The sequence below is a fragment of the Rhinoderma darwinii genome, chromosome 1 (genome assembly GCF_050947455.1).
Source record: "Rhinoderma darwinii isolate aRhiDar2 chromosome 1, aRhiDar2.hap1, whole genome shotgun sequence".
Taxonomy (NCBI): domain Eukaryota; kingdom Metazoa; phylum Chordata; class Amphibia; order Anura; family Rhinodermatidae; genus Rhinoderma; species Rhinoderma darwinii.
The window spans coordinates 637,620,043-637,764,221 of NC_134687.1; the positions used below are offsets into that span (position 1 = coordinate 637,620,043).

General features: G+C 44.2%; 2 protein-coding genes and 1 long non-coding RNA gene across 3 annotated transcripts; 2 read left to right on the forward strand and 1 right to left on the reverse strand.

The window, feature by feature from the left end:
• Nucleotides 1-4,369: 4,369 nt before the first annotated feature.
• Nucleotides 4,370-39,574, reverse strand: LOC142679607 (uncharacterized). The gene is made up of 3 exons (XR_012852854.1): nt 39,489-39,574; nt 37,611-37,725; nt 4,370-4,571 (listed from the first exon to the last, which is right to left on the reverse strand). It is a non-coding gene; the product is annotated as an uncharacterized LOC142679607 (long non-coding RNA).
• A 16,898-nt stretch (nt 39,575-56,472) lies between these two features.
• Nucleotides 56,473-65,233, forward strand: LOC142693876 (oocyte zinc finger protein XlCOF29-like). Its single transcript, XM_075847610.1, has 3 exons — nt 56,473-56,751; nt 64,356-64,519; nt 65,000-65,233. Exons 2-3 carry the CDS (start codon nt 64,442-64,444, stop codon nt 65,231-65,233), a joined length of 312 nt encoding a protein of 103 aa, XP_075703725.1. The 5' UTR covers nt 56,473-56,751; nt 64,356-64,441.
• Nucleotides 65,234-65,267: 34 nt separating this feature from the next.
• Nucleotides 65,268-114,836, forward strand: LOC142666631 (uncharacterized). Its single transcript, XM_075846804.1, has 6 exons — nt 65,268-65,381; nt 66,436-66,533; nt 66,700-66,814; nt 70,728-70,825; nt 70,992-71,106; nt 112,200-114,836. The coding sequence occupies exons 1-6, from the start codon at nt 65,297-65,299 to the stop codon at nt 113,174-113,176; spliced, it is 1,488 nt and encodes a 495-aa protein (XP_075702919.1). The 5' UTR covers nt 65,268-65,296; the 3' UTR covers nt 113,177-114,836.
• The last annotated feature ends 29,343 nt before the right edge of the window (nt 114,837-144,179 follow it).

Consider the following 144,179-nt stretch of genomic DNA (forward strand, 5'->3'; position numbering starts at 1 on the left):
GTGGTTCAGAACCACAAGCTTCAGGAGGGAGACATGGAAGGAGTTGGGGATCTTGAGGGTAGGAGGCAGCCGAAGCTTGTAGGAGACAGGGTTGATCTGTTGCAAGATCTTGAAGTGTCAGAGGAACCTGGGAGCAAACTTGTATAGATGGCACCCTCAGACAGATATTTATAGAGGACACCAGACCTTGGTACCTGAAAGAAACTGGGGAGGTTCTCTTCTCCTTGTGTCTGCCTTTCGTTTCATGCGGTCGACCGCCAGGAGAATGGAGGATCGGGTTTGCTGCCAGATCTGCAGGAAGTCCCTAAAAGCAGAATCAGCTGCCGGCACCTCGGACGTAAAGGACACCGGGAGAGGAATTTGTGGGTGTTGTCCGTAGACAATGAAGAACGGCTTGGTTCTTGTGGACTCGCTTGTATGGTTATTATATGAGTACTGGGCCCAAGGAAGAAGCTGCACAAAGCCATCATGCTGCCTGGAGATGAAGTGTCGTAGGTAGTTCTCCATGATCTGATTTATCATCTCGAGTTGACCATTGGACTGGGGATGGTAGGCTGAGGAAAAGTCCAACTTTACATCGAGGAGTTTAGAGAGGGCTCTCCAGAACCTTGAGGTGAACTGAACCCCCCCCCCCCCCCCACAGAGGGAGGCAGGTCTGTAACAAAGTCCATTGCTATATGCTGCCAGGGAGCATCAGGCACAGGCCGCGGCTGGAGCAGGCCAGCAGGTTTGGAGTGAGCAACCTTGTTAGCCGCGCACACCGTGCAGGACAAAACAAAGTCCATGATGTCTTTGGGCAGTGTGGGCCACCAAAATGATGGGCAATCAGGTCTCGCGTGACCTGCCAGTCTGGAGCTGTGTCCCCAACGGAGGATTCTCCCTATGTCTGCCAGATACACAAAAGTCCTCCCCGGAGGGATGTCTCCAACTTGCAGAGGGTCCAACTTGCGCTCTGCGGAAGAGAAAAGTTTAGAGTAATAGCCACATACCACTGCCTTGCCTTTGGAACCTCTCTGGAACACCTCCAACGAAAACTGTCAAGATACATCAGGATGATGGAGGGTAGAGGCTGACGTGAAAGCACTCTTTAGGCTATTAAATGCGGATTCAGCCTCTGGAGTCCACACCTTGGCGTTCATGCCTTTCTTGGTGAGGGTAGAGATGGGAGCTGTCAGTGAGGAGAAGCTTGGGATAAACTGCCGGTAGAAATTGGCGAATCCCAAGAAACGCTGTATGGACCTTAAACCTTGAGGACGTGGCCATTCCAGAATAGCCTTTACTTTCTACGGATCTATCTTGAGACCTTGGTCCGAGATTATGTAGCTCAGGAAGAGTAGAGAATTCCTCTCAAACATGCACTTCTCCAGTTTGGCATACAGGCGATTCTCCATCAATCGCAGCAGAACTTGACGGACAAGTCTCTGATGAGTCAAAGGGTCTGGGGAAAAAATTAAGATGTCATCGAGATAGACCACAACACAAACATAGATCCCAGAAGATGTTATTGAAGAAGATGTCATTGACAAGTTCTTGGAAGACCACGGGAGCGTTACACAGGCCGAAGGGCATCCCCAGATATTCATAGTGCCCGTCTCAGGTGTTAAGTGCCGTCTTCCATTCGTCACCCCGGCGAATCCGGATTAGGTTGTAAGTCACATGCAGGTCTAGTTTAGAAAAAATCCTGGCTCCTCGTTTGCGCTCAAAAATGGCAATGGATTTCTATTTTTGACCGTGATCTGGTTGAGACCCCGGTAGTCGATACAGGGTCGCAGAGATCCATCCTTCTTTTTGACGAAGAAGGACTTCAGTATGAAACCCCTCTCCAAGTAGATTGATATAGGCCTTGATATAGGCGGACATAGACTGAGTCTCTGGCAAGGAGAAAGGGTATACCCTACCATGGGGAAGGGACGCATCAGGAACCAGCTCGATAGGGCAGTGATACGCCTGGTGTGGAAGTAGCGTCTCCGCCTCCTTCTTGCTGAAGACATCCAAGAACAGAGAATAATGAGAAGGCAATCCTGCCAATGACTGAGACCGAGGAGACTGGACCGGATGGATCTGCCCCAGGCAGCGGTTGAGGCACTTGGGACCCACTGCAGAACCTCTCCGGAATTCGAGGCTCTTCAAGCACTGTGCGAAATGTCCATACGAACCCCTGGAAGTCACGGGTCTCTGGTCCTTGTCGTTCCCAGGCAGTGTTCGCCCAGGCTAGGGCCTTGCCAGTGAGCAGAGAAATAATGAAGGGGATCCTGGCGCCATCAGAAAGAATGCTCTGGCATGTAGAGAGAAGTGGATCTGGCACGGATTGAGGAATCCCCTGCAGGTACTCGCGTCTCCGTTGTAACAAGGTGGTAGTGGCAGTGAGACTCGGGGACAGGAGGTGTAGCAGGAGGGTCAGCCGGAACAGGGGCTGAGAAGCTTTCGCATCTAGCCACTGTGCAATGGAACTCGCTGCCAGGAGGAGTTGGTCCTGTAGTGAACACAGGTCTTTCAGATCTGCTTGCATGGCTTGAGATGTCGACATGGTCTTGGGTTGACCAGCGGGGTTCATGGCCTGAGCGTACAGTCACGATGGGTCCATGGACCAACTGGGCTGCACCGCCGTTGTGGGATAGCAGCTGACCAACAGTCAAAGTCTATATTTCGGTTAAGGGAACCTGTGGTAACTTCAGACAGTAGCGATGGTAGGCTCGGAAGGGACTTTGGCAGCAGGCAGACACCAGGCGCGGTGTAACACGGAAGGTGTAGTATACAGCACAACACGACTCCAACTCTTTACGGCATAGGAACAAGGTAGCATGGGATACAGAATACAGGTAGCAGGAACGGAAAACTGGGAAATGGAAGACACTAAGGGACCATTTGCAAACAATGCTCAGGCACTGAAGGAAAGGGCAGGGCCCTTCTTAGGGTCCAGGGTGATCATGGGCTAATTTGGTATATTAGGTATAAGGCCGGGCACGAGCGTGCGCGCACACCCTATGGGACACAGCAGAGTCAAGCGGAGGTAAGCGCTCACTAATCCATGACTGCGTCCGTCAGGGGGTGAGTAATGCCGACGGTCCGCGGCCATGGGTGTTACAATATGTGTGAATAAAGACATCAAGATTGATCCATAATACTACATGCTAAATTCAAAATTTATGTTATGCAATCCTAGTGTCTATATTAACCACATGTTCTTCTGTGTCCATTGCGTGTATCTTCAAAAACGAATTCAATATATATATATATATATATATATGCACACATATATAGAATTAAACCAAAACACCCATAACAATAATATAGACACATGTGATGTGGGTAAAAGATATATATATTAGTCGTTGATAAGCAGTCAATTTGGGTTAATAGTCCCATTTTCATACTTCGAGATATGGTCTTCGGAAATCCCAGAACTCTGGCAATACATAGAACAATTCAGTATTAAAAAAACTAGCAAAAAGAGATAAAAGTAACATATATCAGTACCTACATAGCAAGAATAACGATTATAGAAAGGATACAAAGCTCTGTTTCATTTAGAGATAAGGTGTCAAGTGTAACAATCCACTTCATCTCTCTACGTAGAAGGTTTTTAAAGATGTCACCCCCACGGTTACAATGGTATATACGGTCAATCCCCTTAACTTTAAGGAGCCTCCAATTGCTACCATGGTAATCCCTAAAATGTCTGGCAAGGGGTTTACTTCTATCACCAAAATTCCCCTCATGGTCTCCACTCTTAATGCCTTTTATGTCTCTTATGTGTTTCATCAAACGCACCTTAAATTGTGCGAATGATAGATCACATTCCTGACATTACAATTTATGAAATGCACTATTTTATATGTCCTTGTGTGGTCTAAGCTCCGAAAGGAGTCAGTTCTCTCCATTACCTGACAGGCCCCACAGAATCCACACGGCACATTACCCCACGTTGGCCCCCTAGATCCAAAAATATATTGGTTTTTGGTAGGGGGAACATAATGACTCTGAACAAGCAAGACCCGTAAATTCGGGCTTCATCAATGTGTCATTGCCGGTTAAAAAGTAAGTATCTTAAATAGACAATTATCGGTTTGCAGAATAGACCAATGCTTGCAGAATATATTCCGCATTGTGTTCCATTGTTTGTTATATCCGGAAATAAACCTTATCGCATCATGATCCAATCTATTCCTTGATCTTGATTTCAATAGGGCTGTCCTATTCCTGGTCTTTGCATATTCATATTCCCGAGTAACCTGAGTTTTATCATAACCTCAATTGATGAATATTTTCATTAGATCTCTTCATCGATGTTCAAAATCATCATCGGATGAACATAATCTCCTGGCTTGAAGAAATTGCCCTCGTGGGATGGCCTTAATGATATGTCTATGGTGGGAGGAGTCAGCCATTAAATATGAGTTTACTGAGGTAGTTTTTCTGAACATATCAGTAGTCAGCTTACCATCAGATTTAACCAGAATCCGTAGGTCCAAAAATTCCATTTCAGTTTTACTATGTTTGCTCAAAAATTTGATGTTGACATCGTTTGCATTCAAATATTCCAATAATGACATAAGATCTTTTTCTGTACCCTGCCAAATAAACAAAATATTATCTATAAAGCATCTCCAGGATACTACAGACATCTCAAAAGGATTCTGTTAATTAAGGATCATGTTCCTCTCCCAAAAGCCCAGAAACAAATTGGCGTATGATGTGGCACATGTTGCCCCCATGGCCGTGCTGCAATTTTGAAGATAGTACCTGTCCTTAAAAATGAAGAAATTGTGAGATACCACAAACTCCAGTAATTCAAGGACAAGCCCAATCATTTCGATGGTTAAATTACCCATCTGTAGAAAAAATCTACAGGCCTGAAGGCCATGTGTATGGTGAATGGAAGTGTACAATGACTCTACGTCGCTGGTGACAATATACATATCCTGTTCAAGTCTCAAACCCTCAAAGGATAGCAAAATATCAGTAGAATCATGAATATATGAGGGAAAAGACTCCACATGTGGTCTAAAACAAAAATCAATGAACCTGCATGATAGTTCACACAGACCCCAAATCCCTGATATAATAGGTCTGCCGGAAGGACATTGAATATTTTGGGCAAAAAATATAAAGTGGGAATCTTTGGTTCATTTACTATCAGGCGCTCATAGACATAATGTGTGACTGTCAGGGATCATTACCATGTATATTGTTTGCAAAAATATTATCCTCACACATATGTATATACATTTCAGTTCTTTGTGTAATATACTGATATACAGGGCCGCCATCAGGAATTTCAGGGCCCCCTACAGCTACATTTTCTGGGCCCCCCTACCGTGGCACCGCCTGTTAACGGTACTCCGTCCAGTACTATATCATGGTACCCAGGGCCGCCATCAGGGGGGGTATTAGGGGTACTGATGTGAGAGGCCCGGCCAAACCTAATTGAAAGGGGGGCCCGGCAAACTGCCGCGACTTGCCTTTGGTAGAAAAAAAACAGGCCCCTGCAATGGGGCCCGTTTAATTCACCAAAAGAATGTCATGAGCTGCGGGCCCCCCTTTCAATTAGGTTTGGCCGGGCCTCTCACATCAGTACCCCTAATACCCCCCCTGATGGCGGCCCTGGGTAGCATGGGGGTCGTCATGGGGGCCGTCAAACACCGCCGCCCGTGCGACCGATCACGCAAACTCCCGCGCATGCGCACCGGCGACCGCCTGGAAGCGCGCACCGAATTTTGAGGCAGATTTTGACCTGCCCACACTATCTTGCCGCGTTTTTTGCCTGCGGCGATTGAGGACAGCAGACAGAAAACGCAGCGAAAAATGCATTTTCTGCCTCCCATTGATTTAGATGGGAGGTCAGAGGCAGAACCGCGGCAAGAAAGGACGTGCTGCTTTTTCTTTTTTCCGCGACTGGCTCCCATTGATTTCAGATTAAATCAATGGGAGGCGGTTTTGGAAGTTTTTTGGTGCTGATTCTGACGCCGTGTCCGAGTCAATATCAAGGCCCAAAAACGTTCAACTGGGCCTTATTGTTAGGGCTTATTCAGACGAACGTGTAATACGTCCGTGAAACGTGTGTGATTTTCACGCGCCTCGCACGGACCTATGTTACTCTATGGGGCCGTGCAGACTGTCAGTGATTTTCACGCAGCGCGAGTCCGTGTGTCCGCTGCGTAAAACTCACGACATGTCCGATATTTGTGCATTGTTCGCGCATCACGCACCCATTGAAGTCAATGGGTGCGTGAAAATCACGCCCAGCACTTCCGCAGCCGTATAAACTATGAATGAAAACAGAAATGCACCACGTGCTACAAACATACAAACAGAGTGTCATAATGATGGCGGCTGCGCGAAAATCAAGCAGCCACGCATCATACGCTGCTGACACACAGAGCTGTTATGGACCTTTTGCAAGCGCAAAACGCCACGTTTTTGCGCGCGCAAAAAGCACACGCTCGTGTAAATCCGGCCTTAGGGTAGGAACACACTAGGCATGAACACTGCGGATTTTATGCAACACATTTTATTGTGGAAAATCCGCAGCGTATCACAGTCGCAGCCGAGGGGGTCAGATATGAACAAATCTCATCCACACGCTGCAAAAATAATGGACCTGCAGTGTGGCTTTTTGGCTTTTTAAGTCGCATGTCAATGTATTCTGTGGAATCGCTGCTCCTCTGTTGCAGAAATGCTGCGGTTCTGCCGCAAAAATCACAAATGAGAAAAAAAAAAAAAGCCACTTTTTTAAATTTATAAAAAAGTTTAGACTTGCCCCGGCCGTAGTCCTGGTGACGCGATCCTCTATTCTTAGCGTAGCCCCGCCTCCTGTCATGACGTTTCATCCCATGTGACTGCTGCAGCAGTCACATGGTCTACAGCGTCATCCCAGGAGGCGGGGCTACGTTCAGAAGAGAGAGACGCGTCACCTAAACTACGGCCGGGGTAAGTCTAAACTTTTTTTTCCCTGCAGGATTCCCGCAGCGGACACGCCTCACCAAACCTGCGCCACTATTTGGTGCGGTTTTGCTGGCGGAATTCCCTGCGGCTACCGGGGCGGATAAGCTATGTAGTTTTACTCAGCATATCCGCCTAGTGTGTCCCTTATGATGTCGCTCCTGGAGCTGCTGCCGCTCTCTAAATAGGCAGTTGGTCCAGTAGAATTTGGAATTATTTTTTTTTGTGAACCAGCTTAAAAAAATACAAAACTTTGGTGTTAGGGCCTGTTCACATCACTGTTCGCTTCCGTTCCGGGGTTCCATCTGAGGTTTCTGTCGGGTGAACCCCGCAACGGAAAGTAAAAGTGATAGCACAGCTTCCGTTTCCATCACCATTAGCGCAGTCGACTGCGCTATTAATTCCGTCCGAAAACCAGCCGGAATGGTGACGAACGGAAACCATTAGCGATGTTTCCGTCACCATTGAGATCAATGGTGACTGAAACGGAAGCTGTGCTGTCACTTTCACTTTCCGTTGCGGGGTTCACCCGACAGAAACCTCAGACGGAACCCCGGAGCGGTGGTTCGTCACCATTCCGGCTGGTTTTCGGACGGAATTAATAGCGCAGTCGACTGCGCTAATGGTGATGGAAACGGAAGCTGTGCTATCACTTTTACTTTCCGTTGCGGGGTTCACCCGACAGAAACCTCAGACGGAACCCCGGAGCGGAAGTGAACAGTGATGTGAACAGGCCCTAACACAAAAGTTTTGTATTTTTTTAAGCTGGTTCACAAAAAAAAATAATTCCAAATTCTACTGGACCAACTGCCTATTTAGAGACCGGCAGCAGCTCCAGGAGCGACATCATAAGGGACACACTAGGCGGATATGCTGAGTAAAACTACACAGCTTATCCCGGGAGCCGCAGGGAATTCTGCCAGCAAAACCGCACCAAATAGTGGCGCAGGTTTGGTGAGGCGTGTCCGCTGCGGGAATCCTGCAGGGAAAAAAAGTTTAGACTTACCCCGGCCGTAGTCCTGGTGACGCGTCTCTCTCTTCTGAACGTAGCCCCGTCTCCTGGGATGACGCTGTAGACCATGTGACCGCTGCAGCAGTCACATGGGATGAAACGTCATGACAGGAGGCCGGGCTGCGCTAAGAATAGAGGATCGCGTCACCAGGACTACGGCCGGGGTAAGTCTAAACTTTATCAATTTAAAAAAGTACCTTTTTTTTCTTCTCTTGTGTGATTTTTGCGGCAGAACCGCAGCATTTCCGCATCAGAGGAGCAGCGATTCCACAGAATACATTGACATGCGACTTAAAAAGCCAAAGCCACACTGCAGGTCCATTATTTTTGCAGCGTGTGAATGAGATTTGTTCATATCTGACCCACTCTGCTGCGACTGTGATACGCTACGGATTATCCACAATAAAATGTGTTGCATAAAATCCGCAGTGTTCATGCCTAGTGTGTTCCTACCCTAAGGCCGGATTTACACAAGCGTGTGCTTTTTGCACGCGCAAAAAACGTGGCGTTTTGCGCATGCAAAAGGTCCATAACAGCTCCGTGTGTCAGCAGCGTATGATGCGTGGCTGCTTGATTTTCGCGCAGCCGCCATCATTATGACACTCTGTTTGTATGTTTGTAGCACGTGGTGCTTTTCTGTTTTCATTCATAGTTTATACGGCTGCGGAAGTGCTGGGCGTGATTTTCACACACCCATTGACTTCAATGGGTGCGTGATGCGCGAACAATGCACCAATATAGGACATGTCGTGAGTTTTACGCAGCGGACACACGCTGCGTGAAAATCACTGACAGTCCGCACGGCCCCATAGAGTAACATAGGTCCGTGCGAGGCACGTGAAAATCACGCACGTTGCACGGACGTATTACACGTTCGTCTGAATAAGCCCTAAAAATAAGGCCCAGTTCAGAGTTTTTGGGCCTTGATATTGACTCGGACACTGCGTCAGAATCAGCACCAAACAACTTCCAAAACCGCCTCCCATTGATTTAATCTGAAATCAATGGGAGCCAGTTGCAGAAAAAAGAAAAAGCAGCGCGTCCTTTCTTGCCGCGGTTCCGCCTCTGACCTGCCATCTAAATCAATGGGAGGCAGAAAATGCATTTTTCGCTGCGTTTTTTGTCTGCTGTCCTCAATCGCCACGAGCAAAAAACGCAGCAAAAAAACGCGGCAAGATAGTGTGGGCAGGTTAAAATCTGCCTCAAAATTCTTTAAGGAATTTTGAGGCAGATTTTTTTTTGCCTGCAAAATACTGTGTGAACAGGGCCATACATAAACAACACTTTGAGATAATTTACTCACTGTCAGAAGAGCTGCTCCCACTCCAGTCCTCTTCCGGCGATGTCTTCCAGGGGAGGTCTTCGGTCCAGACGTCCAGTCCTTCACCTCCAGCCAGGCTCCAGGTAAGTTTTGTCCATGTGTGTCCTCGGCTGCGCGCGCTTCGTTCGCGGGTGCGCGCGGCCGGTCGCGGGTGCGCGCGCTTCGTTTGCGGGTGCGCGCGCGGTCGATCGCGGGTGCGCGCGCGGGCGGTCTCCAGTGCGGGCGTTCGTGGATGCGCGCTCGCGAGTGCGCACGCGCGGCAGTTTCATTGTGCGCGCGATCGGGTGCGCGCGCGGGCGGACGGTTTGACGGCCCCCCATGACGAGGGGAGGGGGCCCGCAGCAGCAGCAGCTCACGACATTCTTTTGGTGAAAAAAACGGGCCCCATTGCAGGGGCCCGTTTTTTCCTACCAAAAGAATGTCGAGGCAGTTGCCGGGCCCCCCTTTCAATTAGTTTTGGCCGGGCCCCTCACACCACTACCCCTAATACCCCCCTGATGGCGGCCCTGCTGATATATAATAAGTTCTTTGTTCATGTCGGACACGCCTATGGAAGACACCGCCCCCTGGAATGCAAGAGGAGTGTACAGAAGAACTTGCAGCTGAGAAGCCGGTGGGGCTTGGGCACGTCCCACATCACTAGGGAGGGGGCATGTGTCTTTCTCTGTGTTCTTTGTTCTAAAATAAAGTTCAGTTTGACTTCCTGTCCTATCTGAGGAAAGCTGTGTACCAACATCTCTCTGGCTGGTTTACTTCTTTCCAGGCATGCCTTCAGCTTTCAATTTACAGAGGTGGTTATTCGGTGTGAAATAACAGGGAGAAGGAAGCTACCCTGAAATTCGAACTTGACATTTTTGGCGCCTGAACAGGGACCTCACTCAAGGGGATATCGGAATCCAGACAACCGACAATCACAGGGTGAAACAGACTACCCAGGATTGCCCACTGATAAGAGTCTGATCACCTCCATACTAAGCACGGTAAGTCAGTTGATTTTATAAATCTTCGACTTATCTGTGTTAGTGGACAGTCTTGTGGCGATCTGTAGAACCCTTTTGTTGATTTCCTGGATTATCTCAGGCGACAGAGGTGATATTTTCCGCTGTGAGGTCGAAAACCTGTGAGACATTAGTCGCGCCCGACAAACCATCCTCTGGGTAATTAGGGACTAGATAGAAAATATAACCTGTTTTATACAGGGGCACGATAAGTCGTGAGTAATTTTCCGGCAAGACCTGTGCGTTGCAGACCGGGAAATTGTTATATTCTAGCGAGATGTAATAAATACATTGCAGACTAGAGATTGTAATATTTCGGCGAGACTTAGAGTTGCAGACTGCGAAATTGTAATATTTCCGGCCAGACCAAGAGTTGTAGACCGAAAATTGTTATATAAATTACGTGTATAATATAGACTGTTAGAATGGATGGTTGATCCTATTCATATGATTTGGTGAAGCAAATGGAAGCTAGGAATAAGAAAGGTATTGTATGTTATATGTATTAGAAAACACAGGACCAGCCTTGTGTTGAGTGTTACCTTGTGTTGAGTGTGTCCTCATTGTGGGCGGGAAACCCCCCCCTCACAGCTGCGCAATGTGTTTCGAGACTGCCCCCCACCCACCCCTGATGTGGCCACGCCCGGCCCAACCCAATCAGTATGAAATAATCGCTTTGTTAATTTTGTCATTGGTAACACTTGCTGTAGTGTTTTTTTTCTATTTTAGATTCCATCCCAGGGTGAAGGACGCTGTTCACTGATGAAACAACACGTCATCATTATATAGGGATGGTGGCCGACAGATTGGACTGTTACAGATTATGTGTTTGATATTTTGAACGTAGATAATTCCTATACAATGGTGTGATGAAAGATTGCAGATACGTATGTTGTTTTGCCGGCATTGAAAGTGTTAAGATTGTGAGAATAGAAGTTGTGAGGAATGAGTGTGTGACCCCCTCCTGTAGAATTTGAAGAGGAGGGGGCTGTGGGCTGTGTGCTGTGCTATACAGGGTGTGGACTGCTTTTGGATCTATATTCTATGCTCTTATTGTTAACAGAAGTAATGTCTAAAAAACAAAAATTCTTAATGTTTTGTGTATGGGGTTTAACTTCGTTCCACTTTTTAATGGAATGTCTCTTATCTTTGCGCACGCACTGTCGTCTGTAGCTACACCAAGTGAGAAAAATATTACAGACCACTGGATCTGTTTGTAAAAAGATAACAGTTACGATGCATATTTATGTGTTATGATGTGATAAGATTTAATGTTGGAATGTTTTGATGTTAATTCAGATGTATTAAACTATAGATACTGTGAGACACGGGGTTTCGAAAATGTATGTGCCCCCCACCGTTCCCTATTTTTATATACAGTTTGTTGGTTTACAGTAATTAATGTTATCAGATATAACATTTTCTGTTTTATTGAATAACTAACTACAATTGTTTTGTTTTTGATTTCACTCATGAGTTATGTCACTGTAAAGATCAAATGTATTTTCATCAGGGAAAAGTCATTTTTGTTTCAGGCTGTTGTACATTACAGGGGGTTAAACTAGTGCCCCCCCAGATAGAGTGCCCGACTTTGTTATGTTGAGATGTAGTTTTGAACTCTGCTACATTACTTTCGCAGAGTCCACAAAGGGGGGGAGGGACTGATCAGGTACAATTTTGGTTTGTTTTGAATTAATGAATTTGGTTTCAGGAGATCTACAAAATGTGTATGAGACCCCAATGAGTAATCCAGATTAAATGTGTATGAGTGTAATCTAAATGTTGAGGTTTTTCTGTGTAGATGGTTCCAGATCTTTCCAGAACGGTGAATATGGCACTGGGTAAGCTGTGCTGTAGGCTCCACCCAATATGAGGTAGTGTGTAAAAGACCATCCCCCTCCAGCAAATTTACACAGGAGGCGAGGTGACGTCACTCACAGATGAGTCTTCACAGATTTAGTAAGGAAGGAGGTGAAAATTATCTGAACATTGTTAATTTGATGTCAAGTTTTTAGGAATTTTTTTTATTTGCTTTTGTATTAATCCAGTATTTACAGAACCTGATAAAGTGAGATTCTCAAAGTGTTCTGGATTATCAGATGAGTGTGGAGAAGAGTATAACATTTGGTTTTATTTTAGAGAATGAAGACGCCATCCCTTTGAAATGTTCTTGAAATGTTCTATCTATATGTGACATGGATTTTAATGTAAATTTGTAATGTAGAAATACTTCATCATATACAGTATGTACAAGACAGGATACGAGGCACAAGGTAAATTACCCAGAAACCACTCTCACCTTCTTGTTCATCTCAAGGAGCGGAGCTGGAGGTGCTTGCTGAGGCTTGTAACCTGGCAGAAGGTAAGACGGCCGACATTTACACTGACTCTAGGTACGCTTTTGGCATTGCCCACAATTAGGGGCCCATTGGTAGTAGGAACTTTATTGGATCATCGAGTAAGCCAATTGAGAGAGCAAGAGAAGACAGAACTGACAACAAGAGTATGTGCAGCCAGGTGTCAGTAAATTGGCTTGTCCCTGGATACAATAATGCTACCGCTTGGTTTGTAGCAGCCGGCATGATGTGCGCACGGCATGAAATAGGTAAAACAGCAAAGGTATCTGTGAAAAGTGCAGCCCGGCCAGATTACCCGTCCCAGCGACTGCAGAACATACAACTACCCAAGGTAGAAGTGTATGACAATGTGCTCGTATGTGTAGACCTGTTCTCAGGGTGGTCTGAAGCCTGGCCGGTACCTTCCCCACTGCAGACGTTGTGTGTAGTGACAGGGGAACAGTGTTATCCCAAGTGTTGACCTGGTGTTTGTACAATGATAAAATGTCAGCAGTTCTCCAGTGTTATCCCAAAGTTAGTTTGTTTAATAACTGTATTTAAGAAGTGTTGTGGGAATGTTAAATACTGAGGTTAAGTTTTATGTAAAGTTCTAGACCAGCCTCAGCATTGGACTATTGGATGTGTCAGATAAAAAGTACAGAAGCGGAATATTCCCATTCGAAAACATTTTTATTTGTTTATTTTTGTTGCTGTGAAAGGGAAATTTTAGAGCAGAGAATTCTGTGCAGTGTATAAGTGTATGTATAGATATATATAAAGAAGAAGAATCAGTTTGTAGGTATCAATTTTAGTTACTGACCAGTGTGAACGTTTAAAATAAATCTGTCATTGTTAATGTTTTTCTTCAAGTTAATTATCTGATTAAGATCAATTACGGATTAGGCTATGAAAAGCTTGTTCTTCACAGGAAGAGTCCAAATGTGGACGGATAAAGGAAGGTAAACCGGCAGCGCCCAATGCATTCTTGATAGCACTTGTATTGATGGTGTATGACCTCACATATGCCCCAAGACTGCAAGGATCGACGTGGTAAGATCTAATTGGTATGTCCCAGGTTTTACAGCTGTTGCTGCTAAATTCTGTTAGAGCCGTTTGATTTGCCTACAGAACAGTCCCGGCAGACCGGTGACAACCTTATCATACCCGCCTCCCACAAAGAGAACCGACCTTGAGAGGCCTTCCCAGGTAGAACGAACCAGATTAGAGTAAGAAAAAATTGGTTTGAGACATTTGTCAGATAAACATGTGTAATCTGTGTATATTTCTGTGAGGCGGAGATGTTCTAGGCAATCAGCTGAGATCAAGGTACAAATCCTGCTGAAAAAGTATCACCAAGTGCAAATGAAATGTACCCAGTAATCACACATCTTCTAGGTGCCCTGTCCATTGTAACAGAGAAGTTTTTTCCTTATATAAAGGTGTTTGATGTCGTTTAAGGGCCCAACATTATTGTATGTACTTAGAACAACGTTTATAATGTATGCGGATGATGTTATCACCAGATTAGTATTTATTTTAACAATTGACAAGAGTTGGGGGTCCCCAGCAAGTGCCAGTAAACACGATGAACTCCATCACTGAGATGCAGCAGGCACAGCCTGAGCCAGTACAACGCGTTTATCATGAACTGACGGCAGTGTCACAATTCTAAGCAGCCGCCCAGACAAGTAACTTGCCAGAGGAAGAGGACAGATGCAGAGTGTTGGTGGTAGTCACAATACAACTCCACTACTCCGTCTACGTGGGATCTCACCCCAGGCTCACAGCATGAGGTGTTATGGACAGCACGGTGACGTAAACTGAATGAGACGGTGTCTGACCAATGAGAAGGACCAAACCAAGTCCTAATGACATCAGCAAAGATCAAAGTAAAGACCAAAGACCTGAGTGAATCCGTCAGCAATATCAAGTGTTTTGATAAGTAAGTGGCTAGGAGGGGGTAATAATAACTCCCCCACTGGACACCAACGTAGTCTGACTCCACAATTGTGTGGGTTACCCTGAGGGTGACAGTCAGTGAAGAGCAGAAGACAGGAGAAGAAGGGGACGATGATGTACAGGACTGGCAATGAACTGATGGGACCCGAAACCTGAGGGTGATAGCATGAGATTGGTGATAGCATTATGTTATTAGTTGAGGCCCTATTGTTTATAATGTCTGAGGTTTATAATTATAATGTGTGTAAATATGCCACGGTGCTGCAAATTACAATCTGAGGGGTTTTTATGTGAAGGTGTGAGGTGAAGGTCACTGTGCTGCCCATGACCTGTTATATCTGCAGGGGTAAAAGTCCTATTAGGACAGTAAGTGACAGTGCGACAATTATTACCATTAATAAAAATGTAGACTGGATTAATTATATATATATTACAACCAGCAGCGGCTTGTAGATTATATCAAGACAACCATCCTGTATCCAGAGGAGAATAGGGAAAGTTAGGACCACTCCGAAACCTTGGAAGTCCAGGTACAAAGGGGGGTTGCTTATAAGGAGTAGCTCGTCTCAAGCTGTAATCGCAGGGGGTAGGGAGACGGACAAGTGAGCCCTAATCTACCCGCCACTCTGTCCCTGCCTACTTGCAACGACCCGCCCTAGGCGACGGGGTACAACTGGGCGGCGGTCCCTGCGCTCAGTAAGTGCACGACAAACATACAAAGGAACACAAGCAAGAAAAAGGGGCCGTTGCCCACGGCAACACCGTGAGCAACCAGAGTGGTGAACGAGCCGAGTCAAGCCAGGAGTGTGCGAGGTACAAAACGAAAAGCAGAAGAGTAGTCGGTAAGCCAGGGTCTGTATGGAGCAGGATCAAAAATAGCAGGAGCTGTAGCTGGGCCAGGAAACCACAAGGAAAGAAATCACAAGCACCGAGGGACAGGAAGTGCAGGCTTAAATAGACCGAGGGCGGGAGCTAGCGGAGTCTGGCCAGGTTACGATAGGTTCTCCCACTCCTAAGCCTGCCAGCCTGAATGGTGGAAGCAGGAGTCAGTCTCAGGGATGTATTCTCAGGTGCCGACTGATTAGTTCTGGGAGTTAACCCCGAAGCTGTGCCTGGCAGATCCTTTACAGTACCCCCCCTTTTATGAGGGGCCACCGGACCCTTTCTAAGTGGACCTGGCTTACTGGGGAAACGCAGGTGGAACCTCCTGACCAATACCCCAGCGTGAACATCCCGGGCGGGTACCCAAGTCCTCTCCTCGGGCCCGTATCCTCTCCATTGGACCAGGTACTGGAGGGAGCCTTGGACCATCTTGCTGTCCACAATCCTGGCCACCTCGAATTCCACCCCCTCAGGGGTGAGGATGGGAACAGGAGGTCTCCTCGAGGGAGCCAAGGACGGGGAGCAGCGTTTGAGGAGGGAGGCATGAAACACGTCGTGTATCCGAAAAGACGGGGGTAACTCCAGCCGGAAGGAGACAGGATTGAGGACCTCAATGACCTTATACGGCCCAATAAACCGGGGAGCAAACTTCTTGGACGGAACCTTGAGAGGCAAGTTCCTAGACGACAACCACACCAGATCCCCGACCATAAACAGGAAGTTAGCAGAACGTTTTTTATCAGCCTGAGTTTTTTGTACGCTCTGGGACACCTCTAGGTTTTTCTGAACCTGGGCCCAGACTGTGCACAGTTCCCGATGAACGACCTCTACCTCGGGATTGTTGGAACTACCAGGTGAAAAGGAGGAGAACCGTGGATTACACCCAAAATTACAAAAAAAAGGAGAGACCCCTGACGAGTTACTGACCCGGTTATTAAGGGAAAATTCGGCGAGGGGAATGAAAGAGACCCAATCAAATTGACAGTCAGAGACAAAACACCTTAAGTATTGTTCTAGAGATTGATTAGTCCTCTCCATTTGGCCATTGGTTTCAGGATGGAAGGCAGAGGAGAAGGACAGATCAATCCCCAACTTCATACAGAAGGCTCTCCAAAACAATGAAACAAATTGTACCCCTCTGTCCGAAACAATATTGACAGGGACCCCATGGAGACGCAGGATGTGTTTGACAAACAAGGTAGCCAACGTTTTGGCGTTGGGTAGTTTCTTGAGGGGCACAAAGTGGCACATCTTACTGAAGCGGTCCACCACCACCCACACCACCGACTTGCCTTGGGATGGAGGCAAATCGGTGATAAAATCCATGGAGATATGTGTCCAAGGTCTCTGGGGAATGGGCAACGAACGCAGTAAGCCCGCTGGTCGGGACCTGGGAGTCTTGGACCTAGCACAAACCTCACAAGCGGCGACGTAGGCCTTAACGTCTTTAGACACACCAGGACAAGACTGTTTACAAAAAAATCTTCCTTATAGTACAGGAGATATAGTGCTCAATGCAAAAAAAAGTCAATTCAATATTGGTGATATTATCATTTCTTTGCAGAGTTAAAGAAAATGCTCCAAATTGTTGCAAAACATGTGAGTGATCTATTTCCCAGGAGGATAAATATAAATCTCTGTGGGGTAATGACCCCTCCTACCCGTTCCGTAGTGTGTTAAAGTCCTGTTCCGTTCTTATGGCTGGGGACTGGGAAGCCTCACTTGTTTCTTTTATATGATTTTAGGCAATCAATCATTGTTTTCTCCCGACGCGTTTCCTTATGGCCAGAATTCCTCAGGGGAGATAAGGCCAGATAACCTCCTTGACAGGGGGCACAAATGAAGCAACAACTAGCTCCCTGAAATTCATGCAAATTATACTGGACGAAGAAAAACGTATTCTGGAAATAGCAACAAAAAAACTTAAAGAACAAATAGAGGTGACCCTGAAATTCAAATCTGACTCTGAGTACATTGGGAAGGAAATACATCTACAAAACGCATTTGAAAAATTCCAATACAACCTTATAGAAAGGAAACATCACCAATTTACCCGGGATTTGCAAGATTTCAGAGAAAATAAGGCATATTGCTTTGAAGAAAGGAAAGGGAAGAATAAACCTGAAACGGACCAATCCTCGTCAGATACGGATTTCACAGAATCTGAACAAAATCTCAATAGTAGGAGTAGAATATCGAGAGGAAGAAATTACTCAAGACAGTTCAGGGGACGGGGCTTCTCTAGAGGGAGGAGCCCACTACAAACATGGGAAACCTCTCAAATGAATCCAAGCACCTTACCTTACCAGAATCAAATGATGTATACGAATACAGAGTCTTCATCTTTTTTAGAGAAAGAAGGGCAGAGGACACCCTATCAATTAAGAAACAGAGCAAACAATCCGAGATAAACAAAACTAACCACAGAATTATCAACTTATCCAATAGAGCCCTTTCTGACACAGAAATACAGGTACTTAATAAAGGCCTTTCGTTTGTACCTACAACCACCTATGAGGTTTTCAATTGGGTAAAGGATATCAACTTATTTACGAGGAAACTCAAGTGGCACAAACTATATAAAATAAAGGATAAAAAAGAATGCATGGAATTGGGACTAACATTATCAGAATTACCGCATGCAAGGAATCTGGCGTCTCTATTATCCCAAAATGAAAAACCAAGGGGTGAGGGTCCCTTTACCCAATGCAAACTGAAAAGTAAAAAAATGCCTCCAACAAGTGATGTCTCGATTATAGATGTCTTCCAGGACTTGGTAGTCAAAGACCTAATAGAAATTGAAACCTCGAGAAAACCATCCAACCTTAATAAAAAAGAACATGAAGCACTGTTGTCGCTGGAAAAGGATGAAAATATAATCATCAAGGCCTCTGATAAGGGGGGGAATACAGTGGTTCTTACAAGAAAAGATTATATGGACATGTGTCAAACCATCCTCAATGACAAGGAGAGTTATGAAATCCTCAAGGAGAATCCTATACAAAAGGATAGAGAGGAACTCTTTAAGATTTTAAACCGTGCAAAAAACGAAAACCTCATTGATTTAAATGAATTCAAATTCATGCCCATTGATAAACCACAGACCCCCACATTCTATGCCCTCCCCAATATCCACAAGGGGACCACCCCATTAAAGGGGCGACCAATAGTATCAGGGATAGGGGGATTAACACAAAATGTGGGCATCTATATAGACAAGGTCTTGAGAAACTTTGTAGAGGCTTTACCCTCTTATACCAAAGACACCACAAATCTTTTACAAAAAATCAATGAGGTCACGGTGGATGATGATACCATTCTGGCCAGCATTGATGTGGAGGCATTGTACTCCTCAATCCCCCACACAATGGGTCTAAAAGCGGTAGAATATTTCCTGAATACAAGGGGGACCCACCTACAGCGACACAATACCTTCGTTTTAGATCTATTAAGATTTGTATTGACAAACAATAATTTTCTCTTCAATGGTCGTATCTACCACCAACTCAGGGGAACAGCCATGGGTAACTCATGTGCACCGACATACGCAAACTTGCTCCTGGGTTGGTGGGAGGAAACCATGGTATTTACAGATGAGCGCCAACATCTAAACAGCCCGATTCTGATGTGGGCACGTTTTATAGACGACGTGTTTGTCCTTTGGGGGGGACTAGAAAGGGACTTCATTCAATATAGCAAAGAATTGAATGAAAATATTATCGGTTTGAGATTTACATCTGAATCCGACAATCAAAATTTGCCATTTTTGGATGTATATATCTCCAAAAATGACAAAGGAGGACTTATTTCAACTATATACAGAAAACCAACCTCCACAAATAGTCTTTTAAGATGGGAAAGTCACCACCCCATCCCATTGAAACAGGGAATACCAAAAGGACAGTACCTCAGACTAAGACGCAATTGCTCTAATGAACAAGAATTCATAGAACAAGCAAGGGATCTTAAAGCTCGATTCCTTGAAAGGGGGTATCCTTTGAGAACCCTTAAAAAAGCTTATCAGCACGCAATACAAAAGAAAAGGGAAGAACTCCTCATCCCAAAAAGAAGAGAATTGACTAATCAACCTATACGCCTAATTGGTACTTATGATAGATCAGACCAAAAAATTAAAGGAATACTCAGAAAACACTGGGGTATCCTACAAATGGACCCAAACCTCAAAGAAGTCATATCCCCCTGGGCACAGGTCACATATAGACGAGGAAGGAGTATAGGAGACAGAGTCACACATAGTCATTTGAAAAGCTCTAGACCTGACCCATGTTGGTTAGATCGAGGGAAAACGAGTGGGTGCTACAAATGCGGACACTGTAAGGCTTGCGCGGCTGTACAAAATACCAAAGAATTTAAGAGTTCATACACAGGAAAAAATTATAAAATAAAGGACTTCATAAATTGCAGTTCTAAAAATGTAGTTTATAAAATTACATGCAGTTGTCCCCGGGACTATATAGGGAAGACCACAAGGGAATGGAGAAGGAGGATCCTGGAACATCTAGGTGACATTAAAAATGATAGAGACAAACCGGTGGCTAGACATGTACATTTAAACCATGGGGGGGATGCAAAATGTCTTAAATTCACAGCCATTGAATTAATTCACCCATCAGTTAGAGGAGGAGATATAGACACAGTAGTTCTCCAAAGGGAATCTAAATGGATATTTAAATTGGATAGCTCTGCACCCCATGGATTAAATGAGAAACTAGACTTCTCTTGTTTCATTTAAAATCTTCAAAGTCTTTCTAACAGTTCATGAAAAATATTTCAATAAATCCGAAAACCCCATAAAATAATTCACACACATCAACGGGCTATTAACAACTTAAATAGTCATCTAATACATTATTATTGATCACCTTTGCGAAAAAAATATATAAAACACTTGACACAAGAAATTGTATTTATGTATGAAGTAAAAGATACCATGTTAAAAAATAGATGGTTTACTGCCAAAAATATCTAAATAATAATATATCTAAATATAAGAATAAAAACCCACTCTAGTAGCTCAAATTTGGAATTTATAAACGGGTTTGTAGGGGTTAAAGGTATGCAGTTCTCTGTATTTGTTTCCACAGACACTACATCTACACTAGTAGATAAGCCAGACACACCCGCCCCTCTCTCCCAATCTCGGGCAGCACTGGGTCTGATTCACATTGTGAATGCCTGCGGTAACGCAAGCTGACTTGCTGTTTGCTGAGGGTGATTTAACTGTCTTTGACAGTTGTTCATGTCCAGCAGCAGCAACCACAGAGGCAGTGGTCCGTGATTGTGGTAGAAGGAGCTGGACAACACGGAGTCACTGACAGACACTACCCAATGGGAGGTGCTCTGGATTCCGTTCTGTATCAGCTTCAACTATGGGGCACTCCCCTGGATACGTCACTGGAGGAGTGCACAATGAGGGAGGGAATAACCTGTATAAAGAGCAACAGAAAACACATGTGGGTGAGGACGTCACACGCCGGAACCAGCGTTTACTCCAGCACGAGGAAGCAAGTGCTATGAGGAATCTCTGCCACTGCAGAAGATTGAAACTTCAATACAGCTCCAACTTCATTTGTGCCCCCTGTCAAGGAGGTTATCTGGCCTTATCTCCCCTGAGGAATTCTGGCCATAAGGAAACGCGTCGGGAGAAAACAATGATTGATTGCCTAAAATCATATAAAAGAAACAAGTGAGGCTTCCCAGTCCCCAGCCATAAGAACGGAACAGGACTTTAACACACTATGGAACGGGTAGGAGGGGTCATTACCCCACAGAGATTTATATTTATCCTCCTGGGAAATAGATCACTCACATGTTTTGCAACAATTTGGAGCATTTTCTTTAACTCTGCAAAGAAATGATAATATCACCAATATTGAATTTACTTTTTTTTGCATTGAGCACTATATCTCCTGTACTATAAGGAAGATTTTTTTGTAAACAGTCTTGTCCTGGTGTGTCATTTGTTTTACACACTTTTTAAATATGTTACAAGTAAAAGTTACATTTTAAACTAAACTCTAGTCCTATTCCAGTGATTCAATTATAAATTCTTGTAGAGTATACAAAATATCAAGTCCTGCGGTGGAAGGCTTCAAATATACCACTAACACCTTACACTTAACGTCTTTAGGCAACCCAGGCCACCAATAATTTCTGGTAATGAGGTGTTTGGTACCCAGGATGCCTGCATGGCCAGATAGTGCGGAGTCATGATTTTCCCTAAGTACCCTTAGCCGGAATTCCCGGGAGCTGCACCTTGATCAGCAGCAATATCAGAGACTAAATCAGAATCGATCGAGGAAATGATTATACCTGGAGGCAAAATACAAGCAGGATCTTCCTCCGAAGGAGGGCTGGCCATGAAGCTACGCGACAGTGCATCAGCCTTAATATTTTTAGACCCAGCCCTATAGGTAACCAAAAAATTGAATCTGGTAAAAAATAATGCCCATCGAGCTTGTCTCGGGTTTAGCCTCCGGGCAGATTCTAGGAAAACCAGATTCTTGTGCTCGGTAAGGACCGTTACCTGGTGCCTAGCCCGCTCCAGGAAGTGGCGCCACTCTTCAAATGCCCATTTAATGGCTAAGAGTTCGCGGTTGCCAATATCATAGTTACTTTCAGTTGGCGAAAACTTCCTGGAGAAGTAGGCACAGGGGCTGAGATGGGTGAGGGACCTGGTACCCTGGGACAAGACAGCCCCCACTCCCACCTCAGATGCGTCAACTTCCACGATAAATGGCTCCATTTGGTTGGGCTGAACCAGCACCGGGGCCGAGACAAAGCACTTCTTAAGGACCTCAAAAGCCTGGACAGCCTCAGGAGGCCAGTGGAGGAGATCAGCTCCTTTGCGAGTGAGGTCCGTAAGGGGCTTAGCGATGACCGAGAAGTTAGCAATAAATCTCCTGTAATAATTAGCGAACCCCAAAAAACACTGTAACGCCTTCAGGGAGGCAGGTTGGACCCATTCCGCCACAGCCTGAACCTTGGCGGGGTCCATGCGGAATTCATGAGGAGTGAGGATTTGACCCAAAAATGGAATCTCCTGTACCCCAAACACACATTTTTCGGTTTTGGCAAACAGTTTGTTTTCCCGAAGGACCTGGAGCAATCGTATTCTCTATGAGGAGTTAACACTTCGGAGGCCTCCCTAGAGAAAACATCAGCGAAGTCCTGAACAAACTCGGGTAGCGTATTCGCCTCCTTAGGGGGAGAAATAGAATTAACAGAAAAACATGACGTACAACATTCATTACCCCATTTGGTTAGCTCCGCAGTATTCCAGTCAAACGTGGGAATATAAAAACTGCAACCAGGGTAGACCTAGAACCAAATCGTACGATAATCCCTGCATCAACATTACAGAGCATTGCTCCAAATGCATGGAGCCAACAAGGAGTTCAAAAACAGGGGTATGCTGTGTAAAATAACCATTAGCAAGAGGAGTGGAGTCGATACCCACTACCGGGACAGGTTTAGGCAAATCAATCAGAGGCATAGCAAGGGACATAGCAAATTCCACAGACATGATATTAGTAGAGGACCCTGAATCCACGAAGGCACTGCCGGTAGCAGACCTACCACCAAAAGAGACCTGAAAGGGAAGCAAGATCTTAGTACGTTTCATATTTACGGGAAATACCTGTGCGCCCAAGTGACCTCCCCGATGATCACATAGACGCGGAAGTTCTCTGGCTGCAATCTTACGCCTAGGACAGGTGTTCACATGATGCTTGTCGTCCCCACAGTAGAAGCAGAGACCATTCTTCCTGCGGAATTCTCTACGTTGTTGGGGGGACACGGAGGCCCCGAGTTGCATAGGTATCTCTGAATCTTTCGGGGAGGAACGAAGCAACGGAGCTTCGGGAGGCATCATGGGGGAGTCGGAGGAGAAAACACATAAACGTTCACGTTGTCGTTCCCTGAGACGTCGGTCAAGTCGTACCGCTAAAGCCATAACCTGGTCTAGGGAGTCAGAAGAGGGATAGCTAACTAGCAGGTCTTTCAGGGCATTCGACAGACCCAACCTAAACTGGCACCTTAAGGCAGGGTCATTCCACCGAGAAGCTACGCACCACTTCCGAAAGTCAGAGCAATACTCCTCAACAGGTCTCTTACCCTGACGTAAGGTCACCAGCTGACTCTCGGCAAAGGCAGTCCTGTCAGTCTCGTCATAAATAAGTCCGAGAGCAGAAAAGAAACAATCAACGGAGGAAAGTTCAGGGGCGTCAGGAGCCAAGGAGAAGGCCCACTCTTGGGGCCCTTCCTGGAGCCGGGACATAATTATACCCACCCGCTGGCTCTCAGAACCTGAGGAATGAGGCTTTAAACGAAAGTAAAGCCTACAACTCTCCCGAAAGGAGAGAAAAGCCCTCCGGTCCCCTGAGAACCGGTCGGGCAACTTGAGGTGGGGTTCAAGAGGTGTGGTGAGGGGAACTACCAGGGTAGCATCAGGCTGGTTGACCCTCTGAGCCAGGGCCTGGACCTGTAGGGAGAGACCCTGCATTTGCTGAGCCAGGGTCTCACGGGGATCCATAGTTGTGTCAGGGACCAGGGGTAGACTAGGTATGGGCTTGTGATTATGTAATCGCATGGGGTAGGGAGACGGACAAGTGAGCCCTAATCTACCCGCCACTCTGTCCCTGCCTACTTGCAACGACCCGCCCTAGGCGACGGGGTACAACTGGGCGGCGGTCCCTGCGCTCAGTAAGTGCACGACAAACACGACAAACATACAAAGGAACACAAGCAAGAAAAAGGGGCCGTTGCCCACGGCAACACCGTGAGCAACCAGAGTGGTGAACGAGCCGAGTCAAGCCAGGAGTGTGCGAGGTACAAAACGAAAAGCAGAAGAGTAGTCGGTAAGCCAGGGTCTGTATGGAGCAGGATCAAAAATAGCAGGAGCTGTAGCTGGGCCAGGAAACCACAAGGAAATCACAAGCACCGAGGGACAGGAAGTGCAGGCTTAAATAGACCGAGGGCGGGAGCTAGCTGAGTCTGGCCAGGTTACGATAGGTTCTCCCACTCCTAAGCCTGCCAGCCTGAATGGTGGAAGCAGGAGTCAGTCTCAGGGATGTATTCTCAGGTGCCGACTGATTAGTTCTGGGAGTTAACCCCGAAGCTGTGCCTGGCAGATCCTTTACACAAGCTGGTGAAGAAATCCAAAACCCCTACCCGCCTGCTTCGAGTGGTCAGTGGTAGGTTGATAGGCAAGACTCAGGGATAGAATAATAATATTTTTAGGGGGGACTGTCAGGGATCATTACCATGTATATTGTTTGCAAAAATATTATCCTCACACATATGTATATACATTTCAGTTCTTTGTGTAATATACTGATATATAATAAGTTCTTTGTTCATGTCGGACACGCCTATGGAAGACACCGCCCCCTGGAATGCAAAAGGAGTGTACAGAAGAACTTGCAGCTGAGAAGCCGGTGGGGCTTGGGCACGTCCCACGTCACTAGGGAGGGGGCATGTGTCTTTCTCTGTGTTCTTTGTTCTAAAATAAAGTTCAGTTTGACTTCCTGTCCTATCTGAGGAAAGCTGTGTACCAACATCTCTCTGGCTGGTTTACTTCTTTCCAGGCATGCCTTCAGCTTTCAATTTACAGAGGTGGTTATTCGGTGTGAAATAACAGGGAGAAGGAAGCTACCCTGAAATTCGGACTTGACATGATGACACCAGTATCCGCAGCTTGTTTCAAGATTGTTTTCAACTTCGAGTTAAAAAATTCCATCGGGTTCTGATTCAGTTGCCGTCTGGCCTCCCATTCATACAGGTCACTAGGCCATGCTACAATATTTCCCCCCTTGTTTAAGCACAACATCCTTCATCCGCTTAAGTTCTTTCAATGCATTACGTTCACATACCGTCAGGTTGTCACTAAAGTTTCTGGATATCAACCTCAAATCCTCTATGACTAATCTGACGAAAATGTCAACCTGCGGACAAAGGGAAATATATGGAAAACTTGTTGTTTTTTTGACGGGTACATAAAGGGAATTTTGATGTACAGTCATCCCTTCCATAGTTCTCAGCCAATAAACCCTCCAATGATCTTAGTGCCTCACTCTCTCCTCATCATTAGATGGAATAAATTGGAAATGTTTTTTTAAAATCAACTTGCGAGCAAATAAACGCAAATCTTTAACAGCCTCAAAGAAATTAAAATTGGCTGCTGGTGAAAAAGTTAAACCCCTTTTTAAGACTGAGACTTGGGCTTGAGTAAAGACTTTATTAGTTAAATTGATTACCTTTAGGGCTTATTCAGACGAACGTTAAATACGTCCGTGCAACGCGCGTGAAAATCACGCGCGTCGCACGGACCTATATTAGTCTATGGGGCCGTGCGGACAGTTCCGTGATTTTTACGCAGCGGGAGTCCGGTGCGCAAAACTCATGACATGTCTGTTCTTTGTGCGTATTTCGCGCATCACGCACCCAATGAAGTCAATGGGTGCGTGAAAATCACGCGCACCACACGGAAGCAATTCCGTGGGAGGCGCGTGATTCACGCAACAGCTGTAAAACTATGAATGTAAACAGAAAAGCACCACGTGCTTTTCTGTTTACAAACATCCAAACGGAGTGTCATAATGATGGCGGCTGCGCGAAAATCATTCAGCCGCGCATCATACGGTCCTGACACACGGGGCTGTTAAATACCTTTTGCGCACGCAAAACGCTGCATTTTTTGGTCTTTTTCTGAGTGTCCCTGGCCCTTCCGTCCTTCCTTTTCTTTTAATTTGATGACCCAGAGTGTGCATGTAATTCTGACCAGAATTTTCTTCCCGACCATATTCGAGTGTCCGTTTTGTCTAAAAAATGTTCCCCTTGAGTGCTTCTGGTAGATGATACAGAAGAGGATCGTGACAAGGATTGTTGTCGCCCTAATCATTGCCATCTATATGCACTGTTTGTCTGATAATCAGACAAATCCCTTTTAAATTTACTTGTCTTGTGTTCCTTTAAAGTGTAGCTAAACGTTTGACAAACTTCTGACATGTCATAGTGACATGTCAGAAGTTTGGATTGGTGGGGGTCCGAGCACTAAGACCCCACCAATCGCTAGAACGAAGCAGCTGAAGTGCTTGTGTGAGCACTGAGCCGCTTCGTGTCTGTTCGGCTTTTGTCAGAAAGCTGATGTATCGGTGTACGGGCTCATAGACTTTCTATTGAGTCCGTACACCGATACATTTATTTCCGGAAAAAGCCGAAACCGACATGAAGCGGCTGAGCACTCACACGAGCACTTCAGCTGCTTCGTTCTAGCGATTAGTCAGGGTCTCAGTGCTCGGACCCCCATCAATCCAAACTTCTGACATGTCACTATGACATGTCAGAATTTATCAAACGTTTAGCTACACTTTAATTTCACTTTCCCACTTAAAAAAGTCACTCTCCAACTCGCACTCGAAGTCCTTTAGGGAGATTTCACTGAGTTATTTTTTCAGTTTATCCTTTAAAGCCTCAATTTCGATTTCTGTAGCTTCACAGGTTCGTTTATCAAGGCCAATCAAAAGTTTAAAGAAATTCTTAGAGCATAATTTACATGACTCCTCCCACTTATTTTTAAAAATAGTATCTTCAATAGGAATGGACGGGAATACTTGAATCCTCAAACCACATGGGATTAGATCTTTTTGTAGGTAATGCTCAAGTGAAGCTTTGTTCCACCATACCCTCGTACGTTTCTTCAATAGATATTTCAATGACACCTTAATTTCTTTCACGTCTACATTTGCATCCTCTTGGGGTACATCAGTACCATCAAAAACAGTTGCTAGTTGTGTGACCCAAACTTGGTCACGTAATTTGTAATCCATATATAGTAATTTGATAATAAACTTTATTAGTCCCCCTCAAGAGGACAAAATACCCCCCTACAATTATTAGACAAACATTGTACAAGACAATTAAAAAACATAGATTTAGCGTCCATGGCCGCGGGCTGTCGGGTCCACTCATTTCCTGACACCTGCAGCCATGGATCTTTGAGCGCTGGTCCCCATCTCCTTCCCAGGAGACGCCAGCGCTCACTTACGCTCCGGTCGGCTGTGTCCCGTAGGGTGCGCGCGCATGCTCGTGCCCGCTCTTAAAGGGCCAGTGCGCGCACATGTAGGAAATCATCATCACCAACACACATGATTTCCTGGACTATAAGAAGTCCCCAGTCTGTCTGATCCTTGCCTGAGCGTTGTTAGTATACCCCAAGTCTGTCTTGCAAATGGTCCCTTAGTGTCTCCCATTCCAGTTGTTACCCGTGCCCTGTTACCCGTTCCTGTATCCCATGCTGTGTTCTTGTTCCTGTGCCTACTAGTTGGAGTCATGTCTACTGCACCTGTGTCATCCACCACGGCCTGTGTCATCTGCCACGTCCAGAGGGATTCGCCAGGTCTGACGCAACCTGCGGCACCTGTGTCATCCGCCACGTCCTGTGTCATCTGTCACGACCTGAAGGATTTGCCACGTCTGGCGCAACCTGTGGCACCTGCTGTCATCTGCCACGTCTGGTGTTACCTGCTGCACCCACCTCCATCCGTGCCAGAGCTGCGGCCACTATCTGGACTATCCAGGTACCCTTGTGTGGGAATTTGTATTTCTGGGGTTCCCTGTTGTTTGGCCAGCTGCCTCCCTGCTACAGCGGTGCAGCCTAGTGGGTCCACATACCCACAAACCGTGACAGTATGCTCAGGCCATGGACCCCGCTAGTCAACCTGAGTCCTTGACGACACAAGCCCTACTGGCCGAGATGCAAGACCTCCAGTCACGGCAAGACCAACTCCTCCTGTCGGTGAATGCCATAGCCCATCGTCACCGCACCCATTCCTGCTGTTCCTCCTGCTACACTTCCTGTCTGTACCAGTACAAACCCCCTGTCCTTCTTGCCGCTACCTCCACGCTATGACGGAGACCCGAGGACCTGCAGGAGATTTTTGAATCAGTGCCAGTTCCACTTCAGACTACATGCCAGGTCCTTCTCTTTGGATGACGTCAGGATCGCCTTCATCATCTCTCTTTGCTTACTGGCAAAGTCCTGGCATGAGCTAATCCTCTATGGGAACATCAGGGACCAGAGACCCATGACTTGTAGTGCTTCTTACGGACCTTCCGCTCGATCTTTGAGGAACCTGGGAGAGTTTCTTTGGCTGTTGCATCTCTGCTAATCCTACACCTGGGAGACCTCTCCGTGGGCGAGTATGCCATTCAGTTCCGTATCCTGGCTGCTGAGTTAACCTGGAACAACGAGGCTTTGGTGGCCACATTTTGGCAGGGACCGTCTTCGGGGATTAAGGATAAGATGGCCGCTCGCGATCAACCATCTACCCTGGACGATCTTATCCTACTTGCCTCCCGGGTTGACATGAGTATCCGGGAGCGTTCCCAAGAGGTTCTCCGAGAGAGAGAACTTCCTAAGCTGGATTCTACATTTCAGCAATCCTCCTTAGTCGTTCCACCAGAGGATCCTATGCAGATAAAGCATGTCAAATTGTCTATCCAGGAGAAACAACGCAGACGCACTTCGGGGCTTTGTCTGTATTGTGGCCTCGGAGCCATATTGTGCGTTTGTGTCCCCAGCGGCCAGAGACACCCCATTGCCTAGGATTGGTTGGAGTGACAACCCTAGGTGGAACGGTACCTAATAAAGCATTCTGTTCCAAGCTGACTATTCCTGTGACCCTAGTATCCGGCGAGAGGACGAATCGGGTTTCTGCCTATCTTGACTCTGGGTCTGCTGCAGACTTCATCTAAAAGGAGCTAGTGGATGATCTTCAGTTGCCCACAGTTCCCCTGCAGACATCTTTGTCTGTTGCCTCAGTGAATGAACTGCCTCTGCCTCATCCCATCATTTCTAAAACCAAGCCGTTGAAGCTCCAGGATGGAGTCCTTCATTCTGAACTAATTTCCTTCCTTGTTTTTCCCAAGGCCATCAATCCTGTTCTGCTGGGCCTGCCTTGGCTTAGACTACATGCTCCAGTCCTGGACTGGAATTCCGGAGAGGTTCTCCAATGGGGCTCCAAGTGCCTTGTTCGTTGTCTGTTGCAGATCCATCCTGTCCAGCCTCCTCTACCTCAATCATTGGCAGGACTGCCCCCCAGTTTGCTCAGTTTGCAGATGTTTTCAGCAAAAGGGAGGCTGAGACGCTGTCTCCACATCGGACTTATGACTGCCCCATTGAACTGGTTCCTAATGCCTCTCTGGCCCATGGCCGGGTATATACCCTCTCTCCTTGCCAGAGTCTCTATCCATGTCGGCCTATATCAAGGCGAATTTGGAGAGGGGTTTCATACGAAAGTTTTCCTCCCCAGCTGGGGCTGGGTTCTTCTTCGTTAAAAAGAAAGACGGATCCCTTCGACCCTGCATTGACTACAGTGGTCTCAACCAGATCACGGTCAAGAACAAATACCCATTGCCACTTATATCCGAGCTATTTGATCGCATACGAGGAGCCAAAAATTTTTCAGAGCTAAACCTGCGGGGGGCTTATAACCTAATCCGGATTAGTCGGGGTGACGAATGGAAGACGCCATTTAACACTCGTGGAGGGCATTACAAATACCTAGTGATGCCTTTCGGACTGTGTAACGCTCCTGCAGTGTTTCAGGAATTTGTTAATGTTATCTTCCGAGATCTCCTCTATATCTGTGTTGTTGTTTATCTCGATGATATTTTGATTTTCTCCCCAGATCCGATGACTCATCGGAGGCATGTCCGTCAAGTTCTACTACGATTAAGGGAGAATCGTTTATAAGCCAAGCTGGAGAAGTGCGTCTTTGAGAGGAGTTCTCTGCCCTTCCTGGGCTACATCATATCGGATCAAGGTCTCAAGATGGATCCTGAGAAAGTGAGAGCTGTCCTGGAGTGGCCACGTCCTCAAGGTCTGAGGTCCATACAGCGTTTCCTGGGATTTGCCAATTTCTATCCCAAACTTCTCATCACTGACATCTCCTATTTCCACTCTTACCAAGAAGGGTGTGAACGCCAATGTGTGGACCCCAGAGGCAGAGTCCGGATTTATTAGTCTCAAAAAATCCTTCACTTTAGCCTCCATCATCCTGACGTATCTCGACAGTTTTCTTTGGAGGTGGACGCCTCTTCTGTTGGTACAGGTGCACTTCTGTTCCAGAGGAGCTCCAAAGGAAAGGCAGATAAAGATACGTATCAAAATAGAAAGAATCACCCGTTCAAACAAATACCATGTCAGTCATGTGAATAGGGCAGAACATCGCCATCATGTCCAACACGGCAAATAGTTCAACAATACCATCATAAACAATATTGTTGGATCATATCAGTAATATAATATGGCAGTGATATGGAAAGAAAAAAGAAGACACAGAGCGCTCCTCCGGGGTATTGCTGTTGTTACAGCGTGGTCAACAGTAATGTGCTTAAAATTAGATTTTGCACTCACCTTTTGAAGTTGTGCTAGATGGTCGGCACAACTCGATCATTAAACCAATGGAGCCTCAGTACTCCGTATGTGTGCAGTCTGTTAGCCCTCTGGGTGAACACCGGTGGCTGAGTGGATGAGAGTGCAGTCCAAATTGTGAAAAAGTCCAAGACCTTGTCCTGTCACCAGGAACTGACTGCACGGCCTGATAAAAAGGTAATACAAACTAACCACTTCCACCATGAACTGTAATCAAGCCATGAACTGCACCATGAACTGCACCCTAAGGGCTTTTTCACACGTAACGGAATTGCTGCGTATTTTCCGTCCGGAAAGAACACAGCAGAACAATCTCATATGCACGCTGCGTAAAATTTCCGACCAGAAATTCACCTGCAGTGCGTAATTTTAGTACCGCAGCTTTTCAATTCCTGATGTGGAAAGTGGACTGAATTGCTTAATTTTTCAGAGGAGACATCACCATCTCCCAACATTGACAAAAAACGCAGCAAAATCCGGATCATTTACTGCAGTAAAATGGTGGGGGTTTTCTGCAGGGAATTGTCTGCTAGTTTTAACAAAAATGCTGCAGAAATTCTCTGCAGCAATTCCGTTACGTGTGAACAAGGCCTAAGACTTACAAGGCCTAAGACTACGTAGATATTTAAAGGCCTTGTTTTTTTGTGCAATTTTTTTTAGGGGTAGCATTTCACATTGATACAATAACTTTATTGTATAGATAGTTGTGCGTAAGGGAAGTATTTGTATGTTCTATGCTGTTTACTGTCTTATTTAATAAAAAATATTAATTTGTATGTTTTTGTTTTCCATAGATATTGTCATTGTTAGAGGCTCAGGTGTCAAAAGCTGATTAGAAAGATCTCTGTATTGTCCAGTTATATATTTATACATAGTGACTAGATCACCCCTAAACCGTCTTTTTTCTAAACTGAATAGCCCCAAGTTTGATAACCTTTCTTGGTACTGCAATCCTTTAATTCCTTAATTTTCTTGGTCACCCTCCTTTGCACCCGTTCTAGTTTAGCCATGACCCTCTTATACACAGGTGCCCAAAATTGTACACAATATTCCATGTGTGGTTTGACTAGTGATTTCTATTGATTCAAAACTCAATTCTTGTCATGTGCATCTAGGCCTCTTTTGATGAATCCCATGAATTTATTTGATTTGGCAGGAGCTGTCTGGTACTGGTTGCTAAAGTAAGTTTACTGTCCACCAATATCCCCAAGTCTTTTTCAGTGGCAGTTTAACCTAGTGTTTTACTATTTAATGCATAATTATAGTGTTTTTTCTGAAAAACACCAAAATGTATCGAAAATTTTGAAAAAAACAAGATGTTATAAGTACTCACCGTAGAATCCTTTTCTTGTTCAGTTCATTGGGGGACACAGACTGTGGGTTAATGCTGTTGCCACTAGGAGTCTTGATACTATGAAACCAAAAAGTGACTGAAAACCGTGAATGCAAAAATGCCTTCAAAACAATTAGGTGGGAACTGTGTCCCCAATGAACGGGACAAGAAAAGGATTTTATGGTGAGCACTCAAAAAACCCTGTTTTCTTGTTAGTTAAATTAGGGGACACAGACCGTGAAATGTCCTAGAGCAGTCCCCAGGGGCGGAAACAGAACACAGGACATGGTCAGTTATTTCACAGTTACCTGCAATACCATGTGACCCAGAGAAGCGTCTGCAGAGGCGAAGGTATGCACCTGGTATTACTTGACCAAGGTGTACAGAGAAGACCAGGTGGCCGCATTGCACAGACTGGGCCATGGACCCGATAAGCCATGCAAACAAGCATTCAAATTCACCTCTGAGATGATGAAGAGGGAATACAACAGCTGGAAGGAAGCAGTGATAGAAAAGTAAATCCGCAGAGCACTGACAACATCCAGGTTGTGGAGGATTTGCTCCCTCGGATGACTGGGAGAAGGACAAAAATACGGCAAGACAATATCCTCATTCATGTGGAAATTTGAAATCACTTTAGGCAAAAAAGAAGACACCGTGTGGAGCACCGCCTTGCCTTGGTGAAAAGACAAAAACGGAGAATGACAGGAGAGAGCCACCAACTCTGAGACCCTCTGGATGGAGGTCACCACAACCAGAAAAACAACCTTCCAGGACAGAAAACGAAGAGAGATTTCCCTTAAAGGTTCAAATGGAAGGATGGTAAATCTTTTGGGATTGAGTATTCAGACCATGATTCAGACCTGGAATGACCGGATCAGAGAAACCCTTGAACTTCAAAACTGCGGTTTCACATGTCAAATGCAGCCGAGGTAAAGCAAAGTGGAACATTGGATCTTGGGAAAGGAGTTCTTCCCGCTGAGGAAGCAGCCACGGGGCATCTACTCACAGGAGCATGAGATCCACATACCAAGCTCCGCGAGGCCAGTCTGGGGCCACCAGAATGGCTGGGATTCCTACGTCCTTGAACCTTTTCAGCACTCGAGGCAGGAGTGGAAGAGGAGGAAAGATATAAAGGCGGTTGAAGGCTGACCAGGGGAGAACCAGAGCATCGGCTGCTATGGCCCTCGGACCCCAGGTTATTGTGATGTAGTCCGGGAACTTGTGATTGAGGTGAGAGGCGGAGAGATCCACGTCTGAGAAACCCCACCGAATGCAAATGTGGTGAAAAATCTTTGGATGAAGAACCATTCTTCAGGGTCCAGGCATTCCCGGCTCAGGTAATCCGCCTCCCAGTTGTCTGCTGCTGTGATGTGCACTGCTGAGATTGCTGGGGCATTTTGTTTCACCCAGTGAAGGATCTTGGTGGTTTTCTTCCATACAGTCCTGCTTCTTGTACCTCCCTGTTGATGTTGATCTGGAGCTTAGCTTCTGGGTCGGACAAGGTGCTCTGGACTGTGATGCAGCCGGAGACCACTCCCTGCTGGACAAACTTGCGTCTGTTGTGAGGACTTGCCAGTGGAGAATTGTGAAGGGTTATCCCTGAGAATTCAGTGTAATGTTAAGACTGTCCAAGTTGTCCGTTTGGAAGGTGCCTTTACCAGAAGATCATCTAAGTATGGTATAACTGATATCCCCCTGGATCGGATGAGAGCCATGGGTGCCGCCATGACCTTGGTGAAAACCCTTGGAGCCGTGGCCAGCCCGATGGGGAGGGCCACAAACTTGAAATGCAAAGCGCTGGAAACGCTGATGTACTTGTGAAATGGGCACATGAAGATAAGCAATCCTTGATATCTATTGGGGACAGGAACTCATCCAGCTCCAAGGAAGAGACCACTGATCGCAGAGACTCCATGCGAAACATTCGACTCTTCACATGTCAATTGAGACGTTTTAGATACAAAATGGGTCGAAGAGATCCGTCCTTTTTTACTGTGAAAAGGTTGAAATAAATGAGGACAGTAACTCGTCCACCTCCAAGGAGGTGCAATAATTCATTGAAGAAGCTGGTTCGGATATATCTCTTGAATGAAAAAGAATGAAGGATAACTGCAGCATTTTTGTCCAAAGAGGAAGCAGAGGAAGAATGATATTTCTTTGATTTCCTGGCCTGCTTGCGGGATGCACTGGGAGAACTAGAATTAGTGCAATCCAGGGAAGAATGTCTGGGGGCATGAAAGGCCTGTGGTGCCTGAGAGGAGTCAGACAATGAGATGCTAATTGCTGGGAAAGGCGTGGTAAGGCATCTACCGTGGCCTGAGAGAGGAGGGCGAGATTATCAAACGCCTGGGTAAGGGAAGCCGCCCATTGGGGGGTAATATGCTCACCAACTATGGGAGCTTGGGAATCCTGTAGTGGTTTAGACGGATGGCACTGAACACAGACTAGGTTAGCCTGCCTGCATGGAAAATTTGTACTGCACCGCGTACACGCAAAGTGGAGCTTTGCCCTTTGAAGACATAATATAAGCCTTTTACAAAAAAACACTATAGCCAATGGCTATCCTACCAGATGGAAACTACACCTCATCCCGCAAATAAGCCCCCATATAGACACATCAAAAGAAAAAAACACAAAAGTTATGGCTCTTGGAAAGTGGAGATGCAAAAACAAATAATTTTGTTTAAAAGGGTTTTTATCGTGCAAACATACTAGATCATAAAAAAAAAACTATACATATTTGGTATCACTGAAATCGTACCGACTCATAGAATAATGGTACTATGTTACTCATGCCTATGTTACTCATGCCTATGTTACTCATGCCTTACAGTGAACTGTGTAAATTTAAATTGTGAAAACCAATGCTGGAATAGATGTTTTTTTCAATTCCCTTCCAACATAAAAAAGTTAATAAAAATTTATCAATATATTATTTATACCAAAAAATTGTGCCTTTAAAAAATAAAACTCGTCCTGCAAGAAATAAGCCCTCATAAAGTTATGTTGAAATAAAAACGTATGACTCTTGGAATGCGACAATAAAAAAAACGTAAAAGAATGCCCAGTCATTAAGGCCAAATAGGTCTGGTTGTGAAGTGGTTAAAGGGAATGTATTATCTATAATTTATTTTACTAATTAATTAAAATCAGATCGTGAAACATATTCTTTTGTCTAATTATTGTAGACTTTTTTTTAATTCTATTTTCTGTACATGATTATGGAGGCAGCCATCTTGCCTGATTTGTTGTTAATAGCATTTAGATATCAGCGTTACAGCAGCCACATGGACAATAGGAAACAACAGTCTGGAGCTGACCCATTGACTTCTACGGACTGTTTTCTAGGTGTGCTCAGTTACCTGTGCAGAGGTCATTGTGCAGGGAGAGGGAAGAGGGGAGCTGTGTCCATCATCTATTGTCAAAGGTGGATCCTGTGTTATCTATCTCTAGGTGTTACCTGTCAGTGTAATCCTGCCTGTGATGATACTGAGATTTATGCGAAGAAGTGATCTCTAAGGAACAGGAAGGGTCAGTCTATTATGAATGGGTGGATCCTGTGTTATCTATATATAGGTACACTGAAGGACCCTATTAGTTGGCGGGCAGGCGAACAGTTACATTTTACAAAGAATGCCAAAGGCAACTAAAGCCCATATTTTCCCCCCACTAACATGTATCACTACTCTAAATACTAAGGAGTTATCTTTATTAATTTTAACAAAAATACGTCTTTGTTAAAATCTATATATAGGTGTCACCTGTCAGTGTCCTGCCTGTGATGATACTGAGATGTATGCTGAGAAATGATCTCTAAAGAACAAGAAGGATCAGTTTATTGCCAATGGTGGATCCTGTGTCATCTCTCTCTCTTTATAATATATATATATATATATATGTAGAAGAAATCCCACAGCACTCCAATGGTTCAAAAAAGCTGTGTAGTTTTATTCAGTCAACAGCTGCAAGGTTTCCATCCTGCTATAGGACCTTTTTCAAGCATGCTTTTTTGAACCATTGGAGTGCTGTGTGATTTCTTCTATTTATCTCCCATAATCCGTGGATCTGGATTACCTGCTTGCACCCATTACCGTGGTGGAATTTGACGCAGAGTGCTGCTTATCTCTATCTATATAGGTGTTACCGGTCAGTGTACTACGAAACTCAGTGGCCAGTGTGAAAATTGCAAGATTTTAGGCTTAATTTTTAAATATAGATAATGATAGAGAAAATGAAAAAAAACACAGCACCAAAGAAAATCTTAATAAATGCAGTATATGTTTGACATAAACTTGATTTAAACAATACATAATTTTCTGATGACACATTTCTAGCAAAAAAAATAAATTACAGAGTTGGAATTGGGGGATGCCGGGAATAAAGGGGAGGTACGTAGTTAAAGAGGCTCTGTCACCAGATTTTGCAACCCCTATCTGCTATTGCAGCAGATAGGCGCTGCAATGTAGATTACAGTAACGTTTTTATTTTTAAAAAACGAGCATTTTTGGCTAAGTTATGACCATTTTTGTAGTTATGCAAATGAGGCTTGCAAAAGTCCAAGTGGGTGTGTTTAAAAGTAAAAGTCCAAGTGGGCTTGTATTATGTGCGTACATCGGGGCGTTTTTAATACTTTCACTAGCTGGACGTTCTGATGAGAAGTATCATCCACTTCTCTTCAGAACGCCCAGCTTCTGGCAGTGCAGACACAGCCGTGTTCTCGAGAGATCACGCTGTGACGTCACTCACAGGTCCTGCATCGTGTCAGACGAGCGAGGACACCGGCACCAGAGGCTACAGTTGATTCTGCAGCAGCATCAGCGTTTGCAGGTAAGTAGCTACATCGACTTACCTGCTAACGCCGATGCTGCTGCAGAATCAACTGAAGCCTCTGGTGCCGGTGTCCTCGCTCGTCTGACAGGATGCAGGACCTGTGAGTGACGTCACAACGTGATCTCTCGAGAACACGGCTGTGTCTGCACTGCCAGAAGCTGGGCGTTCTGAAGAGAAGTGGATGATACTTCTCATCAGAACGCCCAGCTAGTGAAAGTATTAAAAACGCCCCGATGTACGCACATAATACACGCCCACTTGGACTTTTACTTTTAAACACACCCACTTGGACTTTTGCAAGCCTCATTTGCATAACTACAAAAATGGTCATAACTTGGCCAAAAATGCTCGTTTTTTTAAAAATAAAAACGTTACTGTAATCTACATTGCAGCGCCTATCTGCTGCAATAGCAGATAGGGGTTGCAAAATCTGGTGGCAGAGCCTCTTTAATAAAAAAAACAAACAATAAAAAAACCACATGACAGGTCCTTCTTAAGAAACCTCTGAATTCACTTTCTAAATCCATTATTACTTACCTGTGGTAACACCTCCTGGAATTTCCTCCTCCACTTCACTTTTACACGGTTGATCGCCCCTCACCGGCTCTTCTTCTGCTTCATCCTCCGCTTTAACAATAGTCAGATCTTCCCCCTGATTTCACATATGTAACAATTCAGTACAATACAGCAAAGTGCAAAGAATCTAACAGATCAACATAAGAAACCACCAAAATCTTCTACCGCAGGACCAAAAAGCTCCATACACCCCCTATATACACTACCGTTCAAAAGTTTAGGGTCACTTAGAAATTTCCTTATTTTTGAAAGAAAAGCAGTTTTTTTCAATGAAGATAACATTAAATTAATCAGAAATACACTCTATACATTGTTAATGTGCTAAATGACTATTCTAGCTGCAAATGTCTGTTTTTTAATGAAATCTCTACATAGAGGCCCATTTCCAGCAAACATCACTCCAGTGTTCTAATGGTACATTGTGTTTGCTAACTGTGTTGGAAGGCTAATGGATGATTAGAAAACACTTGAAAACCCTTGTGCAATTATGTTAGCACCGCTGTAAACAGTTTTTCTGTTTAGAGGAGCTATAAAACTGACCTTCTTTTGAGCTAGTTGAGAATCTGGCGCATTACATTTGTGGGTTCGATTAAACTCTCCAAATGGCTCGAAAAAGAGAGCTTTCATGTGAAACTCGACAGTCTATTCTTGTTCTTAGAAATGAAGGCTATTCCATGCGAGAAATTGCCAAGAAACTGAAGATTTCCTACAACGGTGTGTACTACTCCCTTCAGAGGACAGCACAAACAGGCTCTAACCAGAGTAGAAAGAGAAGTGGGAGGCCCCGCTGCACAACTGAACAACAAGACAAGTACATTAGAGTCTCTAGTTTGAGAAATAGGCGCCTCACAGGTCCTCAACTGGCAGCTTCATTAAATAGTACCCGCAAAACGCCAGTGTCAACGTCTACAGTGAAGAGGCGACTCCGGGATGCTGGCCTTCAGGGCAGAGTGCCAAAGAAAAAGCCATATCTGAGACTGGCTAATAAAAGGAAAAGATTAATATGGGCAAAAGCACACAGACATTGGACAGAGGAGGATTGGAAAAAAGTGTTATGGACAGACGAATCGAAGTTTGAGGTATTTGGATCACATAGAAGAACATTTGTGGGACGCAGAATAACTGAAAAGATGCTGAAAGAATGCCTGACGCCATCTGTCAAGCATGGTGGAGGTAATGTGATGGTCTGGCGTTGCTTTGGTGCTGGTAAAGTGGGAGATTTGAACAAGGTAAAAGGGATTTTGAATAAGGAAGGCTATCACTCCATTTTGCAACGCCATGCCATACCCTGTGGACATCGCTTGATTGGAGCCAATTTCATCCTACAACAGGACAATGACCCAAAGCACATCTCCAAATTATGCAAGAACTATTTAGGGAAGAAGCAGGCAGCTGGTATTCTATCTGTAATTGAGTGGCCAGCGCAGTCACCAGATCTCAACCCCATAGAGCTGTTGTGGGAGTAGCTTGACCATATGGTACGCAAGAAGTGCCCATCAAGCCAATCCAACTTGTGTGAGGGGTTTCTGCAAGCATGGGGTGAAATTTCTCCCGATTACCTCATTAAATTAACAGCTAGAATGCCAAAGGTCTGCAATGCTGTAATTGCTGCAAATGGAGCATTCTTTGACGAAAGCAAAGTTTGAAGGAGAAAATTATTATTTCAAATAAAAATCAATATTTCTAACCTTGTCAATATCTTGACTATATTTTCTAGTCATTTTGCAACTCATTTGATAAATATAAGTGTGAGTTGTCATGGAAAACACAAAATTGTCTGGGTGACCCCAAACTTTTGAACGGTAGTGTATATCTGGTATAGGGCTCAGCTTCATCTACCTGATGATTCCATGGGACATTGTGATTTTCCTCTGGACACTCCTGGGAATACAGAGGACTGGGACATCTCTCTGGTGGATTTCTGCTACTGGATCCATCTGTAGGAAACATACCAGTGACTGAATACATTACTACTGTATATCTGTCTATATATATCAGACACTTCTCTCTACACTTCCATGTTTATTGGTCAGAGCCTAAAATAGAATGTTAAAATCCTCACTACCTGTGTCGATGTTCCTGCACTTTGTAAGCCGCAGGCCTAAAGTAGACGGCGGCCTACCACAGCGACCAGCAGAGCGCGGGTCCTGTGTCTCGAACACACAGGAGCATAATAATATTGATCACATCTAAGTTGATGATAACAGCTGTATCATAAAATAATAAAAAAGTAAGTTTCATTAAATTAAAATAAAAAAAACAAAAAACAAAGTGAATACAAAAAAAATGTGTACATAGCCTTTAAGGACAGAATCATTTTTGGCTTTAATCAGTTACCATAGAACAAATGAGACAGCACAAACTATATATAGAAAATTTATTTTTCCTTTAGAATTGCAGTACAAAAAACTTGACAGTACGAAAGATGTAATAGATGCAATATTCACCATACAAATGGCAATTGTTGACCGATTTCACATAGGATCCTTATCCAAATTAAAAGAGAGGCTGCTGGAGGAGAACAGGCATTTATTCACATTGATGTTTCGGAGACCGCCCCCTTTCTCGAGCATGTGTGGTATTCACAAGTGTCATCTTAAATAACCGACAGCAAAATGCAATCAAGCCCATTGCAAACAGCCTTGTGGTACACATTAAAAACACTTAACAGACACGGCTTAGTTGGAGATGGAGAAAGGCAGTCCTGGGGGACTTCATTAGGATGCCAGGCGCCCTGTTTGTAACGTCTTAGATGCTGGGATCCTGCTTGATCGCATCATCTAAGGGGTTAAACAGATAGGAACAGAGCGATCGCTGTTCCTGGCTGTTAGTCCCGGGTGTCAGCTGAATGAATCCATCACGACTCTGATCGACAGTGTCTAAGGTAAGCCTAAGGCGTTCACCAGAGCCGACCCTAAAGTGGGATGGACTTTGCTGCTTAGGACCCAGGTTGTCTTAGCAGAGTTGAGCTTTGGATAGGAGGTGCAATGCAGACTAACCTGAGCAGGAAACCAGACAGCCAGGAGTAAAACAGAAAGTCCAAATCAGAAGGCAAGCAGATATCAGAAATAGCAAAGGTCAAAACCGGCTAGGAGCAGACAATCCAAAATCCGCAAACAAGAGGTTAACGAGACAACCGGAGTTCAGTTTCCAAAAGGTTCAGAAGTCAGGAGTACAGGGAATGTAGGAAGCTTGATCAGACACCAAAAGACAGGAAAATTCACAAGCACTGACAGGTGGAGGAGGCTGGGTATAAACAATAATTCTACACCTGAAGGCAGAAAGACAGACAAAAGAGATAGGCTCAAGGTAAAACAGACAGGCCCAGAAGCCAGAACCATTGTCATGGTAACCTTAAGGGAACAGGCATTTTCCTGACATAGGGATCCTATTTAAATTCGGGCAACAATTGCCATTGCTGGCATTTCCATATGTATGCTGAATATTGAATCTATTACAACTTTTGTACTGTCAAGTTTATTGTACTGAAATTCTCAAAGTATATATAGTTTGTGCTGTCACGTTTGTTCTATGATTGCTAAGGAGGGTGGAGAGACCTCACCTGCACAATTTAACTCCAGAAGTGGTGCCTAGGAGAAGAAACCTGGTTTTTTTCTTTTGTTTCTCATGTAATTAATCACTTACCGCGTGCTGCCAGATTTGACCTATTTAAGAGAGAACTATTTCTCAAATCTGACGTTTCACTTTAAGGGTATGTGCACATGGGGCAGATTAGCTGTAGACTTTCTGCGACTGATTTAATTGCGGAAAGTCCACAGCGTATTACAGTAGAAGCAATATGATGAGATTTCAACAAATCTCATCCACTCGCTGCAGGAAAAACATGCAGAAAGGAAAAGCGGTGCAGATTCCCAATCTACAGAATGTCAATAAACCACACAGAAAATCCGGTCAGACGCTCCGCAGTGTTTACACCGTATGTGGACGTACCATAGGTGGGAATAAGATTTTACTTATCCAAGTCATTCTGAGATTGTTTTTTCGGAACACATTGTACTTTATATTAGTGGTAAATTTAGCTTCATACATTCTGTGTTACATAGTTGTCCCCAGTTTATAAGTGCCCTATCTCCTACTTAATCTAATAGGTGCTTTAATGTAGGTAATAACAATTTAGTTTTTTTTTTTTTTAACTTTCTGATAATTTTTACTTTTATGCTAATTTGTCCTTGATGCCCAACTGTTTTTTTTTTTTTACTTTTCACCATATGGGCGTTGTAAAGAAAAGTGTATGACGCTGAACAATCAGCGTCATACACTTCTCTTCATTCATGCCCAGCTTGTTTCACAGCACAGCGTGATCTCGCAAGATCACGCTGTGACGGGACTTCCTCCCGCAGGTCCTTCACCGGAGCGACGGAAGAGTCAACAGACATCACCTCCAGCCGTGCCAGGACGTTTATCCGTTTTATGTGTCTGTTCAGTCTCCCATGGCTCTGGTGAAGGACCTGTGGGAGGAACTGAATAGTAGCTTGCATGCTACGCGGCTTCTGTAACTGCCATTCAGTACTATAGGAGTTACGGAAACAGCGTAGCTCAGCAAGTTACACTGTTTCCGTATCTCCCGACCATGTAATCAGTAAGTGGCCGGAAGGCAGCGTGAGCACAAAAAGCTAGAACGGGGTTTAGGGTGCCTCGTTCTAGAGATAGGTTTAGGATGCCCCGTTCTAGTTACGCAGGGGCGTAACTAGGAAACACTGGGCCCCATAGCAAACTTTTGACTGGGCCCCCCTCCTCTGTGTGCCACACACAGCCTGGCCTTGTAGATAGTGCCCCCCTGTAAATAGTGCCATACAGCCCCCCCTGTAGACAGTGCTATACAGCCCCCCTGTGGACAGTGCTATACAGCCCCTCCTGTAGACAGTCCTATACAGCCCCTCCTGTAGACAGTGCTATACAGCCCCTCCTGTAGACAGTGCTATACTGCCCCCTGTAGAGAGTGATATACAGCCCCCCTGTAGACAGTGCTATACAGACTCCCCATACAGTGCTATACAGCCCCCTGTAGACATTGCTATACAGCCTCCCACATACAGTGCTATACAGCCCCCCCTGTAGACATTGCTATACAGCTCTCCCTGTAGACATTGCTATACAGCCCCCCTGTAGACAGTGCTATACAGCCACCCCTGTAGACAGTGCTATACAGACTCCCCATACAGTGGTATATACAGCCCCCCCCCCTGTAGACATTGCTATACAGCTCCCCCTGTAGACATTGTTACACAGCCCCCCTGTAGACAGTGCTATACAGCCCCCTATAGACAGTGCTATACAGACTCCCCATATAGTGCTATACAGCCCCCTGTAGACATTGTTATACAGCCTCCCCATACAGTGCTACACAGCCTTCCCAGTAGACTGTGATATACTTTGAAGTATCACAAAGAGGGACAATCGATGTGGCACGCAGCAGCAATTTTGTTTTCTTTTAAGCCACGCCTCTAATCCCCCCAATCCCTGCTCATACACACCCGGTTCAGCCCACACAGTATAATGCCCCAAAAGCTACTACCATACAGTATAATGCTCACACAGATGCCCCATACAGTATAATGCCCACACAGATGCCCCATACAGTATAATTCCCACACAGATGCCCCATACAGTATAATGCTCACACAGATGCTCCATACAGTATAATGCCCACACAGATTCCCCATGCAGTAAAATAACCAAACAAATTCCCCCATACAGTGTAATTCCCCATAGTTGCCTCCATGCAGCATAATGCTGCATAGCTGCCCCATGCAGCATAATACTCCCATAGCTGCCCCCACAGTATAATGCCCCCCATAGCTGCACCCACAGTATAATTCCCCCATACTGCCCCCACACAGTATAATGCCTCCCATAGCTGCCCCCACAGTATAATGCCTCCCATAGCTGCCCCACACAGTATAATGCTTCCTATAGCTGCCCCCACAGTATGCCATCCATAGCTGTCCCCACTGTATAATGCGCCATACAGTATAATGCCCCCATAGCTGTTCCCACAGTATAATGCCCCCATAGCTGTCCCTACAGTATAATGCCCCCATAGCTTTCCCCACAGTATAATGCCCCCATAGCTGTCCCCACGGTATAATGCCCCCATAGCTGCCCCACAGTATATTGCCATCCATAGCTGTCCCCTCAGTATAATGCCCCCATACAGTATAATGCCACCCATAGCGGTCCCCACAGAATAATGCCTCATAGCTGTCCCCACAGTATAATGTCCCCATACAGTATAATGCCCCCATAGCTGTCCCCACAGAATAATGCCCCCCATAGCTGTTCCCACAGTATAATGCCCCCATGGCTGTCCCCACAGTATAATGCACCCAAAGCTGTCCCCATAGTATAATGCCCCTACAGTATAATGCCCCACCATATAGTAAAATGCTGCTTTAACAGCCACCATATCAGCTCCCCTTCCCTACCCGGTATAATGCCCCATAGTGCCTAATAGAAAAATAATTACTTACCTATCCCTGTTCTCACGACGGGCAGAGGATCCTTCTCCTCCGGTCTGTGCCGTGAGTGACTTGGCGCAGACAGGCGATAACGTCACTACATCGCGCCTCACGGCAGAGTGAATACTGGAGCACAGAGCTGTCAGCTCCTTGCTCTAGCTTTCAAGAAGCAGGACCAGCGTGGTGAGTGCTGTGTTGCTACAGGGGACCTGCTGGCCCCCCAGGTTTAGGGTCCCGGTCGCTGCTCTGTCATAGTGTTCAATAGTATCTGGATCTGAAGGACACAGACACTATTAAATGTGGTGTCGCTGCCGCTGTTGCAGCCATAGCGGCTGCTACCGGAGCCTCCGGGCATGGAGGGGCCCGTGCCGGCACAGGCCCGCTCATGCCGCGGGCCCTGTAGCAGCCACTATGGCAGCTACTGCGGTAGTTACGCCACTGGGTGCGGGTCCCAGTGGTTGGACCCGCATTTTTCTGACATTTATGACATATCCTGTGGATAAGTCATAAATGTCATTCATGGGAAAACCCCTTTTAGGGAATACCCCGAGGACCAAGTTGGTTGAGAAGGGCCTTTAAGTATAAAGCCTCTGATTTATGCACATTAATTCTAAAGCCCGACAGGGAACCATAATGTGTGATATCTTGAAGGATACATGGGAGGGAAGTGGCAGGATTTGATATATACACAACACTATACCGTAAACGCTCACAACTTTACATGGCGATTGTCAATTGGGATAACCGTGGAAAGATGTCATAGATTGCAAGTGGCAAAGAAGTGGATCAAGGGAAAGGTTAAACAATAATGGAGAAATGGGGCAAGCCTGACGTGATCCTCGAGAGATTGGGACTGGAGGCGAGTTAAGCCCATTTACAGTAAGAGAAGTGGAGGCGCATGCCTGGGAATGTGACAAAAAAGTAAGGAACCAACCACTAAAGGCACAATGGTGTAACACCGTTGTAAGAAATGACCATGACAAGATCCAGCAGCATCGTCACAGGGGAAGAAGGGTCACAAGTAAAGATGTTGCCGCAACCGCCTGACGGATGCTTTTAGTATAATGTCCATTTCCGAGGAATCCCAACTGGGCTGGAGTGATAATAGGTACAAGCATGGTTTGGAGGCGATCTGCTAGGATTTTGGTAAGTAATTTATAGTCTTGGTTTAAGAGGGAGATAGCTGGTAAGCAGAAAGATGGGATGGATCCATGTCAGTCATGAGAAGAAGTATAGTTCTGGATTCATAAAAATCAGAAGGGTTAATTTCATCACTATATATAGCCTGTAAAGTTCTCGTAAATGTGGGAACAATATTAGGAAGTAGAAGCTTATAGTATTCTGTAGATAGGCCACAAGTGTAACGTCCGCGGTCGCAGACCGCAGACTCCTATCATCCTTGAAACGTCTTCCTCCTCAGAGATGCCAGCACATGCGGCCATCCTGTCCTGCAGTGACCACTAGGGTTCGTGCTCGAGCTCATTCCCGGCCTTAACGGCCCAGAGCACACACGTTTTAGATTGACTGATTGCTCCCATGATCACCCTGGACTATAAGAAGGGCCCTGCCCCTTCCTTCATTGCCTGAGTGTTGTTTGTGTTACCTGTGTTATTCTTTGCAAATAGTCCTTTAGTGTCTTCCAGTTCCCAGTGTTCCCGTACCTGCTACCTGTATCCTGTGCTACCTTGTTCCTGTGCCTTAAAGAGTTGGAGTTGTGTTGTACCACCGATCTGTCTGCTGTGTTACACCACGCCTGTTGTCTTCTGCCAAGGTCCCATCTGAGCCTAGTCATCGCTACTGTCTGACCCACCACAGGTACCCTTGCTTGAACTATAGACTTTACTTGGTACTCTGTATTGGCCAGCTGATATACTGCTACGACGGTACGGCTCAGTGGGTCCACATACCCACAGATCGGGACAACCAGGACCCAGAGTTTTATTATTGGGAAGATAAGAAATAGCAGAAGTGATCTCATTTTCTGTGATGTCACTATCAAACATCTCCCTACAATCTAGAGGTAATTTAGGTAAATTGGGAGAAAAAGGACCACGTTGCTTCCGAATCGTAATTAGTTGCCGGATAGAAATTCGCAAAGTAGTTTACGAATTCATTTCGGATAAGTTTCGGTTCCAAAATGTGAAATTGAGACCTTGGATCCACCAGTTATGCTATGGTATGATTTGAGCGCCTAGGTCTTTGAATTCTTGCTATTAACTAACCAATACGATTACCCCATCTGAAATATCTATTCCTAATCGCATCAATCCCCCATCTAGCCTGTTCCTGTACATAAGTCTCCAGTAAAGATTTAGCTGTTAGGTAATAAGTCTTTAAATCTGAAGTACGAGAGTCCAAAAATAGTCTGTGTGCTATGCTGAGATCCACATTGAGGGCATTAAATCTCTTTTGATATGCCTTCCATTTGAATTGAAGATAAGAGATTATATGTCCTCACATAACTGCTCTGAAAGTTTACCAAAATCAGGCCACATCATCCTGATGAGTTATCATCTACATCATTTGACAGGGGGTAGAGAGATATTTGCGAAAGTCATAGAAGTCAACAGATATGAGGGAAATGGCCAGTTTCGACTATGAGGTACAAGTGCGCCTATAGTGAATTATATGCAAATTGGAGCATTATCAATATAAGAATGTTCATAATGTCAGCACCAGTGAGCGAAGGGAAAAGGGAGTTCGGCAATAGGAAAAAGTTAATTCTAGAGTGAGTATTGTGTACATGTGAGTAATGTGTGTAGTCCCTTCAATTCTGGTGTATAATAATCCATGGGTCACAAAGTGTTCTATTAACGAGAGAAGACTAGATACCCGCATGTGATCTTGTAAGGTCAGATAAGATCTATCAACTTCAGAATTGAGAGAGTCAGGTTAAAATCACCGCCCACATACTAGGCATTTATCATTTACATCTACATGGTTTATTTACCCTGCAAATTGCATGGCTTGTATGTCTCTTTTTAACCTGTCGGTTTATGGATTCTTTTTAATCATTGTATATTCATGTGTTATTTTCAAATAAAGTATTTTCCTATTTTCTCATATTTCTAGTTTATTGGCAACTTCTTCTTTAGGTTATATAGACTATGGAAGATGTTCGTGAATTGCAAGCTGATTTGAACACACTAAGTGTTTGGGCGTCCACTTGGCAAATTCGGTTTAATGTAGATAAATGTAAAGTTATGCACCTGAGTACGAACAATCTGCATGCATCATATGTCCTAGGGGGAGCTACACTGGGGAAGTCACTTGTTGAGAAGGATCTGGGTGTACTTGTAAATCATAAACTAAATAACAGCATGCAATGTCAATCAGCTGCTTCAAGGGCCAGCAAGATATTGTCGTGTATTAAAAGAGGTATAGACTCACGGGACAGGGATGTAATATTACCACTTTACAAAGCATCAGTGAGGCCTCATCTACAATATGCAGTTCAGTTCTGGGCTCCAGTTCATAGAAAGGATGCCCTGGAGTTGGAAAAAATACAAAGAAGAGCAACGAAGCTAATAAGGGGCATGGAGAATCTAAGTTATGAGAAAAGATTAAAAGAACTAAACCTATTTAGCCTTGAAAAAAGAAGACTAGGGGGGACATGATTAATTTATATAAATATATGAATGGCACATACAAAAAAATATGGTGAAATCCTGTTCCATGTAAAACCCCCTCAAAAAACAAGGGGGCACTCCCTCCGTCTGGAAAAAGAAAGGTTCAACCTGCAGAGGCGACAAGCCTCTTTACTGTGAGAACGGTGAATCTATGGAATAGTCTACCGCAGGAGATGGTCACAGCAGGGACAGTAGATGGTTTTAAAAAAGGCTTAGATAATTTCCTAGAACAAAAAAATATTAGCTCCTATGTGTAGACATTTTTTACTTCGACCTTTCCCATCCCTTGGTTGAACATGATGGACATGTGTCTTTTTTCAACTGTACAAACTATGTAACTATGTAAGAAGTGACAAGAGACACGTCCCCAGCATCTCACACAGTAAGAATCAGAAGAGACGAGAGACACGTCCCCAGCATCTCACACAGTAAGAATCAGAAGAGACGAGAGACACGTCCCCAGCATCTCACACAGTAAGAATTAGAAAAGACCAGAGACACGTCCCCAGCATCTCACACAGTAAGAATCAGAAGAGACGAGAGACACGTCCCCAGCATCTCACACAGTAAGAATCAGAAGAGACGAGAGACACGTCCCCAGCATCTCACACAGTAAGGATTAGAAAAGACCAGAGACACGTCCCCAGCATCTCACACAGTAAGAATCAGAAGAGACGAGAGACACGTCCCCAGCATCTCACACAGTAAGAATCAGAAGAGACGAGAGACACGTCCCCAGCATCTCACACAGTAAGAATCAGAAGAGACGAGAGACACGTCCCTAGCATCTCACACACTAAGAATTAGAAAAGACCAGAGACACGTCCCCAGCATCTCACACAGTAAGAATCAGAAGAGACAAGGGACACGTCCCCAGCATTTCACACAGTAAGAATTGGAAGAGACCAGAGACACGTCCCCAGCATCTCACACAGTAAGAATCAGAAGAGACAAGAGACACGTCCCCAGCATCTCACACAGTAAGAATTAGAAGAGATGAGAGACCCGTCCCCAGCATCTCACAAAGTAAGAATCAGAAGAGACGAGAGACCCGTCCCCAGCATCTCACAGAGTAAGAGTCAGAAGAGACGAGACACACATCCCCAGCATCTCACACAGTAAGAATCAGAAGAGACACGTCCCCAGCATCTCACACAATATAAAACAGAAGAGACGAGAGACACGTCCCCAGCATCTGACACAGTAAGAATCAGAAGAGACGAGAGACACGTCCCCAGCATCTCACACAGTAAGAATCAGAAGAGACGAGAGACACGTCCCCAGCATCTTACACAATATAAAACAGAAGAGACGAGAGACCCGTCCCCAGCATCTCACACAGTAAGAATCAGAAGAGACGAGAGACACGTCCCCAGCATCTCACACAGTAAGAATCAAAAGAGACGAGAGACACGTCCCCAGCATCTCACACAGTAAGAATCAGAAGAGACGAGAGACACGTCCTCAGCATCTCACACGGTAAGAATCAGAAGAGACGAGAGACAAGTCCTCAGCATCTCACACAGTAAGAATCAGAAGAGACGAGAGACCCGTCCCCAGCATCTCACACAGTAAGAATCAGAAGAAACGAGAGACACGTCCCCAGCATCTCACACAGTAAGAATCAGAAGAGACGAGAGACACGTCCCCAGCATCTCACACAGTAAGAATCAGAAGAGACGAGAGACACATCCTCAGCATCTCACACAGTAAGAATCAGAAGAGACGAGAGACACGTCCCCAACATCTCACACAGTAAGAGAATATATCAATCAGGATTGTCTCTGAGAAGTTGTCGGCTGGCACTCCCGGATATTCGTAAATGGCGATTCTTCCATTCTCCGACACTGCAAGCTGGGCCGGATAGAGAACGTGAAATCGTTTGTCATCATCATGTAGTTGGCGGCATATTGGGGTAAACACCCTTTGTTTCAATGAGGTCATCGAGGAGAAGTCCTGAAAGATAAGGATCCTCTGTCCTGTGACTTGCAGAGTATGTGTCGCCTATACACCCCCAGTACAATTTGTTCTTTAATCGTTTAGTTGAGATATTTTGCTATAACTCGACGAGGTTTGTTGTCTCCCCCCTCCCCCGCGGAGGTTTGATCCTCTGCCCGCTTTCAATAATGAGTGGATCCGGACAGGGGTATAGCTAAAGGCTTATGGGCCCCGATGCAAAGGTTCTTTTTGCCCCCCCAAACTTCTCATGGCCGAGGGTCGGCATCTTTCAGCTGCATTGCTCGGTCTCCTAAGTGACCCAATGATGCAGCACTAGCAGCCAGGGGCATTACTAAGGTCTTAAAACATCAGGGGAAATAGCCCCAAAACATATACCCCACCAAAAAAAATGTGTGTGTGTGTGTCTGTATATATATATATATATATAGGGGACAGCATATCTATAGCAGTACGACCCTATAGCTATGGATAAGAGCAGATACAGCGGCTCAGCAGATAGTATCACACATTATAGGATTAGATACAGTGGCTCAGCAGATAGTATCACACATGATTGGATTAGATACAGTGGCTCAGCAGACCGTATCACACATGATAGGATTAGATATAAGGCCTAGCAGACAGTATCACACATGATGGGATTAGATATAGGGCTCAGGAGACAGAATCACACATGATAGGATTAGATACAGTGGCTCAGCAGACAGTATCACACATGATAGGATTAGATACAGTGGCTCAGCAGACAGTATCATACATGATTGGATTAGATACAGTGGCTCAGCCGACAGTATCATACATGATTGGATTAGATATACGGCCCAGCTCGCTGAAATTGCGGCTCCAGCGCTGGACCCAGGAAAGTTAAGTATAATAATTGTTTTTCTTTTTTATGTGTTACTAATTATTTTGGTGTGTTTGTGTTTTTTTACCGCTTCGGTCGTTGGACTACGTCAGATTAGAGGACAACTTCGATAACGGCGTTTTTTTTATTCTCAATAAAATGGTTAATGAAGGATGTGTGGGATTTTTATTTCAGTAAAATGTTTTTTCTATGTCTTTGTATTTTTTTAAACTTATTACTACCACCTTAGTGATAGCTGCTGGCTGATTGGCAACGTCCATTACTAAGGCAGGGCTTAATGTTAGACATGAAGATTCTGACACTAAACCCCATTATTACCCCGATACCCACCGCCACCAGGGGTACCGGGAAGAGCCGGGTACGATCCAGTACCCGACCATCTGTAGTGACGGAGGGGTACTGGCGCGGTCGCAGGCTGGTATTATTAGGCTGGGAAAGCCCAAAAACAATGGCCCTTCCCACCTTGGTAATGCTGGGCTGCAGTTGCTATGTTGTATCTGGCATGTTATAAAAATGGGGGAACCTTCCATCACCGTTTTCTCTGCCGTTTTTGACAGATCCGTGTGTCCGTTTTGGCATCCGTGTGTACTCAGTGTACGTTCCGTGTTTCTGTTTTAAACGGACGTTGTGTTTCTGTTTCGCTTCCATATTTCCGTTAAAAAAATGGAAGGTATTGAACTTTAATTGAGCTTGTCACATGTGCCGTCCGTTTTTTGGACGGACCAATTGACTTCTATGGGCCCCACGGTCACGGAATCACTGACCAAAGTAGGACATGCTCACTTTTGATGGAACGGAACAACGGATCCATCAATATAACGAAAGTGTGCATGGGCCCATTGAAATAAATGGGTTCAGGGTGCTATCAGTGACAAAAACGGATAGCATCCTGAATGAAAAAACTGAAGTGGGCATGAGGCCTAAGGCGGTAGTGATAAAGTTTAAAAAAAAATACAAAGAAACCCCCACACAACCCTTATTAACCATTTTTTTGAGAATAAAAAAAGCCATCATCGAAGTAGTCCTCGAATCCGACGTAGTCCAACGACCGAACATGTAAAAAAACACAAAAACTAACATTAGTAAGGGCCTGATCACATCACCGCAGCCCCACTGTTGAGGGATTCAGTCTGGTTAACCCCTCAACAGAAAGGCAAACTGAAACCTCAGCTTTCGTTTCCCTCACTATTGATCTCAATGGTGATGGAAACGTTGCTAAAGGCTTACGTTTGTCACCGCTGTGACAGGGTTCCGTTGTTTTGCATTGTCGACTGCGCTATTGATTCCGTCAAAACAACGCAACCCGTTCACAACGGTGACAAACCAGTAGCAAAGATTCTGTCAACATTGAGATCAATGGTGATGCAAACGGAAGCTGAGGTTTCTGTTTGCTTTTCCGTTGAGGGGTTAACCCGACGGAAGCCTGTTATTATGTGGTATAATTACAGCGAGGAGTATAAGAGGGGAGAACTACAACTCCCAGCATGTCCAGACTGTTACTATGTGGTATAATTACAGGGAGGAGTATAAGAGGGGAGAACTACAACCAGGGGCTTAACTAGGAAAGACTGGGCCCCATAGCAAACTCTTGACCGGGGCCCCCCCCCCAGGTGCCACAAGCAGCCCCCCTTATAAATAATGCCCCCTGTAGAATGTGCCCCCTGTAGACAGTGCTATATAGCCCCGCCTATAGACAGTGTCACACCCCATTTGTAGATAGCGCCCCCACCTCCCCCTTGTAGATAGTGCCATACAGTATATAGCGCTATACAGCTCCTACTGTATATAGTGCCACACAGCCCCCGCCTTAGTAGAAAGTGCCACACACAGACCCCTGTAGATAGAGCCACAGCCCTCCCCTTGTAAATAGTGCCATACAGTTCCCAAATGTGTATAGTGCCATACAGCTCCCCCTTGTGTATAGTGCCACACAGCTCTCCCTTGTGTATAGCGCTACACAGCTCCCCCTTGTGTATTGTGCCACACAGCCCCCCCCTTTGTGTATAGTGCCACACAGCCCCTCCTTTGTGTATAGTGCCACACAGCCCCCCCCCCCTTTGTGTATAGTGCCACACAGCCCTCCCTTGTGTATAGTGCCACAAGGCAATGGCGCATCCAAAGTTGTATCAGCCAGGGAGATGTTACTCAAACATGGAAAGGTGGGTTTGGAGGCAGGACTATGTGACTCTTCAGGATAGCGGCACCGCCCCATGACCCTCTAATGAGTAATTAGCATATAGTGTGCGCTGTTTTAAAAGTTGATTTTAAGAATTTTGCTGCATCTGAAAAAAACATACAAGGGAATGTTTGGAAATATTGTCATGTCATGTATTACCGCATGGTGGCGGTTCAAGGGGTTAAAACTACCTGACAGATTCCCATTAAATATACAATTAATTGAGAACTCCATCTGCCCTGTAATTTTGTTATTATAAATATATCCTATATAAACTACAGTACCATAACCAAGCTCAGTACATAAATACAGCACTAGTACCAAGCTAAGTACATATAGACAGCACCAGAACCAAGCTCAGTACATAAATACAGCACTAGAACCAAGCTCTGACATATATACAGCACCAGAACAAAGCTCAGTACATATATACAGCACTAGATCAGGATATACGTTACAGGAACAGGATCACTGGGAGCAGGAAACACTAGGGGACCATTTGCATAGACAAATCTATAGGGAACACAACGCTCAGGCATAGAACTAGGGGGCTGGAACCCTCATAGTCCAGGGTACTCACGGGTCAAGTTCATTCATGAGGTCCGGTGCGCGCGCTGCCCCTTTAAGAGCGGGCACGAGCGTGCGCACGCACCCTACGGGATCCGGCAGAGGTGAGTGGACGTGAGCGCTGGTGTTTCCTGAGGAGGAGGCTAGGGTCAGTGCTTGCCGACTCGTGGCTGCGGCTGTCAGGGGGAGGTTGGAGCTGACAGCCCGTAGCCACGGACATTATACTCAGGACATAAATACAGCACTAGAACCAACCTCAGTACATAAATACAGGACCAGAACCAACCTCAGTACATAAATACAGCACCAGAACCAACCTCAGTACATAAATACAGCACCAGAACCAACCTGAGTACATAAATACATCCCCAGAACCAAACTCGGTACATATATACACAGAACCAAAACCAATCTCATATGTATATACAGCACCAGAACCAAGTTCAGTACTTAAATACAGCATCAGAACCAAGATCAGTATATATATACAACACCAGAACAAATACAGCTCATTTTAGTGCAACCACTGCTGTATAGGTTTGTACGGCGTAAAACTACAGCTCCCAGCATGGCCCGAACAATGGTAAGGATATGCTGGGAGATGCTGTTTCACAAAACAAAAATCATATCATAATCATACCACCCATCATCCCGCTACAGATCATACAGTGACTACAGTGCTGATTAGAGGCAGAATAAACATTTACATTAAGTGACTCACCGGTGACGTCTCAGATTCTAGTTCTTTTCTTCTCCCTCCGGTCCAGACATCTATGATGGATTTCTACCGGCCACAGCCCATTTCCGCTCAGATGTCTTCAGCTTCTCACTTTTAAAACATTTCTGCACGTATAAACAAAGTTAAAATTCTCAACACCTCTTGCACCTCTAACTATAATAGCGCCATACACGGTGTCCCTGATTATAATAGTACCATACACTGTCACACACACACACACCGTGCCCCCTGTAGATAGTGTCCCCATAGCCACCGTGCGGCCCAACATATAGCTTCCTTTATAGGTAGTGCTCCATGTATAGCCCACCTCTGTAGACAGTGCCCTACATATAGCCACCCTGTTGCTAGTATCCCACAGGTAACCCACCCCTGTATATAGTGTCCCACATATAGCCCACACCTATAGAAAGTGCCCTAAAAATAGCTCCACTATAGATCGTGCTTTACATATAGCCGACCCCTGTATAGTGTCTACCATATAGCTCCCCCTGTATATAGTGCCCCACATATAGACCACCCTGTAGATAGTGCCCCACATATAGACCCCCTGTAGATAGTGCCCCACATATAGACACCCCTGTGGATAGTGGCCCACATATGGACCCCCCTGTATATAGTGTCCCACATATAGACCCCCCCTGTAGATTGTGCCCCACATCCCCACATCCCCACATACAGACCACCCCTGTAGCTAGTGCCCCACATCCCCACATATAGACCGCCCCTGTATATAGTGGCACACATATAGACGACCCCCCTGTAGATAGAGCCCCCACTATAGATAATGCCATGAACAGTTTTATGAGAGAGAAAAAACAAAAACATTACATTCTCATATGGTCCCGTTCCTGTTCGCTGGCGATGCAGATCTGCTCTCTTCTGAGCGGGTCTGCAGGAGCTGAACGAGCGTCGTCCAAAGACGCTGATTGGCGGGGCTGAATGACTTGCCCCGTCAATCAGGGCCTTTCAAGCATGGAAGCGGCGTGATGACGTCATTGCGCCGCTAGCCAATCAGCATCATTGTAAGGCACTGAATGGTCGCCATTCAGCGCTCGTGCATGAATTTGGCTGTCGCTAGCACCGGGGCACCCTCCGGTGCTAGCGACGCCTACAGGCATGAGAGGGCCTTTCGCCCGACCCATACTTGTTGGAGGCTCGGCGGCGTGGGCCCCATAGTAGCGGCGCTACTGCTGTAGATGCCATAATGGCTGCTAGCGGCGCCACCGGGCATATGGGGAGGGGGGGCATGTCGGCTGGCGGCACGGGCCCCCTCAAGCTGCGGGCCCCGAAGCAGCCGCTACGGCTGCTACCCCGGTAGTTACGCCACTGACTACAACTCCCAGTATGTCCACTGTTATTATGGAATATTATTACAGGGAGACGTATAAGAGGAGAGAAGTACAACTCCCAGCATGTCCAGTCTGTTATTATGTGGTATAATTACAGGGAGGAGTATAAGAGGGGAGAACTACAACTCCCAAAATGTCCAGTCTGTTATTATGTGGTATAATTACAGGAAGTATAAGAGGGGAGAACTACAACTCCCAGCATGTCAAGACTGTTATTATGTGGTATAATTACAGGGAGGAGTATAAGAGGGGAGAACTACAACTCCCAGCATGTCCAGCCTGTTATTATGTGGTATAATTACAGGGAGGAGTATAAGAGGGAACTACAACTCCCAGCATGTCAAGGCAGTTATTATGTGGTATAATTACAGGGAGGAGTATAAGAGGGAACTACAACTCCCAGCATGTCAAGGCTGTTATTATGTGGTATATTTACAGGGAGGAGTATAAGAGGAGGAAACTACAACTCTCAGTATGTCCAGACTGTTATAATATGATATCATTACAGGGAGGAGCATAAGTGGAGAGAACTACAACTCCCAGCATGTCCAGGCTGTTATGTGATATTATTACAGGGAGGAGGTATAAGAGGAGAGAACTACAACTCTTAGCATGCCGAGACTTATTATATCAGAGGACATTATAGGGAGGAGTAAAAGAAGAGAACTACAACGTCCAGCATTTTCCAGGCTGTTATCATGGTATATTAAGGTACATTATAGCGAGGGGTATGAGGACAGGACTACAACTCCCAACATGTCCAGACTGTTATGATGGGATATCAGAGGACATTACAGGGAGAGGTATAAGAGGAGGACTACAACTCCCAGCATTCCCCTGGCTTCAATTCTCACACAATTGCTGACAACCTACAGAAGAAGAAAACACTGAATCCATTAATTCTCCAAACAGCACAGGACCCCGCCCCCTCATGTCACGTGATCATCACTTCTCCACACAGCACAAGAATCCCGCCCCTCATGTTACGTGATCATCATCAAAGGTCCTTCATCCAGCACTTCTGTCCACTTATAAGCTCCGCCCCGTCACATGGTGGTGACGTCATCACAGCTCCTTCATCGACCACATCTCCGCTTCACTTATAAGCTCCGCCCCTGCTGCCCCGGTCACATGGTAGTGACGTCATCACAGGTCCTTCAGCTATTGCCGTGCAAGAGGTAGAGAGAGAGCTGTGCTGGTCGGGTGTTCCCTCTGTTATCAGACACCCCTGTATGAGCGTGTATACAGAGAGCTGTCAATCATTGCGTGACCCCGCCCGCTGAATGCTTCAACCCAGACTGAGCAGCGATTTAACCCCTTTAGTGCCGGCCTCTTTGGGGTAAGTACTGCAGGAACTTCAGCACACCTCCCAACTTTTAAGTATCACAAAGTTGGACGCGTTGCAGAATTTTTCTTTCCTTTTAAGACACGCCTCTATTCCCACCCAATCCCCGCCCATACACACCCGGTTCAGCCCACACTGTCATGCTCCCATAGTGCCTCCCATACAGTATAATGCCAAATAGCTGTGCCCTCTACCTGCCACCATACATTATAAAGCCAACACAGATGCCCCCATGCAGTATAATGCCCATACAGATGCCCCTATGCAGTATAATGCCCATACAGATGCCCCTATGCAGTATAATGCCCATACAGATGCCCCCTATGCAGTATAATACCCATACAGATGCCCCCTATGCAGTATAATACCCATACAGATGCCCCCTATGCAGTATAATACCCATTCAGATGCCCCCATGCAGTATAATACCCATACAGATGCCCCTATGCAGTATAATACCCATACAGATGCCCCCATGCAGTATAATACCCATACAGATGCCCCTATGCAGTATATTGACCAAATGATTTTCCCCATACAGCATAATGCCCCCATAGCTGCCCCCATACAGTATAATGCCCCCTTAACTTCCCCTAGTGCCAGTGCCCTTGTAGATAGTGACACAGTGCCCCTATATAGTGCCACAATGTCCATGTAGACCGTGCCACACCCCCTTGAAGATAGCGCCCCCTGTAGATAGTGTCACACAGCCCCCCTCCCAGGCAGTGCCACACAGCCGCCCTCCCTGGTAGTGCCACAGAGCCCCCTGTAGATAGTGGCACTGCGATTCCGCTCCTAGAAAGAAGCCCTGGTGTCACTGTGGACAGTGACGTCATGGGCTTCCCCGAGCACAGCGCTTACAGTAGCACCGTGCCTGCGGAGTCCTCCGTGATCGGAGGAGCTCCCTCTGCTCCTCCGCTATGAACTAATTCTGAAGCAGGGTGCTGATGGTTCCCTGCTTCAGAATTGGGTTCAACTGTATCTGCATCCTACAGATACAGTTGACAGCGGGACATACCCCCGGCCGCCCGGGACAGCGGGACACCACCCGGAATCCGGGACTGTCCCGCTGAATCAGGGAGGGTTGGAAGGCATGACTTCAGAGAGCAGTAAGTTGTTATTTCTGGTCTTTGTAGTGATTTGAAGTTTTGTGGGACGAGTCGTATTTTGTAATGACATAATATTATTCACTAACTTTTATACCATACCTCCCAAACGTCCCATATTCCGGCCGGTGTCCTGCTGTCTCGGGCAGTCAGGGGTATGCCCCGCTGTCAACTGTATCTGCGTCCTATGGACGCAGATACAGTTGAAACCAATTCTGAAGCAGGGAACCATCAGCTCCCTGCTTCAGAATTAGTTCAGAGCGGAGAAGCAGAGGGAGCTCCTCCGCTTGCCAAGGACTCCCCAGGCACAGCGCTACTTTAAGTGCTGTGCTTGGGGAAGCCCTTGACGTCACTGTCCATATATGGACAGTGACGTCAGTGGCTACTCCTGGAGCGGAATCCCCGTTGCCAAACCTAGAGGAAACCCCTGAGGTCACTGTCCATATGTGGACATTGACGTCACGGGCTCTTTCCGAGGCAGAATCCTCAGCCAGAGTCGGAAATGGGGATTCCACTCAAGGATTAGCCACTGATGTCCCTGTCCATATATGGACAGTGACATCAGGGCTTCCCTCTAGGAGCGGAATCCCCGGCCTATGCTCTGGTTGGGGATTCCGATTCTAGAGGGAGTCCCAATGGTGCTATCTACAGGGGGAGTGGTGCTATCCCCAAGGGGGTGTGGCACTATCTACATGGACACTGGCACCATATAGTTGCACTATTTACAGGGGACACTGTGGTGCTATCTACATGGGCACTGTCACTATCTACAAGGGCACTGGAACTAGGGGTATCTAAGGGGGCATTATACTGTATGGGTGCATCTACAGGGGTATTATGCTGTATGGGGGCAGCTTTGGGGGCATTATACTGTATGGGGCATTATACTGTATGGAGCAGCTATGAGGCATTATGCTGTATGGGAGAATCTGTAGGCATTATACTATATGGTTGCAACTATGGGGACATACTGTATGGTGGCAGCTATGGGGCATTATACTTTGTTGGGGTAGCTATTTGGCATGATACTGTGTGGGCTGAACCGGGTGTGTATGGGCGGGGATTGGGTGGGATTAGAGGCGTGGCTTAAAAGAAAATAATTTCCACGACACGTTGCGAACGTCGCATCGGTTGTCCCTCTTTGTGATACTTGAAAGTTTGGAGGTATGTTATACATTTTTTATTAATGTCGTTCACCGTGCGGTTTAAGGGAATGTTCACACGTAGCGAATACGACCCACAACACGCAAGGAAATCACCCCGAATATTCACCCCAAATGGTGGACGTATAATCCTCCCGAATATCTTCTACAGAAATACAACAAGGCCGATCCTTACTTCTCCGAGCGTTACCATAGCAACACGTCCCTGCTCTTCCGGCTGCTCTGTGTCCAGGTGACCCCTATAATGACATGTGACATCCCCAGCCTGTGATTGGCTGCAGTGGTCACATGATGCCTTCTTTTTTTATATATGTGTAACCTGCAGCATTGCTGTGAACGGCGCGGTGCAGCCTCAGAGGATTCTGGGAACAATGGCGTTTGTTCTCTTTCCCATTGAACTCAATGGGGAAATTCTGCACCGCAGGTTAACCCCTTAAAGAGGCTCTGTCACCAGATTTTGCAACCCCTATCTGCTATTGCAGCAGATCGGCGCTGCAATGTAGATTACAGTAACGGTTTTATTTTTAAAAAACGAGCATTTTTGGCCAAGTTATGACCATTTTTGTATTTATGCAAATGAGGCTTGCAAAAGTACAACTGGGCGTGTTTAAAAGTAAAAGTCCAACTGGGCGTGTATTATGTGTGTTACATCGGGGCGTTTTTACTACTTTTACTAGCTGGGCGTTCTGACGAGAAGTATCATCCACTTCTCTTCAGAACGCCCAGCTTCTGGCAGTGCAGACACAGCCGTGTTCTCGAGAGATCACGCTGTGTCGTCACTCACTTCCTGCCCCAGGTCCTGCATCGTGTCGGACGAGCGAGGACACATCGGCACCAGAGGCTACAGTTGATTCTGCAGCAGCATCGGCGTTTGCAGGTAAGTCGATGTAGCTACTTACCTGCAAACGCTGATGCTGCTGCAGAATCAACTGTAGCCTCTGGTGCCGACACGATGCAGGACCTGGGGCAGGAAGTGAGTGACGTCACAGCGTGATCTCTCGAGAACACGGCTGTGTCTGCACTGCCAGAAGCTGGGCGTTCTGACGAGAAGTGGATGATACTTCTCGTCAGAACGTCCAGCTAGTAAAAGTAGTAAAATCGCCCCGATGTACGCACATAATACACGCCCACTTGGACTTTTACTTTAAACACGCCCACTTGGACTTTTGCAAGCCTCATTTGCATAAATACAAAAATGGTCATAACTTGGCCAAAAATGCTCGTTTTTTAAAAATAAAAACGTTACTGTAATCTACATTGCAGCGCCGATCTGCTGCTATAGCAGATAGGTGCTGCAAAATCTGGTGACAGAGCCTCTTTAACAACCAGGCCATTTTCTGTTTTAGTTTTTCCCTCTCCGTCTTCTCAGATCTATAAAATGTTAATTTTTCTGTCAGTCCCGCGGTGTGAGGATTATTTTCTGCGAGACGAGTTGTATTTTTTCAGGGCGTCATATAAAGTATCACATAATGTCACTGCAACTGAAAAAACTTCTTTGTGGGGTGAAATGGGAATAAATCTGTGATTCCTCCATTGTATTTTGGGTTTTGTTTGTACGGTGTTCACCGTGTGATAAAAACGTCATAATAACTTTATTCTGCGGGTCAGTACGATTACGGCAAAATCAAATTTCTATAGTTTTACAATGAAAAAAACTTATCGTTAAAAAAAATTTGTTTTGTGTCGCTAAATTCTCAGAGCCAGAGGTCTTTTATTTTTCCGTGGATGGAACGGAGTGAGGGCTTGTGTTTTTTTTTTTTTTTGGGATGAGCTGTAGTTTTTGATCACTTTTTATTACTTTTCTTCTTTTTTTTTTTTTAGATCTAAGGTGACCAAAAGACTCGAATTTTCGTTTTTTCTTTGTTTTTTACGGCTTTCACCGTGCGGGTAAATAACATTATATTGTAATGGTTCTGACTTCTTCACATGCGATGATACCAGTTGTGTTTATTATTTTTGTTTTTTTTTACGTTACCTAGGAACGTGCTTTTGCGGCCGCAATTCCTCCGAAAATTTACAGGAGAATTGCAGCCCCATTCATTCTTATGGGGCCATACACACGACTGTGGTTTCCACGGTCCATTCATGGCCCAGGAGCCCGGACCGCAGAAAGAACGGACATGTCTTATTACGGCCGTGTTCTGCGGTCCAGGCTCATAGAAAAAAATGGACGCAGTCATGTGCACGGCCCGCGATTTTTTTCGGGCGGCTCGCGCGTGACACTCCGCGGATGGCCAACCTGAAAATCACGGCCGTCCACATGGCTACGGTCGTGTGCATGAGGCCTTAGAGAAAAAAGGGAAAAGGTTTTTTTATATAATTTTTTATTTCTGTACATAACTAAAAACGTTAACTATTTTTAACAATTGTTTTACTCCCCTAGCGGGACGTGAACTATTGATGATTAGATCGCCGATACAATACACTGTAATACTAATGTATCGCAGTATATCGTGATTTAAGATTAAGGCCTTAAAGAGTCTCTGTCACCACATTATAAGTGGCCTATATTGCACATGATGTGATCGGCGCTGTAATGTAGATTACAGCAGTGTTTTTTATTTAGAAAAACGATCATTTTTGATGGAGTTATGACCTATATTAGCTTTATGCTAATGACTTTCTTAATGCCTAACAGTAAATGAATGGGGAGAAGTGTATGACGCTGATTGGTGACTGATTGGTCAGCGTCATACACTTCTCTCCACAACGCTCACTTGGTCATATAGTAAAACACTCCCAGTTGTCCATTGAGAAACTCATTAGCATAAATCTAATATAGGTCATAACTGCTTCAAAAATGAAAGTTTTTCTAAATAAAAAACACTGCTGTTATATACATTACAGCGCCGATTACATTATGTAGAAGATAGGCCACTTATAATGTGGTGACAGAGCCTCTTTTTAAGAGCAGCAGAAAGATGGCAGACATTCATTACCTCCCCAGGCTGCCATGACAACCATCTGCACCCCGTGATCACGTCGAGAGGAGCCGATGAGCTGTCAGAGAGGACCACCCCCTCTTTCTTAGACTCTACAGTCATTATTGACCCCGGTAGCTAAGTAGTTAAACGTCCATAATCGCAGTTCTCTCAGGTTTCCGGCCTTTGCAGCAGGGTGTCAGGTCTTCCCTATGGCATGTGAACAACTCTTGATTAGTAAATGTCCTGTGCAGGAAGGGGTTAAATGAGTAAAATACTAATTTATACTGCATCTTACCCCACAAAACAATGTATCACTCTGCTCCGCTCCACCTGCCCTTCTGCACCACGGGAGGTTTCTGTCCTGCGTTACGGTTTGACAGGTTTACCGCCTGACATGATGATAAGAGATCGCACTCTATGTTCCCTTTATATATAATGTCACCTCAGCTGCTGCAGAGTATCATATCAAACACTGACTGCATAGTGTGCATACTTCCCAACCGTCCCGGATCCGGTGGGACAGTCCCGGTTTCTTACCGCTGTCCCACCGTCCCGGGCGGTGTGCAAAATGTCCCACTGGGCGCTGCATCAAAGCAGCTGATCGCTGCTGACTGCAGCAGCGATCAGAAGAAGGCAGGAGTCTTGCGACGGTGTTCTCACTGGGATCGATGCCGGCACGGGAGTGGACCAGTACAGTCACCTGACCTGTCACCTGACATCACCGGTCAGGTGACTGGACTGGTTCACCCCCGGGCCGGTATCAACATCAGTGAGAACGCCGCTGCAAGACTCCTGCCTTCTTCTGACGGTGAGTGACGTCAAAGCAGAGCGGAGAGTGACAGCAGTAGGGCCGGCCACCTCTACCGCTCTCCGCTCTGGCGGCATTGTGGCACAAAGTATAAGGGGGTAGTTTTGCGCTACCTACTGGGGGGGGCTGTGTGTGGTGCTATCTACAGGGTGTGTGTGTGGCACTATCTACAGGGTGTGTGTGTGTGGCACTATCTACAGGGGGTGTGTGTGTGGCACTATCTACAGGGGGTGTGTGTGTGGCGCTATCTACAGGGGGTGTGTGTGTGGCGCTATCTACAGGGGGTGTGTGTGTGGCGCTATCTACAGGGGGTGTGTGTGTGGCGCTATCTACAGGGGGCTGTATTTGATGCTATCTACAGGGGGGGCTGTGTGTGGAGCTATCTACAGGGGGGGCTGTGTGTGGAGCTATCTACAGGGGGGGCTGTGTGTGGAGCTATCTACAGGGGGGGCTGTGTGTGGAGCTATCTACAGGGGGGGCTGTGTGTGGAGCTATCTACAGGGGGGGGCTGTGTGTGGAGCTATCTACAGGGGGGGGCTGTGTGTGGAGCTATCTACAGGGGGGGGCTGTGTGTGGAGCTATCTACAGGGGGGGGCTGTGTGTGGAGCTATCTACAGGGGGGGCTGTGTGTGGAGCTATCTACAGGGGGGGCTGTGTGTGGAGCTATCTACAGGGGGCTGTGTGTGGAGCGATCTACAAGGGGGTTCTGGTGGATGATTTTTCCATTGACCGGTAGCAGAGTTACACAACTGAAAAAAAAAAATCCCCATCATGTAACTTTGCTACCTGTCAATTGAAAAGTCATCCACCACAGGGTCTCCCTCTTGACTTTCATTGTTCTCAGCCTTTTGGTTTGTCCTGCAGCTGCTGCCGCCGTGATGAGCAAATGTTATACCCAAGATAGGAAAAGTAACATAAAGACGACATAACCGGATCCATAATATCTGTGATATCCAGACAGTCTAGAGATCCGCAGTGAGAATGTGCGCGTGTTATTTGCAGAAGGATCTGGCTGTGATTTGATGTGTTTATTCGGGATATTGGGCGTGGCTTAAAATGTCCCTCTTTTCCGAATTCAAAAGTTGGGAGGTATGATAGTGTGCACCATGTCTTGTGAGATGTCAGCAATGTCTCCCCAGTATCCGCCATGTGTCAGGTTGTCAGGAGTCAGGTCTTTATTGTCTGGGGGGGATATGTCCTCATTTTACTCTTCTCATCTGAGAGATATGTCGCAAATGTCTGATATATGGGGGTCCCACCTCTATGTGGAGAACGGGGGTCCCCCGACCTGCCTGGTGAGGTGATGACTACATCCAGGTGGAGAATGAATGAGAGGTGACCACACATGTGCACGACTTTCTCTATTCACCTGTATAGGAGGTCCAGAAACAGCCGAGCACGGCCAGAGGTGGAGCCGCATCTATCGGACATTTCTGGCATATCCTGGGGAGAAATGTCCGTGTTGGGAATACCTCTTTATTCCTTGTGGTGATGGCTCTGAGAAGATGTTTCTCTCAATGATCAATAAGTGAGGTTCGGTATGTAACACATGATGTTGTCCCCTGTATGATTTCCATTTTCTCCTTTCTTCATAAAGACGTCTGCAGTACTAGATCCTCCAGTTCCTCTAGTTTTCTCATCTTCTCCTCCACAACGTTCCTTCTCCTGAATGACCCACCAAGGATGGACAAGGACAGGAACGAGATGAGCAGAAGAATATTAGACTTCACCCTGGAGATCATCTACCTGTTGAGCGGAGAGGTAAACTTTTCTACATTATAGAACAAGTCCCACATAGGGAAGGGACAATACATAATAGGAAGTAATAGGAAGAATCCAGTGTCCTGTATAACAGCGTCCAGACCTTCCAAGTGACGTCAAGAAGCTGAAGATCAGCCACCAATATGGTCAGTTATGTGTCATGTCACCAATGCAGCAATAGTAATGTTGTAGAGCAATGAGAATGGCCAGGAGGATCAGGATGACATCTATATAGAAACATAGAAGATGACGGCAGGAGGAGAGCACGTGGTCCATCTAGTCCCCCCCCCCCCCCCCCCAATATTATTTCCTTTTGAGTTTTGGCCTCGTTTTATTTCCTCAATGTCTTTTTGTAGGTGAGGTCTCCAGTATTACAGATGTGGGTCACTAGAGCTCTATACATCGGGGTCACAATCTCCCTCTTTCTACTGAGGGGGGAAAACTGTGTTCACTTCTCTAAGTGTCTCTCTCCATACACAGGAGTACACAATAGTGAAGAAGACATCGGGTGACTGTACGACTCCCATCATCCATGAGTCAGGAGGATGGAGCAGTAGTCAGAGCCCCATCACAGAGCCTCCCCCTCACTCCCGGATACATGAGAAGAAGATCTTAGAACTGATCTACAAGATGACTGAGCTGCTGACTGGAGAGGTGACACTGCTGGGAATACTGGGAAATTCTACAGTAACAGCACTGGAGGTGTCTGAGTAATGACTGTGTCATTGTGTGTGTCAGGTTCCTATAAGATGTCAGGATGTCACTGTCTATTTCTCCATGGAGGAGTGGGAGTATCTAGAAGGACACAAGGATCTGTATGAGGAGGTCATGATGGAGAACTACCGGCCCCGCACATCACAAGGTGAGAAGAGTCTTGTTGGCCATTATTGTGGGCATATGTGCCCACATGGAAGCTATAGTACCATCATGTGCAGGTGTGTTGCCCCCAATGAGACAATTGTCATCCACCTCATGGGGGGTTTTGTCTTCCTCTGGATCAACACGGTCGGATTATAGGTTGCACTTGATGGACTTGTGTCTCTTTTCATCCTTATTAACTATGTAACACAGAATGTATGGAGCAAAATTTACCACTAATATAAAGTACAATGTGTTCTGCAAAAATAATCTCAGAATGACTTGGATAAGTAAAATCTTATTCCCACTTATGGTACATCCACACACGGCGTAAACACTGCGGAACGTCCGACTGGATTTTCTGTGTAGAAATTCTGTAGCATTTTCACAAGAGAAATTGACATTCTGCACCGCACTTCTTTTCTGTGTATTTTATAAAGGTGTACATAACCTCAAAGACGCTAATAAGCAGGTGACGCCCTGACGTTTTTATTGTGGTTGGCAGGGAACTCTTAAAATAGAGGCGCCCTGTGTCCCGCCACTCTCAAGTGTATCCACGTCCACAGATACAGTTAAATACTATGGAGGAGCAGGGAGCCGTCGGCGCACCACAATTCGCTCTGGTAGGCCACAGTCTACTTTAGGTCTGCAGCTTATGTGGCGCAGGGACCTCACTCCCCTTCTTTGCTATGAACAGTCTTTTCATAAAAATTCCAACCCCCCAAGGTCAAATACACATTTGTCCGTATCAAACTCTAGATAAGAACTCCGAAAGACACATAGCTGGTTGAGGAACAAAATCAGGATTAATATACTTGTCTTAAAGGAACAATGACTTCTTATTCACTAAAATGGAAACCAGATGGAGACTCCATGCAAATGGACGCTACACAAAATGAAATAATTGAAACATAGGCGCAGGGACCTTGTCATCGGTAGGGAGGACCTCAACATTGTAATTTCGGCTCTGACCAGTAAACCTAAAAGTGTTGAGAGAAGTGTCTGATATATAGACAGATATACAGTAGTCATGTATTCAGTCACTGTGTTTCCTACAGATGGATCGAGTATGAGAAATTCGCCAGAGAGATGTCCCAGTCCTCTGTATTCCCAGGACTGTCCAGAGAAAAATCACAATGTCCAAGAGAATCATCAGGTAGATGAAGCTGAGCCCTATACCAGATCTATATAGGGGGGTGTGGAGGTTTTTGGTCCTGCGGTCATAGATGTGGTCATAGATTTTGGCAGTTTCTTATGTTGATCTGTTAGATTCTTCGCACTCTCTGCTGTATTGTACTGAATTGTTACATATGTGAAATCAGGGGGAAGATTTGACTATTATTAAAGTGGAGGATGAAGCAGAAGAAGAGTGGGTGAGGGGCGATCAACCGTGTAAGAGTGAAGTGGAGGAGGAAATTCCAGGAGGTGTTACCACAGGTAAGTAATGGTGAATTGGGAGGTTTGTTAAGGTGAGGTTCCTCCTTAGTTCTACATTACAGTAACACGTCAGACAATGTGTTATACATAGTGCAGGACCTGAGGGAGCTGTGACTGCACATACAAGTTCTCTACAAGGTGTTCTATGAATCCGGTCATGCACTAGGCTTAGCATTAGATTTTGGGGGGCACCAGCTGTGATTAACAGCCGGGATCTGAAAAAACTCAGTTTAACTACTTAAAGGGAGTGTGTTGTCAGAAAATGACCTATTGTTTAAATCAAGTTTTCATGTTAAACATATTTTTTAAGATACTTTTTTTTTTTTTTTCTACATCCCTCTTTATTTAAAGATAATCTTAAAAACTTGCATTTTTCCCTCTGGCCACTGAGTCTCATAATAGACTGACCCTTCCTGTTCTGTAGAGATTACTTCTCAGCAGTCCTCTCATTATCACAGGCAGGATTACAATGACAGGCAACACCTATATATAGATAACACAGGATCCACCATTCATAATAGACTGACCATTACACTGACCGGTAACTCCTATATCCTCAACATTGAAATTGCAACACTATAAGGCTGTGTTCACACAGAGTTTTTTGCAGGAGGAAAATTCCTCCTGCAAAAACTGCTCCAGTAGGTTTTTGCACAGTGGTTTGACAAAAACTCGTCAAAACACTCGTCGAGGTTTTTCTTTTCCTCTTTCTGACTCATTGAAATGGGGTTTTGGAGGTGGAAACCGCCTCAAGATGGGTCATGTTGCTTCTTTTTACCACGACGAGTTTTTTTTACTCGTGGTAAAAAAAACTCGTCTGCCTCCCATTGAACTCAATGGGAGGCATTTTCGGGCGTTTTTTGACGAGTTTTGCAGAGCGGTTTCTGCGCCAAAAAAACGTATAAAAAAACTCTGTGTGAACAGGGCCTAAGAAGGAAAAGTTTTGGCATTGTGGAAATCACAGGATTGATATACATGTTAATGATATGCAAATTATGAAAAAAAATGGAAAGCAAATATTCCAAACATCTTGGTTTATTCAGTATCGAGTATGAGTGCCACTCGCAGAAATACACGCACTTCCACGCACTTCCGGAGACGCTGCAGGCCATGAAAGCACGTTTAGGCCACGCAGGCTGCTCACATCACAGTAGCACTGTCGTTGCCTGGCGTTGTCCTGTTGAAAAACGGCATTATGGACACTTTGGAGGAAATGGCCGTACAACTGGTTCCACGACCAAATCAATGTAACGCTGAGCTGTTATTATACCTGAAATGAAGCCTACCACACTCAGACCATAATCCTGGGAGTAGGACCGGTGTGACTATCCCTTGTCAAGGCCTCTCCATGGCGTTGCCGATGTGGTTTTCAGACCAATTTCCGGCTATCACTGTGCCCGAGACAAAAGCGGGACTAATTGCTGAAGTGGATAGACTTCTATTTCTTCCTCCATTGCCGTCTTGCTGTACACCATGATCGCCTTTAAGAGCGGTGGCGTGTGGTCAATGGCACATCTGGCTCATAGCCCAATGTCGTTCAAACACCTTCTGAAGGTTTGTGTCGACACTGGTTACCGCCCTAAGCATGGGATGCGACGTCCAATTTATCTTGCAGTACAGAATGGATCACTTAGCGCCATTCTTCCAATCAGACGATCCATCTGTGCCGAGGTTCGCCTCTGCGCACCCTTTGCTCTTACTCCCGTTCGTTGTTGTTCTCCCAACCTCCAGGACTCAACGTTGAACAGTGCTGACATCTCGGCCTAGGCGCGTATCAATCTGCCGGAGTAATATACCAAGGTCTCTGAGTTCAAGGATTCTGTCCCACTCAGTTTGAAACAAGTGGCGATAACTGGCACGTCATCGAACAGGATGCATCATACAATCATCCTACACCACTTGATCCGCTTGATTTTTGAGGTTTCATGTGGCTAAAAAAGTTTGCTTTCAATCCGGCTTTTATGCCCCTCTAACATGCCACAGATCGGATCTAGGTGCTTGAAAATTGGGTAATTTGTAGATCTTAGTGTAATGGCTGCCGCGCCGTTCCCCGCCTTCCCCACAGCCTCTGCTCCGGTTCCTGCGCCCTCCATTACCGCATGCTCATCTCGAGCTCCACTTACCCGATCTGGACGCTCTTCTTGCCCTGGGCGGCATCAGGTAAGTGCATCCCTTACCTCCCTCCGCGGCCGTCATCCTCGATGTGCGACTGCAGTCACTAGAGGGCGCAAGCGCTGACTCATTCTGTCTTAAAGGGCCAGCGCGCGCCTTAATTCAAAATGCTTCCTATTTAAGGTTCCTCCTTCCTTTCATCCATGCTTGTTCAACCAAGTTCCCCGTGAGTTTCTCTGTGCCCTGGTTCTCTGTTTCCTTCCCTTCTGCCGTTGTCTGGATTTCCCGTTGCTGACCTCTGACTGAACTTGTCTTTCCTTGCCTGCCGCCTGCCTTGACCTATTGCTTCCATACCCGTTACGCCGCCTACCGCCTGCCTTGACCTATTGCTTCCATACCTGTTACGACGTCTGCTGCCTGTCCTGACTTACGCCTTTCCATCCGACCGCCTCTACCCACTGTACCAAGCGTTGCCTGGGTTCCAAGCACCATCTCCCAGACGACACCGAGGATCCACGAACAAACCGGTGAGAACCGTTATATTTAGAGACACCTGCTACTTCCTCAATTTGCATAACCTTACGGCTTGCCCTACTTGGTACTGCAATTTCAATGTCGAGGAGTGTAGATAACAGAGGATCCAACATTCATAATAGTCAGATCCTTCCTGTTCTGTAGAGATCACTTCTCAGCATTCATCTCATTATGATCACAAGCAGAATTACACTGACAGGTAACGCCTCTATATATAGCCCTGCACAATGACCTCTGCGCAAGTCACCGAGCACGACTAGAAAACTGTCCCGTAGAAGTCAAAGGTTCAGCTCCAGACTATTGTTTCCTATGGTCCATGTAGCTGCTGTAAAGCTTATCTCTAAATGTTAACAGCTGCTCAGGTGAGATGGCTGCCTTCATAATCATGTACAGAAAGTAGAATTAAAAAAAAGTCCACAATAAGAAAAGAAAACTGATTAGAAGGAAGATTGTTTTAGTTATTTTGTAAAAAAAAAATTAGAGATAATACATTCCCTTTAACTCCTTAACGGCCAAGCTTTATTTGGCCTTCATGACCGGGCATTCTAATTTGTTTTTTCATTGTCGCATTTAAAGAGTCATAACTTTTTTATTTTTCCATCAACACAGCTGTATGAGGGCTTATGTTTTGCGGGATGGGTTTTATTTTTTAATGTCATATTTTTTCATACAAATAATATATTGATCAACTTTTATTAACTTTTTTTGCATTGTTTTTTGCGGTTTAAATTTATGCAGTTCACTGTGTGGAGCTAGTAACATGTTACCTTTTACTGTATGGGTCGGTACGATTCAGCGATACCACATATGTATAGGATTTTTATGTTTTACTACGTTTGCACAATAAAAACGCTTTTAAGCAAAATTATTTGTTTTTGCATCTCCACTTTCCACGGTCTATAACTTTAGTATTTTTCTGTCGATGTGGCCATATGGGGGTTTGTTATATGCGGGACGGGGTGTAGTTTTCATTGGTACTATTTTGGAATACATGGAACTTACTGATTAACGTTTAATAAAAGTCAATTAAAAAAAAAAAAAAAAAAGTGTTTAGTCACCTGAAACCAATATAAAAAAAGACATTCGCTCTGGTAGGTCACAGTCTGCTTTATGCCTGAGGCTTACAAGGTGCAGGAACATCAACACAGGGGGTGAGAACCTCAGCAGTGTAATTTAAGCTCTGATAAATAAACATAGAAGTGTTGGGAGAAGATATATAGACAGATATACAGTAGTCATGTATTCAGTCACTGTGTATTTCCTACAGATGGATCCAGTATGAGAATTCCACCAGAGAGATGTCCCAGTCCTCTGTATTCCCAGGACTGTCCAGAGGAAAATCACAATGTCCCAGAGAATCATCAGGTAGATGAAGCTGAGCCCTATACCAGATCTATATATGGGGGTGTGGATCTTTTTGGTCCTGCGGTCATAGACGTAGTCATAGATTTTGGTGGTTTCTTATGTTGATCTGTTAGATTCTTCGCAATCTCTGCTGTATTTTACTGAATTGTTACATATGTGAAATCAGGGGGAAGATCTGAGTTATATTAAAACAGAGGATGAATCAGAAGAAGAGCGGGTGAGGGGCGATCAACAGTGTAAGAGTGAAGTGGAGGATGAAATTCCAGGAGGTGTTACCACAGGTCAGTAATAATGAATTTAGAATGTGAATTCCGTAGTTTTTAGACCTGTCATGGTTTTGCTTTTTGAACCACATACCTCCCCTTATTCCTGGCATCTTCCCAATTCCAGCGCTGTAATTTTATTCCTCCCCCCTACCAGTTGTCCCGCTACAGCCCTTACTCCGTTTGGTGCCTAATATGCTTATTGTAAGTAAAAGTACAGAGAGGAGGAGACCTCATCTCCCCTCAGTGGGCGTTGCCTCGTTCATTGCTGTGGCGCTGTTCAATCAGAGCGGACCGCTTCACAGCGATGCAGAAAACTTGCTGATTTTGTGAGATTTACTGCAGGTATCCTGCATCGCTGTTAGTCTATCCGCTCCAATTGGATAGTGATGCACGAGGCAACACCTACTGAGGTCTCCTCCTCTCTGCATCGTTACTCAAAATTAGCATATTAGGCGCCATATCGAGCAGTTGTAGCGTGACACGCGGGGCAATAAAAGAAAAAACCATGATAGGTCCTCTTTTTAAGGTGAGGTTCCTCCTTAGTTCTACATTACAGTAAGGCTGGATTCACACGAGCATGTTACGTCCGTAAAGGACGGAACGTATTTCGGCCGCAAGTCCCGGACCGAACACGCTGCAGGGAGCCGGGCTACTAGCATCATAGTTATGTACAACGCTACGTGTCACTGCCTCTCCGTGGAACTACTGTCCTGTACTGAAAACATAATTGCAGTACGGGACAGTTGTCCCGCAGCGAGGCAGGGACTCCTAGCGTCGTACGTAACTATGATGCTAGGAGCCCGGCTCCCTGCAGTGTGCTCTGTCCGGGACTTGCGGCCGAAATACGTTCCGTCCTTTACGGACGTAACATGCTCGTGTGAATCCAGCCTAACACTTCAGACAATGTGTTATACATAGTGCAGGACCTGAGGGAGCTGTGACTGCACATAGAAGTTCTTTACAAGGTGTTCTATCAATCCGGGCATGCACTAGGCTTAGATCAGATTTTGGGGGGAGGGGCACCATGAGCCTGTAAAAATGACCATATGCTATGATACATTAGTTATGCAGTGTATTGAACTAGCGATCTGAGTATCTCTAGTTGAAATCCCCTAGGGGAACTAATAAAAAGTGTTAAAAATAGTTACATTAAAGTTTTCAGCGATCTCTGTTCCTGGCCGTTAGTCCTGGGTGTCAGCTGTAATACATAGCTGACAGCTGCCTTAGTGCCTGAGCCCGCTCCATACAACTCCCCCTGCCCTATGACGTATGGGCACGTGATGGTGCGTTAAGGGGTTAACTTTAATTTGTAGTTTTTTTTTTTTTGTTTTTTTTTAATTCACAAATAAAGTTTATTGTAAAACATCAGAGGTAAATACAGAGCATTGAGATGTGTCGACAACATGTCCACTGCAAGTACAAAAGAACACAATAATTCAATACAGTAAGTTAAGACAATTAGGACAGTGAAAGATATCGAGTAAAGAAATGTCGTACAAAACAATTGCATACAAAATAATACAAAGCGAGAAATGTATCTGGTAATTATTCAGTCCTGGAATATTTATAAAGCAGCGTGTAGAGCTGATCACCGCCTAAGGCATAATATAAAGAAATAACCAGCTAACTAGAAGCTCGAACAGTTTCCACAGGTATAGAGGCATAAAAGTATAAGGCCTCATGCACACGACCGTAGCCATGTGCACGGGCGTGATTTTTGGGTCAGTCGGGGCGGAGTGTCATTCGCAAGCCCCCTGAAAATTGCGGCCGTGCACATGGCCGCGGCCATTATTTGCTATGAGCCTGGACCGCAGAACACGGCCGTAATAAGACTTGCCTGTTCTTTCTGCGTTCCGGGCTCCTGGGCCATGCATGGACCGTGGAACCACGGTCGTGTGCATGGCCCCATAGGAATGAATGGGGCCGCAATTCTCCCGTGGATTTTCGGGGGATATTGCGGCTGCAAAAGCACGTTCATGTGCATGGGGCCTAACATAAACGTATCGGGTAACATTCAGCGGAGGTCAGGACCCATATTTATACCGCTTTGAAAGTGGAGGATCTATAGCGTATAATGTATACATGGAATGTAGGAGGGGCCAACTGGATATGGGCCATAGGCAGTAAACAGATTAAGGGCTCGGTGGCGAGTCAGAGATTATTCCATACAAAGGAAGTGAGTATACTCTCAATACGCTGTAGTAAACGGGCTGGGAGGTATAAGGGAGACTGCTTGACAATATACAGGATTTTAGGCATTAGGGTCATTTTAACTAAACTCACCCTTGCAGCTGTAGATAGGAGCAATTAGTTCCATCTGTCAATTTTGGTACGTAAAAAGGAAATCAAAGGGGTGATATTCAATGTTTCGAAATCAAAAGCTTATCTGGAAATCTGTATACCAAGATACGTAATAGAGGTCGACCAGAGGAGTGGGGTAGAGATCGCCGAGACAACAGGGGCCGAAATATCTAAAGGTAAAATATGGGAGTTTGACCAATTAATGGATAAGCCAGACATTGAACCAAAACGTGTCATTATGGAAAGTACTATATGCAGGGACACCCCAGGGTCAGCGAGATATAACAGGGTGTCCATCAGCATACATGCTGACCTTTTCCTGTACAGGGGGAGGTTAAAACCTATAATACGGGGTTCTTGTCTAAGTATTTCAGCAAGAGGTTCCACTGCCAGCGCAAATAGTAGAGGGGAAAGAGGGTAACCTTGTCGGGTACCTCTATACAAGGGAAAGGGGTCCGAAGTCCAGCCATTTACTGCCACTCTTGATGATGGGGCAGAGTATAATAATTTAACCCATTTTATAAATTCGGGTCTGAATCCAAATTTCGCAAGTGTTAAAAAAGGAAATTCTATTGAGTCAAAAGCCTTAGCGGCATCTAGGGAAACTTTTAATGTCAGTCTGGGGGAGCGAGATGGGTCGGTAGGAATCGCATAATATAGGGTTTTTTTCTTGGCTTAGGCAGTACTACTATCGACGCTTCCCTAATTGAACACGGCAGTTCTCCAGAGTCCAATGCTGTTTGGTAAACTTCCAGAAGACAGGCAGCCAAAAAAAATCAGCATGGGCCCTGTAAAATTCAATAGGCAGGCCATCACTACCGGGTGATTTAGACGTCTGGAAGGAGGCCAAGGACTCCAGAATCTCCTGTACAGTAATAGAGCCATCTAAATACTCCCTGTGGGCAGGGGATAGTGAGAAGAGGTTTATCTGCTCTAGATATTCAGCGATTTCTGTGGAGGAGGCGGATATGTGTGAGGAATATAATGTTTCATAATATGAGCAAAATAAAATTACCTGTGGATCAGAGGACTGGGCACCATCTGAGACCTCGAGCAGTGATATCACAGGAGCATCCCTATCACCCTTGGCTATGCAGGCTAAAAGCTTACCACATTTTTCACCATGTTCATAATATGATTGTTTGGAAAAGAAGGCTTTTTTTCTGAGCCTTATTATTTAAGGAAGTTTGGTACAAACGAACTTTGCAAAGCCATTCTGATTTATGATCCCCAGTCGGATTATTGATATCTTGAAGTTCAGCTGCAAAAGCATCATTAGCCAGTTTGAGTTTGTTATGTGCCAAACCCCTCTGCAATTCATTAATTGCTACAGGGAGTGCCCCATGTGCGTATGCCTTGAAGGTGCACCACACAACTAAAGGAGAAGCGCTGCCGTTATTGTCAAGAAAAATACTGATGCCACTTGGTCTGGAAATAGTCAGACGGGGGGGGGGGGGGGGGGTTTCAGCCAAAAAGGGTTCAAGGGTTTTTTTTTTGTATATTTGGGAGTGTAATACGTAGATGGCCAGGGGAGTTATCCGAAACAGACCTAGAAAGATACTCCGCAGAGTCCACAGCTGTCAGGAAGGAAGTGTGTACTAGCATTAAGTCAATACGGGATAAAGCCTCAAATTGAGGAGTGAAACAAGAATATTGTCGGGTAAGGGGATTTATAGTTCTCCAGGCATCTGTAATATAAATTCTAAAAGGAGAAAATGGAGAGAGGATTGAGCCGGAGATACAGGATTTTGGTCAGGGCAGATCAACTTGCCCAAATGCTTATCTCAGGTGGAATTAAAATCCCCCAGCCAAATACTAGGCACAGACGGGTGGCATTAATTGTGGCATTAATTGTGGCGAGGGAAAAGGGAGGAGGAGCATAAACCCCTATCAGGAGAAATGGTTTATGATAAAGAAGACAGTGTATCAGAACAAATTTACCACTAGGGTTCGAGGACATATCTATTAGGTGGAAATGGATAGAGCGTTTTATCAATAATGAGACTCACCTGGCCAAATTAGTGATTGTGGAATGATATGACCAACCAATCCGGGGTCTATTTAGAAGGCGGAGCTTGTCATCTGTCATGTGGGTCTCCTGAAGGCATATATCACAGCCATGCTTTTGTAAATACCGTAATACAAGGGCCCTCCTAATGCGGTCATTAAGACCTCTTACACTCCACGTTAAAAAAGATACTAAGTCAGAAGTCATGGCAAAGTGTTGAAGTGCAGACCTAGGCCCAACCGATCAGGACGGACCAGTATATAAGCAGCATAACATACCTGAGACATGTAAAAATTAGAAGTGTGATATGCACTGTGGAAACAAACATGCAAAAAAAAAAAACAGGTGGAAACAAATCCCTACCGCCCTCCCTACCATCATGCGCGCAGGCATGAAGTCTTGGATCCCTTAAACTAAAAGTAGTTGTAACAGTAGTACAAATTACAAACCGTAATGATCAAATAGCATGTGAAAGAAGGGTCCAAGGGCCCAGTAGAAAAAAAGATACTGAAGAATGAAGGTGTCCATACGGTGAACGAATAATCCACAGTTCCATCATAGAATGTTAGACGAGAAGTGATCTAGAGGCTTGCAACCGCGGGACAGTGGAGATACACAGCTACAGATGACAGCAATTAGGCATCCAGACGACGAGGAGAACCAGCTTGACCACGAGGACGAGTTTCCAACCAGTCGAGGACTTCTTGGGGAGCGGCGAAGAAATGTGATCTGCCATCCGCTAGAACACTGCCGTGTAGGGTACATCATTGTGTACTTGAGATCAAGTTCTTTGAAATTTTTCTTGGCAGTGAGGAATAAAGCTCTTCTTCTGGACCTTAATAGAGAAATCAGGGTAAACTGAGATCTGTGAGTTAACATACAGAATTGATCCTTTTTCTCTTGAGTTTAAGGCTAGCGTCCCTGTCCCGGTAGTTGAGGAGTTTAGCGATACATGTGCGTGGCGGAGCTCCCGGAGGTAGAGGTTTGGACAGAATACACTGTGCCCTCTCCACTGCAAACATAACAGAAAATTTCTCCCTCCCGAAGGTAGTAGTGAGCAGATTTTCCAAGAAGGATTCAGGAGAGGAGCCTTCCGAACCCTCTTGCAAGCCTATAAAGCGAAGGTTATAGCGCCTTATTCTGTTCTCCTGATCATCCAGGTGCTGATGTAGTCTGGTGAGGCCCTGTTCAACTGCTCCAAGACGTCTAGAGATTGGCGAGGCTTGGTCCTCAAGAGTACTGACTCTATTTTCAACCTCCATCACCCTTTCTGTGATGTGCTGTGCATCTTGGCATAGGAGAGAAATATCAACTTTAATCTCGATACGCGTGGTGTGGGTGGTTTGGCATGTATGGATGGGTGCCAGTACCTTTAACCCCTTAGTGACTAAGCCTGTTTTGACCTTAACCCCTTCAGGACCCAGCCTGCTTTGGCCTTCAGGACACAGCCAATTTTTTCAAATCTGACGTGTTACTTTATGTGGTAATAACGTTGGAATGCGTTTACCTATCCAAGCGATTCTGAGATTGTTTTCTCGTGACATGTTGTACTTTATGTTAGTGAAAAAATGTTGTCTATAATTTTGGTATTTATCTCTGAAAAACACCGCAATTTAGAAAAAATTTGCAAAAATTTGTATTTTTCTAAATTTAAACGTATCTGAAAACGTATCTAGAAAAAAAACAGAAAAAAAAACGAAAAAGGCCGTACTTAAAAAAGGACACAGACAGGTCAGAAACTCTGATGAAGGAGAGAACAGGTGCATTTAAATAATAATAGCCACTCCCACTAGTTTTGAGGGGAGTGGCGTGTGGGGCATAACGTGTAGTAAAAAATAATAAATGAATAGTTTATGTGCAAGTGATAATAATATAAGTGAAATATAGGGGGCAGTAGTGAGTAAAGTGCCTAAATGAAAATGAATAATGGGGTGCAAGTTTGTGAAACATGGAGGGATAGTGTGTGGGTCATGAGGCGCAATGTGTATAGCCAGGTAAAAGCCTATTTGTGACGCCTTGATAATGCATAGAGCGGGCTAAGCCAAACGACAAAACACTTATTTATTATTTTTTACTACACATATTATGCACCACACGCCACTCCCCTCAAGACTAGTGGGAGTGGCTATTATTATTTAAATGCACCTGCTTACTCTCCTTCATCAGCGTTTCTGACCTGTCTGTGTCCATTTGTAAGTATGGCCTTTTTTGGTGTTTTTGTGTTATATGTCCTTGTTTTTATCTGTTCGGTTTGTAAAACAGTTAGTAATACCACGCAAAATAGTTACTAGCTAACATTTCCCATATGTCTACTTTATGTTTGCATCATTTTTTGAACGCACTTTTATTTTTCTAGGACGTTACAAGGCTTAGAACTTTAGCAGCAATTTCTCATATTTTAAAGAAAATTTCAAAAGGCCATTTTTTCAGGGACCAGTTCAGTTCTGAGGTGGCTTTGAGGGCCTTATATATTAGAAAATCCCCAGAAGTCACCCCATTTTGAAAACTGCACCCCTCAAGGTATTCGAATCAGCATTCACAAAGTGTTTTAACCCTTTAGGCGTTTCATAGGAATTAAAGCAAAGTAGAGGTGAAATTTACAAATTTTATTTTTTTGGCCGAAATTCATTTCTAATACATTTTTTTTTGTAACACAGAAGGTTTTACCAGAGAAATGCAACTCAATATTTATTGCCCAGATTCTGCAGTTTTTAGAAATATCCCACATGTGGCTGTAGTGTGATAATGGACTAAAGCACCGGCCTCAGAAGCAAAGGAGCCCCCCAGTGGATTTTGGGCCTCCTTTTTTTCAGAATATATTTTAGGCACCTTGTCAGGTTTGAAGAGGTCTTGTTGTGCCAAAACAGTGGAAACACCCCAAAAGTTACCCCATTTTGGAAACTACACCCCTCAAGGAATTTGTCTAGCTGTATAGTTAGCATTTTGACCACACATGTTTTTCGCAAAATTTATTAGAATTAGTCTGTAAAAATGAAAAAACATAGAAATTTGCAAGAAATAATAAATCAAATGCGCCCCAACATATGTAAAGCAATGTCTCCCGATTACGGCAATACCCCATATGTGGTACTAAACTGCTGATTGGACCCACAGCAAGGCTCCGAACGGAAGTAGCGCCATTTGGATTTTGGAGCACAGATTTTGCTGGATTGGATTGGTTTTCAGTGCCATGTCGCGTTTGCAACGCCCTGGAGAGACCAAAACAGGGGAAACCCCCCAAAAGTGACCCCATTTTGGAAACCACACCTCTCAAGGAATTTATCTAGGGGTATAGTTAGCATTTTGACCACACAGGTTTTTTGCAGCATTTAGTGGAATTAGGCAGTGAAAATGAAAATCAACTTTTTTTCTGAAAAAGCATAGAAATTTTAAATTTTTACAAGGAATAAAGGAAAAAAAGAACCACAACATATGTAAAGCATTTTCTCCTGACTACGGCAATACCCCAATGGGGTAATAAACTGCTGATTGGACCCATGGCAGCGCTCAGAAGGGAAGTAGCGCCATTTGGATTTTGGAGCACGGATTTTGCTGGATTGTTTTTCGGTGCCATGGAGGGACCAAAACAGTGGAAGCCCCCCAAGTTACCCCATTTTGGAAACACCCCTCAAGGAATTTTTCTAGGGGTATAGTGAGCATTTAGACTCCAGGGGTCTTTTGCAGAATTTATTATAATTAGGCGGAGAAAATTAATATCACAATTTTTTTCCACTAAAATGTTGAATTTTCTCATTTTCACAAGGGATAAAGGAGAAATAAACAACCAATTTTTGTAAAGCTATTTCTCCCGGGTACGGAAATACCCCACATGTGGGCATACATTTTTTTCATTAGAAATGAATTAACCCTTTCAGGACTGATTCATTTTTTGCTTTCTTATTTTCGTTTTTCACTACCCGCCTTCCATGAACCATAACTTTTTTCTTTTTCCGCCAGTAGAGTGTTGTGAGGGATTATTTCTTGCTGGAGGAATTGTAGTTTCTATTGATACCATTTAAAGTGCCATAAAAAGTACTGGGAAACTGAAAAAAAATAGGAAAATATAGTAATATAGGAAAAAAATCTGATTCCATTTTTTGGGGTTTTCGTTTTTACAGCTTTCGCTGTGCAGTAAAAACAAACTACAGCGATTTTGGCGGTTTAAATTAAGTTTTTTACGGTGTTCACCATGCGAGTTAAATAATGGTATATTGTAATAGTTCGGCCTTTTACGGACGTAGTGATATCAATTCTGTATATTTTTTTACATTACTTTAGAAGAAAAATGGGAAAAGTCTTTTTTTTTTTTTAACTTTAAACTTTTTTCTTTCTCACTACTAATAACTTTAATTCTTCTACACATTTTATTAGTCCCCTTAGGGGACTTGTACCAGCGATCATATTGGATCGCTGGTACAATATACTGCAATACTAATGTATTGCAGTATATTGTTATTTTTACAGGCTCCTGTAACAGCATGATCGCTGTTCCTGTCCGTTAGTCCCGGGTGTCAGCTGTAATACACAGACGACACTGGCAGCGTATGGAGCGGGCTCAGCACGTGAGTCCGCTCCATACATCAAGCCCCGCACCATGACGTGCTATTAAGTCATAGTGCGCAAACGGGTTAATGCACAGCGGATGGTGTGAATATTGCAATTTTCCACTGATATGCCATTTTAGTGCATAATATGTTGTGCCCAGTTTGTGCCACTGAAGACAAATACTTCATAAAACGTTAAGCGTGTTCTCCTTTGTATGGCGATGCCATATATGTGGATGCAAACTGCTGTTTGGGCACGCTGCAGGGCTCAGAATGGAGGCACACCATTTTGCTTTTGGAGCGCATATTTTGCTTGGTAGTTTTTCTGTTTTGGGTTTCGCTGGTATTTCAGTTTTATAATGTGGGGGCATATGTAATCTGTCCGGGGTACATCAGGGCATAATAAAAGGGTATGATAATGCAGTAAATAAATAATAATTCATAGATGTGTGGCCGGTGTCGCACTGATAAATGGTGTTGGATGTTACCCGCTTTTAGAAAACACTGCATATTTTGCATCGCCATATTTTTTTTATTTTTTTTTTTTGTGGGGTGTTCATCGTGCAGGAAAAATAACATTATAGTTTTATAGTTGGGGTCGTTAACGCGGTGATACCAGATATGTGTACTTTTTTAACGTGTTCATTTTTTTCCTATAATGAAAGACTTATAGGAAAAAAAAATGCAGTATTTGTTTATGTAACTTATAACATTTATTTTTACACTTTTTTTTAAAACATTTTTATTACTTTTTTGTACTTTTTTCACTTGTCCCACTAGGGGACACTTAGACTTGCAGCTCTGATCGCTGCTAGAGTACATTACACTACGTACGTAGTGTAATTCATTCCAACTGTCATTGTGACGTGGCAGTCACACTGACAGGAAGCCTCGGAGGACCGGCCGGAGGCTGCTCCTCCGAGGCTTCCATACATGGCAACCCGGAGGTCATTGTCTGACCGATTGCCACAACAAGCATTGGTAGCTTCCACGATCACTTCGTGGGGGCTGCCGATGTGCTTCAAACCACTTAAATGCGGCGACGGCAATCTGTCGCCGCATTTATGGGGTTAATTGCCGAAATCAGTGGCGATGGTCCGCTGACCAGCAAGGCTGAAGTGTCAGCTGTCGGGGACAGCTGACCTCCCGGTTCCCGGACACTGTCCGTTAGGACAGTGTGCGCCGGGAACTACTCCGCAACTGTACATCCTGATGCGGGAACTAACCCCTCTGCAGGACGTACTATTGCGGAGCTGGGCGGGAAGAGGTTAAGGACCAGGCCATTTTTTTTCAAATCTGATGTGTCACTTGAAGTGGTAATAACTTTGGAATGCTTTTATTTTTTCAAGCGATTCTGAGATTGTTCTCTCTTGACACATTGGACTTTAAGGCTCTGTCACCAGATTTTGCAACCCCTATCTGCTATTGCAGCAGATAGGCGCTACAATGTAGATTAAAGTAACGTTTTTATTTTTAAAAAACAAGCATTTTTGGCCAAGTTATGACAATTTTTGTAGTTATGCAAATGAGGCTTGCAAAAGTCCAAGTGGGCGTGTATTATGTGCGTACATCGGGGCGTTTTTAATACGTTTACTAGCTGGGCGTTCTGATGAGAAGTATCATCCACTTCTCTTCAGAACGCCCAGCTTCTGCCAGATCACGCTGTGACGTCACTCACAGGTCCTGCATCGTGTCAGACGAGCGAGGACACATCGGCACCAGAGGCTACAGTTGATTCTGCAGCAGCATCAGCGTTTGCAGGTAAGTAGCTACATCGACTCCCGATGGTGGATGATACTTCTCGTCAGAGCGCCCAGCTAGTAAAAGTATTAAAAACGCCCCGATGTACGCACATAATACACGCCCAGTTGGACTTTTACTTTTAAACACACCCACTTGGACTTTTGCAAGCCTCATTTGCATAACTACAAAAATGGTCATAACTTGGCCAAAAATGCTCGTTTTTTAAAAATAAAAACGTTACTGTAATCTACATTGCAGCGCCTATCTGCTGCAATAGCAGATAGGGGTTGCAAAATCTGGTGACAGAGCCTCTTTAAGTTAGTACTAAAATTTGGTTGACACATTCAGTGTTTATTTGTGAAAAACACCAAAATATAAAGAAAATGTGGAAAAATTATAATTTTTTTAAATTTAAATGTATCTTCTTGTAAGACCGATTGTAACACCACACAAAATAGCTACTATTTCACATTTCCCATATGTCTACTTTATCTTTGCATTGTTTTTTGAACGTCCTTTTATTTTTCTAGGGTGTTACAAGGCTTAGAACTTTAGCAGCAATTTCTCACATTTTCAAGAAAATTTCAAAAGCCTTATTTTAGGAACCGGTTCTGATCTGAACTGGTTTTGTGGGTCTTATATGTTATAAATCCCCTATAAATCACCCCATTTTAAAAACTGAACCATAAATTTTTTTTCAAAACAGCATTTAGAAAGTTTCTTAATCCTTTACGTGTTTCACAAGAATTAAAGCAAAGTGAAGGTGAAATTTATAAATGTCATTTTTTTTTTTTTTGCAGAAAAACAGTTTTAATCAATTTTTTTTCCTGTAACACAGAAGTTTTTACCAGAGAAACGCAACTCAATATTTATTGCCCAGATTCTGCAGTTTTTAGAAATATCCCACATGTGGCCCTAGTGTGCTACTGGACTGAAACACAGGCCTCAGAAGCAAAGGTGCACCTAGGGGATGTCACCGCGTGGGGTGTGGACCCACTGGGCCGTACCGCGTAGCAGGATAGGTACCTGAGGCAATGCAGACAGTAGCGGTGATTCAGGCTGAAGATAAGGCACCAGCAGTAGACGGACACCCGGCGGGGTGTGACGCAGCAGAAGACACAGCTTGACTTCGATTCTAGATGGCACAGAGGCACAGTAGCACAGGGTACATGCAGCAGGAACAGTTAACACTGGCAACTGGAAAACACTAGGAGACCATTTGCAAGACAAACTTTAGGTACACAACAACACTCAGACACAGATCATGAGGACAGAGCCCTTTTTATAGTCCAGCAGCATTCTGGACTGATTGCAGACTTCCTGCAATTGCGGGAGACAGTCTCAGATCCTGGAAGTGAGTGCTGGCGTCTCACAGGAGGAAGACGCTGCAGGGAACTCGCGTGTCCATGGCTGCGTTCGTCGGGGGGTAAGTCAGAACGACGGGCCGCGGCCATAGATGTTACAGAGGATTTGGGGGCCTCCTTTTTATTAGTGTATATGTTAGGCACCATGTTGGGTTTGAAGAGGTCTTGTGGGGCCAAAACAAAGGAAACACCCCAAAAAAGACATCATTTGGCAAACTACACCCCTCAAGGAATTTATCAAGGGGTATAGTGAGCTTTTTGACCCCACAGGTTTTTTGCTGAATTTAGTATAATTAGGCTTTGAAAATGAAAATCTATATGTTTTTCTAATAAAATGTTGTTTTAGCTCAGATTTTTTTCCATTTTCACAATAGACAAAAGAGAAAAAGAACCCCAACATTTGTAAAGCAAACTCTTCTGAGTACGGCAATACCCCATATGCTGTTTGGACCCACGGCAGGGCTCAGAAGGGAAGGAGCGCCATTTGGCTTTTTGAGCTCAAATTGCTTGATTGTTTTTCGGGTGCCATGATTCATTTGAAAAACCCATGAGAGGCCAAAACAGTGGAAACCCCCCAAAAGTGACCCCATTTGGGAAACTACACCCCTCAAGGAATCTATCTAGGGGTATAGTGAGCATTTAGATCCCACAGGTCTTTTCCCGAATTTATTGGAATTAGGCCATGAAAATGAAAATCTACATTTTGTTCCACTAAATTGTAGAAAGTCTTCATTTTCACATGGATACTGGAGAAAAAGCACATCAACATTTGTAAAGCAATTTCTCCCGATTACGGCAATACCCCACATGTGGTCATAAACTGCTGTTTGGACGCACGGCAGGGCTCAGAATGGCCTCCGTTGCAATAGCATTGATGGGCATCCCTGTGACCACATCGCAGCAGTGCTGATCTCCTGGAAACCACTAAGATCCCGTGATCACTTTTGATCGCAGCATGTACGGGGTTAAAATCAGGAAGCGGAGCTAGCTTTGTTCCCTGCCTTTACAGCAGGATATCCACTGTAACATACAGCTGACACCCTTTGGCTGATGGCGCTGGCTCCGCTTCTGAGCCCGTCGCCATCTTTCATCTGCGGCTGGAAGTATTTTAAGCCCCGCCTCCGTACTTGGCAGGCAGGAGGCCATTGTTAGGCCTCCTGTTGCTAACAGACGATCAGCAAGCATGGCTATCCGGCTCTTTTATCTGCAACCATGCTGCAATGCTGTGATTGGTCAGTCGCTACTGACCAATCACAGCGATCGCATGCGGCGCCGCGGCGCCATTGCTTCCCTGACGAGTCCCCGTGTCCTTTCTTTTGACTGGGGGTTTAGCTGTGAATATTAGCGAATGGAGCACCAAAGCGTATTTATATCCCTGGGAGGGGATTCTACACCCAGGTGTTACATTACAGGAGAATGAAGAAGGCATAGGGACCCAAGGTGGCCATCATCGGGCAGGGGGACCCGTTGGAGAAGTCAGCAAAACAGTGCGTTTGCAGGTGACTCACAAACCGGGTTGGCGCGGTATCTTGGCAACAGAGCAATAGTCAAGTCGACAGCACAGAGGAAATACGTGTAGATAAGGCCACTGAATGTATCAGACCGCAAATCACAATATAACAGTCCGAGCAGGAAAGTGGTCCAGGAGAATAGGGGGTCTACATGTACAGTAATAAAAATTCCTCTTGAGGACTTTCGTTGCTTCCAATTTTGCCCTGATGTACACCACCAAATATAATTGAACTAATAGAAAAGTGAGGGGAAGGAGTGGGGAGAAGAAGGGCAGGAAGCATAGAGATCAACTGATCTCTTGTATTGATTAACCCCTTCCCGCAAAATCACGTACAGTTACGTCATGGGAGATGGACTGTTCCCGCATCTTGACGTAACTGTACGTCATGGAGATGAAGCTGGCTCAGGAGCCGAGCCAGCGACATCACCGCCGGGTGACCGCTGTATGTTACAGCTGGCACCCTGAGGTATCGGCCAGGACCGGAGCTAGCCTCCGATCCGACCGATTAACCCCTCACATGCTGCGTTGAATAGCGATCGCAGCATGTGAGGAGTTTATAGCCACTGGCGCCCCAGCAACATGATCGCTAGGTTGCCGGTGGCTGCAAAGGCGATCGGAGGGCTAATGCTTACCTCCCGGTCCGCCAGCAACGGAATCCTCCTATGCCCCGTCGTCGGCGGGAACCAGGAGGCTTCCGGTACCATCGGCAAGATGGCGCCGGCTCAGCTTCCGGCTCAGAAGCTGAGCCGGCGTCATCAGCAGTGGGTGTCCGCTGTATGTTACAGCGGACATCCAGATCTATCGCCAGGAACAGGAGCTAGCTCCGATTCCTGGCATTAACCCATTCGATGCAGCGATCCATTGTGATCGCTGCATCCTAGGGGTTTGTAGCAAATCGGCAGCCTTGCCACGCGATAGCAAGGCTGGCGACTGCTACCATGGCAACAGGAGCCCTAACAATGGACTCCTGTCTGCCATTACGTAAGCTGATTAGGCCCCGCCCAGAGGCGGAGCCTGATCGGCTTGCTGTCAGTGAACAACTGACAGTTCTAATACATTGCACTACATAGGTAGTGCAATGTATTAGAACGTCAAACAAACTGTTGGACCTTCAAGTCCCCTAGTGGGACTAAAGAAAAGTGTCAAAAAAAGTGTCAGAAAAGTAAAAATAAAAGTTGTAAAAAATACAATAAAAGTTTCAAATAATAACACAAAACACAATCGCCCTTTTTCCCTTATCAAGTCATTTATTATTGAAAAAAATAATAAAGCCATACATATTTGGTATCGCTGCGACCGTAACGACCTGAACTATAAAAATATTATGTTATTTATTCCGCACAGTGAACGCCGTAAAAAAAATAACTAAAAAATACTGACATAATTGCTATTTTTTGGTCACTTTGTCTTCCAAAAATTGAAATAAAAAGTGATCAAAAAGTCGCATGTACCTAAAAATGGTACCTATAAAAACTATAACTCGTCTCGCTAAAAACAAGCCCTCATACAGCTCCGCCGACGAAAAATGTAAAACCGTTATGGCTCTCACAACTTGGCGACAGAAAAAATCCATTCTCTTTACAAAAGTTATTTTATTGTGCAAAAAGTTGTAAAACATAAAAAGTGCTATAAATTAGGTATCACCGGAATCGGACTGAACCGCAGAATAAAGGTAACATGTAATTTATAACACGTGGCGAACGCTGTATAAAAAGAACTAAAAAAAATGCCAGAATTGCTGTTTTTTGGTCACCTTGCCTCCCAAAAAAAAAAGGATAACAAGTGATCAAAAAGTCGCATGTACCCCAAAATGGTACCAATAAAAACTACAGCTCATCCCGCAAAAAAAACCAGCCCTCATACCACTACGTCTATGAAAAAATAAAATTAGTCAAGGCACCAATAAGCCAGGAAATAAAAATATGCAGTTGTGCAGCCCGAGGGGAACATTTCTTCTGTTTCAAGTGGCGAATTATCAAGGCCCCTAAAATTAGGGATCCAGGAAGGGGAGGGCCCAAACATATCTGCTGGAAGTGAGGGCGCCCGTATTATACCAGGACAACACTTCCCAGCAAAATTCCCCAAACTGCAAAGATCCCGAGTGTGGACCAAAAGGGGGATAAGTAAAGACCATTTATTAGTGCGACACCGGCCTGTGCAGAAAGGATTGTGTCACAGCATAACACACATCTATGGATTATTTTATTGTTTTTTTTTTACCCCACTATACCACCTGACTATGCCCCTTATATACTCCGCCCGCCTTACATGTGCCCCCACATTATAAATGGAAACACCAGTAAGACTCCAAACAAAACTACTACAAGCAAAATCCACGCTCCAAAAGCCAAATGGCTCTACCTCCCTTCTGAACCCTACAGTGTGCCCAAACAGCAGTTTACTTCCACATATATGGCATCGCCATACCCGGGAGAACCCTTTTAATAATTTTTGGGGTGTGTGTCTCCAGTGGCACAAGCTGGATATTGGCATATCTATTGAAAAACCATTTTCACTCTGCAACATCACGTGCACACCAATTTCTGCCAATCACCTGTGGGGTTAATATGCTCACTACACCCCTAGGTGAATACCTTGAGGGGTGTAGTTTCCAAAATGGGGTCACTTCTGGGGGGGATCCACTGTTTTGGTCCCACAGGGACTTTGCAAATGCGACATAGCGCCCAGAAACCAATCCAGCAAAATCTGTACTCCAAAAGCCAAATGGCGCTCCTTCCCTTCTGTGCCCTACTCTGTGCCTAAACAGCAGTTTATGACCACATATGTGGTATTGCCGTACACAGGAGAAGTTGCTTTACAAGTGTTGTGGTGCTCTTTTACATTTATTTGTTGAGAATATGAAAAATTTTCAGCTAAAACTACGTCTTATTGAAGAAAAAGGATTTTTTTTATTTTCACTGCCCAATTCTAATAAAATCTATGAAACACTTGTGGGGTCAAAATGTTCACTACACCCCTAGATGAACTCCTCAAGGGGTGTAGTTTTGTGAATGGAATCACTTTTGGGGAGTTTCCACTGTACTGGTACCTTAGGAGCTTTGCAAAAGTGACATGGTGTCAAGAAACCAATCCAGCAAAATCTGTGCTCCAAAAGCCAAATGGCTCTCCTTCTCTTCTGATCCTTGCCGTGTGCCCAAACAGCAGTTTATGACCACAAATGGGGTATTGCCATACTCCAGAGAAGTTGCTTTACAAATGTTGGGGTTCTTTTATTCCTTTATTTGTTGAGAAAATGAAAAATTTGGAGCTAAAGCTACGTCTTATTGGAAAAAAAGGATTTTTTTTATCTTCACTGCCCAATTCTAATAAAATCTATGAAACCCCTGTGGGTTCAAAATGCTCACTACACCCCTAGATGAATTCTTCAAGGGGTGTAGTTTCCTAAATGGAGTCACTTTTTTGGTGTTTTCACTGTTTTGGTCCCTTAGGGGTTTTGCAAATGCGACGTGGTCTCCGCAAACCATTCCTGCTAAATTTGAGCTCCAAAAGCCAAATGGCACTCTTTCCCTTCTAAGCTCCGCCGTGTGTCCAAAAAGCCGTTTATGACCACATGCGGGGTATTGTTTTACTCGGGAGAAATTGCTTTACAAAAGTAGTGGTGCATTTTCTCCTTTTAGTCCTTGTGGAAATTAGAAAAAATTAGCTAAACCTACATTTTCTTTGAAAGAATGTAGATTTTCATTTTCACGGCCTACTTCCAATAATTTCTGCAAAAAACCTGCGGGGTCAAAATGCTCACTATACCCCTAGATAATTTCCTCAAGGGGTATAGTTTCCAAAATGGTGTCACTTTTGGGGGATTTCCACTGTTTTGGTGCCGCAAGAGCCTTTCAGATCCGACATGGAGCCTAAAATATCTTCTAATAAAAAGGAGGCCCCAAAATCCACCATGTGCTCCTTTGCTTCTGAGGCCGGTGCTTCAGTCCATTACCGCACTAGGGCCACATGTGGGGTATTTCTAAAAACTGCAGAATCTGGGCAATAGATATTGAGTTGCGTTTCTCTGGTAAAACTTTCTGTGTTACAAAAAAAATAGATGAAAAATGAATTTCTGCAAAAAAAAAAAGAAATTTGAACATTTCACATCTAGTTTGCCTTAATTCCTGTGAAACATCTAAAGGGTTAAGAAACTTTCTAAATGCTGTTTTGAATACTTTGAGGGGTGAAGTTTTTAAAATGGGGTGACTTATCGAGGGTTTCTAATATATAAGGCCCTAAAATCCACTTCACATCTGAACTGGCCCCTGTAAAAATAGCCTTTTGAAATTTTCTTGAAAATGTGAGAAATTGCTGCTAAAGTTCTAAGCCTTGTAACGTCCTAGAAAAATAAAATGATGTTAAAAAAACAATGCCAATCTAAAGTAGACATATGGGTGATGTTAATTAGCAACAATTTTGTGTGGTATAACTGCCTGTCTTACAAGCTGATACATATAAATTTAGAAAAATGCAAATTTTTGCAATTTTTCGCTACATTTTGGTGTTTTTCACAATTAAATACTTAATGTATCGAGCAAATTTTGCCAGTAACATAAAGTCCAATGTGTCACGAGAAAACAATCTCAGAATCGCTTGGATAGGTAAAAGCATTCCGGAGTTATTACCACATAAAGTGAAACATGTCAGATTTGAAAAAATCGGCTGTGTCCTGATGGCCAAAACAGGCTGTGTCCTTAAGGGGTTAATAGAAATTAAATGTTAAAATGACCGGCTCAGAGAGGTATATTATGCCTGAAAGGGATGGGATGAGTGGTCCCTCATTAAATATCAGCTCAGCTGCCAGACACTTACAACAAATACTAAGTGTTTCTGGCATTCATTGTATTTTAGGTACTGATTCATCTGACTGTGGAATTTAGTCATTTATTTTTTCAGATTGCCACCATTGACCAGGTTGCTGACAATAAAACACAATAAGGCACCTGTCAATGTTTTGCACTGACAATCACATTTGTCTGCTGTCTGTGACACACCTACATTAATGTGTGCGGTTGGCTGCTTTGTGACACCTGGTGGGATATACCTATCTTTCTAGGTGTTATTAAAGCGGTCATATTCAAACTTATTCCACAGGTATCAATTAGCATATAACATAGTGGTGTGCCTCGGGCACATAGACATTAACGCATGGTTTGCCCTTCTGTGCACTCCACTTTAGCTAATTGATACTTGATGTACTCATTCTTTTCCCTTCATTCCCATCTCACCATCCTATTACACATAGGCTGTATGGGTTTTTCCAATCTATGGGGTGTACTTTAATGAGGGACCACTCACCCCATCCCTGTCAGACGTTATATACCTCTCTAAGCCGGTCATTTTAACATTTAGTTTCTATTAATCAATACAAGAGATCAGTTGATCTCTATGCTTCCTGCCCTTCTACTCCCCACTCCTTCCCCTCCGTTCTCTATTCGATCTACATGTACCACACAGGTAGCAGCGAGGAGGTGCAGTGTAACGGGTTCAGTGGCACGGTCTTAGCGAGCTCCTGAATATAACCGGGCAGGTAGCCTCTGGATCACCAGGTGTAGGTGGGGGTCCGCAAGGTTGAGGAGTACCCAAGCCAGTGAGCCCAAATGGTAACAGGGCTAATATGCAGAGGGGAGGGTACCTCCGAGGAGGGGACTCACCAGGCCGCAATATTCAGTACCAGTGTGTCTGGCCGCAGATTTTGCAGGGAAGGACCACCTGGGTGGATCCAAAATGGCGGCCGCGACCAGAGTGAGCCCCCGTGCAATGGCCGACCGGGCCCTCCTTGAGGCTGGCAAGCAGGGCTCACCTAGTACACTGAACCTTTAGTCCTGGGCAGGTGGTGCTGGGTGCCGTTGGCGTTGTAGGAGATTCGGCGGCTGCACAAAATTTAGGCCGCAGCTTCAGGTCCTGCCTTAGGCCGCAATGGGAAGGTCGTCCAAAATGGTCAATTTACGGCTCCAACCGTTCAGGGGGCAGCAGGGACCCCAGATATCGCCACCGGAGCGGAGTGCTGGGAGAGATATGGCAAGGATGGCCTTCGATCCACTGCACTGTGCAAAGCTCTCACTACATGCGACCGTCCGGCTCGCCGTGAAGCCACGCCCTGCTGTGTCTTCCTTTTATTTATTTTTTAGTCTCCCTTCACTGTCATGACAACCATTGGCATCCCCCTGTGTCTTCCTTTTATTTATTTTTTAGTCTCCCTTCACTGTCATGACAACTATTGGCACCCCGTGATAGCACGGGAGGGGGCAAAGTGCTCCTGGAGGGGGCCCCACCCCACCCTATCTTTCTAACTGCTTAAATTCTGTGGTCGCTATTGACCATGGCATCTAAGGAGTTAAACTAGCAGGATCAGAGTTTTCTCCGATCTACCTCATTGCCATGAAGTGTGGGCTGTAATATACAACTGACACATGTAGCCTATGGAGCGGGCTCAGCCCGTGAGCCCACTCCATACTTTCCCTTCCAACTTCCGTCATACATATACAGCGGATGACAGAAGGGGTTAACATTGCCTGTGAATTTTGTGACCTAACATAACACGACTATAAAGTTCCTTTCTGGCACAAATAAAAATGTTAAACTAATTAAAAATAACATTTATAAATATCTATGGAAAAAAAAAACATACAAGTTCATAATTTTTCTAACATAAGACAGTAAACGCGAGTTTACCAACCTTTTCAGGCTCGAGGCACCCCTACCAAATATAGTTTACCCAAAGATAAAGAGATGGCTGAAAAAACAAGCAGTACGCAGAAGCAGACGGTTCAGCCCGCACAGTATCATGCTCCTATAGTGCCTACCCATAGTATAATGGCCCATAGAACCCCCCCCCCCTACACAGTATAATGCTCCGATAGTGCCTCTCCACAGTGTAATACCCCCATATATCTCCCCACACAGTATAATGCCTCTATAGAACTTCCCACACAGTATAATGCCTCTATAGAACTCCCCACACAGTATAATGCCTCTATAGAATTCCCCCCACAGTATAATACCCCATAGTGCCTCTCACACAGTATAATGCCAAATAGCTGCCCTCACACAGTATAAAGCCCCATAGCTGTCCTCATACAGTATAATGTGCCATAGCTGTCCCTATGCAGTATAATGTCACCCGCGAGCTGCCCACAAATCGTGGGCCGTGCACATGGCCGCGTGCATTCATTTCTATGAGCCTGGACCGCAAAACACAGCTGTAATAAGACATGTTCGTTCCTTTTGCGGTCCAGGTTCCTGGGCCATGCACGGACCATGGAAACCACGCATTCCGAGAGTCGTAACTTTTTTTTTTATTCCGTCGACATAGCCGTGTAAGGGATTGTTTTTTGCGGGACAAGTTGTATTTTTCAATTGCACCATTTTTGGATGCATATAATATATCGATTAACTTTTATTAACTTAGTTTTAGGAGAGATTTGAAAATAAGCAGCTATTCCAACATTGATTTTCACGTTATAAATTTACGCCGGTTTCTATGCAGCGTAAATAACATGTTACCTTTATTCTGTGGTTCGCCACGATTACGGGGATACCAAATATGTAAAGGTTTTATATGTTTTCACAATAAAAACCCTTTTAGAAAAAAATTACTTGTTTTTGCATTGCCGCATTCCAATAGCCGTAGCTTTTTTATTTTTCTGTCCATGTGGTCGTATGTGGGCTTGATTTTTGCGGGGCAAGGTGTAGTTTTCATTCGTACTATTTTGGGGTAGGTACATGGGATTTATTGATTAACTTATTTTTTATGGGGGGGAATGGGAGAAAAAAAAAATGTTGCCGTTTTTTTTTACACCGTTCATCCAGCGGTTTAATTGATGTGTTAATTGTACTGTTCGAGTCGTTACGATCGCAGGGATACCATATGTGTTAATTGTTTAGACACTTTTACAAAATAAAACCCCTTTTTGGGGAAAAAAAGTGGTTTTATTTTATTTTTACTGTCATTTTTTTTTCATAAACTTTATTTAACTTTTTTTTTGTCCCCCTAGGGGACTTCACTTTGTGATCTGCTGTTCGCTTATATAATGCTTTGGTATACTCAGTATACCAAGGCAATATTGTCTGTCAGTGTAAGGGTATGTTCCCATGGCTTATTTTCGGCCGAAGCAGAACGCCTCAAAACATCGGTCCATTGATTTCAATGGGAAAAACGGCGTTCTGTTCCGATGGGGCGTTTTTTTATGAGCCCATTTTGGAAAACGGCCGTGTTAAAAAACGCTTGCGAAAAAGAAGTGCATGTCACTTCTTCAGCCATATTTGGAGCCGTTTTTCATTGACTGAATAGAAATACAGCTCCGAAAACGGCCGTGAAAAATGCTAGTTAATTCAAAAAGAATTGGAAATCAAGAAAACAGCTCCGAATTTTCAGAATTTTTTTCGTTAGGCCTCCGGCTGCCATGGAAACCCAACGGCGCCCTGCGATTTTTTATTTTTTGTATTTTTTTTTGCGGGGAGGCCAATGGGGTGACAGAGGGAGCTCCCTCCCTCTGTCGAACACATTAGGTGCCGCTGTCGCTATTGACAGCAGCATCTAATAGTTTAAACCGCTGGAATCGGAGTGCACTTCAATTCCGGCAGTTGCGGCAGGAGCCAGGCTGTGTATAACAGCAGTGCTCCTGCCGCTGATCGCGTGGGTACACTGGCAGTACCCACACGATCAGAGGACGGATATATCCGTCCTTATGCGGGAACTAGCATTTACATAGGATAGATACATCTGTCCTTCATCGTAAAGGGGTTAAAGGTAAAATACAACATCAGAAAACTACATATTCATTATACCATGTTTGTAGATAAAAATATTTTTTAACTCTTTCCTGGCATTTGTTGTAACGTTATTAGCATCAACGTGTTACCGCATTTTGTCATGCAGGTATGGCAAGCTGATGGAGCAGGATCACAAGCTGACCTGCGCCATCAGCCTTGGGTGTCAACTGTAATATACAGTTACTGCTGTAACGGCAGGGACCAGAACTAGCGCCGATCCCTGCAAATAACCCCTTAGATGCCGTCGTCCATAGCAGCCGTGGTACTTAAGTGGTTTGTAGCCGATCAGCAAATGGTTGCTATGGAATCTTGCTCTGCCCTGTACGGAAGCCTATTAGGCCATGACAGAGGCGGGGCCTAATAGTCTTGTTGTCAGAGTAAAACTGACCATTCTACTGCATTTCACTACATAGGTACTGCAATGTCTTAGAATAGCATTTAAAAAAACAGGCCTTCAAGTTCCGCTGGTGGGACTAAAAACGCAAGTTAATAAAAAGTGACCAAAAAAATCGCATGTATCTAAAAATTATAACAATAAAAACTACAACTCATCCGCCCTCATCCAGCTCCTCTGATGCAAAAGTTATGGTTCATGGCGACACCCAAAATACATTCTTTTTGCAAAAAAGTAATTATATTCTGCAAAAAGTTGTAAAAAATAAAAAACCTATACAAATTTGGTATTGCCAGAATTGTACTGACCCGCAGACTAGAGTTAAAGGGGCTCTGTCACCACACTACACCGCATTCCAAATTATTATGCAAATGTTAATTTTCGCTGATTTTCCTAAATAGTCGATGCAAATGACAGTCAGTATAATCTTCAAGCCATCAACCGTTGGAGTATAATGCAAATTTTATTGAACAAATAGCCTAATGATAACAGATATTTTTTTTAGAAGTAAAAAACTCAAAATGCACTGTTTCAAATTATTATGCACAACAGAGATCAAAACATTTTAAAGAGAACTAAAATGGTAATTTGTTGAATTTGCAGCATCAGGAGGTCATATTTACAGAAATCAAAAGCGCTTTCAATCAAAAAAAAAATTAGCAGGCCAAGTTACATGTTAACATAGGACCCCTTCTTTGATATCACCTTCACAATTCTTGCATCCATTGAATTTGTGAGTATTTGGACAGTTTCTGTTTGAATATCTTTGCAGGATGTCAGAATAACCTCCCAGAGCTTCTGTTTTGATGTGAACTGCCTCCCACCCTCATAGATATTTTGCTTGAGGATACTCCAAAGGTTCTCAATAGGGTTGAGGTCAGGGGAACATGGGGGCCACACCATGAGATTCTCTCCTTTTATGCCCATAGCAGCCAATGACACAGAGGTATTCTTTGCAGCATGAGATGGTGCATTGTCATGCATGAAGATAATTTTGCTACGGAAGGCACGGTTCTTCTTTTTGTACCACAAAAGAAAGTGGTCAGTCATAAACTCTACGTACTTTGCAGAGGTCATTTTCACACCGTCGGGGACCCTAAAGTGGCCTACCAACTCTCTCCCCATGATTCCAGCCCAAAAGATGACTCCGCCACCTCCTTGCTGACGTTGCAGCCTTGTTGGGACATGGTGGCCATTCACCAACCATCCACTACTCCATCCATCTGGACCATCCAGGGTTGCACGGCACTCATCAGTAAACAACACGGTTAGAAAATTAGTCTTCATGTATTTCTGAGCCCACTGCAACCGTTTCTGCTTGTGAGCATTGTTTAGGGGTGGCCGAATAATAGCTTTATGCACACTTGCAAACCTCTGGAGGATCCTACACCTTGAGGTTCGCAGGACTCCAGAGGCACCAGCGGCTTCAAATACCTGTTTGCTGCTTTGCATTGGCATTTTAGCAGCTGCTCTTCTAATCCTATTAATTTGTCTGGCAGAAACCTTCCTCATTATGCCTTTATCTGAACGAACCCGTCTGTGCTCTGAATCAGCCACAAATCTTTTCACAGTACGATGATCACGCTTACGTTTTCTTGAAATATCCAATGTTTTCATACCTTGTCAAAGGTATTGCACTATTTCACGCTTTTCGGCAGCACAGAGATATTCTTTTTCTTTCCCATATTGCTTGAAACCTGTGGCCTGCTTAATAATGTGGAACATCCTTCTTAAGTAGTTTTCCTTTGATTGGGCACACCTGGCAAACTAATTTATCACAGGTGTCTGAGATTGATTACAAATGATCCAAAGAGCCCTAAGACACAATACCATCCATGAGTTTAATTGAAAAACTAATAATTAAATGTTTATGACACTTAAATCCAATGTGCATAATAATTTGGAACACGGTGTATAAGTGCGGCAAGGTAACCAGAAAACGGCAGTTCTGGCATAGTTTTTTTTTTTTTTAATTACAGCGTTCACCATACGCTATAAATGACATGTTAAGGAGGCTCTGTCACCACATTATAAGTGCCCAATCTCCTACATAATGTGATCGGCGCTGTAATGTAGATCATCGCAGTGGTTTTTATTTAGAAAAACTATACATTTTGACGGAGTTATGACCTATTTTAGATTTATGCGAATTACTTTCTTAATAGACAACTGGGCGTGTTTTTACTTTTTGACCAAGTGGGTGTTGTAAAGAGAAGTGTATGACGCTGACCAATCAGCATCATACACTTCTCTCCATTCATGTACTCAGCACATAGTGATCTTGCGTTGTTCACGATGTGCTGTCACTTACACCCACATTAACTTTACTGAAGTGTTCTGGCAGTGCATAGACATCACCTCCAGCCAGGACGCGTTGTCTATTCACAATCCCGACACTTCGAGATCACGCTGTAAATGATAGCACAGCGTGATCTCGATGTGCTGTGCTGTAAGTCCCACACAAACGTTACCGAACTGTCGGCAGTGTGAATAGAGATCGCGTCCTGGCTGGAGGTGATGTCTATTCAATCTCAAGACACTTCAGTAAAATTAATGTGGGTGTAAGTGACAGCACAGCGTGATCTCGCAAGATCACGATGTCTGAGTACATGAATGGAGAGAAGTGTATGACGCTGATTGGTCAGCGACATACACTTCTCTCCAACGCACACTTGGTCAAAAAGTAAAAACACGCCAAGTTGCCTATTAAGAAATACATTAGCATAAATCTAAAATAGGTCATAACTCTGTCAAAATTTATTGTTTTTTGAAAATAAAAACCACTGCTGTAATCTACATTACAGCGCCGATCATATTATGTAGGAGATAGGGCGCTTATAATCTGGTGACAGAGCCTCTTTAACATGTCATTTATATTGTATGGTGAACGCTGTAATAAAAAAAACTGCTGTTTTTTGGTAACCTTGCCTCACAAAAAATAGAGTAAAAAGGGAACAAAAAGTCGCATGTACCCCAAAATGATACCAATAAAAACGAAATCTCATCCTGCAAAAAATAAGCCCTCTCACAGCTCTGTCGACAGAGAAGCAAAAACGTTATGGCTCACAGAATATGACGACCCAGAAACATGATTTTATGGAAAAAAAATGTATTGTGCAAAAGTAGTAAAACCTATAAAAAACTATATTAATTTTATATAGCCGTAATCGTACTGACCCGCAGAATAAAGTTCTCATGTAATTTATACAGAACGGTAAACGCCGCATAAAATTTTATTTTTTTTTCAAAACACGCAGGAATTGCTATTTTTTGATCAGTTTGCCTAAAAACAAATATGATCAAAATGTTGCATGTATCCCAAAATGGTACCAAAAAAAGCCCTCATGCCATTACGTTTATGAAAAAATAAAAAAGTTATGGCTCCCATAAGTCAGGGATGTAGAAAAATATTTCGATGTGCAGGTCTGAGGGGAACATTTCTTCTGTTTCAAAAGATGCTTATCAAGGCCCTAATATTGGGGAACCATGAAGGTAGGGCCCAAAAATTTCTGCTGGGAGCGAGGGTGCCCATATTATACCAGTAAAACACCTTCCTAGCAAAATTCTCCAATCTGTAAAGGTGCGGAGTGTGGACCAAAAGAGGGATAAGGAAGGACATTTATCGGTGCGACACCGGCCTGTGCATAAAGGATTGCTTCACAGCATAACAAATATCTATGGATATTTTATTATTATTTACCCCATTATTCTAACAACCTATTATGCCCTGATGTACTCCACACAGCTTATATATGCCCCCACATTATAAACTGAAACCCCAGTAAAACCCCAAACAGAACAGCTACCAAGCAAAATCTGCGCTCCACAAGCCAAATGGCGCTCCCTTCCTTTTGAGCCCTACAGTGCGGCCAAAAAGCAGTTTACTTCTATATATATGGCATCACCATACCCGGGAGAACCCTTTTAACAATTTCTGAGGCACAAGCTGGGCACTACAAACTTGGCACTAAAATGGCATATCTATGGAAAAATTGCAATTTTTACTTTCACCATCCGCAGCGCATTCATTTCTGGAAAACCTTTGTAAGATCAAAATACTCACAAAACACCAAGATAAATTACCTGAGCGGTGTAGTTTCCAAAATTGGGTCACTTCTGGGGGGTTTCCACTGTTTTGGTCCCACAGGGGCTTTGCAAATGCGACATGGAGCCCAAAAACCAATCCATCAAAATTCTGAGCACTGCCGTGTGCCTGAATAGCGGTTTATGTTGGGTGGCTTTTTCTCCTTTATTTGTTAAGAAAATTAAAAAAAAATTGACCTAAAACTACAGTACATCTTATTGGGAAAAAAAGTATTTTTCATTTTTACAGCACAATTCTAATAAAATCTATGAAACGCATGTGGAGTCCAAATGCTCACCGCACCCCAAATGAATTCCTCAAAGGGTGAAGTTTTCCAAATGGAGTCCCTTCTCAGGAGTTTCCACTGTTTTGGTTCCCAAGGGCTTTGCGAATGTGACATGGCGCACAGAAATCAAACAAAAAATGCTTGCTCATTTAAAAGGGTTTAGGATTTTGTCCAAAACCAGTGGCACACCTCTCCATAGATTGTGTGTGTGTGTGTGGTTTTCAGCTCCACTCCATTCACTTCAATGTAGCTTAGTTGTAATGCCAGACACAACCCATTGTCAGGTGTGGTGCTGTTTCTGGAAGAAAGCAGCCATGTTTTTCTAGTCCTGGACAACTGCTTAAAGACCTAAAATAGGCAGGTTAAAGCCACCATTTTAAGGGTTAAATACTGCATTATGAGCAATTCCATAATATATATTTTAGAGGTTCTTTCCTTAATGCTCATCAGTGTTTCTAGCGCTAGAGCAGGTGCTTTCAGCAGAAAACTCCATTACATTCCAATGTTAGTACAATGAAGGGGAATTTGATGACCTTGCTGCTGCACGCCTCTTTTATTGGAGATGTCCCCTATCATAAAACACCGTATTCCATTAGGCAGTGTGTCAGACCCTCTGATTTGATCCACAGTTAAAGAGGCTCTGTCACCAGATTTTGCAACCCCTATCTGCTATTGCAGCAGATCGGCGCTGCAATGTAGATGACAGTAACGTTTTTATTTTTTTTTAAACTAGCATTTTTGGCCAAGTTATGAACATTTTTGTATTTATGCAAATGAGGCTTGCTAAAGTCCAACTGGGCATGTATTATGTGTGTTACATCTGGGCGTATTTACTACTTTTACTAGCTGGGCGTTCTGACGAGAAGTATCATCCACTTCTCTTCAGAACGCCCAGCTTCTGGCAGTGCAGACACACAGTGTGTTCTCGAGAGATCACGCTGTGTCGTCACTCACTTCCTGCCCCAGGTCCTGCATCGTATCGGCACCAGAGGCTACAGTTGATTCTGCAGCAGCATCGGCGTTTGCAGGTAAGTCGATGTAGCTACTTACCTGCAAACGCTGATGCTGCTGCAGATTCAACTGTAGCCTCTGGTGCCGATGTGGCCGACACGATGCAGGACCTGGGGCAGGAAGTGAGTGACGTCACAGCGTGATCTCTCGAGAACACGCTGTGTGTCTGCACTGCCAGAAGCTGGGTGTTAACGAACAGAAGTGGATGATGCTGATTCGTCAGCATCATACACTCCCATTCCTAACGCCCAGCTAGTAAAAGAAGTAAAAACGCCCCGATGTACGCACATAATACACGCCCAGTTGTACTTTTACTGTAAACACACCCAGTTGTACTTTTGCAAGCCTCATTTGCATAAATCCAAAAATCGTCATAACTTGGCCAAAAATGCTTGTTTTTTAAAAATAAAAACGTTACTGTAATCTACATTTCAGCGCCGATCTGCTGCAATAGCAGATAGGGGTTGCAAAATCTGGTGACAGAGCCTCTTTAAATGGCTGTAACGTTTTATTTGTTGGGTTAGCGATGTGATTTTTGCAAAGTTAGCTTTTTCAGCATTTATAGGCTTATAGTTTGAAAGAAAAAATAGTTACAAAATATTATTTTGTTCTTTTTAATGCATTTTCTTGTAATATAGTGATACCCTAAAATAGACTTGTTATTTGTGATCGTCATTGTCTACCGTAAATTTTGATATATCATATGTCTATTGGTAATTGTGTCAGTGTTAGCGTTATGACAGTCATTAGCGAGGGGAGATTTTTTTAAGGGGCTTTTATGTGTAATTTCTATTGTAATTTATTTATTTATTTATTTATTTTTTTTTCATGGTCTTTCCATCAGAAAAGACATTTAGGGAACTTTATTATTATTATTATTATTACACTATACATTTCCTCTGTAACTGGCGCTGCATAGCAGGGGAGACCAGCCCTGTTATAGTGATTATTGTCACTGATAGGGCTGTGCTGGGTCTAGGTAAACCCAGCAGCGGCCTCCTACTACCAGCATCTCAACACAGAGCTCATTGTGTATGTGAGTACAGACAATACAGAAGTGGTGAAAACACTTTTATCTACTCTCCAGGGTCTCTGGCAGTCTCTGACTGCCCGGCACCCAACACTCCGCTTCCCAATCGCTCAGACAGCAAGCTTAAACCTGCACCGTATATTCTCATGCTAATAATAATAATAATAATAATAATAATAATAATAATAAAAAAATTATAATAAGCAGCTTTATATAGCACCAACATATTCCACAGCACTTTACAATTCAGAGGGAATATGAACAGACAATATCAGACATTACATAGTGAAAATAATTAATAACTCAAACAAGAGGAGTGAGGACCCTGCTCGCAAGAGCTTACAATCTATGAGGAAATAAGGTAGACAAAAATTGTAAGAAGTTATTTTGCAGTACAATGGTCCAGCCATTTTTTATACACATGGGGTAGTAGACATAAAACTTCATGAGCCGGTCACCAGCTAGTATCTGTGTATGACAACCATGAAGTGCATTAGGGTGCAAGGAATGTGGGGAATACTGCTGAATGAGAGATTCAGGTTCTGATGACTAATGTAAAATGGGGGCTAGGGAAAGGAGTTAGATTAGGGAATGTAATAGGCCTGTCTGAAAAGATGTGTTTTCAGGGTATGCTCAAAACTGTGGATATTGGGAATTAATCTGATTGTCTGGAGTAGTGCATTCCAGAGGACTGGTGCAGCACGAGAGAAGTCTTGGAGACAGGAATGGGAGGTTCGGATTATGAAGGATGTTAATCTAAGGTCTTTGGCAGAACTTAAAGCACAGGTAGGGTGATAAGCAGAGATGCCCTAGGAGATGTAAGTAGGTGCAGCACTGTGGAGAGCTTTGTGGGTGAATCTAATCCATTTTAAATTGAATTCTGAAGGGAATTGGCAACCAGTTCAGTGACTGGCACAGGGTAGAGGCGTTGGTGTAGCGGTTGGACAGAAAGATGAGCCTGGCTGCTGCATTCAGGATAGATTGGAGAGGGGAGAGTTTAGTGAGAGGAAGACCGATTAGTAATGAGTTACAGTAATCAAGACAAGATTGAATTAGAGCAACAATGAGAGTTTTGGTTGTTTCCACAGTAAGAAAAGGGCGTATTCTAGAGATGTTTTTTTAGGTGAAAGTGATTGAATGTGCGAAGTGAAGGAAAGATCCGAGTCAAAAATAACCCCAAGATAGTGGGCGTTCTGCCTAGGAGTTATGAGATGGAAACATCAGGTTTAGGTAGGTTAGTCGATGGTACAAACACAAGCAGCTCAGTTTTAGATAGAGGACATGATGTTAGAGACAGTGGACAGACAATTACTGGTGTTTTGTATTCGAGCAGGGGTGATGTCATGGGAAGAGGCATATAATTGGGTGTCATCCGCGTAGAGATGGTACTGGAAGCCATATCTGCTGATGGTTTGTCCATTAGGGGATTTGTAGAGAGAAGAGGCGAGGACCTAGGACTAATCCCTGAGGAACCCCAACAGAAAGGGGAAGAGGCGAAGAAGTAGAACTAGTGTCCTAGAGAAAATCAAGAGCGAGCATTGTCCTTAAGGTCAATAGAGTGGAGCATGTTGAGTAGGAGTTGGTGGTCTACAGTGTCAAAGGCTGTAGAGAGATAGTACATTCAGTTCGCTTTAGCCATCAGCAGATCGTTTGAGACTTTAGTAAGGGCAGTTTCTGTGGAGTGTGGATTGTAAGGGATCAAGAATGGAGTTAGCAGAGAGATAGCGGGTAAGGCGAGAGTGGACTAAGCATTCCAGAATTGTAGAGACGAATGGGAGATTGGAGACCCATCGGTAGTTAGCAGCGCTGGATGGGTCAAGTGTTGTTTTTTTCAGTAATGGGATTGTAACGCCATTTTTAAAAGAGGGAAAGATTCCAGAGGAAAGAAGGAAAGAAAGGTTAAATATTAACTATAAGTGACAGCTGGAGAGAGAGAGAGAGAGAGAGAGAGAGAGACTGGACGAGGTGTGATGGAATCGGATCACTAGGGCAGTAGTAGGACGAGAAGAAGAGAGAAGCCTAAAGACTTCTTCTGTTATCGGGTCAAATGTTGAAAGTGAAAAAGAGGCAGTGCGGGAGCGAAGAGGATCGATGTTACTAGGGGACTGGGAGATATCATGCTGGATGTTGTCAATTTTAACTTTAAAATAAGTGGCCAGGTTTTCAGCATTGAGATCTGTGATCAGCATCTGCGCATTAGAACTAAGGAGGGAATGAAAAGTATCAAGAGTCGTTTTGGATTATTAGATAGTGTGGAGATGAGAGAGGTGGAATAGTCTTTTTTGGCCCGGTGAAGGGCAGAGTTGTAAGATTTGAGCATAAATTTGTAATGGAGGAAACCTTCTGACAAAAGCGATTTTCTCTACAGACTTTCGGTGCATCTTGAGCACCGCTGAAGATTGAGGTGTGTATCAGGGTTGTCGTCCTTGGGACAGGAGAAGGAAGAGATAGTGTACAATGTGGACTGTAGACTGTCTATGAGTTGCTGAGTGTTGATGGCATGTCGATTTCTGTATGTCTGATACATAGGCATGGCCTGAGGAGGCAGAGAATTTTTGATAGTAAAGGAGAGAAGGTTGTGGTCAGAGAGCTGGAGAGGAGTGTTATTAAAGTTAGATACTGAGCAGAGCCGGAGGAAGACCAGATCAAGTGAATGCCTGTCTTCATGTGTAGAGGAATCAGTAAGTTGTGACAGACCTAGGAAGGAGGTTAAAGATAGAAACTGGGAGGCAGATGAGCAGATTGGGCTATCGATGGGGATGTTAAAGTCACTCATGATGAGAGTGGGTGTTTCAGAGGATAGGAATTGTGGAAGCCAGGCAACAAAGTGATCCAGGAATTGGCAGGGTGAGCATGGGGGGGAGGGGTGGTAGACACCTTCCACACCGAGAGAGAATGGGCGAAAGAGTCTGAGGGTGTGGACTTCAAAGGAGGGAAATGTGAGTGAGGCTATCGAGGGAATCAACTGGAAATTGCAGTGTGGGCAAAAAAGTAGGCCTACTCCTCCAGCCTGTTCTCAGGTCTAGGGGCATGAGAGAAGCGGGGACCGCCATAAGGTAGAGCATCAGGGGAAGCAGTATCAGACAGGTGAAACCATGTTTCTGTAAGGGCCAGGAGGTTAAGAGCGTTTGAAAGGAATAAGTCATGAATAAAGGTGAGTTTGTTGCACACGGGTTGAGAATTCCAGAGAGCACAGTTAAGAGACAGGAGAAGACATACAACGAATGCTAAGAAGATTTGCAGGGTTTCTATGTGTGGCAGGTAAGGGGGTTGAGCTTAGCAGTAGAAAAGGGAGGATCAGCGTTGGGAGAAATGTCCACTGCAGGTAATAGCAGGAGAATGGAGAGAATCTGCAGATAGTTCCATGATTTGTGCGAGCGACTTTTGTGTTGAACAGTGGGATGAGATGGTGTGTGGTGATTAAGGAAAGTGAATAGCGCATTAGAGCTGTAAATGGGCGAGAGAAGGAGAGAGGGACTGATGTTGATACACTTTACCAAAAGCATGAATGGGCGGTAGGATTGTAAGCAAACTGCTACAACGATGAGTGAGGTAGTAAACATGATGTGTTTTTTAAGGAAAACAGATAAAATATTAACTATAATAATTATAATGTGTGCAAGTTTGTTTGTTTAGTCCACATGGCTTACCTGTCTCTTTTTAAATCAAACCAATTTTATTGATACGAACACATAAAAGAAATAACATAGTAACATTCACATTACAATTTTCCAGCATCGTATACAATAATGACAGCATATCAGAAAATCCCCAACTTCCCCCCTGTCCCCCCTCCCCGCACGGCCCCCCACTATATCTCTGCCCTTTGTTTCTAGCACCAATCCTGGCCAGAGCACATTTCTCTTATCAAGTTTCCCCACCACCCCTTTTTGCTCCAGACTCTACCACCTCCAGTTCCTCAGACAACTCTCGCCCTTATTCTGTTTAGTTCAGGTGACAGCACCTCAGGGCAGGCCATCCATCTGCTCCATTGTTTCTCAAATTTTTTTTCCGTGCCCCTTTTAGAAAATATCTTATGCTCCATCAGGATATTATAGTTCACCATTCCTACAATTTCCCTCATCCCTGGTGGCTCCTCATCCAGCCAGTGTTTAGCAATACATTTCCTTGTTTGATATAATATCTTGGCAATTGCCATGCTTGCCATTCTGTCACTCTCCAATTCTCCCACTACTCCCAACAACATAACTTTAGGGTCTGCCACCAATTCCCGACCATATACCTGTTTTATCAGATCCAATATTTCCCCCCATAGGGTCCTCAGAGCCTCACATGACCAAAACATATGCAGTATATCTGCTTTCTCTTCCGTGCACCTAGGACATTTAGCATCCGCTCTAATACCCATCTGCTTTAATACCCACGGGGTGCGATACACTCTATGTATCAGGAAGAGTTGTGATCTCCTCTGCGCCAGACTGAGCGATAAGTGACATGTGGATGCTAATATCTCCTCCCACTCCTCCTCAGTCAATGGACCAACATCCCGTTCCCATTTCGCTTTTACCAGCATCATTGGGTTTCCCAGGTGTTTGGACAGCAAGCTCCTGTACGCCATTGAGATCAGGCCTTTGGTCGTGTCAGCCCTTCCCACATACTCCAGGACCCCAAGAGCACAAACCGTTAGGTCCACTACCTGCGCCTGTAGGGCATGACGGATCTGCAAATATTGATAAAACATATTGTGCTCTAGTGGAAATAGGTCCTTCAACTGCTGAAATGATCTCAGCCCGTTAACCTCATATAAGTGTTGTATTCGTCTAACCCCTGCCAACTCCCATTTTTGCATGCCCTCTAATTGGTATAATTCCCACAGGACCGGATTATGCCATAGGGGAGTATATTTGGTGCACATTCCCACTCCCAGGATCTGTTTGCATTGCCACCATACTTTATGTATCAGGAGTAACGTTGGTTTAGCACTCGCCAATCTCTTAAAGGTATGCGCTTCCAGACTCTCTAGTGGATTATGTCCTCCCCCCATGTATGACAATAAACGTGCACTGGCACCCCAAGTCTCTGTGTCCTCCCATCCCTTAAATTGTTGGCTCTGGGCAGCCAGGTAATATATCCAGGCATTTGGCAGCGCGACCCCCCCTTCATCTTTGGGCAATTGCAATTTCTCCAATTTAATCCTTGGAACCCCTTTTTTCCATACCAGATCCCGAAAGAGTGTGCAATCGTCTGAACCATTGCTTCGGTATCCATACTGGGGAGTTATGAAGAATGTATAAAACTTGAGGCATAAGGATCATCTTGATTAAGTTAGTCCTCCCCAGAGCAGAGAGCGGGAGCCTGTTCCAGGCATCCACCTTTTGTTTCACTTTAAGCAGCAGTGGTGAGACATTCAAAGACATATAGTCTTGGACCCTAGCCGTCACCTTAACCCCTAGATACGTATATTCAGAAACTATCGGAATCCGGATCCCCCCTCCAGTATCTACAATATTCACTGTATCAAGTGGCATCAAAGCAGACTTGGTCCAGTTAATATTTAATCCCGAGAACTCCCCAAACCTTGTGATCGTATCCATTACTACCTGCAGTGTATTCTCCGTGTCCGTCATATATATTAAAATGTCGTCTGCATATAATGAAATTTTTTCCTCCATTTCCCCATATTGCAAGCCTCTTATACGTTCCTCCTGTCTTATGAGGCACGCCAGTGGCTCCACCGCCAAGGCGAATAGTAATGGTGACAATGGGCACCCCTGTCGTGTACCCCGGGGCAGTGAAAATTTCTCAGACATTGTACCATTCACCCGTATGCGGGCTGTAGGGGCCACATATAGCAACTGTACCCACTTTACGAAGTTAGGGCCGAATCCCATCTTTTCTATTACCCGCCATAAATACCCCCATTCTACGCAGTCGAACGCTTTTGCAGCATCTAACGTTAGCACCGCCCTTCCTCCTTGCTCATCCGGTGCCGCCTGAAGATTTAAAAACAGCCGCCTGAGGTTGACCGCTGTCGATTTGGAGGGCATGAACCCCGATTGGTCTTCATGCACAACATGCTGTACCACCCTGTTCAGCCTCAGTGCCAATATCTTTGCCAAGATCTTGACATCCGATGTCAACAAGGATATTGGTCTGTAGGACTCCGGTAATTGACTGTCTTTCCCCTCTTTTGGGAGAACCACTATCGTAGCCTCATATAGGGAGTCTGGTAGTTTACCTCTGACAAAACTATCCTGCAAAGTACTCAAATATTCTGGCGCTAGTTCCGTCCCATATTCCTTATAGATTTCCCCCGGTAACCCATCTGGACCCGGAGCTTTCTCATTTGCCATATCTCTTATCGCCTGTTCCAACTCCTCTAGTGAAATAGGGGTCTCCAAACTTTCACGGTCCTCCCGGCCCAAGGTAGGCAAATTAATGTTTCCCAGGTACTCGTCCAATTGCTGTGTGTTGTAATGCACTTTGGATGTATATAGGTCAGTATAAAACCGCTGGAATATTTGCAGGATTTGCCCCGTGTCCGTCTCCACCCTCCCCCCCTCCCCCCTAATGCCATGAATGAAATTATTGCCCCCATGCGGTTTTGCCATCCTAGCAAGTAATCTCCCCGCCATTTCCCCTTCCTCATAATATTGCTGTTTAAGGAATAGTCGTTTATTATCCGCCATTGTTAGTTGGTGATTTTTTAACAGCGTCTGCGCCTCCACCCAATGTCGAAGTGTCTCCTCGGTTCCCTCTTCTACATGTCTCCCTTCTGTTTCTGTCACCCGCTCCTCTAAACTTTCTCCCAACTGCCTGGATTTAGTTTTAATTCGTTTAATATTTTGAATGAATACTCCTCTCAGCCAGGCTTTCATGGCATCCCACAACACTCCCCGCGGCACCGACTCAGTATTAAAATTAAAATATTCTTTTATCAGGTTCCGTATTTCCCCTCCATCCATCAATCTTAACCAAAACGCATTCAGCTTCCAATTCCCGGGGTTCCTGGTGTGCCTTACACCCACTTCCAGCATCACCGCCATCGGAGAGTGGTCTGACAACGCCCTCTGTAGGTATTCTATTTGCGCTATGTACGGCACCGCTGAAGCTGAGCATGCCACCATGTCTATTCGGGAAAGTGACTGAAATGTGGATGATGCACACGAGTATTGCCTCACCCCTGGATGTTTATCTCTCCAAATATCCCGCAGACCCAATTCCTCCATTAGTCTTCCAAAGGCGGTCAGATCTCTTCTTTGCCCTCCTCCTCCTCTATGAAACCTGTCCAACCCTTCAGACATCACAGCATTAAAATCCCCCATCACAATTAGCGGTACCTCAGGCCACCTGGAGAGTTTCTCCGTAACTCGTTTCAGTACAGTGCTAGAATAAGGCGGAGGGATATACAACACTACCAGAATACACTCCCAGTGATATATAGTACAATGCACTCCCACATACCTCCCCTCCTCATCAGAAAAGGACGAATGACAGACAAAGGGAAGACTCCTGTGTATCAGCAAACTCACCCCCCTGGAATACGTTGTGTGAAATGAGTGAAACCCCTGTGCGATCCACACTCTCTGCAATAATGATACAGACTCTCTAGTCAGATGCGTTTCTTGCAGCCCCACTATCAGGGCATTTTGTTGTTTAACCCAGTTAAAGATTGCCTGCCGTTTCCTAGCTTCCCGTATTCCCCGGACGTTCCAGGATAGACATTTAACCGATCCCATCAGGCGTCATATTTTTAAGAAATCTGCAACTCCTCCAGCCTGCTCCAGTCAAGATATTAGGCCGTGCGTTCCCTCCCTCCTCCCCCCCCCCCCAACAAAACCTCCCCTCCGAAAAGGGTCAGAGCGACATGTACTGTCTCTCCTATCCAGCAGAAACGCACCATAGTGCGAACTTTTAACATGCCCTACTGGCATCTCTCTTTGAACCATTTAACTTTCTCACCACTTCCAGTGAGCGCTGGCTCCCACTGCTATTCGCATGTATTAAACAATCCCACACAATTAGCAGAGTTTACAGATACATTAGGTACCCAGTAACATTCCCTCAATAACTTTGCCGTCAGGTGCGGCCATTTTGTTAAAAGGATACCACCCTGCGGTGTTTCAGACAAGGGTGTTCACACTCCAGAGAACTGCATAATAACATATAATATGCTACAGTCCCATAAACGCCAACATGGCTCCAGACTTCACCGCCCAGGCGGGCTTTCACGCATCCTCTTCTCCAGCCGGTCTCCGCAACCGTGCCTCATTGCTATCCAGCCATCTTGCAGCCTCTCTGGGGTTCTCAAAGAATGAAGCAGTCCCAAAAGCAACCACCCGCAATTTGGCCGGATACATCATGGAGTACGGTATGGACAAGTTCCTCAGACGTTTCTTTACATCCCAATATTGCAGCCGCTTCTTCTGCACCTCCGCGGAGAAATCCGGATAAAAGGATATTTTGGCGCCATTGATGGAGATATCCTGCCGTTCCCTTGCCTTCCTCAGGATCTTATCTCTGTCCTTGTAATGCAACAGCTTCACTAAGACCGGCCTCGGGGGCCTCCCCGGTGGTCCCGGTCTGGTAGGCACTCTGTGCGCTCTTTCAACAGCATATAATGGAGACAATTCATCCCGGCCAAACTGCTCCAGCAGCCATTTTTCAAAAAACTCATCCGAGTTATTGCCCTCCGTTTTTTCCGGCACTCCGACCAAACGCACGTTGTTTCTGCGTAGCCGATTCTCTAAATCATCCGCCTTAGCCTGCAGGGCCACCACCGCCAAGGACTGAGACTGCACATCCCGCCTGAGCTCCGGCAGAACATCCTCCACTTCAGACACTCTCCCCTCCATAACTGTGGTTCTTTCTGCCACTTTCTGTAAGTCATTACGTAACAGCAGTATATCTTCCTTCAGGCTTCCCACCTGCCCGGTCAGCACAGATAAAATTGAGGAGTTCTGCTTTACCGCAGCGAATATATCAGCAAGGGAAGGCTCCTTCACCTGGTCTCTCCTGCTATGCGTTCTGCCGCCATCTTCCTCCACATGCCTGTCCCGCCGCTGACTCCCCAGCTCTTCCTCCTCCTCACTCACCGTGTCCTCTCCCAGCACGGAGTATCTGGAACCGGAGGCCAAGTTGTCTGCCTTCCCACTGCCAGCCATCGGCGTCTTGCCTGCTGCAGATCCGCTCGCACGAGGGGTTCTTGCAAATCTCTCCAGCCTGTCTGCCGCCTCAGACCGCATGTGCCTGCTCCTGCATTCAGTCTCCTCGGCGCCATCTTGCCTCCTCGGCCCCGGACTCGCCGGCGGCGTTTTTTGCTTCTTAGAACGGGTCATTGTAGCTGTATTAAGCGGTACCGACTCCTCCAGCCTCCCAGCCTCCAGATCGGTGAATATTACCGGGTAATTCAGGGATAATCTGTACTTTCAGGATGAATACAGCAGGAGCTCCAGCCACACACGTCCTCTTACATCTGCTGCTAGGCCACGCCCCCGGCTTACCTGTCTCTTACCCTGTCCAACTGCCATGTATAACTGCCACGACACTGACAATATGACACTTAGACAAAGATGACTTCTGCCCGGGTGCCTTCCCTTATGCTACAACTAAATTGTATAGGTGAGTAGATGCTTAGAACTAGGCCTAATTAAGCTTGTTAAGCAATTTATCAAATAACCAAAACACTTGAGGTGAAAATAATATGCAGAGATAAACAAACTAGCTGGTCTGGAGAGATCATAAAACTTAATGAGGATCGAACAGGTTAACAAAAGCTACAGAGATAACAGATGATTTAGGAAGACGGGTAAACCGAATTCTATACCGTCAAATAAACTTGCAATGTTAAAAATGAAGTTTTACCAAAGAGAGAGAGAGAGTTAATGGCAGGATTGGAATTGATTATGTACCTATATGAAGAGAAGAGATATGGATGTTAGATCTATTCCATGTATAACTGGCAGGACACTTTGACAAGATGACACTTAGACAAAGATGACTTCTGCCCTCGTGCCACCTGATTGAGCATCATTTTGAGAGGCAATCAAAATTAAAAACCACATACATTTTGGTGATTTCCTTTGTACTTTGTAGTTTATTTGGCTCTTCCATTACAAATTCCCTAATAATAACAGCTGAGAAGAAAGATCCTCATTATAGTTCTATATTTAATATGAGGCCGGGAACAAGTATTGAGGAGCTATTATAAAACACACAAGGTCCCCATGACAACTCTGCATACAAGTCACAAGGGGACATGTTGTCATCAGGATATTTCCGTAGTACAACCTTAGGCTACAATATCAAGCAATCAGATCTCTGCTATAATCTACTGTACATTAAATACCTTTTTTGGAACATGTGTTCTTTAAACACTAAAAGAAAGAAGAGAAAAAAACACGGCACCACATGGTGCAGATCACAAGGATAATATAGGTGGATGAATAGTGGTAGTGATTGTGCTCACCTATTAAGGTTGTGCAAGGGTAGGCACAACTCTACTGTAGACAAGGTAATAATTTATGATGAAGCTGCAGCTAGGTACAAACCGGTAACACACACACGGCGAACCGCTCGTTTAGGCACATATAAAAAAGGAAAAGCTGAACCAAATACAGCGCTGCTATCGTTATTGAATGGCCTGAGGAAGACACTGGTGCATTTATTATTATATACTTCCTTCTCCTGGATTTGCCTTGATGATAGCAGCGCTGTATTTGGTTCAGCTTTTCCTTTTTTATATATGCTTAAATTAACACTAACTTTTCAAACAACTTATGCTAATCTAATAGTATACCTGATATATATCAATTTTGTAATTTACTTACTAAAATGTTGTTTTATCCATTTTATGTAGAGTTAGTGTCACTTGGTGAGAGGGAGACAGATGCTGCTGCCTATAAAAGTCTATGGCGAGGGTAAAGGGAAGCAGGAGCAGAGAGAGGGGACACAAATGCTGCAGTCCATGGAAGTCTACAGAGAGGGTAGGGGGCAGAAGGATTGAGCAGGAGCACAAAGACACATATGCTGTTGCCAATAGAAGTCTTTGAAGAGGTGAGGGGGAGCAAGATCAGACAGAGAGAAAAAAACCCAGATCAATAATTATTAGAAATCACCGGTTTTATCCAGTTGTTGTTGTCTGCCCAAAGACTATAAACTTCCTGGTGGTCCACGCTTATCTCTGCAAAGACCTTTTAAAATGTCCAGCACAGTTATCCCCTCTATGCCTCCCTCACTTCATCAGAGTTAAATGTATCACTTATTTTATTACACAATATCCACGCCCCGTATTTTCTGAGAAAAACAGGACCAAATAAATATAGGATATATCATAAATATCAGTGATGAATCCTTGTGCTCAGAGGCTACTGCATTAGGTCAACCTTATTAGTACTTGATAGGACCCCCTTTCCCCTTAGAACAGCCTGAATTCTTAGTGAAATTATAGAACAATGTACTTTGAACCTTTTATTACAGATTCTGAATGATAACCTCACTCTGTCTATTCCACTACGTTTTAAAGATGTTCTATAAAATTGAGGTTTGGTGCAACCATTAGGATATACAGACCTCATTGTGATGTTAGTGAATTCCGCCTGATATGTGTGCTTTGTCTCATGACACATTATCTTGTTAAATGTAGACTGTGGACAAGGTTAGATACAATATTAAGTTAAGATGTTATATGTCTAATTAGTATTGAAGAGCCAAACGTGTTGGAAGAGGACAAGCTACATTGCCAGACAAGGTTCTGGCTTTTTTTTTTTGTAAAAAAAATGTTTTTATCAAGTCAAGCTTTATGTAATAAAAATGAAGGATCGGTGTAGACCAGAATCTTGGACTTTGTCATGGAAATATTTTAAAGTGTTATACAAAGCGTTATAAGGCTAGAATCACACATATACTGTAGTTTTTGAGCTGAAGCCAGGGTGGATTAAAAAAAAATGGTGTAAACTTCTTTTTCCTGCTTGATCGACTTCTGGCTTTGGCTCAGAACACGGCGTGTATGTTTCCAGTCTAATATGAATGTTATAAATTTGTCATCTTTTGTGTTTTGAAACAAAATCACAAAATTAATTTTTAATCCGAACAGAAAATTCCAGTAAGAACTCTGAGGGAAACTTCATGTTATCGATAAATTATAAAATAGAAGATGAAGATATCATCCAGCACTCTTCAGGAGAAAACCTCATTACCATTAATGTACATCCAGGCCTTCACAGTAAAGAGCTATCATATAATTCCACTAATCATGAGGAACCTTCTCTTGACCAATCACAGATTATCACAAGTACAGGTCGGAAAGGGGGTAAAAGGTTTCAATGTGGTAAACCGTTCACAAAAATCTCAGGTCGTTTTACAAACAGAAGAATTCACACAGGAGAGAAGCCGTATTCATGTTCAGAATGTGGGAAATGTTTTACAAGTAAATCAAATCTTGTTACACATGATAGGAGTCACACAGGAGAGAAGCCATATTCATGTTCAGAATGTGGGAAATGTTTTACACATAAATCAAATCTTGTTAGACATGAGAGAATCCACACAGGAGAGAAGCCATATTCATGTTCAGAATGTGGGAAATGTTTTACTGATAAATCAAGTCTTGTTACACATAAGAAAATCCACACAGGAGAGAAGCCATATTCATGTTTAGAATGTGGGAAATGTTTTACACATAAATCAAGTCTTGCTAAACATGAGAGAATTCACACAGGAGAGAAGCCATATTCATGTTCAGAATGTGGGAAATGTTTTACAGATAAATCAAGTCTTGTTAAACATAAGAGAATCCACACAGGAGAAAAGCCATATTCATGTTCGGAATGTGGCAAGTGTTTTACTACTAATGGCAAGCTCAGGTCTCATCTGAGAAGTCACACAGGGGAGAAGCCATATTCCTGTTCAGAATGTGGGAAATGTTTTACACATTCATCACATCTTAATACACATAAGATAATTCACACAGGAGAGAAGCCATATTCATGTGCAGAATGTGGCAAGTGTTTTATTACTAAAGGCAAACTTAGGGCTCATCAGGGAAGTCACACAGAGACAAAGCCATTTTGATGTTCTATATGTGGAAGATGTTTTAGAACTAAATCAAATTTTGGAACATAGAGAAGAAACCATATTCTCGTTTAGAATGTGGGAAATGGTATAGGCGCAAAATATGTTTTTGTTTTTTTAAACACATCAGGTTATTTGCATACATTAAACGGCCAATAAGAGTGCTTGTTCATTTTAAGGGGTTGGGAGGAGTTAGCCTGGATCTGCCAATTTACACCCAATTTATATTTACCTGAGGTCAACTGAAGGAAAAGTATTTTGTGGATATAAGGAAAAAAAGAAGAGCCTTGTTTACTTACCAAGTAGAGAAGCTGAATTGTCACCATGAACCTTTCTTCTTATTACTGTATTCATAAATTCACCCACAATGCAGGAGAATCCACCGTGACAGAAAGGACAATGTAAACTTTTTGATTTTAACATATATGGACATTTTTATATTTGAACTTCATTAAAACAGTATAAAAAGATCAAGATCATGGAATCGAATAAGAAAAAAAACCACTAATAAATTAACTTTGCAATTTCATAAAATTAAAAAAAAAGAAGATCTGTGAATTTATTTTTATTTTTTTCATAAAATGAGATGTCATAAGTGTATTAATCACTACCCCTTCAGGATACAGCCTATTTTGGCCTTGTGGACACAGACATTTTTTTCAAATCTGACATGTTACATTTATGTGGTAATAACTTTGAAATGCTTTTACCTATCCAAGCGATTCTGAGATTTTCTCATAAGATATTGTACATTATGTTAGTGAAACCATTTGGACGGAAATTCAATATTTATTTGTGAAAACACTGACATTTTGAGAAATTTTGGCAAAACTTAGCATTTTTCTAAATGTAAATGTTTCTGCTTGTAAAGCAGATAGTAATACCACACAAAGTAGTTACTAGTTTACATTTCCCATGTCTACTTTATGTTTGCATCATTTTTTGAATGTCCTTTTATTTTTCTAGGACGTTACAAGGCTTAGAACTTTTAGCAGAAATTTCAAAAGTCTATTTTTTTTCAGGAACCAGTTCAGTTCTGAAGAGGCTTTGAGGGTCTTCTATATTAGAATGTCCCCATAAATCATCCCATTTTAAAAACTGCACCCTGAAAGTATTCAAAACAGCATTCAGAAAGTTTCTTAACCCTTTAGGCGTTTCACATGAATTAAAGCCAGTAGAGGTGAAATTTACAAATTTCATTTTCTTTGCCGAAATTAATTTGTAATACACTTGTCTGCAATACAGAAGGTTTTACCAAAGAAACGCAACTCAATATTTATTACCCAGATTCTGCAGTTTTTAGAAATATCCCACATGTGGCCCTAGTGTCCTAATGGACTGAAACACAGGCCTCAGTATCAAAGGAGCACCTAGAGGATTTTGGGGCTTTTTTTTTTAGAATATATTTTAGGCAGCATCACAGGTTTGAAGAGGTCTTGTGGTGGCAAAACGGTGGAAGCCCCCCAAAAGTGACCCCATTTTGGAAATGACACCCCCCAAGGGGTATAGTTAGAATTTTGACCCCACAGTTTTTTTGAAGAATGTAGTGGAATTAGGCCGTGAAAATTAATATCAACATTTTTTTCAACTGAAATGTTGAATGTTTTTCATTTTCACAAGAGATAAAGTTGATAGTTGTTTTATGTTTTTTTTTTTCTTTTTTTATGGCGTTTGCACAATAAAATACTTCAACAATTTTTTTTGCTTATTGTGTTGACATATTCTAAGAGCGATAACTAAGAAACCCACCAGAGAGATGTGCCGGTCCTCTGTATTCCCAAGACTGTCTGGAGGAAAGTCACAATCTCCCAGAGAATCATCAGGTAGATGAAGCTGAGCTCTATACCAGATCTATATAGGGGGTAGGGATGCAGGATGCATCGAAATGTTGATACCATTTTGATGCTGTTCGGAGGCAAAGGGTTCAATACTGTCAATTTATGTATTTCGATACTAAGCCGTACAGCCGCACAGATAGTGGTGCGTGGATATTTTTGGTCCTGTGGTCACAGAATTTTAGCGGTTTCTTATGTTGATCTGTTAGATTCTTCGCACTCTCTGCTGTATTGTACTGAATTGTTACATACGTGAAATCGGGGAAGATCTCACTAATATTAAAGAGGAGGATGAAGCAGAAGAAAAGCAGATGAGGGGCGATCAATCATGTAAGAGTGAAGTGGAGGAGGAAATTCCTGGAGGTGTTACCACAGGTAAGGAGTAATGTATTTAGAAAGTCAATTCAGAGATATTTTTACAGAATAAATATTGTTTTAATTTTTTTCCCTATAAATAGTATAAGTGAAGATAAGAAACTTTGTAATCTATATAATTACAGAATTATTATTTTCTTTTTTTCTCCACTTATCAGACTCCTCTCCTCATCCCCCTCTGACTTCGGCTCTAAATTCACTGATAAAATCCATACACCGGATTCTGTACACTGAGCTATTAGGTTATGGCTACTGCCCATAGAAGTCTATGGAGGGGTTGGAGAAAGGAGCTGCTGCAATGAAAGAGAGACACAGATGCTGCTTCTAGTAAAGATATATCTCACCTCCATGCTGGATTCATAGCTACACTGCTGTATAATGTCCTCCATGCTGCATCCGTTTGTAGTAAGTGTTATATCTCACGCCAGTGTTGGTGTCTCAGCTACACTGCTCAGTACTGCTGTATAATGTTCTCCATCCTGCTGCTTCTATTAATGTTATATCTCACTTTAGGGTAAGCTTCCACCTTAGTGCTTGTTACGCAGCTGGTGGTGCTCAAGACTGCAACACCAGACAATGCACAATTAACTCACCAGTGGATGAGCGGAACCGAACACTGAAGATAGTAGGGGTTGAGACAATGCATAAGTGGAGTGGATGGCAGATGAATAGCATGCAAGCAGTCAACAAAAGAATAGACAGTGGACAAGAATTAACAGCACTCACTGACCCTATCTGTGTACAATCCCACAGCAGGATAAGACAACAGCTTGGTAGGAGACCAAATGCACAGGAAAGGCAAACAAACCAGTGGAGCTACTGATCCTAGGATACACATAAAACCACTATACACAAACTAGATCTTTCAGAGGACCAACAGGTCCCACAGTACAAACAAACACGTAGATTAACTAGGCAAAGCTAAGTGATGACCAGACTCAGAGTAAAAGCATTGCCTAGCATCGCCCAAACAAAGATAACAGAAATTATTGATTAGCAGCAGTCCTGTTGCTAATCGTAACAGTTCTACATTAATGTTACACTTTGCATGAGGCCAAATTCCTCATTTCATAGTGTGAATCCAACATAGCGTCTTTCCCATAGTTCTCCTTTCATGTCTGTCAGTCACTCTACAATTACTATACATGACTGTAGGAGGAAGTGGGATCACTATAAGTCATACTCCAGTTTATCATCCTGTCAGACCAGACGTGTGCTTCTAGTAATAGATGTACGGACCAGAGTATTCTAGCTGCCAACAACCGCAATCTGTCATGAGGTCAATGTGCCGTGTGTGAACATTCTCTTATATAACCAGTAACTGATCTGCGCTGCTCTTATAATCTCTCCAACATGAGTGTAAAGTTCTAAATGGTGGCATTTTTCAGAGGCGCTACTAGTAATAAAACTCACTTTGAGCTGGAGGTATAAAAAAAAAAAGCCTGTTTATTTATTTTTTCGAAAACAAAACCAGAACTTGGAAAGCATAAATTTCTAAAACTTGATAAAATGGATCTGACTGGTTTCGGGGTCGGGCAAGTCCCTTCTTCAGGGAAAATATTGTCTGGCCTAGCTGCAGGGTGCAGCTTTATAAATGCAGGCAAAAAGTGTGGGAAAAAAACACTTTAAAAGAGGCCAGGGCTTATATTTTGTGCCGCCCACCTGCTGATGTCTGATATTGAGGTATAGAAAAAAATCCAAGTAAGGTACATAAAAACTACAAGCAGTATTTACATATAGGAAACACGTTAGCTTGTGTGATTTCCCTCTGTGATGAGAAGGACAGGGGTTGGAGGATATAGTTTGAAGATATGAGGAGGGAAGGACTAATCAAGTGGAAGTATAAGGGTCAATGGATTGGAGATACTATGGGCTGGTGACTTATGGGAAAATATTCATATTCTGGCAAGCAATGAAAAATGGAGCATGATGGAAAACTGGTGGCAGACAGGAGAAATATTGGAAATAAGGGGGGATGCGAGATGGGATAAAGTATTGTTTATGGGGAGACATACGAATACCTGACCCCCGACAATGTGTCCCACATAGGGTCTGTATATCTGATATATAGACAGATATACAGTAGTCATGTATTCGGTCACTGTGTGTTTCCTACAGATGGATCCAGTAGAAGAAATCCAGCAGAGAGATGTCCCAGTCCTCTATTCCCAGGACTGTCCCGAGGAAAATCACAATGTCCCAGAGAATCATCCGGTAGATGAAGCTGAGCTCTATACCAGATCTATATAGGGGGTAGGGATGCAGGAAATTTTTGGTCTGGTGGTCATAGATGTGGTCATAGATTTTGGTGGCTTCTTATGTTGATCTGTTGGATTCTTCGCACTCTGCTGTATTGTACTAAATTGTTACATATGTGAAATCAGGGGGAAGATCCGACAAATAATAAAGTGGAGGATGAAGCAGAAGAAGTGCGGGTGAGGGACGATCAACCATGTAAGAGTGAAGTAGAGGAAGAAATTCCAGGAGGTGTTACCACAGGTAAGTAAGTGAATTTGGAGGTTTCTTAACCCCTTGACGCATTATCATGTACATGTACGTGATAAGCATTATAGGGAAATATGGAACGCGCTGAGCCTGCACCATACGCTGCAAGTATAAGCTGTGTTTTACAGCTGACACCCAGTACTAACGGCCAGAAACCGTGATTGCGCTGTTCCTGGCCGTTTAACCCCTCAAATGCTGCGGTCAATCACGACCGCAGCATCTGAGGCGTTGAAAAGAGGGGGGCGACCCCCTCAGACAGCCCATCGGCACCCCTACAATGCGATCAGGGGGTGCCGTGTCTGATGAGGGCCCCCAAGACTGCCTTCACTCTGCCTCTGTTAAGCCGTGACTCATAACGATCGCTGGTTCAAGTCCCCTAGGGGGTTAATAAAATGTGTAAAAAAAAGTTTAGTAAAGTTATTAGGCCCCATGCACACAACCGTTTATTTATGGAAAGGTGTCCAGGCCGTAGTAGTACACCGCAAAAGATGGTACATGTTCTATCTTTTGGTTTTTACAGGCCATGCTCCCATACTTTGTATGGGAGCACGGGCCAAAAATGCTGTCCGAGGCCTTTTGCGGCCGGCCGTTTGCGCAATTACGGCCCGTCTTTATGGGCACGGCCGTGTGCATGAGGCCTTAGTGAAAAACAAAATTAAAAGTTAAAACAAATATTTTTCCCATTTCTCTAAAGTAATGTAAAGAATAAACAAAATTGGTAACGCTGCATCCGTAAAACTCTGAACTATTACAATATAGCATTATGTAGCTCACACGGTGAACGATGTAAAAAAAACTTAAAACACCAAAATTGCTGTTTTTTGGTCGGTTTCGCTCTAAAAAAATAAAAAAAAATAAAAAGTCATGAAAAAGTCTTATGTACCAAAAAATGGTACCAATAAAAACGACAGCTCGTCCCGCAAATAATAAGCCCCCATACCGCTCAATCGACGAAAAAATAAAGTTATGGCTCTCCGAATGTCGTGAAACAAAACAATTTTTTTTATTTTTACAAATGGTTATTTCTTTGTAAAAGTGGTAAAATATAAAAACAACCTATATAAATTTGGTATCCCCATAATCGTATTGAGCTGCAGAATAAAGTTAAGTTGTCGTTTTTACCGCATGGTGAAAGACGTAAAAACGAAAACAAAAAACAATGTAGCAATTTCAGTTTTTTCCAATTTCAGCTCGCAAATAATTTATTTTCAGTCTCCCAGTATATTATATGTTAGTTTAAATGGTGCAATTAGAAACTACAACTCCTCCCACAAAAAATAAGCCCTCACACCACTCTATTGATGGAAACATTTCAAAGTTATGGCTCTTGGAAGGCAGGGAGTGAAAAACGAAAATGAAAAATAAAAAAATTGCTCAGTCCTTAAGCCCTTAAGGACGCAGCCTAGTTTGGGCCTTAAAGGGAATGTGTTGCCAGAAAAACATGTTTTTTTTTTTTTAAATTAAACATTTAGTGTGTGGGTGATTAAACATTGTTCAAATTTTTTTTATTTTTTTCACGAGTCAGGAAATATTATAAATTAATTCTAATTTATAATATTACCCATTTTTGGTCACTAGATGGAGCTATTCCCAAAATTGCAGCATTGCAAAATTGGGTAAAAAGCCCTCGCTCTAGTGAGCTCTCAGCATCCCCCCCTCCTTTATCCTGGCTAGGGGTTTGAACGGTGTAACCTCCTACACTGTGTGTCGCCATTTTTTGAGCTAACACACAGTGTAGTAGGTTTACATACAGTAGTAAACACACACAAACACGAACATACATTGAAATCTCTTACCTGCTCCTGCCGCCGCGGCTCCCTCCGGCCCGTCCGCTCAGGTTGCTGCCGCTGGTCCAAGTGCACAAATCCGGAAGCCGCGACCGGAAGTAGTAATATTACTGTCCGGCCGCGACTTCCGGTCCACAGGAAAATGGCGCCGGACGGCGCCAATTTCGAATTGGACTGTGTGGGAGCGGCGCATGCGCAGTTCCCACACAGACGCCGTACACTGAAGTCAATGGGACGGGAGCCGTTCGCAGTCCCTATGGGACTGTGGCTGCCGTATTCCATGTCTGTATGTGTCGTTAATCGACACATACAGAAATGGAACAAAAAATGGCAGCCCCCATAGGGAAGAAAAAGAGTAAAAATAAGAAAAAGTCAAACACAAACACACAAATAAATATAAACGTTTTAAATAAAGCACTAACATCTTTAACATATAAAAAAATAATTTGTGATGACACTGTTCCTTTAAGGCTCAGAGCCCATTTTTCAAATCTGACATATTTCACTTTATGTGGTAATAACGTCGGAATGCTTAAACCTATCCAAGCGATTCCGAGATTGTTTTCTCGTGACACTTTGGGCTTCATGTTCGTGGTAAAATTTGGTCGATATATTCAGTCTTTATTTGAGAAAAATTGCAAAATTTAGAGAAAATTTAGAAAAAATAGCATTTTTCAGAATTTAAATGCATCTGCTTGAAAAACAGACGGTTATACCACCCAAAATAGTTACTAGTTCACATTTCCCATATGTCTACTTTAGATTGGCATCGTTTTTTGAACATTATTTTATTTTTCTTGGACGTTACAAGGCTTAGAACATAAACAGCAATTTCTCATATTTTTAAGAAAATTTCAAAAGCCTTTTTTTTAAGGTACCTCTTGAGTTCTGAAGTGGCTTTGTGGGGCCTATGTATTAGAAACCCTGATAAAACACCCCATTTTAAAAACTAGACCCCTCAAAGTATTCAAAACAGCATTTAGAAAGTTTTTTAACCCTTCAGGCATTTCACAGGAATTAAAGCAAAGTGGAGGTGAAATTTGCAAATTTCATTTTTCTTGCTGAATTTCAATTTTATTCATTTTTTTTCTGTAACACAGAAGGTTTTACCAGAGAAACACTACTAAATATGTATTGTCCAGATTCTGCAGTTTTTAGAAATGTCTCACATGTGGCTCTAGTGCGCTCGTGGACTAAAACACAAGCCCCAGAAGCAAAGAAGCACCTAGTGCATTTTGGTGGTGCTTTTTTATTAGCATATATTTTAGGCAGCATGCCAGGTTTGGAGAGGTGTTGAGGTGCCAAAACAGTAGGAATCCCCCAAAACTGACCCCATTTTGGAAACTGCACCCCTCAAGGAATTAATTTATGGTTATTGTTACCATTTTGACCCCGTAGTTTTTTCACAGCGCGTATTTGAATTGGGCTGTGAAATTAAAAGAATGACAATTTTTCCAATAAGATGTCATTTTTGATCAGAATTTCTTATTTTCACAGGGAACAAAATGCCCATTTTGTTGCCCAATTTTTCCTGAGTGCGGCAATACCCTATTTGTGGCCATAAACTGCCGTTTGGGCCCATGGGAGGTATTAGAAGGAAAGGAGCGCTATGTGTTCTTTTGAGCCCAGATTTTGCTGGATTGGTTTTCGGGTGCCATGTCGCATTTGCAGAGCCCCAAAGGTATCAAAGCAATGGAAACCCACCAGAAGTGACCCCATTTTGGAAACTACACCCCTCAAGGAATTCATTTATGGGTGTTGTGACCATTTAGACTCCACAGTTTTTTCACAGAATTTATTTGAATTGGGCTGTGAATTCAAAAAAATGTAATTTTTTCCAATAAGAGGTAGTTTTGGCTCAAAATCTCTTATTTTCACAAGGAATAAAATACCCCAATTTGTTGCCCAATTTGTCCTGAGTGCGGCAATACCCCGTTTGTGGTGATAAACTGCCGTTTGGGCCCATGGGAGGCCTCAGAAGGAAAGGAGCGCTATGTGTTCTTTGGAGCCCAGATTTTGCTGGATTGGTTTTCGGGTGCCATGTTGCATTTGCAGAGCCCCAAAGGTATCAAAGCAATGGAAACCCACCAGAAGTCACCCCATTTTGGAAACTACACCCCTCAAAGAATTTATTTATGGGTGTTGTGACCATTTAGACCCCACAGTTTTTTCACAGAATTTATTTGAATTGGGCTGTGAATTTAATTTTTTTTTATTTTTTCCAATAAGAGGTAGTTTTGGCTCAAAATGTCTTATTTTCACAAGGAATAAAATACCGCATTTTGTTGCCCAATTTGTCCTGAGTGTGGCAATACCCTATTTGTGGTGATAAACTGCCGTTTGGGCCCATGGGAGGGCTCAGAAGGAAAGGACCACCATGTGGCCTACTGGGAATTTTCTGGTGCTAAGTCGTGTGTGCAGAAGCCCCTGAGGTATCAGTACAGTTGAAACCCCCGAGAAGTGACCCCGTTTTAAAAACGACACCCCTTAAGGCATTCATCTAGAGGTGTAGTGAGCATTTTGACCCCACAGGTATTGTGTAAAAGATAATGTGCAGCAGTTGGTGCAGAGTGAAATTTGCCATTTTCTATACATATATGCCAATGCAGTGTCCGATATATTGTGCCCAGCATGCGCCACCGGAGATATACACCTCATAAACTGTAATGTTGGCTCTCCCGGGTACGGCAATACCCTACATGTGGCTGTTATCAGCTGCCTGGGCACACAGCAGGGCTCAGAGGGGAAAGATGAGGAGGGGTAAGCTGTGCGAAGTGGATCAGAGCGAGTAAAACTGGGGTAAATTAAAAATAAAGGGATGGATGATAAATTTTAAAACACTCTTTCATACAGAGCTCTGGTTTTTCGGGACACGCGTCACATTGATATATTGTGTTCTTCCTTATCCCCCTCTTTTAGCAGACTCTGCACCTCTTTTGACTTTTTCCCTTCTTGCCAGTTTGGGGAACTTCTCCTAAAAAGTGTTGCCCTGGTACGATGCCTGTGGCCCCGCTTCCAGAAGTACTGTAAGGCTTCAGGACTTGATCTGACAAGTCCACCCCTCCCATGTACCTATTGTAGTCCAGGATGCAGTCTAGTTTGGGGGTCCCTGTACTGGTACCTCGTACAGGTACATGGGTACTGGTGTGGCATCTCCCTGGTCTTGTACTTGACACACAATATGTTGCTGCTAGATTGTGCCCTGCTCTCACCCCTTCTAAGTGTTTTCCCAAGCAGAGTCTTAGGGAGGCCTCTCAGGTTTCTTCTAGCAGTGCCGAATGCCACAGGACTTATGGAAGCGAGGCAGTTGAAGAGTGGGACGCTGGTATAAAAATTATCCAGGTAGAGGTGGTAACCCTGGTCCAGCAGTGGGTGCACCAAATCCCACACAATTTTTGTATTAACTCCCAGTAAGGGGGGGCATTCTGGGGGCTGAGTACTGGTGTCCTTCCCTTTATATATCCTAAATTTGTAGGTATACCCTGATGCACTCTCGCACAGCTTATACATCTTCACGCCATACCTTGCCCTCTTACCCGGCAGGTACTCGCGGAATTGAAGCCTCCCTTTCAAATGTACCAGGGATTCATCTATAGAAATACACTTCTCGGGGGTGAATGCTGGGAAAACCGGGCACTGAAATGGTCTAATAGGGGTCTCCGTTTATACAAACGGTCAAAACTGGGGTCATCTCGGGGTGGACACGGCTCATTATGAGTATAATGTAAGAAGCGAAGTATTGCCTCATTTTTATTTTATTTTTTAGTTTCCAGCTCAGTTCTGAAGTTGCTTTGAGGGGCCCATATATTAGACACCCTTATCAAACACCCCATTTCAGAAACTAGACCCCTCAAAGTATTCACAACCGCATTTTAAAAGTTTATTAACCCTTTAGCTGTTTCACAGGAATTTAGCGCAAAGTAGAGGTGACCTTTAATTTATTTAATTTAATTTATTAGGCACCATGTCCGGTTTGAAGAGGTCTTGTGGTGCTAAAACAGTGGAAACCCCCCAAAAGTGACCCCTTTTTGGAAACTAGAGACCTTTAGGAATCCATTGTAGTTTTCTTGGGGTGCATGCGACTTTTTGATCAGTTTTTATTCTAATTTTAGGTGGCGTGGTGACTAAAAAAACAGCAATTTTACTATTGTTTTTTATTCAATTTTTTTTACAGCGTTCACCATGCGCTATAAATGACATATTCACTTTATTCTGCGGGGAGATACGATTACGGCGATACCTGATGTTTATAGTTTTATTTTATGTCTTATGGCGTTTGCACAATAAAATACATTTTGTAAAATATAATTTATTTTTGTGTTACCTTATTCTAAGAGCCATAACTGTTTTATTTTTCCATCAGGAAATTCGTGCGAGGACTTATTTTTTGCGTAACGAACTGTAGTTTCGATCAGGACCATTTTTAGGTACATGCGACTTTTTGATCTCTTTTTATTCCATTTTTTGGTAGGTGAAGTGACCAAACAATTGTGATTGTGGTACGGTTTATTATTATTTTCTCATACGGCGTTCACCGCGCGGGATAAATAACGACATCGTTTTGTAGTTCAGGACGTTACGGACGCGGCGATACCAATTATGTATAGTTTATGTGTTTATTTATATATTTTTATTAATAATAAAGAACTGATAAGGGAAAAAGGGGGACTTTTACTTTTATTACTTTTAAATCTTTTATTTTCTTATTTTTACACAACTTTTTTTTACTTTTTCACACTAGGGGACATGAGGGCAGGAGGCTCTGATCGCTATTCTAATACACTGCACTACATACGTAGTGCAGTGTATTAGAGCTGTCAGCTGTTCGCTGACAGCAAGCATAGTGGGTCCTGATTTTGTCGGGACCAACTAGGCTTCCGTCGATGGCGTAGCCAGAGTCCATTGTTAGGATTCTGGTTGCCATAGTAGCCATCACGGCCCGCTATCGTGTAGCAGGCCGGCGATGGCAGCTTAACCCCTAAGAAGCCGCGATCGCTATTGAACGCGGCTTCTAAGGGGTTAATCGGCGGGGAACACCGCGATCGGTCCCTGCACACTAAGCTGTGATAGCCTGCTGTCGGAAACAGCAGTTATCACAGCTCAAACACGCGCCGGGATTAAATGGCGCCGTGTTTACTCAGGTCAGTACTATTACTGACCTGAGCGCGAACGATGTACTTAGCGCGACGTAATAGTACTGACCTGAGCGCGAAGGGGTTAAGGGTTTAAGGTGAGGTTTCTCCTTAGTTCTACATTACAGTAAGGGTTCGTGGACCCACTGGGCCGTACCGCCTTGACGGTATGGCAGCTGGCCAAAAGGGCGCAGGTCAGAGTATAGTTCGTATAGTTTACCTGTGGCAGCTCGGACAGTAGCAAGGCAGGCTCGGCTGGGACTAGGCAGCAGGTAGACGTCAGGCGTGGAGTAGCAGGACAGGCGTGGAATACAGCACAGCATGACTACAGCTCAGCGCAGCGCTTGACCAGGATAGCACGGGATACAGGTATGGGGAACACTGGGAACTGGAAAACACTAGGAGACCATTTGCATAGACAACCCATGGGTATGACAACAACGTTCAGGCATGGAAGGAAAGGGGCTGGGCCCTTCTTATAGCCCAGGATGCTCTGGGAGCAATCAGCTCAATCTCCCACCTGCGTGCGCTTTGGCTTCTTAAGTCTGGTCTGAGCTTGCGAGTGCACCCTTGTGGTCACTGGAACAGGACGGCCATATGTGCAGACATCTCTGGAGAGAAGGGCGTCGACTGGATGGAAGGAGTTTGTGGTCAGCGACCACGAACTTTACAGTATCCCCCCCTCTTACGCCCCTCCTCTTGGGACCAGAATGAGAGAGAAACCTCTTAATGAGGGTAGAAGCATTGAGATTCTCTTCTGGCTCCCAGGACCTCTCTTCTGGACCAAACCCCTTCAAATGTACTAAATAAAAGGTTCTTCCTCTTACTCTTTTAGTGTCCAGGATCTCCTTAACCTCAAAGGTGTCTGAAGGACCGCTGGACGCAACCACAGGGCTAGGAGTCTTGGTATAGCGGTTCAGAGCCACCGGCTTCAGGAGGGAGACATGGAAGGAGTTGGGGATCTTGAGGGTAGGAGGCAGCCGAAGCTTGTAGGCGACAGGGTTTATCTGCTGTAGGATCTCGAAGGGTCCGAGGAACCTGGGAGCAAATTTGTATGATGTATGATATGCCTAGAGGACAGCCAGACCTTCGTGCCAGGGAGAAATTGAGGAGGTTCTCTTCTCCTTGTGTCAACCTTCCATTTAATGTGGTCGACTGCCAGTAGGATAGAGGATCGAGTGCTGCCAGATCTGCAGGAAGTCTCTAAAAGCAGAGTCAGCCACTGGTACCTCGGACATATCGAGCACCGGGAGAGGAATTTGTGGGTGTTGACCGTAGACAATGAAGAACGGTGTATTCCTTGTGGACTCGCTGGTGTGATTATTATATGAGAACTCAGCCCACGGAAGCAGCTGCACCCAGTCATCATGCTGCTTGGAGATTATGGTGTATGTAGTTCTCCAAGATCTGATTGATCCTCTTGACCTGACCATTGGACTGAGGATGGTAGGCTGAGGAAGAGTCCAACTTCACACCGAGGAGTCCGCAGAGGGCTCTCCAGAAGTTCGAGGTGAACTGAACCCCCGATCAGACACAATATGCAGCGGCAAGCCGTGCTGGCGGAAGATGTGTTGGATGAAAAGGTTGACTAGTTGAGGTGCAGACGGAAAAACGGTCAGTGGAACGATGTGGGCCATCTTCGAAAATCGGTCCACCACCACCCAGACAGTACTGCATCCCGCAGAGGGAGGCAGGTCCGTAATAAAGTCCATAGCTATATGCTGCCAGGGAGCATCGCTCACAGGCAATGACTAGAGCAGACCAGCAGGTCTGCAGTGAGCGACCTTGTTGGCTGCACATACTGAACAGGAAGAAACAAAGTCCATAATGTCCATGGGCAGTGTGGGCCACCAGAAATGACGAGCAATCAAATCCCGAGTCTTACGGGTCCCCGCGTGACCTGCCAGTCTAGAGGAGTTACCCCAGCGGAGGATTCTTCCACGGTCAGCCATGCACACAAAAGTCCTCCCTGGAGGAATGTCCCCAACTTGCAGGGGATTGACAGAGACAATGCAAGACGGATCAATGATGTTCTGTGGAATTTCCATGGTGTCTTCTGTCTCAAAAGACCTGGACAAGGCATCGACCCTCACATTCTTGTCGGCCGTGCGATAATGGAGCTCAAACTGGAACCTGGTAAAGAACAGCGAACACCTGACCTGACGAGGATTCAGCCGTTGGGTTGTTTGTAGATAGTTGAGATTCTTTTGGTCCGTAAAAATTAGGATGCGATGAGCTGCGCCCTCTAGTAGATGTCTCCACTCCTCCAGAGCCAATTTGATGGCCAATAACTCCCGATCCCCAATCGAGTATTTGCGTTCTGCGGAAAAGAAGAGCTTATAGAAATATCCACTTACCATTGACTTGCCCTTGGAACCTCTCTGGAAGAGGAGTACACCAGCACCAACAGAAGAGGCATCCACCTCCAACAAGAACTGTAGAGAAACATCTGGATGATGGAGGATACAGGCTGACGTGAAGGCAATCTTCAGGCTATTGAATGCGGACTCTGCCTCAGGAGTCCACACCTTGGCATTGATGCCCTTCTTGGTGAGGTTAGAGATAGGGGAAGTCAGTAAGGAGAAGTTTGGGATGAACTGTCTGTAAAAATTGGCGAATCCCAGAAAGTGCTGTATGGCCCTCAAGCCTTGAGGGCGTGGCTATTTCAGGACGGACTTTACCTTATCAGGATCCATCTCGAGACCTCGATTCAAGACGATGTAGCCCAGGAAGGGTAGAGCATCTTCCTCAAACACGCACTTCTCCAACTTGGCGTACAGATGATTTTGCCTTAACTCCAGCAAAACTTGACGGACATGTTTCTGATGAGTCATAGGATCTGAAGAAAAAATCAAGATGTCCTCAAGATAGACCACAACACAAACATAGAGGAGGTCATGGAAGATGTCATTAACAAACTCCTGAAAGACCGCGGGAGCATTACACAGGCCAAAGGGCATTACTAGATATTCATAGTGTCCGTCACGGGTGTTAAATGCAGTCTTCCATTCATCACCCCGGCGAATCCGGATTAGGTTGTAAGCCCCGCGCAGGTCTAGTTTGGAAAAAATCTTGGCACCATGTATACGATCAAACAGTTCTGAGATTAATGGCAACGGATACTTATTTTTCACCGTGATCTGGTTGAGACCCTAGTAGTCAATACAAGGACGAGGGGGAACCATCCTTTTTCTTGACGAAGAAGAACCCGGCTCCTGCCGGGGAGGAAGACCTCCGTATGAAGCCCCTCTCCAAGTTCTCTTTAACATAGGCGGACATGGACAGAGTCTCTGGCAAGGAGAGAGGATTTACCCTACCACGGGGAAGGGATGCCCCAGGAGTCAGCTCGATAGGACAGTCATACGCCCCGTGTGGGGGCAGCGTCTCCGCCTCCCTCTTGCTGAAGACGTTGAAATGCAGCATAATGAGCAGGTAATCCTGCCAAGGAACGAGGCAGTGGAGGCTGAGCCAAACGAATGTGTAACAGGCAACTGTTGTGACACTCGTGGCCCCACTGGAGAACCTCTCCAGAGTTCTAGTCCAGGACTGGGGCATGTAGTTGGAGCCAAGGCAGGCCCAGCAGCACGGGGTTAACGGCTTTGGTCAAGACAAAGAACGAGAGGAGCTCGGAGTGGAGAGCTCCTATTTGGAGCCTCAGCGGCTTGGTCACAGCAATAACTGGGTCTGGCAGAGGTAGTCCATTCACAGATGCAACCACCGACGGCCTCTCCAGAGGGTTGGTGGGCAACTGGAGACGATTCACCAGGTCTCTACTAATGAAATTAGTAGCGAATCCAGAGTCCAGATACGCAGAGATCCGATTTTCTCGCCGGACACTATGGTCACAGGGATGGATAATTTTCACGGAAGTCCTTCTTTACCAAAGGTTGTCTCTCCTACCAACCCTAGGCTTTGGGGCTTTTGGGGACACAGACACACTAGATGGCCTACGAGGCCGCAATATAGACAGAGTCCCGAAGTGCGTCTGCGTTGTCTCTCCTGGGTAGAAAGCTTGCACTGGTCCATCCTCACTGACTCCTTAGGAGGGTCGGCATCCGAGGACAGCAGGGGTCGCTGCAAGGTAGAGACCGGACTAGGGAGGCCTCCCTCCCGATGAGCTTCTTGGTGCCGTTCTCCGATCCTTATATAAATCCGGGTGGCCGGAAGGATGAGGTCATCTAGGGTAGACAATAGATCTCGAGCGGCAAGTTTGTCCTTAATCTTAGACAGTCCCTGCCAGAATGTAGCGACCAGTGCCTCATTGTTCCACAACAGTTATCTCGCCAGGGTGCGGAAGTAGATGGCGTACTCGCCCACAGATGTGTCTCCTTGGCGTAGGTTCAGCAAGGAAGTCGCTGCAGACGAGACTCTTGTCCAGGCTCCTCAAACACTGTGTGAAATGTCCGGAGGAACCCCTGGAAGTCACGGGTTTCTGGTCCTTGTCTCTCCCAGATAGGATTTGCCCATGCAAGGGCCTTGCCAGTGAGGAGAGATATGATGTAAGCGACCCTTTCTCCATCAGACAAAAAGGCCCTTGCATACAGGCTGAAGTGGATCTGGCACTGGTTCAAAAATCCACGACAGGTCCCTGCATCTCCATCATAGCAGTCAGGAAGTGGCAAAGAAAAACGGGGATCAACACTGCCAGGAGGTGTAGTCTGAGGATCAACACTGCCCGGAGGTGTAGTAGGAGGAACGGCAGCTAGCGCCTCCTGCCGACGTGCGATAATGTTCAAGGCTTGGAGGAGTTGGTCCTCTCGAGACCTGAGGTCTAGCATATCCGTCCGCATCTCTTGTGATGTCATCTTGGATCGACCAGCAGGGTCCATGGCCTGAGCATACTGTCACATTGGGTTCGTGTACCCACTGGGCCATACCGCCGTACCGTACAGTACAGCTGGCCAACAGGGTGCAAATCACAGTCTATAGTTTGTATAGTGTACCTGAGGCAGCTCGGACAGTAGCAAGGCAGGCTCGGCGGCTGGCACTAGGCAGCAGATAAACGTCAGGCGTGGAGTAGCAGGACAGGCATGGAATACAGCACAGCACGACTAAAGCTCAGCACGGCTCTTGACCAGGATAACACAGGATACAGGTACGGGGGACACTGGGAACTGGAAAACACTAAGGGACCATTTGCATAGACAAACTTTGGGTATGACAACAACGCTCAGGCATGGGAGGAAGGGGCAAAGCCCTTCTAATAGCCCATGGTGCTCTGAGAGTAATCAGCTCAATCTCCCACCTGCGTGCGCTTTGGCTTAAGTCTGCACTGAGTTCGTGAGCGCACCCTGGTGGTTACTGTGGAACAGGATGGCCGTATGTGCAGACATCTCTGGAGAGAAGGGCGTCGACTGGATGGAAGGAGTTCGTCGTCAGCGACCACGAACGTTACAAAGGGTATGTTCATAAGGGCTATTTTCAGCTGTTTTTCATGCAGTAAACATCCCAAAAAATGGCTGAAGTATCGGAAGCAGAATGCCTACAAACATTTGCCCATTGATTTCAATAGGAAATACGGCGTTTTGTTCCAACGGGCGGTTTTTTACAACTCATTTTCAAAAACAGCGTGTAAAAAGACGCCTCGTAAAAAGAAGTACATGTGAATTCTTGAGCCGTTTTTGGAGCCATTTTTCATTGACTCTATAGAAAAACAGCTCCCGAAACTGCAGTGAAAAACGCAGCGAAAAACGCGAGTTTGATTAAAAAACGGCTTAAAATCAGGAGTTGTTTTCACTTGAAAACAGCTCTGTATTTTCAGACGTTTTTTGCTAAGCGTGTGAACATACCCTTACACTTCAGATAATGTGTTATACATAGTGCAGGACCTGCGGGAGCTGTGACTGCACATAGAAGTTCTCTACCAGGTGTTCTATGAATCCGGTCATGCACTTGGCTTAGCGTCATATTTTTGAGTCTGTGATTAACAGCGGCAAGTTGTTTTTTTTGGTTTTGACAACTGCACACAAGTCACAAGATGTCTTCAGGATATTTCTGTAGTACAACCTTAGGCTGCAATATTAAGCAATCAGATCTCCCCTATAATCTACTGTACACTAAATAGCTCTTCTGGAACATGTCTTCTGGTCGGTCTCCTGTAAGGGTCTTCAAGAAGCTTTTAAAGTGGATTTCACCCTTTATCGACAAGTGATGGACATATCAGTCATTCGGATCTCAGGATTATTGCCACTGTACCTATGATATTAGCAGTGGGAGCATGACTGTAAGGCCTCATTCAGACGTGTGGCATCAGTTTCTCGTGTACATGTTTCTCCTTTGCCGGCACTTCCTGTTTTTATGTTATTTTTTTTTCTCCGTATTTCTTTAGCAACTGATGCGTGAAACTTGGAGACCACATAGATGTCATCCGTGTGCTGTCCGTGTTTTTCACGCATCGATTGACTTCGATGGGTGTTGTGATCCGCAAAAAACGGACTAGAATAGCACATGCGGTGAGTTTTTACGCAACGGATACACACTCCGTGAAGAAATACCGATTTCTGAATAGCCCCATTGGATTGCATGGGTCAGTGTGCTGTCAGTTAGTTCAACGGACAGCACACTGACATGAAATACGCTCATTTGAATTAAGCCTTATACACAGCTGGGCTCCTGCTGCAAGTGCCGGGGGGGATCAGAGAGAACTCAGGGCAGTTTTACCCCTTAGATGTTTTGGTCAATAGCGGCTGCTGAAACTAAGGTGTGTGACAGAGGGAGGGGGCTTCCTTTGTCAGCCAATCGGTGAGTAAGCGTGGCATCAGAGGGCCCAGGTCTTCCATCTGTAACTGCTTATTAGGTTTGTTAGTGATACAGGCAGTAATTTTTGTCCCTAGAAGGACAACAAAAGGATTATTAAGTTGAATAAAGTAAGAAGAACCCCCCCCAAAAAAAAATGAATCGTAATGACCCATAGAATATAGACACATTATTTTTACTGCACAGTGCTTTGTGTAAAAAGATAAAAACAAAGTTAAAAAAAGGATTGCAAGTTTGCTGCCCCCCCCAAATAAATTATTTGTAGGGAATTTTCGGTAGACATTGCTTCGCATCGGCTGCGTTTTAGAAGGGCTGCTGCATCTGGACGATAATAATGCCCCTAAATAATGCTACCTGGCAGGCGAATAAAGGAAAAAGCTCTCCACCTTCCTCGGACGTCGCTGCCCGCATCATATGCACAGCGTGACACCTGCACTACTAGCACGCGCCACACTCACATGGCTCTCTCCCCCATGCTCTAAGAAATAAGTGGCTCCGTTACCCATTATTGAAGATCGAGGGCAATGTACCCGGCACTGCAAGGGGGGGTCTGAGAAATAGGCAAGACCTTGTGTAGCTGGTGGGAGCTTTCTGTCCACAGTGTAATTCATTGGACTACTGACACCTACGGTCTTTTCTAATCGGGTTCAAGACGCTGTGAATCTGCGGTGGAGCTTCTAGGGATTTTCGTCGAGTCCTTCAGTGTCCTTCCTCAACACATTCAACCAATGTACAGCTCCCCTGGGAGAATTTTCCTCATTAAGATGCACCAACAACCCTACAAATTACCCTCTTGAATTCCTTGGTGGTGAGCACATTTTACCATTCTCACTTGTACTTATAATTGGCGGTTGGTAATTATTATAATTCTCCCTTGCTCTGGCTATCCAAGCAAGTCAGCTAGAGTTGCATTCTACAACCCTCCTACTCTCTTACATTGTTACTTGCTAGAAGTGGGTCTCGCATCCCTTGCTTCCATCATCTTAGATATACATATGCTATAGGATCCTATTTAATCTTTTTGATTCTGACCATATATTTGTTCATTGCTCTGCGGCTCTTCCTCTGATGTATATACCTCAGAATCATCATACAGTATACCTTGTTGTATAGCAGCTCACTCATATTTCTTATCCCATCATGTCTTTCTACACTATTGACACGTTTATGGAAAATTCGGTATCTTCCAGTAAAAATAGCCGACACCAAACAAGTAGTAAAAATTTGCCTTTATCACATAGGGAAGATCCATATATGGATGGATATTGATGCCGGCGATAGATGCTCGTCTGGCTACTTTCAAAGTCTCACTGGACTTAATAGTTTGTCGAAATCATCTATGCCTAATCAGTGTACCAGAATCTGTATGACCTAACAATTCCTCCAGGTCACCTCCGCATGGCTCCCTCGGGTACTTTAGATTGTGGATTCTTCTGGTGCTATTGCCATTGAAAGAGCTCACAGAATCGGGCCTGATCAGCTATTAGTCCATGAAGATCAAAGTTTGCTCCTGTTTCGGGACTTTTCTACTGCAGTGGCGACAAAACGCAGAGCATTCAATCCTGTCTGCAAAATTTTTCTGGAAAAGAACATCTGTTTTGGTCTCTAATATCCTTCTAAACTGAGATTCTCACTTGATGGTAAAACCTGGCTCTTAGATGACTCACAGAAGGCGATGGAGCCCTCTAAGAGAGCTTCTTTACCTTCATCTACTACTTAATTTGTGGTATCACTAACACTAATGTTGGACGCACAGTTAATCTTTGTGGAGGTTTATAACTGTTATGTGTAGCAGCCGAACCAAAAATGTCATAATGCTTATTTACTATTCTCTGTTTATTCAATTTGACTGTTCTACATCTTTAACCCTTAATTCAAAATCACGTGCATGTACATAGGTAGGTGCGGTGACTTTGCATGGCGCCGTACATGCATGTGATTCAGAAAGACTGTCCCCGCACAAGATCACACGGGGACAGTTGACATTTACGGATAGCTGATGTCCTGCTAACTGTCTGGAGACCAGATATCTTTGGTATTGGCCAGCGATCGCTGTGATTGGTCCGTCTGTGCAGAAGTCACTTATAAGACATTTATACCCCACAGTGAACACCATAAAAAAAAAAAAAAACAATGCCACAATGTTATTTTCTGGTCATCTTGCCTCCCAAGAAAATTGAATAAAAAAAATTATCAAAAAGTTGCATGTACTCTAAAATTGTACGAATAAAAACTACAGCTTGTGACACAAAAAAAACCCTCATACGCTTATGATGAAAAAAGAATAAAAAAGTATGGTTCTTGTAAGGCAGGGGGATAAAACTTACTGATGTGCAGGCCAGAAGGGAACATTCCTTCAGTTGTAAGAGGTGATTATCAAGGCCCAATGTTTGGGAAGCAGGAAGGGGAGGGCCCGAGCACATCTGCTGGAATTGAGGGTGCCCATATTATACCAGGAGAACAATTTACCAGCAAAGTTTCCTTAAACTACAAAGAAGGAAAGGACCCAAAAAGGTGCCGAGTGTGTACTAAATTAGGTATAAGAAAGGACATAATCTATCAGTGTGACACTGGCCTGTGCATAAAGGATTGCTTCACAGCGTACCACACATCTATGGTTTATTATTTTTATTATTTACCCCATTATTATACCCTTTTCTTATGCCCTTATGTACTCGTCATTACATATGTCCCCACATTATAAACTGAAATACCAGCAAAACTCAAAACAAAACTACTACCAAGCAGGATCCAAGGGTGTTTCCTAGTTTTTTTGGCACCTCAAGGCCTCTGCAAAAAAAAGAGACCCCAAAATCCACAAGGTGCTCCCTAATTTCTATACCTGTGTTTCAGTCACGTAACACACTAGGGCCACATATGGGATATTTCTAAAAACTGTAGAATCAGTGCAATAAAGATTGTGTTTCACTGTTAACACGTGCAGTATTACAGGAAAATAAATATATATTAAAATAAAATTTCTGCAAAAAAAGTAAAAATGTCACTTCCACTTTGCTTTCATTCCTGTAAAAAACCTAAAGCCTTCCAACATCCTAAAAAGATTATAAAAAATGATTCCAACATGAAGTAGACATGGGAAATGTGAATTGTGGAGTATGATTGTCTTACAAGCAGAAAAATACAAGTTTTTAAAAAAGCATTTATTTTCTAAATTTGATATACAAAATGTATATCAAATTTAGAAAATAAATTGTTTTTTTTTACACAGAATGCATTGACCAAAAAATACCACTAACATAAGGTATGTACAATGTGTCACAAGAAATCTCAGAATCACATTTGGATAAGTAAAAGCATTCCAAATTTATTATCACAAAAGTGACATGTTAGATTAAGAAAAACTTAAGCTCTGTCCGGAAAGTCAAAACTGTCTGTGTTAAAAAAGCAAAAACACACAACACAGAGGAGTCAATGCAAGAGCTGCTCCTACACTGACAGACATGATGATAAGATGCTGTTGTAGGTAGAAATACGTTATACTCCTCAGTAAAATACTGTTAACCTGTTAGATACCTGGACAATGTTGCCTGATTTCCAGTGGTCACATAACATGTGGATTGTAGGTCACAGGACTGTCCCTTTAAGTTACATAGTTACATAGTTTGTACGGTTGAAAAAAGACACATGTCCATCAAGTTCAACCAAGGGATGGGAAAGGGGAAGTGGGATGGGAAAGGGGAAGTAAAGTTGTATTAAACTGATGCGCAATTGGCATTGAAGAGCCAAATGTATTGGCAGTGGACAAGCTTGATTGCATGACAAGATTGTGTTTTTAATTTTTTTTTTATCAAGTAAAGGTTTATGTAATAAAAGTGGTGACTGTGTGTAGACCAGAATCCTAAACCTCATCACCGATATATTTTAAAGTGCTATATAAAGCTTTATATGGCTGAATCACACGTGCCGTTTTTTTTTAGCCAAAGCCAGGGGAGAATTCATAAGGAATGACTTATACTTTTCCTTCCTGTTGGATCCATGTCTGGCCTTGACTCAAAAACTGCATGTGTGGTTCCAGCCTAATTGGAATGTTATGATTATGTTAACTTTTTAGACAAAAAAACAAAAATACATTTTTAATCCTAACAGAAAATTCTAACATGAACTCTGAGGGGAATATTGTGTTATTGCTAAATTATGAAGTAAAAGCTGAAGATATCATGCAGCAGTCTTCAGGACAAAATCTCATTACGATTAATATACACCCTGAACTTTACAGTACAGATCTATCATATAATTCCCCTAATCATGAGGAACCTTCTTCTGACAAATCACAGATTGTTACCACAAGTACAGCTCACAGAGGGGGTAGAAGATTTCAATGTGGTAAACAGTTTACAAAATCTAAGCTAGTTTTTCACACAGAAGAAGTTACAGAGGGAAGTATCTATACCCCTGTTCAGAATGTGGGAGAAGCCATATTTATGTTCAGAATGTGGGAAATGTTTTACAGTTAAAACAAGTCTAGTTATACATCAGAGAATTCACACTGGAAAGAAGCCATATTCATGTTCAGAATATGGGAAATGTTTTACAAATAAATCATATCTTGTTACACATGAGAGGAGTCACACAGGAGAGAAGCCATATCCATGTTCAGAATGTGGGAAATGTTTTACAAATAAATAATATCTTGTTACACATGAGAAAGAGTCACACGGGAGAAACCATATTCATGTTCAGAATGTGGGAAATGTTTTACAAATAAATCACATCTTGTTACACATGAGAGGAGTCAAACAGGAGAGAATAGGAGCACTATTTCATTGCAAGATCAGCCTTGCGCGCAGCGTGTAAGAAATACACACATATTTGGTATCGTTGAAGTCGACAGAAGTTGGCAAATGTATATTCAAGTGTCTTTGCACAGTGGCATGCACTAGATGTCAAAAAAGGTCACTTGAATTCCCATATTTGGAAAACAAGTGTTAATTTCTTTCCATCAAAGTCAATGAATTGTCTGGAAAAAAAATATAGGGCTAAAATCTTATATATGTCACTAAACAAATACCTTGGGGGGGGGGTCTAATTTCCTAAAAAGAGTGATTTTTGGGGTGTTCAATGTTTTGGCACTTCACAACATCTGTAATTGTCGTATGGTGTCAGCAAACCAGCTTTGGAAAATTTGCTCTAAAAAAGCCAGTTTGCACACATATTTGGTATCACTCGGAAGAAGTTTCCAAATATGAATTCAGCTGTGTTTACCCAGTGGCATGCACCAGATGTTAAAAAAAACATCACCTAGATTTACATATTTACATTTTTTTTTTTACTTATTTCCCTTTTTTCAGTTTAAATTAAAAAAAAAAGTAAAATACATCGTCACCATTGCTCTGGCCGGGTATTCCCTCCAGGAGGAGCCCCTAACTTCACAGTCAATACATGGATAGGACAACAGGGGCTCCCTTTAGTAGCTGAATCCCCGGCCAGAGCATTGCCGATTGTCACGGACACAGGGTATGTGGACCCACTAGGCCGCTCTGCCGTAGCGGGGAGGCAGCTGACCAGGTCACAGTCTATGCGAAAGTCAATGGCAGACAGTAATGCTTGGGTACCTGAAATAGTCCAGACGGTGGCTGTGGCTTCAGCCTGAATGGAGGCTGGTGCGGCAGGTGGCGCCAGACGTGGCGGGCAGTATCCGATGTAGCTGAAGACACTGGACGTGGCAGAAGACACTGGACGTGGCAGAAAACACGACGTGGCAAACGACACTGGACATGGCAAACGACAGCAGGTGCAGTAGACACGACTCCAACGCTGGTAGGGACAGGAACTAGAACAATACGGAATACAGGAACGGGTAACGGCACGGGTAACAACTGGAACGGGGAAACACTAAGGGACCATTTGTGAGACAGACTGGGATAGACTAACAACGCTCAGGCAAGGATCAGAAGGCCTGGGGCCTTATTATAGACCAGGAAATCATGGCAGTTGATGATGATGACGATCCTTTTGTGCGCGCGCTGGCCCTTTAAGGCCGTGCGCTAGCGCGCGCACCCTACGGGACACAGCAGGATGGAGCGGAAGTGAGCGCTGGCGTTTCCTAGGAAGGAGACAGGGGTCAGCGCTCACGGATCCATGGCTGCGCGCGTCGGGAGGTGAGTAAACACCGATGGATGCTACACCGATGCTCTGGCAGGGAATTCCAGCCCCTGACATCATAGTCCATACGGACAGGGACATCAGGGGCTCCCTCTATTTATTTATTTCTGTTACTTATATAGTGCCAACATATTCCGCAGCACTGTACAGAGGTCCTCACTGTCCCCATTAGGGCTCACAATCTAAATTCCTAACTAATGCTGCAGTCTCTGTGTTTCTAATATCTTTAGAAATGAGCCTCTCCGTACATTTGTTCCTGCCTCTTAGTTCCCCCACGAGCTGTCTGATATTGGTAATAAAGGACACCGTTATGTGATTTAATCCTTTCATCTTCAGTGTCACTGTCTGCATAACCCTTTGCATGACTGACTACAGTCTACAAACGCCTCCTTCATCTGATGTGTTACAAGGCGGATACGCTGCGTGCTTTTACGCACTGTATCCGCCCTGTGTGAACAGAGCCTAATAGAGACAGGTAAGTATGCTATGTGGACTAAACATACAAACTTGCATACATTATAATCATTACTTTGGCCATTTTATCTGTTTTCCTAACAAAAAAACACCACACCATGATTACTGCCTCACTCATTATTGTAGCTGTTTGTTTACAATCCTACCGCCTATTTATGCCTTAGCTTAACTCTATCCACATCAGTCCCTCTCCCCTTCCCTGAATCTCGCTTTCTTCAGCGGTGCTTGAGATGTGCCGAACGACTGGAGAAAATCGCAGTTGGCTGCAGATTTCCTCCATTACAAATTTATGCTCAAAACTTACAACTCTGCCCTTCACCGCGCCAAACAAGTCTATTTCACTTCTCTCATCTCAACACTATCTAATAATCCAAAACGCCTCTTTGATGCTTTCACTCCCTCCTTAGTCCTAAAGTGCAGACGCCAATCACAGATCTCAGTGCTGAAGACCTGTCCACTTATTTTAAAGTTAAAATTGACAACATCCGCCATGATATTATCTCCCAGTCTCATAGTTACACCGATCCCCTTCCCTCCCGGACTCCCTCTTCTTCACTTTCAGCATTTGACCCAATAACAGAAGAAGAAATCTTCCTCCTGAGTCTTCTGGATCTCTCTGCTGCCTTTGACACTGTAGACCACAAACTCCTACTTAACATGCTCCACTCTATTGGCCTCAAAGATGCGGCTCTCTCTCTTGGTTTTCCTCCTATCTCTCTGACCGCTCATTCAGTGTGTCATTTGCTAGTTCTACTTCTTCTCCTCTTCCCCTTGCTATCGGGGTTCCTCAGGGATCAGTCCTAGGTCCGCTCCTCTTTTCTCTCTGCACAGCCCCTATTGGACAAACCATCAGCAGATTTGGCTTCCAGTATCATCTCTACGCTGATGACACCCAATTATATGCCTCTTCCCATGACATCACCCCTGCTCTAATACAGAACACCAGTGATTGTCTGTGCGCTGTCTCTAACATCATGTCCTCTCTCTATCTGAAATTGAATCTTTCTAAAACTGAGCTCCTTGTGTTCCCACCACCTACTAACCTCCGTAAACCTGATGTCTCCATCTCTGTGTGTGGCACTATCATAACTCCTAAGCAGCATGCCCGCTGTCTCAGGGTTATTTTTGACTCAGATCTTTCCTTTACTCCTCACATTCAATCACTTTCACGCTCCTGTCATTTTCAGCTCAAAAACATCTCCAGAATCTGCCCTTTTCTTACGGAGGAAACAGCCAAAACTCTCATTGTTGCTCTGATTCACTCTCGTCTTGACTACTGTAACTCATTACTAGTCGGTCTTCCCCTCACCAAACTCTCCCCTCTCCAATCTATCCTCAATGCAGCAGCCAGGCTAATATTTATGACCAATCGTTACACCAACGCCTCTAATCTGTGCCAGTCACTGCACTGGTTGCCCATCCCCTTCCGAATAAAATTCAAACTTATTACTCTCACCCACAAAGCTCTCCACAGTGCTGCACCTCCTTACATCTCCTCCCTCATCTCTATCTACCACCCTACTCGGGCTCTACGTTCTGCTAACGACCTTAGATTAAAATCCTCCATAATCCGAACCTCCCACTTCCATCCCCATGATTTTTCTTGTGCTGCACCAGTCCTCTGGAATGTGCTACCCCAGACAATCAGATTAATTCCCAATATCCACAGTTTTAAACGTGCTCTGAAAACACATCTATTTAGACAGGCCTATAACATTCCCTAATCTGACTCCTTTCCATGGCCCTCCTTTTAGATTAGTCATCAGAATAAGATTCTCTCACACTCCTTCTCTTCATGTCCGTCATACACGGATACTGGCTGCTTACCGGCTCATGCAGCTTTATGTGCACCACTCCATGTGTATAAAAATGGCTGGACTATTGTACAGAACAAACACTGTTACACTTTGTGTCTCCCTTATTTCCTCATAGATTGTAAACTCTTGCGAGCAGGGTCCTCACGCCTCAGGTTTGAATTGTAAATTAACTTTGTCACTATGTAATGTCTGATATTGTTTGTTTCATGTTCCCTCTAAATTGTAAAGTGCTGTGTAATATGTTGGCGCTATATAAATAAAGATTATTTATATCTCCCATGCACTGTTCACTTTCCTCAATCACTTTAAACCATCTCATCCCACTGTTCAACACAAAAATCACTCTTATAAAATACTGAACCATTTGCAGACTCTCGCCATTCTCCTGCTACTAGTTGCAGGGGATATCTCTCCCAACCCCGATTCTCCCTTTTCTTCTGCCAAGCTCAACCCCTTACTTGACACACATAGACACCCTGCAAATCTTCTTACCATTCCTTGTATGTCTTCTCCTGTCTCTTTTAACTGTGCGCTCTGGAATTCTCATCCCGCGTGCAACAAACTCACCTTTATTCACAACTTTTTTCCTTTCTCTCAAAACCTCCTGGCTATTACAGAAACATGGTTACACCTGTCTGACACTGCTTCCCCTGCTGCTCTATCTTATGGTGGTCTCCATTTCTCTCATGCTCCCAGACCTGAGAACAGGCAGGGTGGAGGAGTAGGTATACTTCTTTCCCCACACTGTACTTCCCAGGTCATTCCGCCTGTCCCCTCACTCACATTTCCCTCTTTTGAAGTCCACACCCTCAAACTCCTTCGCCCATTCTTCCTCCGAGTGGCAGTTGTCTACCGGCCCCCGGGCTCACCGCGTCAGTTCCTGGATCATTTTGCTGCCTGGCTTCCACAATTCCTATAATCTGAAACACCACCTCTCATCACGGATGACTTTAACATCTCTATTTATAACCCAACCTCCTCATCTGCCTCCGAGTTTCTATCTTTAACCTTCTCCCTAGGTCTGTCACAACTTACTAACTCTCCTAAACACTAAGACGCGCATTCACTTGACCTGGTCTTCCATCTCTGCGCAGTTTCTGACTTTAATCATTCTCCTCTACCGCTCTCTGATCACAACCTTTTCTCCTTTACTATCAAAAATTCTCTGCCTCCACAGGGCATGCCTATGTATCAGACATACAGAAATCTACATGCCATTAACACTCAGCAACTCATAGACAGTCTACAGTCCACATTGTACCCAATCTCTTCCTTCTCCTGTCCGAATCTGGCTGCCAAACATTATAATAACACTCTCAAAAATGCTTTGGATGAAGCAGCCCCACCCCCCTACACTCCAAACCACCCGGCAAAGATGTCCACAAACCTGGCACATGCCTCAATCTGTTCAGCGGTGCTCGAGATGTGCCGAACGTCTGTGGAGAAAATCGCATTTGGCTGCAGATTTCCTCCATTACACATTTACGCTGAGAACTTACAACTCTGCCATTCACAAAGCCAAACAAGTCTATTTCACCTCTCTCATCTCCACACTATCTAATAATCCAAAATGCCTCTTTGATACTTTTCATTCCTTCCTTAGTCCTAAAGTGCCGACACCGATCACAGATCTTAATGCTAAAGACCTGGCCGCTTATTTTAAAGTTAAAATTGACAACATCCGGCATTATATTATGTCCCAGTCCCCTAGTAACATCGATCCCCTTCCCTCCCGCACTCCCTCTTCTTCACTTTCAACATTTCACCCAATAACAGAAGAAGTCTCTAGGCTCCTTTCTTCTTTTTGTCCTACTACCTGCTCTAGTGATCCTATCCGCTCACACCTTGTCCAGTCCCTCTCCCCGGCTGTGACTAGTCACCTGACTAAAATTTTTAACCTCTCCCTTTCTTCTGGAATCTTTCCCACTATTAAACATGCCATTATAAACCCATTACTGAAAAAAAACAACTCTTCACCTATCCAGCGCTTCTAACTACTGACCTGTCTCTAATCTCCCCTTTGTCTCCAAGCTACTGGAACGCTTGGTCTACTATTGCCTTATGCACTATCACTCTGCCAACTCTATTCTTCACCCCTTACAATCTGGTTTCCGCACTCTACACTCCACAGAAACTGACCTTACTAAAGTCTTAAATGATCTTTTGGCATCTAAATCTAACAGCAAATACTCTCTACTCAATCTTCTCGATCTCTGTACAAACTTTGACACTGTAGACCACAAACTCCTGCTTAACATGCTCCACTGTATTGGCCTTAAAGACACTGCTCTCTCTTGGTTTTCTTCCTATCTCTCTGACTGCTAATTCAGTGTGTCATTTGCTGGTTTTACTTCTTCTCCTCTTCCCCTTGCAATCAGGGTTCCTCAGGGATCAGTCCTAGGTCTGCTTGTCTTTTCTCTCTACACAGCCCCTATTGGAGAAACTATCAGCAGATTTGACTTCCAGTACCATTTCTACGCTGATGACACCCAATTATATGCCTCTTCCCATGACATCACCCCTGCTCTAATACAAAACACCAGTGATTGTCTGTCCGCTGTCTCTAACATCATGTCCTCTCTCTATCTGAAACTGAATCTTTCTAAAACGAATCTCCTTGTGTTCCCACCATCTACAAACCTACCTAAACCTGATGTCTCCATCTCAGTGTGTGGCACTACCATAACTTCTAGGCAGGACGCCCGCTGTCTTGGGGTTATTTTTGAATTAGATCTTTCCTTTACTTCACACATTCAATCACTTACACGCTCCTGTCACTTTCACCTCAAAAACATCTCCAGAATTCGCCCTTTTCTTACTGTGGAAACAGCCAAAACTCTCATTGTCGCTCTGATTCACTCTCGTCTTGACTACTGTAACTCATTATTAGTCGGTCTTCCACTCATTAAACTCTCCCCTCTCCAATCTATCCTTAATTCAGCAGCAAGGCTCATATTTCTGACCCACCGCTACACGAACGCATCTACCCTCTGCCAGTCACTGCACTGGTTGCCCATACCCTTCAGAAATAAATTCAAACTTATTACCACAAAGCTCTACACAGTGCTGCACCTCCTTACATCTCCTCCCTCATCTCTGTCTGCCACCCTAATTGCGCTTTACATTCTGCCAGCAACCTTAGATTAACATCCACCATAATCCGAACCTTCCACTCCCGACTCCAAGATTTTTCTTGTGCTGCACCAGTCTTCTGGAATTCGCTACCACAGACAATCAATTAATTCCCAACATCCACAGTTTTTAACCTACCCTGTAAACACATCTTTTTAGACAGGCCTTCAACATTCCCTAATCTACATTCTTCCAATGGCCCCCCTTTACATTAGTAATGAGGCCCCTTCATTCAGCAGTATCCCCCACACTCCTTGCACCCTAATGCACTTCATGTCTGCCATACACTGACACTGGCTGGTGACCGGCTCATGCAGCTTTAAGTTACTACCCTATGTGTATAAAAGATGGCTGGACCATTGCACTTAAAGAAGCTCTGTCACCACATTATAAGTGCCCTATCTCCTATATAAGGAGATCGGCGCTGTAATGTAGGTGACAGTAATGCTTTTTATTTAAAAAAAACGATCTATTTTCACAACGTTAGGAGCGATTTTGGTTTATGCTAATGAGCTTTCTTAATGCCCAAGTGGGCGTATTTTTACTTTCGACCAAGTGGGCGTTGTATAGAGGAGTGTATGATGCTAACCTATCAGCATCATGCACTCCTCTCCATTCATTTACACTGCACTAGCGATATAGTTATATCACTATGTGCAGCTACATACACAAACCCTAACATTACTACAGTGTCCTGATAATGAATACACATGACCATCCAGCCTGGACGTCATGTGTACTCAGAATCCTGACACTTCTGACTCTTTTCTGTGAGATTCCAGCAACGGATACGAAATCTCGCGAGATTACGGATGTAAACGAGATTTCGTATCCGTTGCTGGATGGTCATGTGTATTCATTATCAGGACACTGTAGTAATGTTAGGGTTTGTGTATGTAGCTGCAAATAGTGATATAACTATATCGCTAGTGCAGTGTAAATGAATGGAGAGGAGTGCATGATGCTGATTTGTCAGCGTCATACACTCCTCTATACAACGCCCACTTGGTCGAAAGTAAAAATACGCCCACTTGGGCATTAAGAAAGCTCATTAGCATAAACCAAAA

Coding starts and splice junctions, on each gene's coding strand:
- LOC142693876 (XM_075847610.1), top strand. CDS start 64,442: ATGGACAAGGACAGGAACGAGATGAGCAGAAGAATATTAGACTTCACC. Junction 64,520..64,999: donor TCTACCTGTTGAGCGGAGAG/GTAAACTTTTCT, acceptor CTCCATACACAG/GAGTACACAATAGTGAAGAA.
- LOC142666631 (XM_075846804.1), top strand. CDS start 65,297: ATGGAGGAGTGGGAGTATCTAGAAGGACACAAGGATCTGTATGAGGAG. Junction 65,382..66,435: donor CCGGCCCCGCACATCACAAG/GTGAGAAGAGTC, acceptor TGTTTCCTACAG/ATGGATCGAGTATGAGAAAT. Junction 70,826..70,991: donor ATGTCCCAGAGAATCATCAG/GTAGATGAAGCT, acceptor ATGTGAAATCAG/GGGGAAGATCTGAGTTATAT.